At 49.5% G+C, this 125,910-nt stretch overlaps 3 protein-coding genes across 3 annotated transcripts in view; 2 read left to right on the top strand and 1 right to left on the bottom strand.

Moving 5' to 3' along the window:
* Positions 1-9,186: 9,186 nt before the first annotated feature.
* LOC144932207 (immunoglobulin-like and fibronectin type III domain-containing protein 1) lies at positions 9,187-71,915 on the top strand. Its single transcript, XM_078856155.1, has 32 exons — positions 9,187-9,263; positions 20,498-20,593; positions 23,366-23,500; positions 24,138-24,280; positions 27,589-27,688; positions 29,075-29,104; positions 30,121-30,166; positions 33,495-33,675; positions 34,770-34,883; positions 36,350-36,515; positions 37,766-37,917; positions 38,477-38,594; positions 39,357-39,653; positions 39,979-40,223; positions 40,530-40,656; positions 50,060-50,170; positions 51,166-51,276; positions 52,085-52,156; positions 54,427-54,537; positions 56,894-57,004; positions 57,705-57,812; positions 58,920-59,225; positions 60,549-60,848; positions 63,724-63,897; positions 64,454-64,582; positions 65,878-66,174; positions 67,013-67,101; positions 68,116-68,308; positions 69,221-69,360; positions 69,704-69,863; positions 70,360-70,686; positions 71,846-71,915. Exons 2-32 carry the CDS (start codon positions 20,509-20,511, stop codon positions 71,860-71,862), a joined length of 4,695 nt encoding a protein of 1,564 aa, XP_078712281.1. The 5' UTR covers positions 9,187-9,263; positions 20,498-20,508; the 3' UTR covers positions 71,863-71,915.
* Positions 71,916-87,478: 15,563 nt separating this feature from the next.
* NDUFA9 (NADH:ubiquinone oxidoreductase subunit A9) lies at positions 87,479-97,950 on the top strand. Its single transcript, XM_078856645.1, has 11 exons — positions 87,479-87,580; positions 89,136-89,348; positions 90,000-90,097; positions 90,910-91,001; positions 91,610-91,751; positions 92,788-92,890; positions 93,704-93,771; positions 94,030-94,106; positions 94,960-95,055; positions 95,622-95,688; positions 96,423-97,950. The coding sequence occupies exons 1-11, from the start codon at positions 87,532-87,534 to the stop codon at positions 96,585-96,587; spliced, it is 1,170 nt and encodes a 389-aa protein (XP_078712771.1). The 5' UTR covers positions 87,479-87,531; the 3' UTR covers positions 96,588-97,950.
* A 14,119-nt stretch (positions 97,951-112,069) lies between these two features.
* TMEM234 (transmembrane protein 234) overlaps positions 112,070-125,910 on the bottom strand; it is a 23,659-nt gene continuing 9,818 nt past the window's right edge. The window contains exons 3-5 of the mRNA XM_078856643.1: positions 121,070-121,136; positions 120,488-120,580; positions 112,070-119,413 (exon numbers count right to left, since the gene is read on the bottom strand). Of these exons, the coding sequence (XP_078712769.1) occupies positions 119,286-119,413; positions 120,488-120,580; positions 121,070-121,136 (288 nt within the window). The 3' untranslated portion in view covers positions 112,070-119,285. The remainder of the gene's footprint in view (positions 119,414-120,487; positions 120,581-121,069; positions 121,137-125,910) is intronic.

The following is a 125,910-nucleotide window of genomic DNA, read 5'->3' as shown; positions in this document are numbered from 1 at the left end:
CGTGGGACTGTGGTCATCCAGAACAGACCGTACAAATATAGCGACGCAATGCCCGATCCACACATACGAAGGAGACATCGCAGCGATGATACAACTCGGTTATCCGACTTGACCCACCTGAACGTGAAATTGTAGCTATTGCTCTGCGTCTACGTCTGGCCAGGCGACAGAAGCAGTTGACTTGCCGTGTGCGAGATCAAGGGGATTGCCGTGGCTGGACGAACACGCGCGCGTGCGTGTTGGCGGCGAGGTTCGTGGAGGACGCTGGCTGAGGAGTTGGAGGCAGTCGCCTCCAGCAACAACGGAGGACAGAGGACCGACGCTCAACAACAACACCGAGCGGAGCGCCGGGCGACTCAAACGCAGAGAGTTGGCAAAGTGGGGGAGCACAGTTGGTGCATCTGCCAGCCATCTCAGTCAGTCGACCCGTGCTAACCCGGGTCCATTTCCGTACCTCCTGCAAGCGAGCCTTTGGGGTCATCCATAAATGACGTCACGCACCTGGGGGGGGGGGGGGGTTGGACAGAACATTTGTGACGATGTGTGACGAGGGGGGGTAGTTGAGAAATGTGACGTCACATCAAAATGCGCAACTTTCAATAAATATAGACGACACGTTCTACTTAATTAAATAGACTTTTTAATAAATGTTTTCTCCTACAACATCAGAGTGCAGCGCCACATTAAATACCCACTACAATGACAATAGTTTAAAGCGATTTGAAGCATATTTTATTTTTGGGGGGGGGGGGGGGTGGGGACGACGATGCTCCCCGCGGCCGCGTGTGTCGGCCGCAGTGACCTTAGGCGCAATTTTACCTGCATCACCTTTCAAGAGATCTTGACCGCCACGGCAATAATACAAGGCGGCACTATATGTCACGCGACAAGTACGTATCTTCTAATTATAATAATGATCATTTAGCTCACCCTCGAAGATGGAACGACTCAGAGGGTCGTTGAGAAGCGCAGATGAGCGGGCGAGGCAGCCATGCGTTGAGTCGGCGCTTCCAACAGTTGCCCAAGCTCTGCTGTCCTCTATGTATTAACGTCCTATCGGCCAATAAATGGGTGTTTACATGTGGAACGAAAAGCGGGGCACACAAAGAAAAATCCACGCGTGCGAGGGAGCAACACTCAATCCCACACAGACAGAAACGGGTCGAGTCCACATTTTCGTCGCACCGCCCTTCTCCTGGCGAGCAAAGGGTTTACGGCTCCTTATCGACGCTCACGGCAAAGTAGCTTTTTATTTTACAACATCTGCGTGTGATCCTCCAACCCCTCGCCTCCACAGTTCCTGGATTCCAGGCCAAGTTTTAGGCCACCACAGCCCAGCGATATTATTATTATTGTTGTTGATAAACTTATTTTTCCCAGGAAAGCCTCGTCGAGTCTCATGACTCTTGTTGTTTAGGTGGCTCCTGCCAAGTTTTCACAGGAAGGTGGAGGGGGGGCGATGATTGCTTTGTGTATTCCAAGTGAGTCACTTTCAGGTAGCTTCTTTTTCTTCTTCAACATTGGACAGAAGGCACACAAAATTGCCTCCTCTTGCGAATGACGTCACTGGATCTTCAACGCCAAACTATGAATCAAGCAGACAGCGCCGTAGTAATTTTATTTATGGTTGCTACCCCCCAGGGCGGCCACTAAATTTGAACCCGTTCACCTCTGCAAAACGCCCGCAAGCCCCACTTGTAAACCACAGCTGATGATGACGCGACTTCTATCATTACGAAGGACCTGTTTTTGTTTTATACTGTAACTCTCTCTCTCTACTTACGAACATTCGACTTACGAACTTTCAGAGATACGAACAAACCTGTCCATATGTCCAGTTGCCTGTTCGGACCGAGAGTCGTAAGTTCAACCGCCGCGCAATAGACAGCTGTGGTGGCACCTACATCTGCAGAACACGAAGAACCAGTGGCACCCACATCTGCAGAACATGGAGAACCAGTGGAATCTATGTCTCCAGGAGATAAAACAACTTTTAAAGCCATTCCCCGTGTTTCGTGTACATGCCGTACAACATGTTTGGAATCGGCAGGAGTAAAGTTGAACAAATCGACTTACGAGCAGTACCTCTGGAACCTAACTCGTTCGTAATTAGAGGAGTGCCTGTAATTGCAACGATGATCGTAACAAGCTTTTGAAGATAATGAACTGAAGAGGATTCCCGGCGCCCGAGTCACGGCAGATGTTGCTTTAGGAGCTACGGGACCCCCACTGCACCCACCTGCCACGTGGCTTTTAACGTCCCATTAGTATCGCTAATGAGACGAGTAAAACTCCAAATTACTCCCCCTACACTTTACGAGCGCTTAAAACGAGCTGCCCTCTGATCGCCGTCGCGAGCCAACGGGTCAGATCTAATTTTACGAGTCTGCCCAATAAAACCCCGGGTGTCCTTTTTTATTTACTCGACAGACCGTGAACTGTGGTGAACCACTAATGAGCTAATGATTATTTTAAAGTTATGTGCCACGATACATTACGGTATGGTTTTGCGCCTAAATAGGACCGGACATCTGTGAATTTTTTGTATATAGCTCATTGGATTCCTCCAGTATAAATGCATATTCTGATTCGCATTCTGGGTTCTTACCAGTAAGTTCCGCAGTTCACCACTATTGATTGATTGATTCATACAAATGTGACTTCTGATAAGACGCAAACCGATCCGGAGTGTGCTCGTCTTGAAACTACGCTGCCGAAATGACACACTCCCAGAGGGCCGTGCGGCTAATGGGGGGCTTGTTTAATGTGGAGAAACGGATTTATTGTCTGATAAAAACATATTTTAAAAAACATTCATTTATTTTGTAAGCTATGGCAGATTGTGTGACGGCGTTACAAGTTAACCCTATTGCATCGGGCACTGCACTACAATAAAGAGGGTTGCGTTCTGGTTCTAGCGGTCGTTTGATGGAAAGAATGTCCCCCGCCATAGTAATGTGGAATTCCCACATTAGATTAAGTTATATCTAAAGCAGTGTTTTGTTTCATTCCAAGGCCCCTGCTAGCAACCCCTCCCCCCCCCCAGTGGTTTCCAAATGTGCGGCGGCCCCTCACACTGATGATGTCCGATCGGCGAAAGTGGGCCCCCTCCCACCCACTATGAAAACTAGTGAAGAACACTGCTCTCAAGGGTAACCGGCGCCGTGGCGCAAGAACAACGAGAGTACGGCCCGTTTTTTAAATCCTTTATATTAAGTTCACTTGCTTGCTTGCTTGCGCGCTTACGACCGTGCACATCTTTCGGTCGTTTTTTAACCCACTTCCCGTGATCCAATCGAGCTGACATTTTGCACACAGACTCGTTGTGCGTGACAATTAATTTTCGTGAAAAATTTTTTCAAAATTTTTACACTTTATAGGAATTTTTTTTTATTATATTTAATTACCAATTGCTTAATGGTGGCAGGCAATCATCTGACCCATAGGTGGCAGCCATCTCAAGCCAGAGGACGAGAGGACTCTTGCCGCCACGCCATATAAAGGATTTATAGTGAAAAACTTTGTTTTTACGGGTTAATTTTTTAACACGTCCGACTCGCGCGAATGCAACCGCGTGAAGTTGCACGTGGTCTTCTCCTGAAACGTCGCGTCGCCATCAGACGCTCCCCTGGGCGTCGTCGAGTTGAGATCGCCCGAGGGTTCTCAGCGGCTCGTTTCCATCGTGCCGACGCCGAGCTGCACTCGAACCAGTGGCAGCTGGTCCCTTGTGCGGTGTGTGTAGTGGTGTTTGTGTGTAGTAGTGGTGGTGGTGTGTGTAGTGGTGTGTGTGTGTAGTGGTGGTGTGTGTAGTGGTGGTGTGTGTGTAGTGGTGTGTGTGTGTAGTAGTGGCGGTGTTTGTGTGTGGTGTAGCGGTTAGCGCGATGCGTTATGAACCTGGCGACCCGGATTCCATTCCCGCTCACGGCCAACACCAGCGTGACGATTATCTGAACCGGTCCTGGGCCTCCCCTAGGTCGACTCAGCCTCAAATGAGTACCTGGTGCGGTGTGAAAACATCGTACTAGGGAGACAAAGGCGGCCGGGCGTGGTGCTAGCCACCCACCCCCTCGTGTGCCGTTCTGACCTTCATAGGTGCTGGCTTACAGCACTTGCCCCAACAGTCTGTTAAGACTGTAGAGGGGATTTTGTCTTTGTGTGTGTGTATAGTAGTGGTGGTGGTGTTTGTGTGTGTGTAGGTTGACAGTGACTGCGGGCAGCACTTGCAGGGCGCGACTTGACAGCTTTACAAATGCGGGACCGTGTCGTGTCACCACCATCATCATCATCGGCGCGCGTCTCTGTTTGCGCCCAACGCAACCCTCGCTTGCTCCCTCTCTCTCTCTCCCCCACCGTTCACGAGCCGTCCGCTTCTTCCCGTGAGTCTACCCCCACCCACCACCTCCTCCTCCTCTCTCTCTATTCTCGTAGAGGTCCCCGCGTGTTCCATCACCGCGCTGTCTTCGACTCTTTCATCGCCCCACGCCGCTGATTCCCGCGATGATTGCTGTGATCAATGCGGCCCCTCTGAGCAGATCCAGAGACTCCTCGCATAGAGATCCATAGACTCGAATATAGAGATACATAGACTCACATTTAGAGATCCATAGACTCGAATATAGAGATACATAGACTCACATTTAGAGATACATAGACTCGCATAGAGATCCATAGACTTTCATAGAGATCCATAGACTCGCACAGAGATCCTGACGGAGACAATCGCAGAGTCACGCACAAAACTGGTCACACGGGGTACCCGGTTAGCTCACGGCCAGATCAACGATGATCGTCAGAGTTGGTGGCAGAGTTGGAGGCTGCGTGCGGAGGAGGCCTTCATCCAGCAGTGGATTGACCATGGCTGATGGTAATGCTGCTGGAGGAGGCCTGGATAGGCCTTGATCCAGCAGTGGATTGACCATGGCTGATGGTAATGCTGCTGGAGGTGGCTTGGTTAGGCCTTGATCCAGCAGTGGATTGACCATGGCTGATGGTGATGCTGCTGGAGGAGGCCTGGATAGGCCTTGATCCAGCAGTGGATTGACCATGGCTGATGGTGATGCTGCTGGAGGTGGCTTGGTTAGGCCTTGATCCAGCAGTGGATTGACCATGGCTGATGATGCTTATGATGAGTCCATAACATGATTGCATTGACGCCCAATAGCTGAGCCTTGTTGGTAGACCCAAGCCAGTGGTGGAAATGGCACGTTACTGTGACAGGGGCCAGTCTATTCATACGATACGCACTGTTGACCACCCACGGCCCGGTTCCTATTTTGTCAGCCCGAGTTGAACCTTAGGTCGGGATTTGAACTCGCTACGTAAGAACACAATTCCCATGGTGCAGAGACCTCGGCGGGTTTATGATTCCTCGCGTTCAGTGTTAACGCCCGACGCTCAGTCAGTGTCAACAACGAGGTCGACGAGGGGGGAGACAATTGTTTCTAAAATATGTAACCAGCGATATGTTTCGTTTGCCTTGCATTCATATTGTTAGTATTGTTGTTGTTATTATCTGGTTCACAATTAAACTCGGCTCGTGCTCTCGGCATCTCGCCACGGGACGGAAGAATCCATTCGGAACTCTTGCAGTGCAACAACAACACCACCACGTTGCTGCGAAAGAAGTCCACGGAAGCAGATATGACCGAACTACTCGCGAGACCCCTAACAGTGACCTCTCGTCCACCACTAGGTGGCAGCACTGTCCAACTTGCTCTGCTCACACTCGGGAACGTTCAAACGCACATTTTAAAGTCAAATTCCAGAGCCAGAATTGTTTCGAAATTAAGAGTAAAATCTACTTTAACACGGAACTCATCTCGACTAATGCTTGATTTAAATATTGTTTTAGTATCTGATCGCCACGTACGCCTGCCCCCTCTGTAGCTACACATGTAACACTGCTCCGTTTGCTCATCCAACCCAAACCAGGAGCAAAACAACTCGATGCACTCGCCAACAGCCAGAGCCGGCCCAGCCACTAAGCGACCCTTGCAATTGCAAAGGGCCCCGTGGCCAGCAGAGGGCCCCCTAGAGTTACTGCTAGCTAGTGGGTGAAAAAAATCATACATCAAAGGGGCCTCCAACCAAATTTTGCTTAGGGCCCCCAAAGGTCTAGGGCCGGTTCTGCCAACAGCCACTAACCATCCAACAAAGACGACCACTGCATCACTCGCTTAGCAGATGGGCTTCCGTGGCCGTCTGGAACGCTCTTCCTACACTAGGAAGCCACTAGAGCGATGCACTTTTGAATCTAATTTGAAAACTCATTTATTTATAACTGATTTTTGTGTTTAGTTTGTTGTCCTTCCCCCGAAAACTATGATTAGCACGGTTGGCTACGTACGGCGCGAAAGAAGTTCAACAAACGTACACTGGCTGCCTTACAAGACGCACAGCAGCATCAGGATGTTTATTTATACTGGAGAAATCTGATGAGCTACGGAGTTCTATTTCACAGATGTCCAGTCAGGGCGGGTCAGCAAGTTACATGAGCAAAAAAAAAAGTAGCATAAAGGGTACGAGAGTAAGACAAAGGTTAAACACGTCAAGAGTAAATAAATGAAGATATAAAATGGATGTACACGTCGCACTAGTGCGGTAATACCACGGTTAACATCGGGGATGCGTTCCTGAAAGGTGCGACGACGAATATCGAAACGACGTCGATCAAAGCGATTTCACAGGGTAAGTGGTGGTGGTGGTGGAGGCGAAGGCTGAGACGCGCCTGATACGAGAAAGGAGCGACGATGATGCTGTCAGCGACGTAAGTGTGGGATTGAGTCGACGCACATCTCATCTGGGTAGTGGCGTCAATGATAAAGCGACGACGCGTTTGAGAAACGACGTAAAATGGGGAGACGCAGTTCGGGTTACCACTGTTTATACAATTCAGACGCTGTCTTTCCGACAGACAGCTGTTCTTCACCTGAGGACGGCTGCTTGCGTTGTGGCCGAAACGTCGTGAGAATTGTATTATTTTATTATGTTTTAATATTTATTATTTTATTATCTCCCTTCTACGTGACTTTACCGAAAGAACCAAGAAGATGGTGTAGATTTGTCAACATCAAAGGTGAGTTTGGTCAAAGCAGCAAACCAACAACAATAATCCAGGAAAATAATGTCGATTACATTGCACTTCATAATCAAATCATCGATTTCGGTGGATAGTTTCAAAGATAGTTTCCAATCGCAGTTGCAAATGTGTCTGTATGTGGAACATCATCTTCTAAAGGCAGTGTTCTTGAGCGTGCTGAGCTTATTATTATTATCATCTTGAACTTGCAGTCCGCAACGTCCCGTGGACGTGACCTTTCGTCCGTGCCCTCCCTCGAGCCAGCCAGCCAGCCAGCAAAACTTTCTTCTTCTCACCCAGTACGATTGGGTAGCGAAAGCGGCAGCCAGCGTCACCAAAATACCGAGGCTCACTCTTCAGGGGGATGGTCGCACATCGCGAGCCGGCACAAAGAGGCTTAAATAGACGAATAGTTTCGTGTTGTTTGTGTTCCCCCATGTTTTTTTTTTCCATAATGCTCGTAAATAATAGCAAAAGGACATCGCTCGGCAGGCGGTGGCTGTCCGTTTCTAACTTTAGCCACAGACCCCGTGGTCTCACTGGCCAGGCAAGGCGATGGCTGGGGCACGTCATTGAGTTAAAGGGCACGTAAGGGGAGGGAGACACGTGACACCGACCTGTGATATCAATCAGCCCCCCCCCAGCCCCCAAGCCCCCCCAACATTCATACTGCTGCTGCTAATGCGGCTCTTACACCGCGCAAAGGGGTTCATTACATGATTGAAACTGTTTAAGTGTGCTCGGGACAGGTCACGTCGTCACGGCGAGGCAGGTGAAGAATAACGAGACCACGGAATGGAAACATTGATAAAGACGTGTGTACTCACAAAGATCAAAGATCCCCCGTGTAGCCTTAACATACTGTAGGGGCAAGTGCTGTTAGCGAGCACCTATGAAGGCCGGAACGGTACACGAGGGGGTGGGTGGCCAGCACCACGCCCGACCGCATTTGTCTCCCTCGTGGCGATGTTTTACACACCGCACCAGGCACTCATTTCAGGCTGAGTCGACCTAGGGGAGGCACAGGACCGGTTCAGATAATCGTCACTGGTATTGGCCGTGAGCGGGAATCGAACCTGGGTCGCCAGGTTCATAGCGCAGCGCTAACTGCTACACCACCGCTCCCACACACACGTGTACACACACACACACGTGGTTTCATACACGTGTGTGTGTGTGTACACACGTGCCACTCACGGGCGACAAGAACATCAGCCGTCATTTACCACTCAATAGCGGTGACGTCACCACAGTGCTCGTGCCATGCTAGGTGCACTTTGAGGTGCAACGCTTGAAGTGTCACATGAGGAGGACACGGAACAGACCCAGGTGCCACGGGCCGACTAACTGAGACGGCTGGCAGATGCACCAACTGTGCTCCCCACTGCGCCAACTCTCCGCGCTTTCATCCGCCCGTTGCTCCATCTCGTTGTTGTGAGCTGAGCTCCTCTGCCCTCCGTTGTTCACTGGAGTACGACTGCCTCCAACTCCCCAGCAGCGTCCGTCACGAACCTAGCGCTCGCGGGGCAGACCCCAGGTGTGATGGGTTGACTGACTGAGATGCATCGTAGGTGGACCGCCTGAGCGACCCACTGCGCCAGCCGGCTGCGTTTTATCCGCCCGGCGCTCCGCTCGTTGTTGCGAGCGCCGTTTCATCTGAACCCTCCGCTGACACAAACTTACCGTACACGCGCATCCCAATAAACACGCTCTTGTGCCGTGCAGTACAATTGCACACTCCGTGTGCCTCGCCGCGTTAACGGACGAAGTGGGAGACGAGGGGGGGGGGCGGGTTGCGAGGGGAGGGGATGGAGGGGGAAAGAGCTGGGAGGGCGAGATGACATTTGACTCGCGGTGGCTGTCAATGATGAGGTTAGAGATGTGCAGGACGAGGGAGCTGGAGGTGAGAAACGGCGGGGCAGTGGGGAGGGAGGGGGTCTCAGGGGAGGAAGAGGAGGAGCAGAGTTTTAGGGCATGGCCCACGTGTTTACGTAAATCGGCGACCACCTATTTATGCCCTTCGAGGCTTTCTCGCACGGCTGAAACACAGACGCGCGCGAGAGAGAGAGGCACACACGCGCACGCAGGAAGCGTAGAGGTCGTTATTATTATTATTTTTATTTTTTCGACTGCGATTTGGTGGAGTCGAGTGTCAAGTCGAGTTGACGTGCCGCTCACAAATCAGGTACCCGCGCGCTCGCGTGCACAACACGAATTCGTAATCGTCAGGCGCGTTCGGCGTGTCGCGGTGAAATGTGTCCGTACCTTCAACGGAACAACAACAACAAAATGCAATTGGTAAACTGGCGAAGAAGCGCCGGCGTTGGGTCGCGAGGACGAGAGAGTTGTTTCGCACGGGCTGAAGACAAAGACGAAACCCAGAGAACGCGACCAGGGCTGCGTTACATCGTCATCGTGATAGGCGCTCTAAGCCACCTCGTGGAATTGATTTGGTTTTATACAAATCAAACATTATCGGAGAACATGTTTTATTTGCATTCTCGAACGATGTTTCAAACTTGCGTGCGACGGCCGCCGAGGTGTGGAGCCGCAAGGGGGTAAGAAAGAGCCCAGCGGTCTTTGTCGGGCGGGGAATCATTTTAACGTGCGCATTTTCACGCGTGCATTGTGACGTGCGCAGTGTCACGTGCGCATTGTCACGTGCGCAGCGTCACGCGTGCCTTGTCACGTGCGCAGCGTCACGCGCGCATTGTCACGCGTGCCTTGTCACGTGCGCATTGTCACGCGTGCCTTGTCACGTGCGCATTGTCACGCGCGCAGCGTCACGCGTGCCTTGTCACGTGCGCAGCGTCACGCGCGCATTGTCACGCGCGCAGCGTCACGCGGACAGTGTCACGTGTGCATTGTCACGCGCGCCCGCCTGACAGGTGTGATGGGTGATGCGTGTGATGGATAGTTTGATCACTGCACATCCATGTGGAGCGTCGCGCAAGTCGCAGTGGCAATTCGAGGGATGAGTCGATGGCATTATTTCGCACCGTTTCGACTGCCCCCTCTGAACTGGTTGTCTCGTTGACACCGTCTTAATTTGAAGCTTTCGTGACTGCAGGCATCCATACTCTTTGGTTCTTTCGGTAAAGTCACGTCCATCATCAGGTGATGATGGACGCTTGTGTTGCGCCCGAAACGCCGCGATTTGTTTTATTTTATGCCTACGTGACTTTACCGAAATAACCAAAGAGTTTGACACTGTCTTGTTTTCATTTAAAGCTTCTTTCGTGACTGCAGGGATTCATATTCTTGGTTCTTTCGGTAAAGTCACGTAGAGGGGAAACAATGAAATAATAAAAATATAAAACAATAAAATCCTCTCGACGTTTCGACTGCAACACAAGCAATCATCATCAGGTGTTTATTGTTTCCCTTCTACGTGACTTTACCGAAAGAACCAAGAATACTGTCTCGTTTGTATTGTCTGTCTCGTTCGCATTGTCCGTCTCGTTTGTATTGCTTCCTCTGCCCTCTTCTCGTTCGTCCCGTGAGCCGTAAGGACATTGTCGGCGCAACAATTTACAACAATCGGGAATCAACGATTCGTATCACCGATTCTTAAGCGCACAAGGCGGTTCGTGTGTCACGCGCCGAAATCGTCACCAACATCAGCCATGATCTATCCACCGCTGGATGACTACCTCCAGCCGTCGCCATCTCTCATCACGCGGTGCTACGATCCATCGCGCTGCTCCATGCAAACCCATTTCATTGCTCCATCTCCGCTCTTTATGGCGTCTTCACTTCGTTGCGTGCCGCTCCATTGCCAGTCTCCTCCTTCGGTAAAACACTAAAAAAAAACGGATATCTCCGGCGTTTCGGTCATCATCAGCGGTGGTGCAGCGGTTAGCGCCACGCTGCGCTACGAACCCGGCGCGCCGAGTTCGATTCCCGCTCAGGGCCAACACGAGTGACGATTATCTGAACCGGTCCCGGGTCTCCGTTAAGTCGACTCAGCCTCAAATGAGTGCCTGGTGTGGTGTGAGACAAAGGCGGCCGGCCGTGGTGCTGACCAAAACAACCCCCGTCGCGCGCCGTGCCGACCTTCATAGGTGCTACTCGCTAACGGCACTTGCCCCAACAGTCTGTTTAGGCTATACCGGGGATCTTTGTCTTTGTGGACTGTACGCGTACTTGTTTTGCGTGTTGTAGGTGTGTGCGTGTGCGTGTGTCTCAGTGGGGAATTGGGGGGCTCCCTAAACGAACGCAGATATATGATTTACGACCTCGATTATCTCAACCCATCACGGGACCTCCCCTTTGCCAGTACCAAAATATGACAATAGGTTTTCCCCTTTTTTCTGTCAACAAAACAGTTGTGTTGAGATGTTAAAACACCGAACTGAAACCTTTCACGAGGAATCATGTCTGCAGTAACCACACTGATTGGTCCACACCAGAGACAGCCTGCATGCTGACCACAGGCACTGTGCTTAATGCAGACATGATTCCTTGTAAATGGTTTCAGTTCGGTGTTCTAACATCTCAACACTTGTTCTGTTGCCAGAAAAAAGGGGAAAACCTATTCTCATATCTCAACCCGTTTGAGTCCGAACGTTGCATCTCGTGCCGCGTACAATCAATCACACACCTGGGGTCACCCTCGCAAAACGTGGTGGGTACTCGAAAACATCGTGGTACCGGTGTTGCATCGCGCCGTGAGATCGCTCCCATTCGCGACTTCTCGTGCAGAGAGCATCAGCGGCGCGTCGGAGAATGGTCCGCAGAAGCAGATGTCGCAGAACCAAATCCGAGATCTCGTCAAGTGACGTCTGATCCACACGAGGGAGCGGATTTTCTCATGCGCCCTGCCAGAGAGCAAGAGACCGAGAAATGTTCATCGCGTGACAGTCAAACAACTCGGAGTAAAACTTCTGCCGAATCAAGTACAGCAGGAACAAAAACTGATGTGACATAATGGGTACATGTCAGTGGTCATTTGTGACTGAGCTAAGAACATCAGCTTTTGACAGCCGAGCAAAGAACCTAGTTTCATCACGGACAGGCTAAAACCTGGAATTTGAACTCGGGTCTCACGGTTGCCCACTCAGTGTCTCTGACCTCACCTTCATGAACATCGTGTTCATCATATTGATCGTGTTCATATGACACGCGGCAGTCGTACCTGTACGGACACCTGTGGAGAATGTGGTTTATTCATGGTCAATTCCAACTTAGTCGCCGCTTAATTGGGTATTTCAAGACGCAGTGTAAAATAATCGCAGATGAGCTATTGAAAAATGTGTGCAAATGATGTGAAAAGTAGCCTGCTGTTACATTCGGGGTAATTGTAAATGGACACCTCCGATTAGCGCGGTTGGTTACGTACGGTGCGAAATAAGTTCAACATACATACAAGAATCGGAGGTGGTGGTGATGGCTTTTGGTAGTGGTGGTGTAGTGATAGTGGTGGTGGTATTAGTAATAATTATGGATAGTAAAAATGATGGATTATTCGTGCAAATTCGTACAGTTAGAAGCTATCCCAAAGACGCAATGACTTACAGACATAGCCGGCAAGTAGTTTCACGTTTTTCAAATTGGGCAAATCTGGACCATGACGCCAGCACATAATGGCTTATTCGTCGTCTTACACAACAGCAGGGGATCGTTAATGCCCATTGTAAAGCACACGGCAAGGATGTTTGCAGTTCCAATACACCCGCAACATTAACCATGGCGGCCTCCTCGATTCGAACCATAAACCTCTAGAGAAAGCGACAGACACGCGACCGCTGGGCCCTGTCAACCACCCCAAATGGTGTTGGCGGCTGGTGGGTAGTCCTTGGTGGCTGGTAGTAGTTAATTGTGGTATTGATGATGGTGATGATGGTGATGATGTTGGTGGTGCTGGGTGGTCGATAGTCTGTGTGGTTGCGGTAGTGCTGGTGGGTGATGGTGGTGGGGGGGGGGTTGATGGTGGAATGTGGGGGTTGGTGCTGGGGTGGTAGTTCACGGTCTCGTGGTGGCAGTGGAGAAAACGTGACTCCCCCCCCCCCCAGCTCAATGAAAAATGTCAAACGTGTGGCGAGGAAGCACGTGCATTTGTTATTCGTTACACGTGACACCGGGCAGCCAGCGCGTGGGGGAGTTAGCACAGGAAACGGCAGCCGTAATTGAAACCGATTGTTTATCCTTCCGAGTTACCGAAACGGAACTGCGTGGCTTCTCATCTCCAAGACACTGGACCGCAACTAAAACCTGGGGTCAGGACAGCACGTGCCAGGTGCAGCCACCACCCCCTCCGCCGCATTGTGACCTCGGTGACGAGCAGTCCATCATCTGCACGTCACATCGCACTCCACAGTGCGGGTCTCTGTGCGCGCCCATGGGTCTCTGTGCGCGTGTGTGCGCGTCTGAACGCGAGCCGTTTGCGAGGCTAACCGTGACTGCGGCGATGCGCAATCCGCGACTCGCATCGCGTTGCGTCTTAAGGGTACGCATGGGGCCTGCATGCGGAGTATCTGCGGGTCTCCGGTGTGAGTCTGTGAGCCTCGCTGTGAGTCCGTAGGGAAGCCACTCATTGTGACTGTGATGAAATGAAAATCCGCGACGGCGCAACCGTCGATCACTGCCACCACGCGCGCTTCTGCAGGGAGCGGGGATCCATTTGGCGACCCCAGCCGCTATCGAATGACCTCTCCAGAATCATCGTGCGACGTCTGTGTGTGACAGCGACAAAAACCGGTCCGATGCTTTTCGAATTCCTTCCGAACATAAATAATGACTTAGAACGGCGACACTCTGGGTATGAGGGAGAGAGATGCACGTGTTCCTTCCAAGTTGGCGCATCCATCGTCGTCATTGACAGCCGCTGAACGGACACGATCCGATGCCGTCGCCATTCCTCGTAGTCACGCGATGTCACGATCCGCCTCGCTCCTGCACGCGAGCCAATCTCATCTCTCCATCCTCACGGCGGTTGTATTCTTGGACGCGTTTCCTCTCATTTGGCTACCATTCTGTCACTGATCTCATCCATTGGCCCACGCTCGTTCCTTCGAAGCCCACATTTCGCGCCTCCGATTAGCACGCTTCGCTACATATGGTGCAAAATAAGTTTAGCATGCATACGGTACATACTTGTTTCTTTCTCTACAGTCCACCGGGTGTCTCTAACTGGTGTTCGTTCTCTCATTCACTATGCTCCTCGTTCTGTATCTCAGTGTAATTCCCAGCATGCATCTCAGCATGATTCTTTGCACACTTTTTAAAGTATTTTTCCCCATTTTGTCACGTTTCGCGATTATAAATCTCATCGTCGGCACTGTTCCCTGATTGAAAACTTTACTCTTTTGGCACCCTGTTTGTTGCTTTTCTTTATCAAATTTAGCTGCACGATAAAACTCGCCCCCTTATATTGTCATTTGAAGTTGGTTAACCCCTTGCACTCTCATAAACTGAACTTTAATCATCACTGCTCTAAGGTGCATCCATCGATGGCAGTGTCCTGCAACCAGACATGTATCAACTCACCATCCAACTCGTTTTTGTCTCGTTTTTACCATCTCGTTTTTATTGTTTCTTGTTTTTTTCTGTCTTGTTTGCATATAATGTGTATCATTCTCACGGTGGATATAATTTAACTACCTTGCCTGGTATACGTTCGATGCCGACCCTGACGGCTGTATATGTGGAGTTTACATGTTCTCCCCGTGGTCGCATGGATTTTCCTCCGGGTCCTCCAGTTTTTCCCTCCAACATTTAGAATGAACATACGTTTAGAGTATTTGGCTGCTATACATTTTCACGCGGTTGATTTATCATTTGTGGTCAGGTCGCTTCTAAAAAAAGAGCTATTTAGCTCAGCGGGCTTGACCTGCTAAAATAAACAATAGTTTTCGTTTATATATCTCGTAAATGATTTACTCTCACACACACACGCAGAATTCAGTGCACGCATTGTTACTAAAATAATTTATGTTAAGTGTTATATTGATGCCTCATTACACACCCGCCTGCAATCTTGCGATGGGTGATGATATTAAAATGAACGCGTAGGTTTTAGGGCTTTGTGCTGCGTGTGTACAGCTCCCCGGTGAGTGCTGAGGTTGTGCCACGTGTTTTTCTATTCCCCAAGAAGCTCCCAGAACAAGGATGGGAAAAATCAGACATCATGCGGAACGACGCGCGATAATTAAAATGTTAAAACAATGGAGAGTTAATTTCCAAACAAACTTTAGGGCGACCCTCATTCCACGATCCCATGGCGGGTTACAGTCTCTTCTGATTGAACCGTCGCTGTTGGCTTCCCAACTAAAAAAAGCGGTTCTCATTTTACCCACCCTGGATTGATGATGGACCGAGTTGACCGCTAGCCAGGATTTTTAATGTTCGTGGTGTAAACAATAGCATGGGAATGCGCACACGCAGGCTTGTTATGACACCACGACACTACGCAACGCACTATTTTTTTTTTGATCACGTGGCCTTCAATGATGCAACGACGCTGCTTGGCAGGAGCTGTGGCACCACCTTTGGCACCGTGTCACCGCCGCCTCGCACGCACGACGGCGGCTGTGTACTCACGCTTGTAACACTACTCTGGGGTTCTCTCGAGTTTAAAAGTGTCATATGTTCTGCGCGTGCGTTGAACTTCTTTTGCACCGCACGCAGCCGAGACGCGCAAGTCGGAGGTGCGGGGAAAAGGACAGCAAACGAAACGCAAAAAGCAATTCGAAAGAAATTAAGTTTTAAATTTAGATTGAAAAGTGCAAAGCTCCAGTGGCTTACGAAAATCCGATGGAAGAGCGTTCCAGACGGCCGCAGAAGCGCATGTGAAGGTGCACAGATGCGATGGCGGTCTTTGTTCGATGGTTAGAATGAGTTTACAATCTAAAAAATATTTTTTAATCTGAAATAACAAACTTACAAACATCTCTCAATCCATCAATGCTGCAATACCACGACGATGCTGATGAAGGTGACTGCCAGATGTATATTTTCAATCGATAAATCGTAACGTGATGATGATATTTTGAATATTGGATTTCAACCTTCTGTCAATCACTCCGCTTAAAAACATTTTTGGTTCTCTATTTCTCTCTGTCTCAAAAAAGCGCCGCACAAAATAGACTCCTTTAAAAAGTTTTTTAAAAACAACTTCGTTTCACTCACGGTCGATTAGTACGTCAATGATGGGGCGCCTGCTCCCACATCAACGCTTAATTGATTCCTTCCGTAACTCGTTCACACGGAGCAGGCGATTCGAGAGTTTGGGGACCGCGGCGTTTTTGACCTACGCACAAATATATATATAAATAATAAGGCGTTCATACAAAATGCTAATTTATTTAAAGCAGCGATTTAATTAATTGATTGATGCCGATTTTGATACAGGCATGCATTGTCACCCGATCTGAGCACGTGTGCAAAATGTGGAATTGATTGGACAACGGGAAGGGGACGAAATTTTGATTACAAGATTTGACCACGACAAACTGAGGAGTCAAGTTAAGTAAAACCGTTGAATAAAAAAACCCAACACCGCTTCAACTTGTATACGAACAACGCTCGTTTTATTGCCAGAAAGAGTACAACCTCTTATTCGATTTCGATACTGGCAAGGGAGGTCTCCCCGTGATGTGGCTGCTCACCCCTTCCTGCAGCAGGCCGACGGACATCTTGAAAAACGTCTACAGTAACAAGCAGCGCGATGGCCGCAGCGTTTGGTTTGAATTGTTTCGCGCGGGGTGGTGGTGGGGGGGGGTAACAAGAAAAACACGTGTCGCCTGGACCGTGGTGGCACACAATGCTACCAAAATAACCCGCGGTGAGAGACAGAACTGCGGGGATGGGTGACGTGGTGGGAGGGGGCAAGGGAGCGTGGCTGGGGAGGAGGGGAAAGGGGGGGAAAGATGGGGTGGAGGGGGTGGTGGGGGGTGTGGGTGGTGTGGAGGGTGGTGTGGAGGGTGGTGGGGGGTGTGGGGGGTGGTGGGGGGTGGTGTGGGGGTAGTAGGGGGTGGTGGGGGTGGTGGGAGTGGTGGGGGGTAGTGGGGGACGTGGGGGTTTGGGGGGTGGTGGGGGTGGTGGGTGGTGGTGGGGGATGGTGGGGGATGGTGGGGGGTGTGGGGGGTGGTAGGGGTGGTAGGGGTGGTGGGGGGTGTGGGGGTAGTAGGGGGTGGTGGGGGTGGTGGGAGTGGTGGGGGGTGGTGGGGGGCGTGGGGGTTTGGGGGGTGGCATGGGGTGGTGGGGGGTGGTGGGGGGGGTGTGCTCCGCATTGGCACCGAGGGGCTTGTTTCAGAGACAATAAATTGCGGGTGAATCACCGCGACACGCGGCACCAAAATTGGTGCTGAGGCTGCGGTGCCACAAAGGGCGCCGCCAGCGCCGCCGTCGCCGAACGAGGACGTTGACAAGCGGCCAGTCGGAGAAAGAAACCCTCCATCCCGCCCCCCGCCCCGCTGATTAACGCCAAAACCCTCTGCCCCGAACCACCACCACCAACACTACCCTCAACAAACTATCCAAGCAGCCTCGAGTCGTGGGCGATCGATCCACCTGCCTCTCGTCAACTCTCACCCGAATCAAGTTTGACAACCCGTAGGCGCGTGCCGCTGGACAAATGCGAGAAATTTCTGAAAGCGACCGAGGGACCATCCGCTCGCACGGTCAGCCGTTGGGTGAAGTTTGCGATGGTTGGGGGGGGGGGGCACGGGTGAGAGGGGCTATCCCCCCCCCCCCAACGGCGCAAATAAGATTTTAAAAAGTAAATAAATTAATGAATTATATCTTTTTGGTTCTTTCGGTAAAGTGACGTGGAATGGAAATAATAAAATAATAAAAATAAAACATAATAAAATAAAAATAAAACATAATAATATTTTATTCTATTATTATATTATTATTTTTATTATTATATATATTTTTATGTTTTCTTTTTATTATTTTTTTCCATTCTACGTGACTTTAGTGAAAGAACCAAGAAGATGAATCCCTGCAGTCACGAAAGCTTTAAATCGAAATTTAATTAATTATATTTACCCGCGATTCCTAATGCGAGGGACAAAGCGAACCTCTGCCCCCTGGCCCACCTCCCCCCCCCCCCAAATATAGATACTGTAAGTCAAACTCCGCCTGTGACTGTTCGCCTTCCCACGGACTTGTCCCTGAGTCAGAACCGTGACCAACTGGCCAAGCGCGCACCCGCCCAGACCCACGCGAGCCAACTCGTCTCGAGTACGATCCTTCGCTCTGGCTCTAACTTAAACCCCTCATCATCCGTCCATTTCTGCCAGGCAATTCTTGAACGATGAGGCAGTGGCGGGGGGGGGCTGAACACATTTCCGCCACGGGTTCTCGCTCTTCGGCCGGTCTCGACCGCCTTTTCGTTTCGGTCTCAATCCTCGCCTCTTCTCCGGATCTGATGTACCCCACAGCCGCGTCCATCGAACTCCGGGGTCTTCTGTCCGCGTTCGCTTCCCCGCTCCTGTGTCGCAGCCCTTCAAGTGAATCCCCCCCCCACCCCCCCTCCGGTCTCATTCCCAGCGAGCGGTTGTCGTCCTCCGCTCCCTGAACCGCGTTCATCCTCGTTGCCACTTTCTCAGTCTCTGCATTCTCGCGAGCCGTTGGCCGCGGCTTCTACCCCATAACCAGCCAGCACAAACTGGCCGGGCGTTAGCACGAGCCCTAGAATAAATAAATAAATAGCCCCACGTTTATTCTTGAATTCCTTACAGCACTGCGCGCCGTGGCTCCGATTCAGGTAAAGTGGCGTGAGGGATGCCTCAGATTTCCGCTGATTAATTCCTCGCAGTCTCGACGGGAGAGCCGCTCCGGCGGACAGCTCAGCGGTAGGCAGCCGCTGCTTCATGAATCATTCCCTCTGCTTTGCAGTTATTCGAATTCACTTAAGTAATCACCTGCTCGTGTTACGCGCAATCAGCAAAACCCCGGGCTCTCTGACCTCAGCACGCGTTCCACGTGTAGCCCTGCCCTAACCTCTGACCTCAGCACGCGTTCCACGTGTAGCCCTGCCCTAACCTCTGACCGCGCTAGACAACTTGAAGCCCGACCCTAACGCCAACGAACCTAGCCGATCAGATGGTCGCCAGATCTCTCGCTCTCGCCGAAAGCTCGCTCGACACTAATTTCTCAACAATCTAGCAAACTCGCCTCGATTCCTCCTACACGTAACCCTAAGCACACAAGCCAACCTGACGCTAGCCCTACCTCTAGCTGTAACCCGACTCGACTTCGACCCATAGCACCGACTAAACCCACGCTCCAATTCCACTCCGAACCATAACCGCCAATCCCAACCACGCTAGCCAGCCAAATAACACGTAACGTAATTTTCATGCCAAAGCCCTTGATCCAGGAAAAGCCTCACGAAGCACCAATGCTCCTGTTAAGGAGGGGTGTGCAACATTTTGATGATTGGTCAATTCTATGAATGCAGTTTTATTGGCACGTGGCAGGAAACTGGAGTAGCTGTAGAATACAAAAAAAAACCCATCCATAAGAGGTGATAACACGAATCTCTAGCACTAGCCCCTACAGCTCATCATTACCAAAATAGACAAAGCATATTCGAGCCCTACTGATAATCCTAACTGCACTAGCCAAGCAGATTTCTCGCTCTAACCCGATCACTCACTCGAAAATCTGCGCTCCAAAACCGGCAAACCGAGTTCCATTCCCGCTCACGGCAACACCAGTGACAATTATCCGAACCGAATAAGTACCTGGTGCGGTGTGTAAACATCGGCACTAGGGAGACAAAGGTGGTCGGGCGTGGTGTTGGCCACTTCACCCCCTTAGCTGCCGTGTCGGCCTTCATAGGTCCTCACTAACAGCACTTGTCCCAACCGTCTGTTGAAGGCGATATGAGGGATCTATGTCTTTGTATTTACGTATGCAAAGCAGAATCCATGTTAGGCATTACAATACAGTACACAATGTGAGTGTTGTATGTACTGCATGTATGTTGAACTTCTTTCGCGCGGTACATAGCCAACCGTACGAATCGGAGGTACGGGAATGTTGAGGCAGGCAAACGTGATCTTGACATTTCCCGATGTTCTTGGTAATACGTTCTTGACATTTCTATTTGAACAACACAGCTCTTCCTAGCAAAACAGAAGTTCTGGTCTCAACAGGCTCTACGCTGTAATGCTGATCACTTTGACACTGATAAAGATGGTTGTGATCACTATGGCTGTTATTATGCTACCGATGGTTGTGGTCATCCACACTGATGGTGATGGTTGTGATCATTATGCCAGTGATGATGATGATGGCTGTGTTAATATTGACATTTGATGGTTGTGATTATTTGAACGTTTGATGACCATTCTACGGCTATGACAGCAATTACAATTGTGACATCGCATTGATCGCGACGACAACGACGACGACGACTGGTGTGCGTGCGTGTCTCTCTGTGTGCGTGCCTCGCCGAGGCAGCAGCAGCAGCCATGCTTCGGAAGCCGCCCGTCATCATCTCGGACGTTCAGCCGAGCAAGGATGGCGTCTCAAATAAAAGCCTCGCACCTCCAAAAGGTGTAGTGCCCCATTCCCAACCCCCCCACCCACCCACCCACCCTCGCCTTGTCCCACGCCGATTGTGTACGTGCTTCAAAATGTATTATTGCGCTCGTGACCCATGCATCAGATATGTATTTCTCAATGAACTCGTGGGATGCTGCCGTGCGGTGATGAGTAGCACAGCGACGTTTCGCCCGGCACCAGTTCCATTCAATCCCCCCTGGCGTGGTGGCAGTGGGAGGAACACCAATTTTCTGAGAATCTCCCCCACGCCTCTGTCCTTGGCGGCATTAAAGAGTTCGTCGATCGGCTGACTTCGGTGCGTAAAAAGTGCAACTCGGGTGTAAAAGAGTTGACTGACGGGGGCAAGAGTGTGGGCTGGGGGGAGGGGCTACCACTCGCTGCATCCGAGGCGTCGTCCGGCCACGCTCGTGAGAGGGGTTCCACATTCCCCTCTTGCGAGAGGTCTTCTCACGAGAACTCCCTTGGAGCTGGGAGGCCCTTCCGCCAGCAGCGGCTGCGACAGGGAGTAATTTCCAGGGCTGCAACGCTGCACCTTTAATACCCCTTCCATGTCGCTTCGAGCCGCATGCGGTTCTCAAAAGTGCCCGGTCCCCGGCACCGTCACCGAGGTGGTTCCAGGTGGTACCGTGGGGCCGCGACGCAAATGAAAAAATGATGACGATGTTTATTCTTGTTTTGGACATTAATTCATATTTTACTGATGATATTTAACTTTAAAAAAAAATTAAGTGCGGTAAACTACCCTAACCCTAAGTTCTAAATGTCCCCCTTCCCCCTAAAAAAAAAACCTTATAGCTGCATAAAAAAAAAATCCGGTAATATGAATAATTTAGTATTGCTGGGATTTAGAGAGAGAAGTGAATGTGTTTGTATCACCAGGGGCGGGTGGGTGGGTTGGGGGCCGCGGGGGCGCTATGCGGTCCACGGCAATTTTGACATCGGCTGAGCGGTTCGGGCGGACCCAAACAAAGTTTGAGAAACACTGGGCATCGATGCCGGCGACTCGGGGAAGCGTGGTGAGAGATTATCTCTCGTGGGGGGGTGACTCAGTTCCCGACATCTGCCACTCGCTGCTCTGCAAGCTCCGTGCCTCTTTGCGGCAAGCCCCGAATTATTTCGACCCAGGCGCGCGCCCTCGGGATTAATTTAGCCGGCGGGGGAGAGAGAGAGATGTGGTGGCGAGAGTTTTATTGCGCCAGCGATGGGTTTAGAGCCGCGGCGATGAACCGTGAACAATTTGGCCGAGGTGCCCCTCATCCGCCACTCGGCTATTTTTGGCAAGAAATATTACCCCACGGCAACCCGTGATTGCCGACGGCGACGATGACGACGACGGCGATGATGACGATGGTGGTGGTGATGATGAAGCGTGGAGGGCCGACTAACTCGAGAGGGACGGGTGCCACGAGCGACGGCGTGGAACGATACTGGGACAGGGAGCAGTCGTGACGACTCACGTGGTAGTGGCGGCGGTGTAGCGGTTAGCGCGCTGCGCTACGAATCCCGGCGAGCCGAGTTCGATTCCCGCTCACAGCAAACACCAATGTCGATTATCTGAACCGGTCCTGGGCCTCCCCTAGGTCGACTCAGCCTCAAATGATCGTCTGGTGCAGTGGTGTGTAAAAATCGCCACTAGGGAGACAAAGGCGATCGGGCGTGGTGTTGGCCACACACCCCCTCGTGTACCGTTTCGGCCTTCATAGGTCCTCGCTAACAGCACCTGCCCCTACAGTCTGTTAAGGTTACACGGGGGATCGTTGTCTTGTGTTTTGGTGGCGGCGGCGGCAGGGTTAATGGGGGCTTCATTGCACCAATGAGGGTTCAAAAGAGAGAGTAGGCGAAGGGATGGATGAAAGAGGCCCACACGGCGACGAGCGATGCTGGGGACAGGGGTTGAGTGTTCTGGAAGGAACCGGGAGCTAAATCGCACGCGGTGTGTGACAATGGATTCACGGGGGCTTCATTGCATCGGTGACAGTGGCGTAGTGACGACATTATCAGCTCAGGGGGTGCGGAGATCGGTCAGGTGGGACCCCAATATTTGATTTTTCCCCCACGGTCGCACCTAGGCAATTAAATATCGCGGCTCTCCTTGCTTGATGACATCATTACGCTCACGGACTCGAACATTTAACGCTCTAGGGGCACTCCGTCTTCGCAACATGCAGCTGCTACAGCTCCGTAGTGCCCCACTTGCAATATTACATCACCGCTTGAATTAAATTTAAATACACCGTGGAACGTAAATGAAAGCATTTTCATGAAAATTAATTTACGCCGCATTTTAAACGTTTGATTTTGTTCTTCGACACGGTTGTTGTTGACAACAGATCTCAAAGGGGGCCCCAACTCGCAGCTTTGCCCACCAGGTGGGGGTGGGGTGGGCAAGGCACCCCGTGCCACCATGCTCATTAGCTGATTGATTGATAACTCACACGAGAGAGAGAAAGAGCGAGCTGGAAAGAATTACATTCACGCAGTGTTGGCAGGGGGTTGAAAGGCTTGGGTGGAGCGGTGGCGCAGTGGTTAGCGACGCTGCGCTTTGAACACAACGACCCGAATTTTGCCATCTCCCGGCAATCATCATCTGAACCGGTCGTGGACATCTCCCTGGTCGACGCAGCCTCAAACCAGCACCCGTACGGTGTGCTCCGTGAAAACATCAGTCATCTGCCACAGTTGCGGGCAGTCACAGGTAGGCGCTAGCTCACACGGTGGATCGTTTTGTTGTTCATTTTTGTGCTTCTTGTTGACGCGGCGCAGACAAGGCCCGGCGGAAGCAATCCTTCACGCTCAACATGGTGGCCTACACCCACCACACGGAGAAGGGCACCGTGCCGGAGGGGCAGAGCATCCCCGAGTTCGTGAACAAGCCGTACTCCCTCACTCTCATGGAGGGTGAGGCCCCCCCCCTCACCCCACCACCCCCCCACCACCCCCCCCCCTACCCCCCCCAACCACCCCCCCCCGCCCGCTCGGGACGCGACAAGACGACGTGCGCTCGTCTGTCACGGTGCCAGCGGTGGAGCTATCGAGCGTGCGCGTGGTGCAACTGCGCCCAGGGGCTCGCGACCCCGAGGTGGCCCTGGGGGGGGGGGGCAGCTCTGGGTGGACTAAGAAAACCCATGGCAACGGGGGTTGCCACCTGTCCTGGATTTTCCAGGATCGTATTCTAATTGTTGAGGCAGCGGCTGTCTTGGGAAATATGCAAGTCTCCCCGGGATGACATTAACAGTCCCAATATTTGCGAGAGACGTTTTTTTATAATCACGATAAGTCTTGTTGTCCTTTCCCCACACATCCGATTGGCACGGTTGGCTAGGTAAGGTGCGAAAAAAGTTCAACACACGTGTGTAGAACTTTTTTCTGGCCAGCAGGGAAGAAAAGGCGAAGAATCCTCTAGAGAGATGCTCTGTAGCTGCCACTAGCTGACGCCTTTCTGCCAATAGTAGTGTGAGCAAGCAATTGCAGGGATTCGCATTCACCTTTCTAGTGCATGTATGTAACACTGCGCCCCATTTGTTTGTGTGAAAAGGGAAATCGGCCACCTTCCGTGCCCGAGTCTTTGGGAAGCCGACACCCACGGTGACCTGGCATAGGATTAACGGGGAGGAAGTGGTAACTGGCCCTGACTACAAGGTGCACTATGACCCGCGCAAGGACGAGCACATCATGGAGGTAAGAAACACATGCGCACGCGTGTGTCTGTGTGTTTATGCAATGTATTGTCGGGAGTGCTGCGCTACGAACCCGGCCACCCAAATTCGATTCCCGCTCACAGCCAACACCAGTGACGATTCGGTCCCTTCATGAGGTTAAATAGAGGCCTGCAGCGGAAATCCACAACAAAGAACAGAGCCCGCTTATGGGCCCCCTTTTGCGTGAGGTCCAGGGCAAATGGCCACTCCCCCCCCCCCCCAACCCACCAGTGGCTTGTGCAACAAAACCGGTGACCCGAGATCGATTCCCACTTTTGGCCAACATCAGTGGAGACCATTCGAAGCGATGCCGGGCCTCCCCTAGGTCAACGCATCCTTAAACTAGTTCCTGGTTTTGTGTGTAAGCAACAAAACCGTGAAGATTCAGGCAGCGGGGCGTGGGTGCTGGCCACAACTCGATGCCATTCCGGCCTGTTGTGGGGCCCTCGCGAACATAACTTCTTGGCTTCACGGGGATGTTTGTTCATGTCGGGCCATCGTGATGTGATGGTTAGCACAGGAGACTGCAATTCAGAAGTCACCGTTTTGAATCTCTCAATGGGAACGCTTCTTAAATCCCCCCACCTCTGACCACCCAGCAGTACCAATGTGTGACACCCACAGTCAATTCGCAGGTGGCATACGGTGGGGTAAACCGTGGCTATTCTCACCTTTTCCAAGATGTAAGGCCATCGTGGAAGAGAAGGTCAAGATGTCATCAGGTGTGTGGCCATTATGGCATCTAGTGATGTTATACTGCCGTCACTCCTTAAATTTAAATTTGTCAATGCATTTTTTTTTGATAATTTTAACTCGTGATCAACTCATGCAGCTCAAAATATTGATCCAGAAAGGCCTTTAAGATTTTTGGTGGTATTTTAAGTCGTTTAAGTTTTACATTTTGGGAAAAAAAACATCCTTGCCCTTTTGTTGAATCTTTCCAATTCGGGTTGAAAGCGTTACTGCAGTATTTATGTCCGACTGCATCGAGGATGTGCGATACATCTCATAAGGGTGATCCAACATGAACAGAACTTGAGTATAGAGTTGTGTTGCTGTTAGGATTTTCCCTGTGAAATTGTACCCGATGAAAATCCTAGAAATTTACGCAGAGGGTTAGCCGTGCTCTCCCTGGCAGAGCCACTACCCGAGGACTGTTGTTTCGTCGTGGTCTGAATGGTCGCTATTTTAATATTTCCGATGACATGCACACGTTTGGAAAGTGTTGCAGAATCCATGAATATGCGTGATTTGCCTGCCTTGTTTCTTTATATTTGGTGAGATGTCTTCTCCAAAATTGACGGAAGGATTATAAGTATCCTTCCATCAATTATATACTTATAATCCACAGATCTGTGTCAATTGACTGCTGGCAGAAATACTTTCCCCACACCATGTCGATCATGGAGGTTGTTTGACCATGACCTACTGCATCGGTCGATCATCTCAGTCAGTCGACCCATGGCACCTGGGTCTGTCCCGTGACTTCCTGCCAGCGGGCGTTCGACACTTCACCTGGCCTTCAAATGCACATAGCCTTGCACAAGTGCCGTGGTGACACCACTTAGTTGTTGTTGTTCTTTGACCATACTTCACCATGATGATTAATGCAGTGTGTTGCAGAGGGGGTGGAACCAGCTCTGATGTCGGCCGTGGCTGGGATATCAATTTATAGTGCAGTGAGAGCCGCTGCCCAACTTATTTCTGGCCATTACTGTATTACTGTATAATTTATATAATTCACAATTGCAGGCAACCCAGCCAAGGCAACATGCTGGACAACCAACCCCCTAACTCCGGCTCTGCCCAAATTCCCACATTATAGAATTCCACACAACATTCATATGCCGCTGTTACAATCACAATAACCGTGTGACAATAATAAAGACAAACAGTGAGCGTGCAGCGGTTGGCACTAACATCTCCGTCAGACCCTTACCTATGCGTTCACCGTGACTAAAACGATGGAAGAAAAAAAAAAGGCAAGCCTGACCTTGGAGGCAATGTTAACTCTGTAAGTATAAATAACCACTCGGAAGATTGATGGGTGGGCGAGTGTCACGACGGTCAGCAGTCTCGACCCTGGCGCATGCCACCAAGAAACAACAACCGCAGTTCGATCCCTGAGATCCTGGGTTTGAATCCCGGTTTCAGCCCGCTTGTGATTGAGCCAGGTTCTCAATTGTGCTGTGCTTTTGTTAAAATCCTAGCCTGGTTACCAATGACTCCCGAAAATGTATGAAGGTAAATTGCAAAGCCTCACCGGGTCCCAACTCTTGTTCAGCAGGATCCTACGTTGGAGTGTTTTGCTAATTTCCTAAAAGAGTGTTTTAGATGTGGGGATAAAAAATAAGCGAGTACCCAGAGAAAACCCATGCTTTTAAGGGGATAACAACCAAAGCTCTCCACAGACAGAGTCACAACCCATTTGCTATACTGCAATCTCCAGGCCACCTTTGCAGCCGGCGGGTGAGTTTCATAAATCTGTTTGATCCAGCAACTCTTGCTTACAAAGCCCTGGACCTCAGGCGTGCACCACCACCACCAACAACACCAGAGCCGTCCCGAGAAGTACACTGCGAATCGGGGTGACTGCCCTGGGCCCCGTGCATTGGGGGGCCCTGCTCTTCGATGTTTACGGTGTCAAATGTAATACTTATGGTTTAGTTTGAAGGCGGTGGGGGGGGGCACATGGTGGAATTGCTCTGGGCCCCTGCACCCCCCCCCCCTTTTTGTACGGCCGTGACCGCCACCGCACATGGCTCTAATTTGAGCCACGTGCGACTGGTCCAAGTCCAGGTCAGAGTGTCTCTGTTCTAGAGCCCGGGACAAGCGATTATTTAAGGAATGCATTACTCTCTACCGATGTATCGGTCCCGTTACTCGACGAATCGGACAACGCGAACGTAGTTGGGATGAAAGGTCGAGCGCCACCTCTTGTTCCCACACTTGCCGCCGTACTGAGGGCGATGGGTGAGGGCTTTGTGATGTCATCGGCGTCATCAAGTGCATCACCACCCAGGGCGTGGCTTTCAGGGGCTTTTAGGGAGCTTCCGGCCTTCGCGAAGGCACGACATGGGAGGCCACACGCCGTTGTTAAAAAGAGGCTCGAGCGATCGATCACAAAAAAAAGGTCGTCGATTAATCGACAACATCAACAAATCGTCCCAGCTCTACCCTGTTCGGGTGTGTTCGCATCTGTCCAGGCGGCGAAGGGTGTCCTCCTGCGCCCCCTCCCCCCCCCCTTTGACGCCGCGTATTTCTCCCCCCCCCCTCCCCCCCCGGCAGGTGCCCAAGGTGGTCTCGAAACTCGCCGACACGTACCGCTGCACCGCCAGCAACGTGCACGCCGAGGCCTCCATCGCCGTGGCCCTCATTGCCATCTCACGTGCGTGGGGGGGGTGCAGCCGCAGCAGTAGTACATTGATGCGGCTTAGTTTGAACCGTGGCGGAGAAGCTGTAGCCGAGGGGGATAGAACATTGAGGCGGCTTCGTTAAAAACATTTCAAGGATGCAGGTGTAGTGAGTTCAACTGAGTCGCACCCTTAGACTTGGAGGCAGCGCATTTATCTAGTTCCAACACAACGGGGTGACTTCACCCTTTAACAAGACAACGGCCTAGGGTGGTGACCACCCTGGCTAACTACATTGGTTACTGAGTAACTATTAACTCCGGACCCGGGACCAACAACATCCTGCCCGGGTCCACGTGCTGCAAGACTCGCAGAACGGAGATCGTAGACGAAGGGTTTCTTCCCCGGGACGGACAACCAAGATGCCTCTCGGGACTCGGCTTATATTCTCTCCGGCGTGGCCGGCTCCGCCTTTGGCCACTCCCCCCTTCCAGAACCGTCAGGAAGAACATGGGTTCGAATCACGTGACCCTCCTAGCCCCCTCTTGGGGGCCCCTCTGTCATTCAAACTGGTCACGTGTCCTCCCGGGTCAACCAGAGTGGCATGGCCTTACCCGACCTTCCCCTTAGGTCGGCACACACACACCGTGCCCCCTAGGGCGGGCAATGCCCTTACAGCATGGTGACATCCAGCGATGTCACTACACAGGTTTGAATCTCTGCCCTGCGTTTTTTACGCCAATACAATTGCAATTATTTACCCAGACAAATTTCACGAAGTCCAACATTTTTGCAGAGGGGGGGATTCAACTTAATTTGGGATGTTTGGCCAATGACATTGATGAGCGTTTGGCTCTATGGGAGGAAACCCGTACAACCCCAGAGAAAACCCACCACTCATATCAGGGAGTGATAGGAATAATACTAATAATGGTATTTATAACGTGCCAGATTTTGCAGACAGGCCAACAACTCAGAGGAGCAGAGCCAAGCTCAAGGCTACTCGAAAGCCCTGACCCAAACAGAGAAAGTCTTTAGATGTTTCTTAAAAGTCAGGAGTGCATTTGACATTGCGGATGTGCAAAGGGATAAGCGAGTTCCACACCGTGGAGGCGACAGCAAAGGACCGACGTTCAGCACGTGGCAAGCCTCAGGTGCTCACTGAGCCAAGCATCGCATTAACCAGGCTCCACCCCGCTTATCTTCTGAGATCCGATGAGATCACGCTCATTCAGGGTGATTTGGTGGGAGACAACCTATCCCCGCGGCTACACTGTCTCTCCACCGAGCAATGTTGCCTTACCCATTTCTGGGTAAGTGATCTCATCTGTAGTTGTGATAATGACAGGTGTATTGTTGTTGACAATTGAAAAGTCTGCAATGTTGTTGTTTTTGTTTGCTGTCTCTTTGGGCGCATGCAGTCCGCAAGTCAGCGCCACTACAGATGAAACGTAAGCAGTATTGTTTTTTAAATGCAAAATCACAGCACCTCCTTCCCCATATTTGTTTCTGCACCAAAATATGAAATGTTTTTGGTTTTGTTTGGTACACGTTACCCATCGGTCATACGCCTTCTGAGGGCGTCTCTTATCTGGAGCGTTGGTTCAATGCAAGCACACTCTGGACTGGTTTCAGCATTCAATACTTCAAGTTGCAGAGTCTGACACGCTGATCCAACGTTGCTGAACTGCCCTATTTGTGTTAATAGCCAAGGACCCTTTCTCTATTTTGTAAACATTTTTACTCATGCAGCGATTATCGCGGTTCATATTGAGTCCTGTCCTGTGCAAGCACGAAAGGTCACCCACAGGCTCACTATCTATAAAGTGGGAATGGATCAAGTGGAGTAAGCAAGTGTGCGATTAGGCTCATTGTGCGACCACCTGTGGAAAGGCAGTACAGCGAGTCGTCATACACACGCAATGTGGGGGTTTTCAAGTTTTATTCCAATTACGATTGCGAGAAATTGGTTCTGTGTAATTAAACCCATCACAGCATGAGCGACATGGTGTGGAGATCCTTCATCTACCGGCGGCTTAAAAATTGCTGCAAACAAATGTATATTCTGTACGTGCGTGTGTGTACATGGTGGGGAGCGGTGGCACAGCGGTTAGCGCACTGCGCTACAAAGCCGGTGACCCGAGTTCAATTCTTGCTCACGACCAATAACAGCGGCGAACATTTTAACCGGTTCTGGGCCTCGCCTAGGTCGACTCAGCCTCAAATTAGCACCTGCTGCGATGTGCCAACATCGGCACTAGTGAGACAAAGGCGGCCGGGTGTGGTGCTGGCCACCCACCACCTAGTGTGCCGTGCGGGCCTTCATAGGTGTTCGCTAATAGCACTTGCCCTAACAGTCTGTTGAAGGCTATAGGGGGGATCTTTGTATCTTGCGTGTATGTAATATTGTTCAAGCCTTAACCCTCTAACCTGGACTTGATGTTCTTCACGATGACACGACATACAGAGGAGGTCAGTGATGCGGGGGACTTCCGTGCAAAGCTCAAGAAAAGGTAACTCATTTTCCATTTAACGCGTAGGCTTTCGTGACCAACATTACCCATAATAGAGGTTCTTTAAACCCGCCACCACTCGACACAGACAATTAGTAAAGTTTGTCACGCAAACAAAACGTGCCAATTCGTTACTAGTTCAGCACACTCGTGTGTTGGAGAGTGAACCCACTACAACATTTACAATTCGTTACTAGTTCAGCACACCCGTGTGTTGGAGAGTGAACCCACTACAACATTTACAATTCGTTACTAGTTCAGCACAACCGGTGTGTTGGAGAGTGAACCCACTACAACATTTACAATTCGCTACTAGTTCAGCACAACCGGTGTGTTGGAGAGTGAACCCACTACAACATTTACAATTCGCTACTAGTTCAGCACAACCGGTGTGTTGGAGAGTGAACCCACTACAACATTTACAATTCGTTACTAGTTCAGCACACTCGTGTGTTGGAGAGTGAACCCACTACAACATTTACAATTCGTTACTAGTTCAGCACACTCGTGTGTTGGAGAGTGAACCCACTACAACATTTACAATTCGTTACTAGTTCAGCACACTCGTGTGTTGGAGAGTGAACCCACTACAACATTTACAATTCGTTACTAGTTCAGCACACTCGTGTGTTGGAGAGTGAACCCACTACAACATTTACAATTTGAGCGCCGTGACGTTTCACCGGTAATTACAACAACCAGCATCATCAGGCGACAGCCAGAATTGTGGAGAAATCCTCCCGTTTCGGTCTTTCATATACGAAATACATTTTCTGTAAGGCGTCGTAATATCGTGTGGATGCTGCCCTGGGTGTAATGGTTAGGACACTGGAATTGCAATCCTAGAGGTCGCTGGTTTGTTCCACTGGCACAGCTGTTGGTATAGTGAGGCCACGTTTCTTAAATCCTCATCCTCTGTCCAACCAGCAGTGTAAGCGGGGTACACCATCGTTAGTCGTCGGGTCATCTGCGACGGAGAAGAGTGTAGATACTGCCACCATTTCCGAGATGTATTGTCAACGTGGAAGAGTAGGCCAAATAATTAACGATAAAAAAACTATTTTTTTTTATTTTACCAGGTAAAGTCCACTGAGCTCTACAGCTCTTTTTCAGAAGCGACCTGACCACAAATGATAGCTCAACGAAGTGGCTTGTCGCGTGTAAATTTACAGCAGCCAAATGCATCTTAAACGCACGATTTTAAATGTGGAGGGAAAACCCGGAGGAAAAATCCACGCGACCACGGGGAGAACACCCAAACTCCAAATATACTATTATTATTGATAGTATTATTATTATTTTATTATTTATTTTTACCTACGTGACTTTACCGAAAAAACCAAAGAGTAGCGTGTCGTTCCCCTCACGTGTGTCATTGAGCCATAGCTCGGGCACAATGGTCGCAGCCGTTTCCATTTGCTTTTCTCCACCATCACGAATTTAGCCGCAAGTCTTCATAGATTGGCCACCCACCTTCGTGTTGTCAGACGACTTTTGCAGACAGCCACTGAGGTGGCCTTTGTCAGTTCAGCACAACATCAACGTTTCTGAACGTCGTTTGAACACATACGAACAAATGCGCTACATGCGTCTTAGAAATATGGGGGCTGTTAACTTTGATGCTGGGCCATTATTAGGCCAACATAGTTTAATTCATTGGCCAATGTTTGACCTATCACTAGTTTATTGTTGGACCACCACTTGATCAGTATTAGACCATCATTTCCAGCGATTTTTTTCCATTAGCAGGCCATTATTTAGCCATTATTGAATCCAAATTGAACCATTATTTGGCCGACATTTGGACACGAAACCTTACAACTTGGACAGCGCTGGGCCATCACCAAATTAGTATTTGTGCCCTCATTTGTGCAAGATTTGTCCAAAATAGCCCAGTCTTGGGACAAGAAACGCCAGAATGTGTGCAGTGTTGGGTTATCGCCAGACCACTGTATCTGTCATTGTCCAATATCCGGCCAGTTTTGGCCCATCACTGCGCCGATGTGGTGGTACTTTTCGCTGGGCAAACGACCAATGAAAAAGTGGCGCGCAGCCAATGCCCTCGTGGTACCTGTGTGATGTCATCTCTGCTCTGCTCCGCAGAAAGAATCGGTGAGGCACGCGCAAACTGCGCGATCCTGCCACGTACAGGCAGCTTTAAGTATTAGCGGTGCAATATATATACGGCTCTCCATGCAGACACTGTTGGAGTGCTCGGTATATATGGACGTCGTCACTGCGTCTCGTTTGGTGGTGGTGGTGGTGCTGTTGTTATTTTGTGTGCCATCGCATGATGTGCATTGCGGGCAGCAGAAGGCAGTGCAAGCACTGCCCATCGTTGCACTGTGCTTCTGTGCTCCCACGTCCATGCTGCACGCCTTCAACCAACCGCCAATGACGTAGTTGTGGTGAAGCGTGCGTCAAAGAGCCCCCCCCCCAAGAGCTGCAAGGCTTTGGGGAGGCCCCTCTGCAGCAGTGGACCAATTAAAAAGGGGGCTGTACTCGTACACGCACATTGACAAACGGGGCTGTATGTGCGCGTGCATGCAGTGCAGAGGTGTGTTGTGTTCTATTGCGCTGGTGCATGGGGCCAAGCGTCCAGTCGTTGCGTTGGTGGCTTTTGTTGGGATGTAAATCAATAAATCAACGCTGATAAACGGGTGTTCTGTCAAATACGACGTGGATTTAAACTTGGCGGAATGGTGATTGAGTTCAAAACAAGGCCAAGAGTCAAAGTAAGTTCCTGCTCAAATAAGTAGTCCACATTTGTATGGCCGGGGTTAGTCTGTAACAGAGAACAAGGGATGTTGACCTCCCAGAAACTGTCACCTCACTTTATTGACCTGGAGAAATGATGGGCTGGGTCACTCCACAACTGGGATTTGAACCCGCAACCCGGACTGTCTTATCCGTACTCTGTTCCACCAGCATGCTGCAGGTCCCAACTCTTCCCTCTCTGCTTCCTTCACCGCGCCGATCCACTTTCGGATTGTCTCCCATCATCCCAATTAAAACTAAGCTATTTTATTTACCGGGTATAAGCCCACCGAGCTACTAGCTCTCTTTCAGTGGTGACCTGGCCATACATCGACAGTGGCTCATACCGTATGTGGGGCTTTTAAGTAGCAGCCGATTCATCTCGACTCTCTTTCCAGTATAACATTTCTCAATTCGACAAACTGCTATTAACTCGTTGTCTCTTGCGCATTCGATGGCGCCGTTTGTTGCTCGTCACTCGTTTGTTTTCGGGCGTGTGGGCCTTGCGCTCCGCGTCTGCGGTTTGAAAACGGAAAACAAACCACCCCACTTCTCCGCCACCTCCTCGCAGGGTGGAAGAAGAGAAGGTCCCAGAGAAGACGCTCGACGAGAAGGAGGTGTGGGACATCCTCATGAGCGCCGACAGGAAGGACTACGAGGCCATCTGCTTCAAGTACGGCATCAAGGACTTCCGCGGCATGCTGCGTCGCCTGCAGGCCATGAAGGAGGCCAAAGAGGAGGAGGAGGAAAATGTACGTGCTCATGTGTGTGTGTGCACCCATTTGTGTGTGTGTGTGCCTGTCTGTGTGTGTGGAGCGTTGGTGTCGCGCGTAGCGCGCTGCGCTACGAATCCGGAATCCTGGGTTCGATTCCCGCTCACGGCCAACATCAGTGACGATCATCTGAACCGGTCCTGGGCCTCCTCTAGGTCTACTCAGCCTGAAATGAGTACCTGGTGCAGTGTGCAAACATCACCACTAGGGAGACAAATGCGGCCGAGCGTGATGCTGGCCACCCACCCCTTTGTGTACCGCCCCAGGCTTCATAGGTGTTCGCTAACAGCACTTTGCTCAACAGTCTGTGAAGGCTACACGTTGGATCTTCGTCTTGTGTGTGTTGTTCATATCTCAGGTGGGGCATCTCCCAGTTATATCAGTCAGTCAACCCATGGCACCTGGGTCTCTCCCGCGAACTCCTGCCAGCGAACCTTCGACACGTGGTCTCAAAGTGCACCTACCCTGGCACAAGCACCTTTGTGACGTCACCGCCACTTAGTGGCAAATGGCGGCTGCTGTTGTTCATGTGTCGACTCAGCCTCGCCGGCCTTCATAAGTGCTCGCCAAAAGCACTTGCCCCAGCAGTCTGCTACGGCTCTTTGGGGGATCTCTGTTGTTGTTCACTGCTTGTGCGTGCATTTGAGAAGCGGCGGCAGAGTGCTGTATACTTATCGGCTGCAAGTGATATCTGAACCTACCATAGGCCTCTCCTCGAGTGACATAGGAAGATGCAACCAAAGAACAAGCAGCTCTGGGGTGGACAGGCATTGTGTGTTTCTCTGTGTTTGTCCTGCGGATTTAATGTACGGGTGTTTGTCCGTGGCCTAGGGTTGCCACCTGCCCGGGTTTTCCCAGGCCCTCATCTTGTTGAGGAAGCTGTCCTGGGAGAAAAATGTTTTTGGGACATTAGAGGTCCCATTTTGCGTGTGAATTGCGCAGGCAACGCTGTCCACGGCTCGAGACAATGCATTCGCCCTCGTGAGATATTCTTATTGCCCGTGATCTCACCCAGCGCGTTTGCACTTTTTGAGATGCCAAACTTCGGGCGGCGGTTGTGTTCGTCCCGTTAGGAGCTGCAGCTTCGCAAGGCGTTAAAGCACGTGAAGGTGAATGCGGAGGGAACCGCCGTGTTTGAAATCTACATGGAGCGGCTGGATCCCAGCAAGAACCTGCGATTTTTCAAGGTGGGTGATCGCCACGATTCCTCAAATCGCTGCAGGCCAGCTGCCGGGTTGGCAGGGAGCACCGGCGTTCCCTGCCTCCCGCCTCCTTCTGCCTCTCCTCTCCACTTGTTCAGCTCTTCTTGCTGTTCCATTTTACTCCTTTTCTTGCTCTTCTATCCGAATGTTTTAGAATCTTTCGTATCGCGCTTTTCTTCTCGTTATATTATAGCGCCCTGAGAACGATTGTTTACGCGCGCTTTATAAATAATTATTATTCCACTCCTCCTTCTACTCCTCCCCCTCATGCTCCTTCCCCGCATTCAACCGCAGTCGTAGCCTTATTTGTTGAACAGCGGTCCCATCATTTAAATGTAGTGGCCCTTGCCGATACCATCTGTCAACACAGCAGTATTCGCTTTGCTGGCCTGACTATGCTCATGAGACCCAGAAGGTCACAAAACAGTCCAGAGTTTGCTTGCTTGAACAAAATGCTGCTCCTGCTGACGGATAGTATCGTTTTGGACAGCTGATGGGCCGATGAACTAACACACAATTAATGTACGCGTGGAGACACAGAACAGAGTTCTGATATTTGCTTGTGCACAAACATAGTCGTCTCTTCGAGTGACCTCGGTCCACATTTATAGAGATCGGTTCTTAAAGGTACTTCAATTCAATTTAATGTATATTAATGTTATTAAATGTGACTTCCCCTCCGATGTGGTTTCGCTTTGTACTGCGTATTGTGCGGCATGATGTCCGACGTTTCGCTGCACGTCCTGGGAGCTTCTTCGGGAACGGAATTGAGCAGCTCACGTTTCCCTTCGATGATGTAGTGCTGCGGGCTGCTGCTTGTTGTCTGGTGTAGGCCCGGCCGATGTTATTTATTTGTTTCGTCTCGGAGGAAACCGAATTATCTGAACCACATCGCTGGCGCACACGTGGTCAACCCGGAGCGCCAGGAGAAAGCTCCTCACTCATTCATGTCGTTCAGACTGTCATACCATGGAACGCTACTCTCATGTGCAAAGTAGCTGGCTCCTCTACTTTCCACTCATCTCGTGTTTGGTGTATTGTTTGCCGTAACGTTCCGACCCGCTCCTACTAGACATCTGTGAAAAAGAGCTTCATGGCTATAAATAAATATTCAGATTAGGACGTCAAGGGCATCTCATAGCTAGCTCTACGAAATTTGCTTCTATCGGCTGTTCACTGTGACATTTCGGAACGGAGACTTCGTCTCATCGCTTAACAGCGTCCGACGCGTCATCATCATCATCATCACGGTCCATGGGCAGGCAGCCCGCAGGTGTCCGCTGCACATTTAGTCATTTGTTTCCACTTTTCTCCGCCTTGTACCAATGTGCTCGAGTAGTGCCACATCGATTAATTGGCAACCAATCTCTTACGTCGTCAACGCGATCGGGGATAAAATCGGGAGAAAATCACGACGACGACGACGAACGTCGAAACGTTTTGTGCCGCAGAACGGGAAGCTGCTGACGATCGACGAGACGGAAGGGAAACACGTGCTGAAGAAAATCGCCGACAAGTATTGCCTGGTCATCAACGACGTGAACGGGGACGACGACGGAGAGTACACGGTGGAGATCGACGGGCAGATGATCAAGGCCGGACACCTTCACTACACCGGTACGTGGGCGGCGAGCGGTGGGCACGGCGCTACCGCCGAGGGACGCGGCCGGGTGGCTCAGAAGGCGGCGTTCGATTCACTTCGTGAGCGTCCTCTCTCTTCCGGTCGTCGTAGCTTTCGCCACGTTGACGACAGCCTGGGAGATTTGAGTCGGGGGGGGGAGGGGGGGGACTCGGTCCGTCGATGCTCACGTGGTCCTTCTCTTTGCCGAGTCGACTGTGGGCACTCAGGCGATTTAGTCCACGTTCATTATCCATTGGTGCGTGAGTTGTGCAATTCACCCCCCGCCCCAACACTATTATCCGGTCACCCAATGGGTGAACCAAGTAATTACATTTATAAGCATGTATAGTATAGCCAGCTATTATATTTGGTCTTGGTCAGCACACTGCTGTCTCCAATGACTTTCCTGAGTGGCCTTTGGTCTGCGTGTTTTTATTCGGGCTCGTAAACTCCGTCACGTTATACTGTCGGTCGCGATTTGGTCTCTCGTGGCCAGCGGTTGTAGTCATCGTCACGCTTGATCTATTCACTGTATGCTGAAGTTCTTTCGCACCGTTCGTAGCCAACCGAGCGAATCAGAGGTGCGGGAACGAGGATTATTGTCCACTCATGGTCATCGTTTGACTGACCATCGGTAAGTTCATCCAGAAAATTAACACTGGCTCATACGGCTTGGAATGGCGTAGCTTAGGCGTTGTGCCAGCATCGTTGAGATCCCTGCCTTCGAAACTGCATTTTTGACCACCCCATGATTAAACTGGCTTCTCCAAGTGTGTGATGTTCTCAAGCCTGTCATCAATGGCTGTGCATCAAAATAAAGCCTCCATCATGCTACACTTACTTTGTCACTTAATTCAGCAAAATGTCAGATATGCGAAGTAAAACAAAAACTTTGATTTGATTACCATGCAATGAAGATCTCTCAAGCAGGGCATCTGAAGATGGTGCAGTGCCTGTCGCGTGGATGAAAGGCAATTGAAGAAGCCTCAGAAGTAGTTCTGTGAAGTCATCTTTCAGTGGCCGTTCTCTATGAAGAACTGTCATTATGCTGCCTTCTCGTTACTCGCGTTGGGACTGTGCCGAGAGCACCCCGCTCTCAACTCTATCGCGAATGAAATACTGCTTGGGAGTGGTGGTGCAGAGGGGCGAGGGGGTGGCAGTGGGTTGATACGGAGAATGCTTTATTTCAGCCCTTCATCTCTCCGGGGCAGATGAAACGAGTACCGTGTGTCTCTTGTTGCCACAGATGAGCAGGTGTTCATACGGCAGCTGCAGTCGATGCGCTGCTATGAGCGGGAGTCGGTGACCTTCGAGTGTAAGCTCACCATGCCTACGCCCACCGCCACGTGGAACTTCAAGAGCCTCGAGCTTATAGAGTCCAACAAGTATGAGATGAAGGTGAGTGTCATGATGATACCGACGATGGTGACATCATGATCATCGTCATCATCATCATTGTTACCTTGATGATCGCAGGTCAAGGAGCTTGCATGCACACGAAGAAGATACCGTGGTTCATCAGGATCGTCATCATTGTCACCAATGTTATCGTGAATGTAGTCAAGATGAGTGATGACGGTGACATTATGAACATTGTAATCATAATTTCCATCGCGACGTTCAATCAAGGTGAGTGCCACGACGATCATGGTGATAATCATCATCATCATAATAGTGACGACTCTGATGATGTCATCACAATCCTCATCATCCATTGTCATCGTCGCTATCATCGCGATCGTTGTACGAGCAAGGTAAGCAAGCTCCGTGGTCCTTGTGACAATGCACTGTCAGCACAAGCTTATTTCCCTTCGAAAAAAGATCGAATGCATGCGACGATAATTCGCAGAGGAACACATTTTTTTATTGTTCGGGAGGAAACCAATGTTTTTGCTACCCGGCCACCTCACACCAACGATGCTAAGAGGCTTCCCACGGTGGGTGCCCATCCCTGAAGGTGCTGGACGGTGGGAAGACGCACCAGCTGACAATCCACAACACGCGCATGGTGGACAAGGGCGTCTACTCGATAGGGGTCTTCGGGTGCAGCTCGGTCGCGTGGCTGGAAGTCGCAAGTAGGGACGAGCATGCACGCACAAATGCACACGCGCGCATACACGAGACAAAGGTCCCCCCCCCCCCGGTATAGCCTTAAGAGACTTTTGGGGCGATTGCTCGTAGCGAGCACCGATAGAAGCCGGCGCGGCATGGCACACGAAGGGGTGGGTGTCACTGCACCAAGCTTGGCCGCCTTTGTCTCCCACGTGGACACGTTCATACACCGCACTGGGCACTCATTGGGGGCTGAGTCGACCTGGCGGAGGCCCAGGACCGGTTAAGGTAATTGTCACTGGCGTTGGTGGCTGTGAGCGAGAATAGAAATCAGGTCACCGGTTCATAGCGCAGCGCAAGACAAAGATCCCCTATATAGCCTTAACAGACTGATGGGGCAAGTGCTGTGAACGAGCACCTATGAAGGCTGGCACGGCACACAAGGGGGTGGGTGGCCAGCACCAAGCTCGGCCGCCTTTGTCTCCCGAGCGGCGATATCTTTACGCACCGCGCCGGGCACTCATTTCAGGCTTAGTCGACCTTGGGGAGGCCCCGGACTGGTTCAGATAATCGTAACTGGTGTTGCTAGCCGTGAACAGGAATCGAAATGGGGTCGCCGGGTTTGTAGCAGAGCGCACTGACCGCTACCACTACCGCTGCCTGCACGCATACATACACGCACGCGCGAACATGCGCGTTCGCACAATAAACTAACAACTGCCCTCCACCCCAACCGATTCCCCCCCACACCCCCGCCACGTTTGCTCGCCCCTTCATCGCGGCAGAAAGCGCCATCAAGTTCAAGAGCGGCTTCCGCTCGGTGCGGGCGCGCGCCGGCGACACGGCGAGCTTCAGCTCGGAGCTGAACATCGAGGGCACGAACGCCACGTGGCTCAAGGACAAGCTGCCCATCGCGGCCGGCGACATCGACAGCGGGCGCATCAAGATCTTCTCGGACGGCGGCAAGCACGGCATCAGCTTCAACCCGGCGGCCGAGACGGACACGGGCGAGTACACGGTGGTGGTGAAGCAGGACGACGACGACAGGGAGTACACCGCCAACACGTTCCTCCGCGTCGAAGGTGGGTCCCTGCGTGCACGTGCATGCGAGGGTGCACGCGCGATAGGGCAGGGGGAGGAGCAGGATGAGCAGGGTGTGGGTGAAGGAGGATGATGAGGAGGATGAGGAGGAGGAGGGGGGAGCGGGTACGGGAAGCGAGGAGGAGGCTTTTGCACACTCAGTCTGGGGTGGGACGCCAGTTGTGTAGACCTCAGAGACGAGCCGCTCGGTGACACCGGCGTGTTGGCCCTGCAGCCGCGTGCTCTGCAGCGACACCGGTGTGCAGTCTGTAGAGTCAGGTACTAACGCAGTGACTCTGACACCCCCCGTGCCGATCTCCACCCCAGCCGCCGATGACGACGCCAACAAGAAGCAACGGCAGGAGCGGCGCGCGCAGAAGGCCGTGGTTGCCCCGCCGAAATCCACCGGCGATGGTGGAAAAGGTGGAGACGACAAGTCCACATCTGGCACAGGCGGCAAGGGTGACGGGTCCAAGTCCGGGCTTGATGCAGGGAAGGGCCTCAAGGGCAATGCCGGGCTCGACGACGGGTCCAGAAAAAAGATTCCGCCGCCGCCGCCCCCCGTGATCATGGTGAGCGGCGTAGCCACACTCGGCATCGGCGGCCGCGTTACGCCGGGCGTGGCACGTGGGGGGGGGGGGGGGTGTAGGCGGGAGGTTCGTGGCAGCCACACAATTTTTTAAGGGGATCGAGTAAACGATCACAAATTAACGAGGCGTGGAAATCCCAATTCGTAGCTGTTCAACCGACTTAATTGACCAGTTGTCCTGCCAGCAACTACGGCGCCTCGTGTATTGCATCTGCTGTGGTCATTTTCGCCACAGCCGCCCGCCTGCACGTTACGAAATAACACAAGTCGCTCGTGTCCGTTCGTCAAGGTTGAGCCGGCGGAAGAGAACAATTTAGGCAACGGCTTCGGCAACGGCTCTGGCGATGGCTCGGACCTGCTGGACAAGTCGGGCTCGGGCGACGGAGGGGACGGCTCGGGGCTCGGCGACGGCGCCGGTGAGTGAAGGACACGCGCGTGTGCGCGCACGCTCGAGCCAGCGCGCCGGTGGGGGGGGGGGGGCAGAAAACCGGTGGCACCGCGAGCACCGGCAGAGAAATGGTGGTCACACAGCTGAGAAGGCGACAACGATTGCAATGGGGGAGTAGTGATGTTGAGCGTTTTTTTTGTTTTGCTTGGTGGAGCGCACGAGCCGAACAAGTGCCAATTCTCGGGACTTACTGTCGCCAGCTAGCCACCCAAGCACTTGGCCTGGCTCCCCTACCCGAATCAGCTCCGGCAAACAGCGAATAGTACTATCCAAAGCGCTGATCCTACCGCTAAACTAACCCTGAAACAACTAAACAACCAGGTACGAGTACGAATAGCTGGTTGGCTAGTGACTAGCACGAGTGCCTATTCTTTCGCCTACCAACTAGCCAATCGGTAACTGATACTAGCCCATAATTATAACCTCGCCAATTGCCAGCAAGTCACGAGTACTATTCCACTCACTGGACATAGCTGTCCCCCTGACTCGAATCAACCAGTACCATTCCCTTACTCTGACCCGAAACTTACCCCTAACTCCAAATCGTCAGTGGCATTCACAAGCACAAGACTACATGTAGACTGTAATCTGATTACCCTTGGCAGGTACTGGTGATCCTGTATTATTACTCAGCCTTCAGTGTGTAATCGGATTACCATTACGTACCAGTTGATTACGTGTTATGATTATGCTAATTTCTGAAGATTGCGTTTGTCTAACTGGGCAAATTGATGTCTCCTTCTACATCACTGTTGGAAACGTAGCACTTTGTTCTGAGAATATCGAGATTTTCTTTGGACAGAATCTTGAATAATTTTCCGAGCACAAATAGCACTTACGTCCACCGCCACGCTATGCCTGGCTCACATTTAATAAGAAAGAGAAAAAAAACTAAAACTGGAATTAATGACGTGAATGCATTAGACACTGTCTCTTATTTAATACATTTTTTTTTAAAGACCTCAGTCACCAGCGAGGGACCGGTGACGAGGACTCTGGACGAAACAGACGGGACGCTGACTCGAACGCTGCCCCGCCGAGAAAAGGGCAGCCCGCCAAACAGCCTGTCGGTGTGTGCACAGGTGCACTGTGGGTATCGTGCAGGAGCATTGTGGGAAACCCTGCAGCGTGATCTTTGTTTAAAGGGGGGCATACAAAAAATCAGGGGGACACGACACAGTCGGTGTTAAACACACATTGGACAAGTGTGCGGAACGGAGTGAGTAAAGATACGAATAATGGTGTTAAATATTGTACCAACACTTTTTTTTACTTGACTGTAAACATTTAAAGGGGGGTTGAGCTTTCAGCCGGAGGAAGGGGGGGGGGGGTTAGCCCCCTCCAGTCTCTTGGTGATATGCAGATACATTTATACGTGGTTATTGTGCAATATTCTGCAAGTAAGATGCAGGTGCATTGTGGGTATTCTGATTTACTCTTGTAAGTATGGTGCTGGTGCACTGTGGGTAGTGCACATTACTCTGCAAGTAGGGTGCTGGTGCATTGTGGGTATTCTGCTTTACTCTCCTAAGTATGGTGCTGGTGCATTGTTGGTAGTGCACATTACTCTGCAAGTATGGTGCTGGTGCATTGTGGGTATTGTGCATTACTCTGCAAGTATGGTGCAGGTGCATTGTGAGTATTGCGCAATACTCCACAAGTCTTAGGGTTCCAGTTGAACCCAATCACGTTGTCTGCCACTGGATCTTTTTTTTACGTTTATGAGAGCATGATTTTTTTCATGCTTTTAACAAGAGCCCGGTACGGAGCACAAACAGCGACGCAGGGAGGGGGAATACAGAATAGGTCTCGAACTCTGTGCCTCCTGTCACCTCGTTCCTGCAGCAGTTGCCAAACGTCAATTTATTTTCACTGGCTAAAGCAAGAAAACCATGGTGGAAATTTGTTTGGCCCATCATCACTAATGCGCTGATAAAAGGGACATGATAGTGATGATGATGAAGAAGAATTGTTTTTATCTTAGACCAAAACAGAGTTTTGCGTTGGCTATTGTTTCCACTGAATACATTTCTTTAAAGACCTCAGTCACCTACGCGGGACCGGTGACGAGGACTCTGGACGGAACAGACGGGACGCTGACTCGAGCACTGCCCCGCCGAGAAAAGGGCAGCCCGCCAAACACCCCGTCGGTGTGTGTGCACAATAGCACGAATCAGTGCATCGTGGTCATCGTGCAGATGCACTGCTGGTGTTGTGCAAGTCCATTGTGGGGTTTTGCACGCAATGGACAAATGTGGGTGGTGTGGTAGTACGCCGTGCTTGTGTTTACGGCGACGATGCATTGTGGACATTGACCAAATGCATTTTGCAAGTGCATCGTGGGTGTCGTTGCGAGTTGCATGATGGTTTCGGGCTCACTAACGTTCGTATGTGCCCGACCAGCTGCACTGAGAATTGGCGGAGCCCGAATCGAGCCCGCTGTGGATTTATGAAATTAACACAAGATTGCGTAGCTGTAGAAATGTCCTTATTTCTAACCGAGTGCAGGGGGAACGGGCATGCACGGTGATGCCAGTCACCCGACCGTGCATGTCAGGTTTCGCGTTTAATTTAACACGGCCTGCGGTGGAGGTTTGAGGGCGGTCCTCTGGTGAAGCAGTAGTGAAGCGCAGCTGTGAAATCTTGGGGAGACGTGGTACCTCCAAGGTGATGAGGCAGCGGTGATATAATTAAGATCGTCATTAGGATATCCTAAAAATGGCGTCACGACGATAAAGTTGGACAGGAGATCTCGCTAAGACATCAAACGGATGGAGGTGGAGAGAGATCACGGAGAGTGCGAGACATTGGGGGGTGGAGGCTTTTGGGCAACAGTGGGATGCTAATGGCTAAAGAACAAATGTAGAGAGAAGCACCGGAACTGTGGTACCCGGTCTCCACCTGCTCTTCACCGGTTAACGTAACGTTGGACGCTGGACCGCGCTTAACCCAGTTCAAACTAAAAAGCTTAACAGGGCGTGAGTTAAATCTTGACTTAAAGCTTTCGTGACTGCAGGAATTCATATGCTTTGGGTCTTTCGGTAAAGTCACGTAGATGGGTTCAAGGAAAATAATAAAACAGAAAACTGCGACGTTTCGATCGCAACACAAGCGTTCGTCGTCGCTTGTGTTGCGATCGAAACGTCGTAGTTTTTTGTTATTTTTATTATTTTTGTTGAACCTATCTACGTGACTTTACCGAAAGACCCAAAGAATATGGCGTGAATTCTTCCAAAGGGGTCCAAGAAAGAGATCCTTACAAACACTCCATGAGTTTTTGTTTGCCTGCCTAAAAAGACGTGTGCTGCGAGGAGAATTACAGATCTGAGGTGCTTAACTCCCCTGCGTGTGTCCTGCCAGTGTTTTGGAGTTCTGATTTAACCCATACACACGATCGGCGTGCATTAACACTGTAGGTGTAATCCGGGTTGAGCCTGGCTCATGCTTGGATGGGCGGCCGCCATGCACAAACCAGGTTGTAAATGTTTGTTTGCCATATATTGTACTCTTTGAAGACCATGGTCACCAGCGAGGGACCGGTGACGAGGACTCTGGACAGAACGGACGGGACGCTGACTCGAACGCCGCCCCGCCGAGAAAAGGGCAGCCCGCCAAACGGCCAGTCGGTGTGTGTGCGCACAGGTGCACTGTGGGTATCGTGCAGCTGCACTGTGGGTATCAGGAGAGTGCACTGCATAATCGCTAATCCTACCAAATAGAAGCGGTAGGCTGCCGATGTTTAAACCTCTTTCACACGACATAATCGATTTTCCAAAAGCTAATCGAATTTTGATTTTCAGAATCGTTTTGTGGTAAAACGGTTTAAAAAATCGGCAGCCTGCCACGTAAACTTCGGCACGGTCGGGAAGAATGACACTCTGGGCGATGCGCCCCGTCGTTGCACCGCGGATGATGTCCATGTGCACTGTCGGGTGACGTGCAGATGCAATGGCGCTGCAGATGGTACGCAGGCGAAGTGTGGGTCTTGTAGCAGGCGCACGTTGGTCTCCCTGTCGGCCCGATGCACCTCCCCTGCCTGCGCTTGCGGTGGCTCGCGGTGCCCTCGTGTTGGGCGTGCAACGGGAAACAGGCGCTGACCGATGCACACATCGGGATCACGTGGCTCATTTATTATTGGCAAACAACAATTCGTCGGTAAAAATATATATATATATATTATTTATTATAACTCGATGCGAGCCCGGTACAAAACGCCGATCACCGAACGGAGTGGGGGGGGGAACAGAAACTCCGTCAACAGCGACCAGATTTCGGCGCGACAGGTGCCCCAACGAATGGCGAAAGATGAGGCTCACTGCCCCACACAGGTGGGGACCGCGTGCGGGCGACATGAAGGTTTATATGGGGAGCGGAAAGAGGGGTAAGGGGGGAGATGACGAACATACTGGGAGGAAAGGGACAAGGGGGAGGGAGGGGAGTGGAGAACTGGGGGGGGGGGGTGGAAGGAGTGGGAAGTTAAGCACGAAGGACTGGTATGCCATACAGTCAGCAACAAACAGCACTCGTGTAGATACAACATGTAACAGGTGACTTGTTACTTTGATTAATTGATTCCGTTGCTGTACGATTTATACAAATTATCTGCAAATGATGGATCGATTGAGACAGAGCAAATGAGATGGAAAAAATATAAATTCACGAACCTAACTGGGCCCACGAATCGTAACGATTCGTCAAATCGCACAGTGGGTGAATAGTCACATGCACATTAATTTAGCACAACTCAGTGGTGATAAATGCATATTCCATTGAGCTACTGATGAGTGCGCTCGGGGGTGCCAATGTATCTGTGAAGTGGACGTCCAGCTAACACAGCGACTGAAGTTTGACGTGATTAATCCAGGCCCCAACGGTGCACCTTTTCGCGCAAAAGGAGTTGGAGATAACGGAGAGGTTTCTACTGAATGCACCCCCAAACTTTATCTTCCGAAACCTGACATTTATATTTATTGCGTAGCTGCTGTGTTGATGGAACCATGTCCCCTCTGTACGTTCTCCATGTGCCTGGAGCCCTGAATTAACCCGGATGCATGGTCAGTACGAGGCTAGGGTGGGAACAACTGAACGTGTTTGTGTTCAGCCCCTTATCGCCGAAAATGTGCTAACTCTCTTAACCGTAGCGTTCACTCGCTCTCGGTTTCTCGCGGTTACAAACGAGGTGTGTTTTTTGTCACTTGACATTTCTTTGTGAAAGACCTCAGCCACCAGCGAGGGACCGGTGACGAGGACTCTGGACGGAACAGACGGGACTCTGACTCAAACGCTGCCCCGCCGAGAAAAGGGCAGCCCGCCAAACAGCCTGTTGGTGTGTGCACAGGTGCACTGTGGGTATCGTGGAGGTGCACTGTGGGTGATGTGCAGATTAATTTGCACCGTGGTATCGGACAGGTAGACCGTGACAGCGTTGAACAGATGTTGGTGTTGCAATGCATTATGGGTGTCGGTCAAGGTCATTGTGAGTGTTGTGCCTGGTTTTACTAATGTTCATGTTCACCCGCGATTGGCTGAATCATAACGTCAGGTACTGCACGTTCAATAGGATTAACTTTTGAAATTATATTGACTGGAGAATGGTGAAAGAAAACCCGTAAGTAATTTTACAGAGGCTTTTTTATTGCAACCATTTCATTTGGATAAATGAAAGAATGCCGAAATAAAATGATTTCCTTTTAACCAAATGACAAGGTGAATGGGCATGCACAGTAAAACGAATGACCAACGTGCACGTCCAGTTTCATCGTTCATTCACCATTGCCCCATAACGATAATATCATACGGTGGTGAACAACTCTTTTGAATGCCGTCGGCACTGCCAGATTCACTGTGCAATGAGAGACGGTTTGAGAGTCCCGAATCACGTTTGATATGCCTGCTCTAGTGCACGAGCGAGGTGACGCCAAGGAGATCGTGAAAACGCAGGATGCATTCTGAACTCGTGTTTCAGCATGAAATTGCATCCTCTCATTTACGATTACAGAGCTGAGGAGGCCTGCCTCCTGTGTGTGTGGGTGACTCTCCCTGTGTGTGGAGTCCCGATCTAACATTCTGTGCTTTGCTCCACAAAAACTCCATGGCAGGGCGGCTTGCGAATTAACGCCGCGTGCATTTGTACCCCTCCACTCGGAGGTGCGAGGAGCGCTAAACTTCACCATTTGCCCTTTGCCCTATTCCTGCAGACTCGATGACACTGACAAACGAGCTCTGCCTTGTTCTTTGTGCGTCTGTACTGTAATATATATTGTTTCGTCAAAGACCTCAGTCACCAGCGAGGGACCGGTGACGAGGACTCTGGACGGAACGGACGGGACTCTGACTCAAACGCCGCCCCGCCGAGAAAGGGGAAGCCCGCCAAACAGCCTGTTGGTGTGTGCACAGGTGCACTGTGGGTATCGTGCAGGTCGTGCAGGTGCACTGTGGGTATTGTGCAGGTGCACTGTGGGTGATGTGCGGATGAAGTCGCACCGTGGTGTCGGGGCAGGTACACCGTAGCTTTGTTGAAAGTTTTTTACGAGTACAGCGTTGAACAAATGTTGGTGTTGCAATGCATTATGGGTGTTGGTCAGGGTCATTGCGAGTGTTGTGCAAGTGCATGGTGGCGAGGTTTTACTCATGTTGATGTTCACCTGCGATTGGCAGAATCATAACGTCAGGTATGGATGAGTGCACGTGCAATAGGATTAACTTTGAAATAATATTGACTGTAGAATGGTGAAAGAAAAGCCCTAAGTCATTTTACAGAGGCTTTTTTCTTGCAACCATTTAGTTTGGATGAATGAAAGAATGCCAAATTAAAGTGATTTCCTTTTAACCAAATGACAAGGTGAATGGGCATGCACAGTAAAACGAATGACCAACGTGCACGTTCAGTTTCATCGTTCATTCACCATTGCCCCATAACGATAATATCATACGATGGTGAACAACTCTTTTGAATGTGGTCGGGACTGTCAAATTCACTGTGCAATGAGAGATGGTTTGAGAGTCCCGAATCACGCTCGAGATGCCTGCTCTAGTGCACGAGCGAGGTGACGCCAAGGAGAGCGCAAACACGCAGGATGCATTCTGAACTCGTGTTTCAGCATGAAATTGCATCCTCTCATTTACAATTACAGAGCTGAGGAGGCCTGGTTCCTGAGTGTGTGGAGTCCCGATGTAACATTCTGTGCTTTACTCGACTAAATCCCATAGCAGGGCAGTTTGCGAATTAAAACCGCGTGCATTTGTACCCCTCCAGTCGGATGTGCGACGAGCGTTAGACTTTGCCCTATTCCTGCGGACTCGATGACACTGACAAACGAGCTCTGCCTTGTTTTCTGTTTGTCTGTACTGTAATATATATTGTTTCGTCAAAGACCTCAGTCACCAGCGAGGGACCGGTGACGAGGACTCTGGACGGAACGGACGGGACTCTGACTCAAACGCTGCCCCGCCGAGAAAAGGGCAGCCCGCCAAACAGCCTGTTGGTGTGTGCACAGGTGCACTGTGGGTATTGTGCAGGTGCACTGTGGGTATTTTCAAGGTGTATTGTGGGTATCGTGCAAATGTGTCACCGGTGATATTCAAATGCATTGTGAGTATTGTTCGTTGTGGGTGCTGGTCAAGTGCATTGTTTGGTGTTGGTCAAGTGCATTGTGGGTGTTGGTCAAGTGCATTGTAGGGTTTGTGCAAGTGCATGGTGGTCAGTGCCTACTAACACATCTGCGTAGGTTTTCACGGTTGTGCTGTAAACAGCCCTCCGATGTGTTTTCGGGTCGTGTCACGTGTTGTTCGGCATGATTTCTGGCATTTAGCTCAACATGCTGGGAATCTTCTTCAGAAACTGAATTGAATTGAATTCAACTCAGTTTCGCCCCACATGCGAGGAGCCTCTTCAGGAACTGTCGAACAACATGTGATGCGGTAAAGCCCGCAAAGACATCGGAGAGCCATATGGCTCACTAATGTTCACATTCCTCTGCCTGACTGCCTGAACAGGAATTTACCGAGCCTTAGTGTCGGGAGTAGTTGAGCGCCACATTTCGTACAGACTGACCTTTATAAATTTGGACGATCGTCTGGTTCGCAAAAGTTCAAAGAATAACTGTCTAACCGGCTCTTACTCGCACGTATTGTATGTCAAATGAATGATGGAATTCCTTGACCCCTTCACCGAGGAAGCAAACAAGCATGCACGGTCGCACAAACTGGCGGGCCACATGTCAGTACGCCGCACCAAACACTGGCACCGTGCAATGTTCACTGCACCAGAACTGTGGACAACGAAAGCCACCCCGGTCGTGTATGTCCTCACTGTGCTCGCGGTGATGTCCTCTAACCATGCAGTGAGTTCCGGACGACAACACGATTATCTCGGTTTTTGTTCAGATGCTTTTTTAAGGCTGATTACAGATCGTATTCAGGCATTTCGGATGGTTTCCGTCAGCAGCGCGTACGACTCTAGCGCGGCGTCTCCGCCGCCAACGACGGGGACAATCGGCCGCGACAAAAACGATTGCTGCGGTCCTCGGATGAAACCGCAACAACAACAACAACAACAAAAACAAAATATTCGGGGCGTTCAAAGTTTCCGTATATATATATTTCCAGGCCTGATTTCGGATCTAATCAGATTAAATCTTAAAATAGGGAACACATTCATAACCTGTAAGCATGGGTATGTCTTTGGCCGTGGCGTGGAATGATACACCGTGGATCAATTTAATCTTATATTCCTGTACTCGTGCGCACTCTGACCTGAATGGAAGTTCCATTTAAACAAAACAAAAAATGGTTCTCATCTTGTGGATACACATATGCCCTGTGTCCCGGGCTTCCCTACACAAGTTGGAAACTTCCTTAATGAGAGAAAAAGACTTCAAAGTTACGGCCAGGCATGCCATTATAGCACCCGAGTGCAGTCACTGCTATGTCACTCCCATACATTGACTATGCAATGAGATTAGGGGGTGGAGCAGTGGTGCAGTGGTTAGCACACTGTCCTCTGAACCCAGCGACTTGAGTTTGAATCCAGTCCATGGATAACATCAGTGGCGAGTGATATCTGATGTGGTCCAGGCTCCCTTCCCCTAACCATCCTCCTTTAACTGACCTGCACTGGCTAGAGTGGTGAAATGTGGTCAAGACCTTCATCCAACATAATTATCATTAATGGAGTTTCAACTAGTCTCAGACAGCCCAGCCTGGGCAAATATGTACAAGGTGACAACGGCAGTATTTTTTGTTGTTGTTCCATCTTCCTGTACAACTCTGCACTTGACGATCGAAAATATTCGTACAGGACCATTCGTTTACATCGGAAGTGTGTGTACATTACCACATGACGTTGTTTCTATTGATACATGTCTTCAAAGACCTTGGACACATCCAGGGGACGGGTGACAAGGACTCTGGACGGAACAGACAGAACGCTGACCCAAACGCTGCCTTGCCAAGAAAAGGGCAGCCCACCAAACAGCCTGTCGGTGTGTGCACAAGTGCACTGTGGGTATCTTGAGAAGTGCATTGTGGGTATTTTGCAAGGGCGTGTCGAGTAACACTCGTAGACTTTCAGGGTAACCTATGTGGTTGTTTGTACCGAGGTTTTCAGAGTCAAAATGTCACGTGTAGGTAAAATAAATCGTTGGAAGATGTCACCTACTCTTAACCTGAAGTGAAATTGTGTAACATCCGTTTGTAACTTCGCTGCGTCGCAAAATCTGGTGATACTTCTGCATTGGTTATGTTTTGCTACGCAGTTACTTGCACGCTATTCATCAATTGTATAGTCAAGTGCAGCTTAATTATACAATCGTTAAGGCCCGAGACTCTAATGCATGTGCGCCCCTCTTGCCTGGACTATTCAGCCCAAAGAGCTCACCTGAGCCAGGCAGGTGGATTTCAGAAATGGCTCAGGGCCCAATCAGAAGCACTCTAAACGCATATTCAAAAATTTCAAATAAAGGAATAATTGTAAAATAGCTAAGGGCAGTTATGTGTTTAAGAATTAATGGGGGGTAGTCAACGTAACAAATTATATTAAGTTGCCACATTTGGGCCAACGAATCAAACAAGACAAAGTATGCAATACAGGACAAATGACGCAAAAGCAGCATCAATGAGTGAGTCAAATCATGACTAAGAATCAATTTCTCAAGGCGTTAGGTTACGTGAATCGTTACATAACCACAACTTTACATCCACGTTATAGATTAAGTTGCATATTGGGTACGTTTATGCTTAACCCCCCCCCCCCCCCCCCCGAGTGACGGTGTGAATCACACCCTGCTGCTTTACGCCGCTGACCCTGTGAAATCTGACCCTTCCCACGAGCGGGCTGACTGGCAGCCAACCCACTAAGCTGCCAACCGCTAACCTTCGTTCCGGAAGGAGCCGCTCTTTCCCGATTTAAAGCTTTCACAAGCGAGGTTAAACCGTGTGTTTTTATGCACTATTTTTGTTTCTTTTCCCGCCGTCAAAGACCTCAGTCACCAGCGAGGGACCGGTGACGAGGACTCTGGACGGAACGGACGGGACTCTGACTCAAACGCCGCCCCGCCGAGAAAGGGGAAGCCCGCCAAACAGCCTATTGGTGTGTGCACAGGTGCACTGTGGGTATTGTGGACGACTGCCGTGGGTTCTGTGGCAAGCGTGTGAAGTTCATGGGCGTCTCGTGTGACCCTTGTGTATCTAGAGTTACAGTCAGACCGAACGCTTGACCCACACGAGCGTACAACGTGAAATAAGATGGCTACGTGGGTGGCAGGAACAAATTTGACCCTGCTGCTAAAACCATCATCCCGTGGTTGGGAATTTCTATTTGTTTTGGACCAATGGCCCAATTATGACAAACTATGTTTTTTTTACTGTCATTTTTCAAAAACGTTAACATTGTCATATCAGTAGCGTGTGCCTATGAACAGATTTACCCCTTAAAAAAGCCTGATCTCATGGGGTAATGGAAGCTCAGCAGAGCTGAGCCTGGTTAATGCTTGGATCCAAGACTGCCAGGGAATATCTGGCTCCCTCTGTCTCTCTCCATGCCCATCTCTCAGGGTCTCTAACTCTACATGTCTCTCCATGTGTCTTTACCTGTGCGTCTCTGTCTCCATGCCTCTCTCTCTCTCTTTCTGTCTATCTATGTCTTGCATTGTCTCGCTGCGTGTCTATGCTTCTCTCTGTCCATGTTGTTAAACGTGGTGGTTATGCTTTTGTTGATTGTGGTGGGATAATAGTGGTGGTGGTGTGTGTTGTGGTTTGTTATTCGTGGTGCTGTTTGTTGTGGGGATGGTATTAGTAGATTTGGTTACAACCATTTTGGTGGTGGTGGTGCTGGTGATGGTGGCGATGCTATTGTTTATGTAATAGTCATTTTGGTGGTGGTGTTGATGGTGTTGCAGACTTGGATGGACTCGGATCAGGGACGGGCGACGGTGGAAAGGGCGATGGCTTGGACGGTCTCGACAACAGTGGTGAGTGAAGCGTCCTCCTCACGGATTACACGTTCTCCCCGCGTGCCGTTACCATCCATTCAGAAAAATCTACAACGTCGCGTAGGGTGGTGCCATACGGTGGTGGTTCATTGCCCACGTTTAAATAGAGGCAGACAAAAAGCATTGCTGACCCCACCAATGTATGTGCTGGGTGTATGTTGGACTTCTTTCGCACCATACGTAGCCAACGGTGCTAATCAGAGGTGCGGGTGGAGGACAACAAACTAAACACAAAAAGCTGTTATAAACGAATTAGTTTTTCAATCTAAAGATTCAATATAAAGAAAATCTAAAGATTGAAAACCCCAATCTGTTACTCTCCTCAGTGGCAATGGTGCACAAGCGCAGGTAACAAAAACCACCGTGTGGCAGGGCGGCGCTGTGCGGCCCGTTGTTTACGTCACGATGGGGAAGGTCGTGAGTTCAAAATCCCGGTCGGTCGACTCGGTCAATCCTATATCTTGGGGAGACAGAATGGGTACTGCTTTGTGGGCGAAGTCAATAGTGGCTGTCATGGTAGAGAGACAGGCCCCTATCATGAAGTGGTATCATTAAAAGTGAGGACAACACAGAGAATCATCCGTGGAACCCCTCAACAATCATTTTGGTGGTGGTGGTGGTGCCAGTGATGGTGGCGATGCTATTGTTTATGTACAGTCGGATTGTAATACATGAAATTTATGTTGTTTAGGTTATTCACATTTGTATTCAAACCTCAATGGCGCAGAATTACAAGTGAAAGTGTCTCCTGATAAGTTGACTGAGATTCAGCTCACATTGTAATGCGCAGGCCCTGAGCTCGCGGTGATAATTCCACACTCCTATGGTAGAGGCCAATCTCTCAGTACTGAGTCTAACTTCCCACTCTTAACTTCCACACAAGTGGCAAGTGTTATTGACCCTGGTGGGACAGTGGGCTCAGTTGACCTATGGCCGACCTTTATATTAACTTGTGGTTATTCCATTTGGTGAGTCAAATCCTACAATCGGCAGCGCCACTATAGCCAATCTTTGAACGTCGTAATTTATGACGTGATGTCGTGCATTGCACAAGTATAAGCAGCACACGTGACCTTAAGTTCACAAAAATACTTTTCAAGACAACCAATAACATTGCATACATTTGAATGTATTCATAAATTAACGCACATAACCGCTTGCACATAGTGACATCATTGATTGCTTGAGATAGCTGCCGCCTAGGCAATGATACAAATGCAATCCGCAAGACGCGCCTGGGAAGTGAGACCCCAGGACCGCGCTGCCGAAGGTTGCCACCTCGAAGGTACAAAAAGAAACCACCGGGATTTATCGTGGGAAGAGTATTTCACAGTACAGCAAGAGTGGAGAACTACATGTAAATGCATTGTCTTCAGTGGGGTATTGTTATGCAGCAGACAAACACTGGGACTCTAGATCTCCTGGGAAGAATTACAGAGTTCCCAGAACAGCTGACTCAAAATGAATGATCCTGGGAAAACCAGGACAGGTGGCAACTCTATTCACCACTCACCTGCCACTCACTCACTCACTCACATACTCACTCACCATTAACTCACCCCTTACCGGCCACTCACTCATCCACCACTCACCCACCGCTCACCACGTTTTAATGTCCTCTGACGACGCGTAGATTTCCCAGAACAGGTACCTTGAAAAGAGGCCCATCCTGGGAGAACCAGGGGCCTGAGTACATAATGATGCACATGATTCTAGAAATGCCATAAGTCCGGTAAAAGATAAAAGACTTGTCAAAACTCCGATTCAATAATGTAGTTCAAACAATAATCCGTAAAACTGACAACATTGTTGTTGATAACATCGCTTACAAATGTCATAAAAATGTATTATAACATAAATGTACTTGCCTCAGCCACGGCCCGGCTGAAGCACACGGTTGCAATTATATCATGGTGGCCATGTTGCATGGGTGGTGTCATGATGGCCATGTTGCATGGGGGTTGTCTTCTTGGCAGCTGATTGGCTGCTGCACTGATGACGCAATCCCCAGCAACCACTGACACTCCCACAGTGTTTTGAACTCACGACAACCGCCCGTATTTCCTTCCAAATCAGTTCCAAATTTCCTTCAGACATTACGGATCTTATTACAATCGCAGCTTGCCAAACTTGTGACAATTTTATGAGCATTTTTTGTACTCAGGCCCCAGGACAGGTGGCAGGCGACTGCCCCCTCTGCAACTACCCCTAGGCTCCTTGGCTTGACTCCGCTGACGGTTTGTGCACAGGTTCAGACGGAAAATCTGGACTGGTGGACAGACTGGTGGACGGAGACGACGACGATTGGGACTCAGACGAGTCGGAGTTTACCGACCACCGGCACGACGCCCTGGGCATGGGTACATGAGCTGGCGCCACGCGGGGCTCACAGACAGCCAGCAACATAGCGGGCAGGGGGAACTGTTGCCCCCCTCACCCCCCCCCCCCCCGCCCCCACAACATTTCAACCCGGGTGGGGGAGAGGGGGGCAGTATAATTTAGATCTCCTGACTAAAAACCTCTGTGGAACAAGAGTTTGAATACACCTGTTTTTGCAATTTCAAGTTTGCATTACAACTGTGTGGATTTCCACGGTTGCGTTGCACGGCCCTCTGATGCGTTTTCGGTTCATGCCGCGCGTTGTTCGGTTCAACGTCTGACGTCTTTAGTAACTTGCTGGCAGCTCCTTCAGGATAAGTTTTTGAAGAGGCTTCTAGGACGGCCCGCGAACAAATACTTGTCTATCACTGCCAGCGTCTTAGCCGCTCTAATGGGATTCGAGAGGGGAGTATTTTCGATCTACTATGCTTCCAATTTCATTTAGTACGCTTGATTTGCTTTTCTCACTGCAAGAGATCTGCGTGAAGTGTGGCCAAAATAATGTTTTTTTTAAGTTACCTTTGGTCCTCGGGATACTGCCATGGTGTAACGGCTAAACACACCCAACTTGTAATCCAGAGGCCGTGGTTCATTCTCCTCGTGGTATTCCAAACAACGGGCAAAATTCTTAAATGATGCCGAACAACATGCAGCCTGAAACACATCAGAGAGTTATGATTGCATGATTATGAACGTGTATTTGTTTTACTGTTTATATAGTATGTATGTTGTGGTGGCCGTGTTGGTCAGAGGTCAGTTTACTGGGCTGGCACCGTTGATATCCTCGATTTTAGTCTGGGTTTCAGAAGTCAATGGACAAACCAAATTCTCAAGCGTAATGAGTAGGTGGCCTCAGCCTAGTCTGGATAAAATGCAGCAGTGAGAATTAAAATAATAATTTGGTTGGCAACGAACTATCATGTGACTCATATCACTGTCACTGGCAGAGCGGGTGGGAGAGTGCTGCCCCCTGCTGTGTGGGGTCAGAGGTCACTTGAAGGGAGCCCAGTGGTATCCACTTCAATGGGTTGCACTGCTCTCCAAGTAATCCAAATGGACATAACGCCGCCAATAGTGCGATGGGATAAAATCTGTATAGCACATTGACATGTAATTGTTGCAGGCTTGTATATGTACGTGGTTGGTAATGTCCAATGACACTTGTCATCATCAATGGATGTTTATTAAGTTGGCCCCGGTGAAATAATGAAGCACGGGAGGTAAGTGCGAGTTTACACAAGCAGAGTTGTCCTGTGATTACACTGTAAACCGGCTCCTCAAGTGTAGCAAGTCTATGGTCTCTACGCAAAAACAATGATTGTGTTAAATTTGTCTATTCACATCATTCCAGCCGTGCTGACTCAAAAACAATGAAGGTTGATTGTCACGTGATGACAACTTATATGGCAGGCCATGTGGGAGAGTACACCAGCTAGTGAGGATGAGAAGCAACGGAGCAGATCTCAACGGTAGTTCTGCGATCTCGTCTTACTTGACGGCATTGAAACGGACTTCAAAAGTAGTTCTTCGATGTCATCTTATAGAGGCCGCTGTTTAACACCGTTTGATGTTACACTGCTTCATGCGAGAGTCCCAATTGTAAATATCTTCACCTCGTGACGACATAAATCCAAGAGCGCAATTGAATTAAAAACGGTAGAATATGGCAAAATAAAACTGTAGCCATTGCTCAAATTGCCACTATGTGGAACTCTACCTCACCTCACAACTATCCGCTCCCACCATCACTCGGTGTTGTGCCTCAGTGGTGAAGTGTATGTAAGTTGACCCCAGTGAGACAGACATCCGCATATATACGATCTATGTGTCTCTCACATCGAATCTTATGGGAAGCATTTATCACAGGGGTGGAGGACCTACGGCCCATGGGCCCATTACTTCATTTCATACAGCCCACACCCAGATGAGGCCTACCACATTGAAACGGCCTGCAAGTGATATTTACCCATCACTGTGCATGGTATCTTAGCCACACTAACCGGGTACTAGAGAGAAATATTTTTGACCTGGCAACAAAACTATGTTTCTATCTATCGCTTGCTCGGTCACGTCTATCACTAATAGGCCTCTCGCACTTAATGCGTGGCCGACCGCAAGTATTTGAAAATCTTATTCGGCCGTCAGTACGGAAAGGCTTCGTCACCACTGATTTACCGGTAGACAGTCACCATTGCTTTGCTGTACCACTTTTGGCTGGAACAATGACTACAGGACACAGGAGCACCTGCAGATTTCTTGTCTACACAAAGTGCGAGGTGTGTGTTACGGTTTTGTCGGCTGACGTGATCTATCCATTCGCTTTTCCCCCCGTCAAAGACCTCAGTCACCTGCACGGCACTGGTGACGAGGACTCTGGACGAAACGGACTGGACGCTGACCCAAACGCCGCCTTGCCAAGAAATCGGCAGCCCGCCAAACAGCCCCTCGGTGTGTGCGCAAGTGCACTGTGGGTAGCGTGCCAGGGGCACGGCGGGGCACTCTGAAGGTGCATTCTGGGTATTGTACGAACGCGTTGTGGGTGATATTCAAAAGCGGTGTAAGTATTGCACAAGTGCATTGTGGGTGCTAGTCAATTGCACTGTGGGTGCTGTGCAAGTGCATGATGGGATCACCAACTTGTCTGGATACCGTCTTGAATTAGGCGCCATATAAATACAAATTATATTGAAAATCCATATTCAACTGCCCAGTTATCCCATTAAAAAGATGTCAGGTGTGGTTAAATTAAATAAACGTATTATTCAATGGTATTCCTAAGAGATTGTTACTTGTACATTTTCCACTGAAGACTCATTTACACCACAGTGAGACAAAGCGACCATTGCAGTGTTAACTTACGGAAATTCCTTTAGAATATATCAAACTCTTAAAGACTCAATGGTACCATTCAGGAAAATGGAACAAAGTTGGACACAATACAAACAAGACGATGCTAAGGGGGACAAATACGGGATAGTTTCTACGATCGAATTACATTCTCGAACCACGACAGTTTGTGGCAACGTGGGAGTGGTGAATCGTTCCTTGCCTGACGCCGAAGCCTCGCGTTAGGTTTGTGTCCGGGGTGTTGTGTTGGATCAGGATGAGGGCTGCACGCTGACACGCGCGGGTGCGTGCGTGCGTGCAGTGCGCAAGTCGCGGTTCGCAGACGTCGACACATCGGCGAAGGAGCTCGAACCGAGCAGCCGGAAACCTCGTATCCAAGAGGAGGCGGGGCCAGAGTACATCGTCGCCGGTGAGGACGCACATCAACGCACGGAGGCAGACAGACAGACGTACAGACAGGCGAAGGGATGAGTGGAAAGAATATAGATAGATGGTTGTACGGAATGGCAGACAGATAAGTGAATCGGCAGCTGGCATACAGACAGATTGACAAATGGATGGAAGGACGGGTGGATAGAGAGATGAATGGAATGACAGACAAATGGATAAATGGATGGACAGGTGGACTAACTGGCAAATGGATGCATGGAGACTTGGACAGAGGAACGGACGGAGAAAGACAAGTTAATTGACGGAAGAAGAGACAGATGGAGCGATTAAATGAGCTCTTGTGAAGGTGCTAGATCGACTGTGGCATCCCAAAGCCATGTGAGATGGTGACGGCTTGGGAAGAAGACTTTCATCCAGCAGTGGTTCTTCATGATTGCGGCGAGAAGCAAGATTTAACCTCCCAACCTCAAACACTTTTGAGAGCCACCGGGAGGTGGATGAGGACGTGCATTGGGAGGAAAGCCTTCATCCATCGGTGGATAAGTCGTGGCTGATGGTTAACATTTCACTCCCAATATCCTCAAACTGGGATGCTGGAAATTAAGTCCAGAAGTCGCCGGACTGGTTTCATTCTCCGGCGCGGCATTTGAAACAAGGGAGGCAGCTTTCAAAAATCCCCCCACCTCTGTCCACCCCGCAGTATAACTGGGTACGCAACATTCCCCTAGCTAGCGTAGAAGCGGTGGCGAGATGTTAACTACCTCGCCTGGTATACAGGAGGTCGTGGGTTAGATCCCGACCCTGACGCCTGCTGTATATTTGGAGTTTGCATGAACTCCGGGTACTCCGGTTTTTCCCTACAAATTTAGAAACGTGTTTAAGAGTATTTTGCTGCTGTAAATTTCCACGTGGTAAGCCACTTCGTTGGCCGGGTCCCTTCTGAAAAATAGCTATACAGCTCAGTGGGCCTTACCTGGTAAAATAATAAATTATAGTTGATATACAGGTTCTCTCGATCTCTCTCTTTAGTGGAGGCCCTTCTGCCATCATCGCACGAGCGAGATATTGCAGGGCTGCACCATTCACCTTTTTTAACCTTTAACCCCCCCCCGCCCCGCACTCGCAGAGGCCCCGGTGATCGACGAGGATACACGCGCCAAGCTGGAGCGCGACCCGATCACGGTGCGCGCCGGCCAGACGGCGCTGGTCAGCGTGCCGTTCTCCTGCAAGGGCACCTCGTGCTCGGCCAACTGGACGCGGGACGACGGCGCCACGGAGGTGCGCGAGGACGAGCGCACGCACCTGGAGCGCTCGGACCGCGACGCCACCTTCGCCCTGTCGCGGTGCGAGCGCGGCGACAGCGGCGGCCTCAAGCTGCAGCTCAAGAGCCCCATGGGCACCGCCGAGATCAACATGCGCCTGGAGGTCATCGGTAGGTGCCCCTCCCGTCGTCGGTTCTTATGACCGAGCGAGTCGCGCGATGACCATCGTCGTCACCGTCCGCGCTTAGCGGGACGTAGTCGAGAGGTAGCACGTTTTGCCGCTTGTTACCAAGGCTCGTGGTTACATTCACCCTGGCTGCCCTGGTGAATACCGCAGGTGTACGAACCGCGTATGCACGCCCGTCTCCTTCAGAGTGCCCATTAAAGATCCCGTGAGGGTTTTTTTTTAGGAGTAGGCTATTTGTGCGCGTGCGAATGTGGTATTGCGTCTACCTGTAAATTACCAAATTGGGAAAAGGCAAAGCAATATTACACCCCGACTTGTAGGCGTCAAGCATGAATGCGACCGCACACGCGTGCGCTTTGTTTACCTACTCGTGGTGTGACCTGTAACCATTGCAATACAGCGAAACCTCCCGAAGCTGGATTCAAGGAAGCCAGAGTTTAGGGTAAGCCTGAAAGCTCCCCCAAATCCGTCTGGCTTTTGAGAGGTTTTACTGTGCAGTAAACTCTTCATATTCGCGGATCGTGTAATTGCGGTTTCGCGTATTTGTGACAAATTTATTCTCGTGCCATTTTCCGATATTAGGAAGCCACAGGAGGTGTGCACTTTTAAATCTAGATTGAAAACTCATTTCTTTAGAACTGCTTTTGTGTTTAATGTGTTGACCTTTCCCCGTACTTCCCATTAGCACGGCTGGCTACGTACGGTGTGAAAGAAGTTCAACATACATACATTTGACATTTTCAGGGTTGTATTTTTTATATTCGCGGCCGTAGCACACTGCTACTGAACGAGAAGTGATGAGACATGGGAGTGGCGTGGATCGTGAGCTCGCGAAAGTTGCCCAAGCGACTCTCTCCCCTCACTCTGCCTTTGCCGCACCGTTTACAGCACGCGCAGAGTGCTTTCCTTAACAATACAGTAATTTGGAATTTCATAAAATTCACGTATTTATTTATTCATCGGTATTTGCACTTTTAAGCATGTTCATTACTAAAGGTAAGTTAAATAATAGAATATATTTGTTCGTCAATATATGCGTACAGTTAATATGTTTCAATAAAAAAAATACAAATACTTTCCCTCGCCCGATTTTCCTCAAACTTTTCAGCGTCAACATCGGCGTATTTAATATTCGCGCGCCGTTCTCCAGGAATGCGCACACCCTGCCACCCTCCCCCCCCCCCGCGAATATTCAGGGTCTCTTGACGGCAACAACGGTATCAACGGTCGCACAATAAACGCACAAAAAACAACCACTCTACCATCACCACCACCACCACCACACTGACGCTGCCACTCTTTCCAGACAAGCCGACACCGCCCGTGGGGCCCCTGGAGACGAGCGTGACGGGCAAGCTGGTGACCATGACATGGCAGCCCCCGCTGGATGACGGCGGGCGTCCCGTGTCGCGCTACCTGGTGGAGCGGCGCCAGGCGGACAAGCGCTCGTGGGTGCCCGTGGGCGACGCGGCGGGCGACGCGGCCAGCTTCAAGACGGACAAGGTGGACGAGGGCAAGGCCTACCAGTTCCGCGTGCGCGCCGTCAACTCGGAGGGGGAGAGCGACGCGCTCGAGTCGGGCACCGTGACCATCGAGAAGCAAGCGAGTACGTGCGCGTGTGTGCGCATGTGTGCGTGCGCGCGTGTGTGAGTGAGTGCGTGTGTGTGGGGAGCGGTGGTGTAGCGGTTAGCGCACTGCGCTATGAACCCGGCGACCCGAGTTCGATTCCCGCTCACGGCCAACACCAGTGACGATTATCTGAACCGGTCCCGGGCCTCCGCTAGGTCGACTCAGCCTAAAATGAGTACCTAGTGCGATGTGTAAACATCGCCACTAGGGAGACAAAGGCGGCCGGGCGTGGTGTTGGCCACCCACCTCCTAGTGTGCCGTGCCGGCCTTCATAGGTGCTCGCTAACAGCACTTGCCCCTACAGTCTGTTAAGGCTACACGGGGGATCTTTGTGTGTGCCAGTGCGCGCGGAAGTGTCGGGGGAGCTGTAGCGTCGCGGTTGGCGCGCTGCGCTGTGAACCCACCGACCCGATTTCAAATCCCGCTCATGGCCTACCAACACTAGCGACGATTGTCTGAATTGGTTCTGGGCCTCCCTGAGGTCGACTCAACCTCAAATGAGTACCTGGTGTGTAAACATCGCCACCATGGAGACAAATGCGGCCGGGCGCGGTGCTGGCCACCCACTCCTTGTGTGCCGTTCCGGCCTTGATAGGTGCTCGCTAACAGAACTTGCTCCAAATGTATTGTTGGGCTATCCGGATGATCTTTGTGTTTGTCTTGGTGTGTGTTACGAGTGGCGCAACTACAGGAATAGATACAACCATTCTTGGTCATTTAAATCGGTTCACCAATGACACCCGGATTTATTTCATGACTTCCTGCCAACGATCCCTCAACACTTCACGCGCGTCAAAGTGCACCTAGCCTGGCACAAGCGCTGTGCTGACATCACTCTCATTTAGTGACAATGCACCACCTCTGCTCCCTACTATTCCAACTTGCACATCAGTACACACACACTCGCAACGCATTCATACAAAACAAATATGAAAAATAGTAAAAATAGTTGCAATAAAAGTGATAATAATCTAAATAAAAATATCGAAATACTCATAGAACAGAACACACTGATAGTATTTTGATTTTAAATTCATATTTTATTTATACTTTTATTTCTGATATTTTTGCACATGTATACATCGCAACACAATGGCACAGATTCCCCATGGAGCCTTTTACGGACTCTTTGAGAAAATACTGTAAGCAAGCGAATTAAAACCGCAGCGTTTATGAAACCTCACTGCAAAACAAACGTCACGAGAGCGAACAGGTTCGAGCGCAGTAAATTAAAAACGCGGGGTTAAAAATATCATCGCAGTGGCAGACGTGTGCCATCGCAGTGAATTAAAATGCAGATGTAATAAGGCAGCCGCAGTGGAATGGCTCACGTTACGTTTCTCCCGTTAGTGTTCGGATTTTTAGATGCGTTGCTTCAGTGTGGCCGATCCGGTCTAATGATTTTTTTTAAACCCATGAACACACGGACACATTTGAAGGATATTCCCCGCAACTTACTCAAAGTTCGACTGGTAACGTTGGCAAAAACTGTAGCAATAATTACTAACGTTGCAACAAATATATAAAATTACATATAGAACACAAACAATAATAGTGACGGCAGCCAAATAGTTTCCACAGTGTAAAAAAATAATCTGAATAAAAATTTAATAGAATAAAATTTCGAATAAAAACAATACGCACAGAAATAACAATAACTCAAACAGCAATAATTGTTTTAACTATGTGGGAGGAAATCTAAGGTAGAACCTCTCTTAACGAAACCAGTCGTTCAGTGATTTGATCGTTAAATGAGATGTTATCAATTTCAAAGGGCAGCAGACACCGAATGTAACCAATGCACCAACGCTCATGAATGGACGTCGCTGATTGGCTGAGGCCTGGACAGACCACTTTGCAGCTCGCTGATTGGCCGAAAAATTGTCGCTCTCGCGCTCGTCGTAATCCCGTCGTTAAACAGGGGAATGGTCGGTAAGCGAACACGTTGGGCTCTATGGAGGCCTGTCCTTAAGCGATTAGTCGTTAACAGGGGTGGTCATTCAAAGGGGTTCTACTGTACAAGGCAGTCATATACTGTGTTGTGCTGCTCCACATAGAAGGCACAGCGCACGATCCCTGCGTGATCCACTGACACCCTGTACAAGTGCGCACTACCGCAAGTTCCAGTCTGTGTGTTGATAAAGCGTTGGCTGGGGCCACCTTGCTGGAGTGCAAGAGCGCTGCGCTACGAACCCGGCGACCCGAGTTCGATTCCCGCTCACGGCCAACGCCAGTGAGGATTATCTGAATCGATCCTGGGCCCCATCCCCTAGGTCGACTCAGCCTAAAATTAGTACCTGGTGCGGTGTGTAAAGGGGCCGTCCATAAATGACGTCACGCACCTAGGGGAGGTGGGGGTCAGACATTTGTGACGATGTGTGACGAGGGGGGGTGGTTTGAGAAATGTGACGTCACATCAAAATGCGCAACTTTAAATACATATAGACAACACGTTCTACTTAATTTAACAGACTTTTTAATAAATGTTTTCTCCTACAACATCAGAGTGCAGCGGCACATTAAATACGCACTACAATGACAAGAGTTTAAAGCGATTCGAAGCATGTTTTTTTTTTGGGGGGGGGGGGGCAGAGCTTTGTGACGTCATATTTGAGGGGGGGCCTGACTTTTTGTGACGCCGTGTGACGAGGGGGGGGGGGGAGTCAAAAATCGTCCAAAATCGCGTGACGTCATTTATGGACGGCCCCTTGGATGACAGGCATGGACCACCCTGCCCAGTATAATGACGATGGCTGAGGATGCCGATTACGATAACGGCGACGGACGGTGACAACCGCCGACAATGATGATAACGACGACGACGTCGATGATGGTGGCATTTGCACCTACAGCCCCTCCGAGCGCGCCGGGCTCCCCGCGCGCCACCAACGTCACCAAGGACACGGTGTCGCTCATGTGGACGGAGCCCAAGAACACGGGCGGAGCGCCCGTGGCCAGCTACGTGCTGGAGAAGCGGGAGCGTGGCACTGTCGCCTGGAGCTACGCCTCCACCTCGGCCATCTACGGTGCGAGCGTCGCGCGGCTCCCGCGGCCGGTGACTTCACCGGATTTAAGTGTGTGTGGAGGAGGAGGCTGGCACGTGATGGGATTACTTTTCACAATGGAAGAGGTCATACTCACCGCAGCGGCTTTTGGGCAACCATCGAGCAAAGGCGGTCGCTGCTTCGCGCGCTTTCAGATGCGTTTCCGCGGCCGTCTGGAACACTCTTCCTCCTGATATTAGGAAGCCACCAGGAGCTATGCACTTCTAAATCTAGATTACAAACGAAATTGTTTAAACTGCTTTTTGTGTTTAGTTTGTTTTCCTTACCTCGCACCTCCAATTAGCACAGTTGGCTACGTCCACATACATACATGGGAAAAAAAGACAGAAACTAATATCTATCCAAGGTTATTATTAATTTACTATGGGCGTGAATGTACCGAGTAATGGAGGAATCATTGGTGTGATAGAGGAACTCGGTTCGTTCAGGAGAAACTCATTGTAGAAGACAATCTGGTCACTCCCCTTGCCCGTGTCTCTGATCGTAGCACCACTTGCCTGTGTCTCCGTCCATGCAGACACCCAGCACACGGTGAAGGGCCTCAACGAGGGCACGTGGTACGAGTTCCGCGTAACGGCCGTCAACAGCGCCGGGCGCAGTGAGCCCAGCGCCGTCTCGCAGCCGGCGCTTCCCAAGGAGCCACTCAGTACGTGCACCCACGCGTGCGTCTTTGTCTGCGTGCGTCTTCATGGGCCCGTGCGTGTCTTGTGTGGAGCGGTGGCGTAGCGGTTAGCGCGCTACGCTGCGCTACGAACCTGGTGACCCGAGTTCAATTCCAGCTCATGGCCACCAACACGATTATCTGAACCGGTCCTGGGCCTCCGCTAGATCGACTGAGCCTCAAATGTGTACCTGGTGTGGTGGTTAAACATCACCACTCGGGTGACAAAGGCAGACAGGCGTGGTGTTGGCCACGCACCTCCTCGTGTGCCGTGCCGGCCTTCATAGGTGCTCCCTAACAGCACTTGCCCCAACAGTATGTTACAGGCTATTCGGGGGATCTTTGTCTTTGTGTCTGTGTGTCTCTCTATGTGTGTGCAGCGGTTAGGGCATTGCTCTACAAATCCAGTGAAACGGGTTTGATTCCCGCTCACGGCCAATACCAGTGGCGATTATTTGAACCAGTCCTGGGGCTTCCCTTAGGTAGATCCTGGGCCTCCTCTAGGTCGACTCAGCCTCAAATGAGTACCCGGTGCGATATGTAAACTTCGCCACTGGAGAGACAAAGGCGGCTGGGCCTGGTGTTGGCCACCTAACCCATCACGTGCTGTGCCGGCTTTCATAGGTGCTCGCTCACAGCACTTGTCTCCTAATGTTTATATAGGCTATACGGGGGACCTTTGTCTTTGTCTCTATGTACATGTATGTCTGTGCGTTGTTTTTGTATGCATGCATGTGTTTCTATATGCATACGTGTGTGTACATGCATGTACACGTTACGTGAATGTTTGTATGTAAACTATTTTGCCAGGGAAGGCCCACTGAGCTATATGGTTCGTTTTAAGAAGCGACCTGGCCACAAATGATAGCGCAAAGAAGTGGCTTATTGTGTGGACATTTATAGCAGCCAAATACTCTCAACGAGTGTTTCTAAATGTTGAGGGACAGACCGGAGCACCTGTAGAAAAATCCACACGACCACGGTGACAACATGCAAACTTCAAATATACAAGTGTCAGGATCGAACCCACGACTTCTTGTAAATCAGGCGAGGTAGTTAACATCTCGCCACCGTGGCGAATTGTGTCTGCGTTGCACGTGACGCACACCACTTTAAACGGGCGAGTGTGACAGTCGCTCTGAAGGGACACGGTGGTGAGACCCGACCAATCACCAGGGGCAGGCGAAGAAGAAGTTTCACGATGCAGGGAAATTCCCTCGGAACCAGCGCAAGCGACGTTGCACCTGCACTCACTCCGCCTCCGTCCGCTCCCCCGCCAGAGTGCCCGGGCTCCGTGCACGGCCTCGCCGTCTCCAAGCTGGCGGCGCAGGGCTTCACGCTCAGCTGGAAGCCGCCGAAGGACGGCGGCGAGCCCGAGGGCTACATCGTGGAGACCTGCCCCGAGGGCAGCAGCGAGTGGACGCGCGCCAACAAGGCGCTCGCCACTCAGCCCTCGTACACGGTGGGCGGCATCCACGACCGGCGCATGTACTTCGTGCGCGTCACCGCCGTCAACGAAACGGGCCTGGGCAAGCCCACGCAGCTCGACACGTGCGTCAGCGCCGCCCCGCCCTCAGGTGAGACGATCGCGCACCCACCCTGACCTCATCCTGACCCCTCCCTGACCCCATCCTGACCCCACGCTGACCCCACCATGACCCCACCCTGACCCCACCCTGACCCCTCCCCATAGCTCCCCCCACTCCTGCCCACCTACCACCCGATGGTGTCATTATCGGCATTGTCCTTCCTTATGCTTTGGGTCTTTCGGTGAAGTCACGTAGATGGGTTCAAAGCAAATGACAAAAAAATAACAAAAAACTACGACGTTTTGATCACAACACAAGCGATAGTCATCAGGAGGCATCTATGCATCTATGCCTCCTGTGATGACGATCGCTTGTGCTGTGATCGAAACGTAGTTTTTTGTTATTTTTATTATTTTATTTGAACCTATCTACGTGACTTTACCGAAAGACCCAAAGAATATGAATTCCTGCAGTCACGAAAGCTTTAGGTCAAGGTTTATTGTCCTTGTCAGCGCGAACGCGCACGTGTGCACGACCGCGCTTACGGTCGTGCAGTGACAGAGCGGTGGCTGGGCCACGCTGCTGGAGTGCAAGAGCGAACCTGGAGACCAGAGATCGATCCCCCCTCGCGGCCAATGCCGGTGACAGGTATCCGATCAGGTCCTGGGCCTCCTCAGGTCGACTCGGCCTCAATTGAGTACCTGGCGCGGTGTCTAAACATCGCGACTGGGGAGACAAAGACGGTCGGGCGAGGCGCTGGCCACCCACCCCCTCGTGTACCGTGCCGGCCTTCGTAGGTGCTCGCTAATGGCGCTTGCCCCAACAGTCTGTCAAGGCCAGGGGGGGTGGGGCATCTTTGTCTCTTTGTGCGTGTGTGCACGTGCAGTCCGCCCTTCCTTCAAGCTTGACAGCTCTACCAGCAACTACATGAGGGTGAAGGCGGGCAACACGGTGCGACTGAAGGTCCTCTTCACGGTGAGTGGCGGCGGCGGCGGCGTCAAGCCCGCGTTCCCTTCGCCGGCGTGGGCACCGCGGTTCGACTGGCAAAGCTGCAAGGGAGCAGAGTGGTGCACACACGTGGTTTCCGCATTGCACTCCGACAGCAGACAGCACGCGTTCGCCCTCGGGAGTTGTATAATTGGCAATGAGAACGTCACCTTCCGAGCCGCACAGCGAGATGACGGGTGGCATGAGGGAGCAGGGCTAAGGCGGTGATGATGATGATGATGGTTGCATAGTAAGGTTAAGAGCAGGGAAATAACTATGAAGGAGCTGTAGCCGATGGGACAGGACACTAAGTTGAATATACTAATGACACGGGGTTTCAATCCCTGCCGCAGACGGTCAAATTTACAATGATCCACATTAATGACGTTTACATAATGCCACCGTGGATCTATTTAAGACAGCAGGAACTTGATTTACGACGCATCTTCCGACACGACTCCAAAACACATTTGAACAGACTCGGTCTTCTTTCCGATGTGATTCGACGTGGACCTTTTGTTATTCTCGAGTGTTTTTGTGGATTTGTTTTGTTTAGTTTTCCTATGAAATAAACCCTTTGTTAAATATGGCCGATAAAAGGAAAAAAAACATCGCCAAGTGATGTTTCTACTGTTTAAGGGAAAACCGGGGTCCGATTTACCACGGGGTTTCCAGGAACCATTGTGTCGGAAACGCTGGGACCGCCTGAAACTTTCTTTAATACACCCTCCCCCCGCCCCTCCACGGCGTCAACTGTGCTAACTAGTTGAACACGTAGGCTTTCGCGACCAATGTTATTATTATTATTCATAATAAAGGTTTTTGGGTTAGATAGCATAAGTATAAATGTGTCGAAACCCTCAACCACCCGACACAGCCAATTAGTAAGGGATTTGTCACGTTAACAAAATGCCAAATAGTTACTACGTCAGCCCACCGGTGTGTGTGTGCTAACTAACGCACACGCACGTGTGCGTATGTACACGCGCGTGCCGCTCGCAGGGATCTCCGGCACCCGAGGCCGACTGGCTGAAGGAAGGCGTGCGCCTGTCAACACGCGTCGCCATCACCAGCACGTCGGGCTCGTCGCAGATGCTCATCCCGTGCGCGGCCCTCAAAGACTCTGGACACTACACGCTGGTGATCAGCAACGAGGCCGGGTCAGAGACCCACAGCATCTTCATGAAGGTCATTGGTACGTGGAGGGATGCGCGCGAAATGTGCGCACGCGCGTATATGCGCGCACGCACACACACGCACACACGTACAGGCACGCGCACACACGCACACACGTACACACACGGGCACACAAGCACATAGGTGCGAGTAGCACCTAAGAAGGCAGGAACAGCACACAAGGGGGCGGGTGGCCAGCACCTCGCCAGGCCGCCTTTGTCTCCCCAGTGGCGATGTTTAGACACCGCACCAGGTACTCATTTGAGGCTGAGTCCACCTAGGGGAGGCCCATGACCGGTTCAGATAATCGTCACTGGTGTTGGCCGTCAGCAGGAATTGAACTCGGTCGCCGAGTTCGTAGTGCAGCGCGCTAACCGACAAAGACAAAGATCCCCTGTGTCGCCTTAACAGACTGTCGGAGTAAGTGTTGATAGCGAGCACCTATGAAGGCCGGTGCTAAGCAACACACAAACGCACACACACATGCACACACATGCACACACACATGCACGTGGGTACATGGGCACGCACGTGCAGCCAATGCCATCGTCACCATTCTCGCCATCGTCGTAGTCATTGCATACATTTTTTACAGGAATCGCATTGTCGTCATCATAAAAAGCTTGTTATTTTCATAATGATAGAAATGTTGTTGTTGTCGTTATTATAAAAACAATAACGATGATGAAAATGATGACACCCTCAAGACAAAAATTCCAATGCTGATGATAACATTGATGTTAACTGTGCTACGAATAACCAGACATGTAACAATTCAATTAACACCTTTTTTATTTGCTCAAGATAGATCAGCGTCGAGGGTTTGTCTGGGTGAATGTTTAGACGCCTACGGAAAAAAAAAAATCTGACAAAACCGAGTACCTCCACTCCCCGTGCCCCGTGTGCGCTCCCGCGCGTCTGCCCGCCGTAGACGTGCCGTCATCGCCAGGCCACGTGTCACTGGTGGAAAAGGTGCCGGGCACGGTGACCTTGTGCTGGGGCGCGTCTCGGGATGAGGTCACCGACGACGAGCTCACGTACACGGTGCTGCGGCGCGAGGTCAACAACAAGGTGACGGCACGCCGCTCGGGGGCTCTTGTAGGGGTGGGCGGTCGGCTGCAATTGATGTGCGACGGTATTTTGACCCCTTGGCAGGGCCACCCATCGGGGTCAAAGGAGGACCCCCACCACGGGTCCGTCTGTTATTGTTGTCGCGAATGAACAAGGGGTCCGTCCCATGTGGCAATCTGCCTCGGAGCGGTCCAGTCCCGGGGCCTCCAGGAACATATGGGGGCGACCCTGCCCCGTGGGTCAGAATCATTTGGCAGCCAGTATCGTCGTTTACCCCCCCCCCTCTCTACCGTCGTCACCCCCCCCCCCCCCCCCCCCCGGTGCTGTGCCGTCACCTTGTCAGGTTTGGACGGAGATCGGAGACCACATCAACAACAACAGCTTCACGGTGACGGACTCAGTGACGGGGCAGCCGTACATGTTTCGCGTGGTGGCAGTGAACAGCGTGGGGAGGAGCTATCCCTCGGAGAGCAAGGAGCCTTGGAGCCTGATGCGCCGCCGTGGTGCGTGTCCCTCGTGTGTGTGTGTCGGGCAAGTCTGTCCAATGTCTGTGTTCTGTGTGTGTGTGTCCCATGTGCGTGTCCCTCGTGTGTGTGTGTGTGTGTCGTGCAAGTCTGTCCAATGTGTGTGTTCTGTGTGTGTCTCTCGTGTGTGTGTGTTATATTTGTGTCCCATGTATGTGTGTGTGTGTGTCGTGTTTATGTCTTGTACGTTTGTCCCATGTGTGCGTCCCATGTCTGCTCCCATATGTAACCCTTAACCCAGTGGTTCTGAACCTTTTTGCTATGGCAGCACCACTGGTCTCCTCCCCAGTTGACTAAAAACACTACACACAGAGATCACACGTCCGCGACTAGTCAACACGGTGTTTAATGAGGCATTTGTTTTGTAGTGTGCACTCACGTGTGTTTTGTCGCCACAACATGTCGCGTGCAACGCCGCTGCCCTGACCCCTGACCTCACCCCCCCCCCCGCTGCCGCCCGCTCACCCCCACGCAGAGCCCGTGGGCCTCGTGATGCCGCGCTACAGGGGCTGGAACGAAGCGAGCGCCCCGTCGTTCCTCGTGCCGCTGCGACCTCACGTGGTGACCCGCGGCACCGAGTGCCGCATGAGCTGCGCAGTGCGCGGCTGCCCGCGGCCCATCGTCACGTGGTTCAAGGGCGGCCAGAGCCTGTGGGGCAGTGAGCGCGCGTGCCCCATGGAGACGGTGGGCGTGTGCTCGCTGCTGCTGCCCGTAGTGGACTTCGAGGACGCGGGCATGTACACGGTGCACGCGCAGAATCCGCACGGCAAGAGCGAGTGCTCGGCCTCGCTCGACGTCAAGGGTGCGTACGCGCGAGTACGCGCACGTGCGCGCGTGCGCTGAGCGACGGACGTGTGACGGACGGCCAGCGAGTCCGTTTAGAATACGTGACGACCGGACAGGAAAGTCAGTTTTTAATACATAATGAGCGCACGCGGGGGAGTCTCTGAAAAGAAAAAGGAATTTTAAAAAAACTTGAGACAGAAACTCAAGAAATTGAGAGATGGAAATCCAAGAAACTGAGAGAGAATCCCAAGAAAATGAGGCAGAAATAATGTAACCACGCAGGCAAGGGAGAGACTTACTCATGACAAAAATGGGTTGGGTTATTAAAATAGTTTGTGCTGCAGCAAAAGGGCTAATGTACACAACGTAGTGAACACCCCCATATAAAATGAATAACCTAGGATAGTTAGACTTCACTTTTTTCTTATTTGTGTATGCATGTTCAACTTCTTTTGCACCGTACGTAGCCAACCGTGCTAATCGGAGGTGCGGTGAATGAAGACAAAACTTGTGGAACTGACCCTTGCATAAGACCTCAACCATCGGCAGCTGCCGATTCACCGCAATAGATAGGACTGAGTGAATTATTGTATACAACAGGTAAACATCAACAAACAAACAACATGAGAATCCATTGCACGGCCGCGAGACACTCAAAATTGTGAAATAGCTTGAGTTTGATGTGGATGCTGAATATAAATAATTAAGGGGATACGAACAGACGGAGGCTACAATAACCTCACAGGGTACACAAACACACCGGCTGTCCTGCCATATTGGGGGGAAAAATGCTTTTAAACGTTGTAAAAGAACCACCGATTAAAGGTCTCTTCATTACTTCGAGTCAATAACCATCTAAAAAAATAATCTTAAGGGAAATATTATTTTGTTTCTATTTAAAGCTTTCGTGACTGCAGGGATTCATCTTCTTGGTTCTTTCGGTAAAGTCACGTAGAAGGGAAATAATAAAATAATAAAAATAAAACATAATAAAATAATTCTCACGACGTTTCGGCCACAACGCAAGCAGCCGTCCTCAGGTGAAGAACAGGTCTGTCGGAAAGATTATTTCCCTTCTACGTGACTTTACCGAAAGAACCAAGAAGATGTTATTTTGTTGTTTTAGATATTAGCTCATTAACTCTGTCCTTATGTATCTATATCTGTGTGTGCAGATTGGAGCGTGGAATGAGAGGTGAGAAACTTCTTGAGTCCAGGTTTGATCAAAAGTCACGTAAAAACTAAACTACATACTATATGTATTTAACCAGGTAAGGCCCACTAAGCTATCGAAATATTTTTCAGAAGCAACCTGCCTACAAATTATAGCTCAACGAAGTGGCTGATCATGTGGAAATTTATAGCAGCCAAATACTCTAAATGCATGTTTCAAAAAAATTGGAGGGAAAAACCGGAGGACCCAGGGAAAAATCCACGCGAACACGTGGAGAACACGCAAACTCCAAATATACAGCAGCAGGCGTCAGGGTTGGGATCAAACCCATGACCTCCTGTATACCAGGCGAGGCAGTTAACATCTCACCACCACAGTGGCCCACCTGTTTATGCTTCAAACAACACACACTTAAACGGATTCCCATTGACGTGATTGAAAATGTAGTTCAGCGTTTGGTTGATATTTTAAAGAAATGCACTTATTTTACCTTGTGTTTTGTCAAATTTGTAATTGTTTTGCCTGAGAGATATTTTGAGAGCCATTGATTTTAAAGTGATTCAAAAATGTGGCATTACGGATGAGCTTGCAGATGTGCAGGAATGGAAAAATTAATTGAGGAAAAATCTCTTCAGGAGCATACACGCATTGTGCACGTAGTTCTTTTTTTCTTAATCAATGTTGCTTAAAAGTTGATGATACTCCGCAAGTTCCCTCGTACGGTTGCAAACATATTACCGGGGACTTTACCAGTTGCTCATGAGGAGTTGCCACGATGCGAGCGGTGCTGAACTCTGATTTGATTCTCGCGTTGCTAATCTGAGTGGTGCGATCCTTTAATTCTACGTCTGGTTACTGTTTGTGGAATTCATTAAAATGCCATAAAATTGCGACAACAGCGCATGTTTTTGCGGTTGCACTGTAAAGCCCGCCGATGTGTTTTCGGGTTGTGTCACGTGTCATTCGGCATGATGTCCGACGTTTCGTTCCATGCACTGGAAGCTTTTTCAATTACTTTCCAGAAGAAGAAGGAATCTCCCAGCACGCGGAGGGAAACGTCGGACATTGTGCCGAACAACCCCAAACACACGCCGGAGAGCTATGTACACAATTGTTGTTGAATCTGACTCGGAGTAGATTTTAAACAACATGTTTGGTCGGCATGGAACGATGCATCGGCTCGTTTATTTAAAGTGATTCTTACGCTCGTGATGCATGCATTGAATTGTGCACGTGAGGATCGATTATTTTCAGATTTTTGCAAATTGTATCGCTCATTCGACTTTTAGAGCAAGCAAAACGGCATCAACGAGAGAGAACAAATGAGAACGCAAACGGGGCGGTCATATCAACGAGACAGGACCGATTACCAAATCAACCCCTCACGATGATTGAATCTCTAGCGGTGTGAATGGTTACATGCCTACTGCTCAGCCAACCCCTCGGTAACGATGATCTTAACAATGCAAACGTTTTATTATGATGTGCACTGATGCTGTCCGGCGAACAGGACTACTGTATTCCTCCCTGAAATGAAACGATACAATTGACAATATTACTTGGGTTTTCCATATCATGAAAATGCAACCGCATTTCACGATAATTCAGCTCGTTGGCACGCAGCCTCTTTCCCCGGGTCTGCGTTTTACCAGCTCCGTTTGTTTAAACAAGAGAACCTTTGAAGGTTTTGACTCCTCTCTGGTTTTTTATTTCAGTCATTTGCCGAAGTAGGGAGGGGGAAAAAAACGTTGCTTCTTTCGTGAATTGTATTCGTCTTGGTTGCTTTCTCTGGGGCCTTAACAGCGCCGGTGGCAATCGCCAAACTCCGTCTGACCTGGAGACGTCTTCATTGAAATATTTCTCCGTCATTTATCCGCACAGAAAAAAACGCATAAAGGAGAACTGATTTGCTTTATCTTCTAAAACGTACTACTGTGCGACTCAATGTATTATATTGGTCGATTGGAAAGTGTTCGGGCCGTGCTTGTTAATGTATGGCCAGTTTTGTTTACATGCTGCAGAAGGTAAACGATTTATTGGTGAATGTGTAATTGTAATTAAGAAGTGCTACGTGCAGCACAGTAGATTGTTTTATATAGTGCTGAAGGATATAGGGTAGTGAAGCAGATGTACTATATATACATGGTATGTTTATGGAAGGGTTTGTGGTAGGTGGAATATGGATTTTGTGAAAGTGGAGAACTTAAATTGCAATAAAACAGTAGTACTGCTATTAGAGTAATTCAGAGAGGAATGAAGGAAAAAAAACATCGTTGATAGAATGGTTACTTAATAAAGTTGACTTGTCTTTCTGTTCAAACTAGCAATGAGGTGGTTGGTGTTCTTCGTTGGTGGCCCTTGATCCAGTGATGGAAATTCCACGTTTCTATGGCTGGGCTAGCCTGACCAGAGGATAACCACCGTTTACCGTCAACACAGTGGTATTCATTTTATTGACCTTGAAGGTATGATGAGCCAATTTAACTCCCAATCAGACCGGGATTTGGACTCGCATGCTATAAATTGTGAACCTGGTGAATGGCCGACGTGGTGACATGCGGTCAAACGACCCCTGTGACTGACACGGCTTGGGGAGGCCTTCAATCAGCAGTGGATTTGACGAAGAGCTGAAAGAGGATTCGGTGGTGCTGTGTTGATATAACCTTGAGGGCGGATTGCAGCAAATTATGGTAGTGTGTTGTTTGCATCTTGGTAATGGTCAAGGGATGACGACTATGAATGCAGGTGTTCAAATGTGTTTTTACGTTTGGATTTTTGTGATTACACTTACAGTATATGCTTTGGCTGTCAAGCCATGTTTTCCTTCTTGCGAATAAATTAATGTGTGTGGTGTAACCTTTTCTGCCTTCATCGCCTTGTGTTTGTGCATTATCGCTGTCAACACACATCGAGGTTAACATTTCCACATATTCTCATACGTCACCTACCTTTGTTTCAACTTTCATTTCTCTTCGTCCTGCTCGCTAAAACTCACTTTGTCGAAACTATAAATTACCTTTGATCTATTTGAAGGAGAATTTCCACTCCAACCAAAAAGTAACACGACAGAATCTCGTGTATCAGTCTAGATCTCAGACTGAAACAATTCATAGAAATGTCGGGCGGTGGTGGCAACACACGTGGCCTGTAACCCAGCACGTGTGGACGCAGGGTTTGGTGGATCACGCAAATGTTGGAAAACTCCCTGTTACCATACACTAGCTCGCCTAGATTAAAGCGTGGCTGTGCTGGATATACGAGAATGTAATTGTTATTATAATCGGCAATTTTATCGTCTTAAGCCCAATTGGCTGTGCCATAAGAAGCCGTGCCATCAATTAAAATTGTAGGTACTGTCATAGAATTTTAAGATTTTTGTCAATTCAACTTCCTCACAGCAACCATGCATTGTCACTTTATTCGTTCTCATTTTCCTGGAATTTCCCCCACCCATGTGGGTTCTCACCTTCTGGTCCTCTTGCTCCACTCATTCCTGTCCTGGGCCATCATCTCCCGCTTCCATTCCATAGTCCCTCACATCCCGGTTCACCGCGTGGCACCGCGACTTGTCTTCGCCTGCATCCTGGTCTCTTCCTCCGTGCTTCCACGTTCATCACATTTATCCGTTGTGGTTTTCCCTTGCGGGACGTGCTCTGAGTCAACTTTCTTTCAGCTCGACTGGGATGGGCAGGGCTTGATGTCAGCCGGGCCAGTGACCCGTAAACAATTTACGCAACCGGCACACCATATACAGTCCACCTTTTGCTATAGCTACTTCTAGTGGCGTGCCTATTACTGGTAGGAATCTCCTGGTTACACCAGCCCACAGGGGATTATTGTGTCCATCCGTCCGTCGTGCAGGGAGGGGCTGGGTGGGGAGGGAAGGGCTGGGAGGGGAGGGTGGGGCTGGGTGGGGAGGGGCTGGGTGGGGAGGGTGGGGCTGGGTGGGGAGGGTGGGGTGGGTGGGGCTGGGTGGGGAGGGGCTGGTCACCTCATAGTACCCTTATAAAACTCAACGTTTAACCTACTCACGCCGGATTGTGCCCGCCCTCACAGTCGGGCATATTTGCGGAATACACCACGCCACCGTTGACCCTGGCCATCGACCGAGCAACCCAACGTTCCTACCAGCTCCCTCCGCAGGAATGTGTTATAGTTTACCAGCGACTCTAAAAGGGTCGCAATCTTGGCTTCTCCGTGTCTCTTCATTTTTGACCCTGTATTCCTTTCGCCCTAATCCACTCAAAATTAATTGACTAAACCCCACCAAGTATCCACAACCCATGTGGACACGATGCCACCAAGTAACCTACAGGGTGGCACGGTGCAATTGGCAATCGACGTAAACGTTTGCACTCAACACATACACCAGCTGAAACCTGTGTTGCGTTGGGAAAATAATATTACCAAGATTGGAAAAAAACATTGCAACATCTAAGGACAAAACCTCGTGATATATTGTCCAAAAACGTCATGCGAGCATACGTGACCGATTTCACACGTGTGCACTTCGTTTTAAAATACAGCTGTATAATTATTACGTTTTTCACAGAATATGCCACATTGCATTCATGATGTGGTTTAATAATGTAGTTATGAGGTCAACATCATACTATATTTTAAAAAAAGTTTTGCTGGCTGAAGGCAGGGGTCACGTCCAAAGGATTTGCGGGCTGATAGTTTAATTTAAATTTTAAATACATAAAAATGTTGTCATTCCACTGGTGGATCAAAGACTCTCCATGCCTTTTTGTCAATGGCGTTGTTTTATGACATAATCCACCACGCTGGTCAGTGCAGGTCGGTGAAGGAGTTGGTCAGGGGTGGCTCAAAGATAACTCCACACTTATGTTAAGACGTGACCAGGAGACCGTCATCTCGCAGTTGATAGATGTTGGTCGGCAATTATGACGAACAATCTAAGCAGGCAGAGTTGGTTGTCATGGAGGAGTGGGTAAGCATCTTGGCGGTTGAGAATTGAACGTGAATCATGAAGATGAGGTTGTGACACGTGTGCAAGACGGAGGATAGCGCACGAGTTTGGGAATAGAATGTGATTGGAAAGCACTCTAGATGTAATCATGAAGAGCGTGAGATGGGTGGCAAACTCATGTCGGATGGAGGAGGGCAAGTTAACGAGACAGCTGCGGGATCTAGCAGAAGGAAGGAAGCGAAGGCGAGGTGCCGTTGCATTCATGAGTTGCTTAACGACCTCTTGACTATCGCTGTCTAAACGCTGAGAGAACTAAGCCCCGAGCAAATGGTGCAAGAGGGGTGGGATACGGGAAGAAACAGACACTGAGAAACAGTAACAATTGAACCTCCGATTCGCACGGTTGGTCACGTACGGTGCGAAAGAAGTTCAACACGTACAATGTAATACGTAAACGCAGAGATGCGGCGAGAAACAGCGCTTTCAGTGGGGGTGCTGGCTGAAGGCAGGGGTCACCCCCCACCCCTCTCTAGCATGGAAAAGTAGGCCGAATACACTCGAGTGTTTAGATCAGGGGTCGTCAACCAAAACAACGTGAACACGAAACGGTCGTCCTGAATAAGGGACCGTCCATAAATGACGTCACGCACCTAGGGGGGGGGTCAGACATTTGTGACGATGTGTGATGAGGGGGGGGGTGAGAAATGTGACGTCACATCAAAATGCGCAAGTTTAAATAAATGTAGAATTGATATTACACTAATTGTTATAAAAACACTCCTACAACATCAGAGTGCAGCGCCACATTAAATACGCACTACAATGACAATAGTTTAAAGCGATTTGAAGCATCATCATTGGAACCTCCTTTGCCAGTAGCAAAATATAATAATTGGTTTTTTACCCTTTCATCTGGCAACAAAACTGACACCTTTTTTTGCATAGACCACAATACCTGCGGTCGGAATGCAAACAAAAAACACAACTCTGATAATGTATGCACTGTCCTTGAAATTGATTGGTCCACACCCGAGACAGCTTTTCTAAGAGCCTAGTCTCACATGGTGTTGGACCAGATGACGCCAAAAGGCGCACTCCATGTAAAAAAGGTGTCAGTTTTATTACCAGATAAGAAAAAACAATTATCGTATTTTGCTCCTGGCAAAGGAGGTTGCAATGGTGTAAATGCTTACCCCGAGATCTCATACTCTGATGGTGCATTGTCTTTGAGTTGTGCGCCTTAGGGCGTCATCTGGTTCAACACCATGTGAGACTAGGCTCTAAGAAAAGCTGTCTCGGGTGTGGACCAATCAAATTTCAAGGACAGTGCATACATTATCAAAATTGTGTTTTTTTTGCATTCCGACCGCAGGTATTGTGGTCAATGCAAACATGACTCCATGTAAAAAATGTGTCAGTTTTGTTGCCAGATAAAAGGGCAAAAACCCAATTCTCGATTTGAAGCATGTTTTATTTTCAAAATGGAAATATGGTTTTGGGGGGGGGGGGCAGAGCTTTGTGTCATATTTAAGGGGGGGTCTGACTTTTTGTGACGCCGTGTGACGAGGGAGGGGGGGGTCAAAAATCGTCCAAAATCGCGTGACGTCATTTATGGACGGCCCCTAAATAACGTCACGAACGAAGTCCTCAAAGAGCCGCATGCGCCTCCGGCTAACCGCACGTGGCCGACCCCTGGATCTCGAGCAGTGGTGCTTCACCTGGAGGGTGCGAGATGCCCTTCATGCGCGTGCGAGACACGGCCAGATTTGTGCGAGAAGGTAAAATCATCGAGACACAGATTAAGCACGGCCACGTAAGCGCAGCTGCTTGGTTTCATCACGCCTGTGTATTTATTAACTTTGTAAAAAAACATTTTAACGATTGAGAACCAAAGGGGTTGCAAGGCTGCAGTGAAGGTGAAGAACCACTCACTGCTCTAGACGATGACGCTGTAGCGTGCCCTCGTCGAGCCGCAGAGGAACCTTCCACCGGCAGTGGAGGTCAGCAAGCGACTGCAGAGCTGCGCCTTTATCTCTTTACCCTCCCCCCCCAACCTTCTTCCCTCCACCCTCCCTCTTTTTTCCCCGCCCTCGTCCCCCCGCTCCCCCTCCCTTCCCCTTCCTCCTCATCACCCCCTCCTTCCTCCTCCCTCCTCCCAACTCCCAACTCTCTCCTCTCCATATTCTTAGGTTTTTTTCGGTAAAGTCACGTAGGTAAAACATTAAAATTAATGAAAGTAAAATAAAAATAAAAATCACGACGTTTCGAAGGCAACACAAGTCTCCGTCATCAGGTGGAACCGTCACAGCCGAATTAGCTGCATCAAGTGAAGCAATGATTGAAGATGTAATCCCTTATAAGCAAGTTGAAGGGAGGTGGAGAGGGGGGGGGTTTGGAGAGCTTATCAGACTGTTATCCCTCCTCTCCCTCTAATTCCTCCATCCTCCCCCTCCTCTTCCTCCCCTCCCTCCTCTCCCCCTCCCTCCTACCCCTTCCCTCCCCCTCCTCCCAACTCTGTCCTCCCCTCCCTCCCTCCTCTCCACCTCCTTCCTCCAACCCTCTCCTTCTCCCCCACCTCCTCCCCTCCCTCCTTCCTCCAACCCTCTTTTCACCACCCGCCCTCCTCCCCCCGCCCTCCTCCTTCCTCCAACCCCCTCCCTCCTTCCTCCTACCCCCTCCTCCCCTCCCTCCTTCCTCACCCCCTCCCTCCTCACCCCCTCCTCCCAACTCCCTCCTCCCCTCCCTCCTCTCCACCTCCTTCCTCCAACCCCCCCTCCATCCCCCTTCTCTTCCTCCCCTCCCCCCGCCGCGCGGTGCATGCTGGGAGAGCACCAACATGGCCGCCGTGATGCGAGTTCCCGGGCGCTCCGTGCGGGCAATGTCAAGTAAGAGTCACCTCAGCGGCGCTCTCTCCCCCCTCCGCCTTCGTTGTCGTTGTTGTTGTTCGCCTTTCCAGGCTCCAGCTTGTCAAGTTGAGTTGCGTGAGGTTGAGGCCGAGGGGTCGCGCGCGGCCTGCGTCGCCGTTGAGTTACGGAGTTCAGTTGTGCCTGACCTGGGGCCTTGTTTAGACCGAAGCCTAGGTCGTCTTGACGGGTGATATTCATTGCAAGCGGTTTACAGTCATGCAAAGTGTTGCCTTGTTGTTACGGCCTTATTATCGCGACGTAATAACGGTAGGGTACGTGTCGTTGCATTGTTATACGTGTGTCTTGTTTTGCAACTAGTGAAGTTTTCAACCCGCCGCGGGAGATAACGTTGGTGTCGAGATGTGGGGAAAGTCCACGGCTGAATACACCCAGAGCGCCGCTCTCAGTCTTGTTGTAGACGTCGTTATACCAAACTACTGCCTCGCTATGGAGGTGAAGCGGTGGCGAATTGGTTAGCGCACTGCACTCTCAACCCGGTGAGCCGAGTTTGACTCCCGTGCACGGCGAATATCCGTGTGTGAATGATATATAAACCGGTTACTTAAAAACGAAACTATATACTATATGTATTTAACCAGGTAAGGCCCACTAAGCTATCGAAATATTTTTCAGAAGCAACCTGCCTACAAATTATAGCTCAACGAAGTGGCTGATCATGTGGAAATTTATAGCAGCCAAATACTCTAAATGCATGTTTCAAAAAAATTGGAGGAAAAAACCGGAGGACCCAGGGAAAAATCCACGCGAAGACGTGGAGAACATGCAAACTCCAAATATACAGCAGCAGGCGTCAGGGTTGGGATCAAACCCATGACCTCCTGTATACCAGGCGAGGCAGTTAACATTTCACCACCACAGTGGCCCATCTGTTTATGCTTCAAACAACACACACTTAAACTGATTCCCATTGATGTGATTGAAAATGTAGTTCAGCGTTTGGTTGATATTTTAAAGAAATGCACTTATTTCACCTTGTGTTTTGTCAAATTTGTAATTGTTTTGCCTGAGAGATATTTTGAGAGCCATTGCTTTTAAAGTGATTCAAAAATGTGGCATTACGGATGAGCTTGCATATGTGCAGGAATGGAAAAATTAATTGAGGAAAAATCTCTTCAGGAGCATACACGCATTGTGCACGAAACACGGCAATGTTGCTAACAAGTTGATGATACTCCGCAAGTTCCCTCGTATGGTTGCAAACATATTACCGGGGACTTTACCAGTTGCTCATGAGGAGTTGCCACGATGCGAGCGGTGCTGAACTCTGATTTGATTCTCGCGTTGCTAATCTGAGTGGTGCGATCCTTTAATTCTACGTCTGGTTACTGTTTGTGGAATTCATTAAAATGCCATAAAATTGCGACAACAGCGCATGTTTTTGCGGTTGCACTGTAAAGCCCGCCGATGTGTTTTCGGGTTGTGTCACGTGTCATTCGGCATGATGTCCGACGTTTCGTTCCATGCACTGGAAGCTTTTTCAATTACTTTCCAGCAGAAGAAGGAATCTCCCAGCACGCGGAGGGAAACGTCGGACATTGTGCCGAACAACCCCAAAAACACGCCGGAGAGCTATGTACACAGTTGTTGTTGAATTTGACTCGGAGTAGATTTTAAACAACATGTTTGGTCGGCATGGAACGATGCATCGGCTCGTTTATTTAAAGTGATTCTTACGCTCGTGATGCATGCATTGATTTGTGCACGTGAGGATCGATTATTTTCAGATTTTTGCAAATTGTATCGCTCATTCGACTTTTAGAGCAAGCAAAACGGCATCAACGAGAGAGAACAAATGAGAACGCAAACGGGGCGGTCATATCAACGAGACAGGACCGATTACCAAATCAACCCCTCACGATGATTGAATCTCTAGCGGTGTGAATCGTTACATGCCTACTGCTCAGCCAACCCCTCGGTAACGATGATCTTAACAATGCAAACGTTTTATTATGATGTGCACTGATGCTGTCCGGCGAACAGGACTACTGTATTCCTCCCTGAAATGAAACGATACAATTGACAATATTACTTGGGTTTTCCATATCATGAAAATGCAACCGCATTTCACGATAATTCAGCTCGTTGGCACGCAGCCTCTTTCCCCGGGTCTGCGTTTTACCAGCTCCGTTTGTTTAAACAAGAGAACCTTTGAAGGTTTTGACTCCTCTCTGGTTTTTTATTTCAGTCATTTGCCGAAGTAGGGAGGGGAAAAAAAACGTTGCTTCTTTCGTGAATTGTATTCGTCTTGGTTGCTTTCTCTGGGGCCTTAACAGCGCCGGTGGCAATCGCCAAACTCCGTCTGACCTGGAGACGTCTTCATTGAAATATTTCTCCGTCATTTATCCGCACAGAAAAAAACGCATAAAGGAGAACTGATTTGCTTTATCTTCTAAAACGTACTACTGTGCGACTCAATGTATTATATTGGTCGATTGGAAAGTGTTCGGGCCGTGCTTGTTAATGTATGGCCAGTTTTGTTTACATGCTGCAGAAGGTAAACGATTTATTGGTGAATGTGTAATTGTAATTAAGAAGTGCTACGTGCAGCACAGTAGATTGTTTTATATAGTGCTGAAGGATATAGGGTAGTGAAGCAGATGTACTATTTATACATGGTATGTTTATGGAAGGGTTTGTGGTAGGTGGAATATGGATTTTGTGAAAGTGGAGAACTTAAATTGCAATAAAACAGTAGTACTGCTATTAGAGTAATTCAGAGAGGAATGAAGGAAAAAAAACATCGTTGATAGAATGGTTACTTAATAAAGTTGACTTGTCTTTCTGTTCAAACTAGCAATGAGGTGGTTGGTGTTCTTCGTTGGTGGCCCTTGATCCAGTGATGGAAATTCCACGTTTCTATGGCTGGGCTAGCCTGACCAGAGGATAACCACCGTTTACCGTCAACACAGTGGTATTCATTTTATTGACCTTGAAGGTATGATGAGCCAATTTAACTCCCAATCAGACCGGGATTTGGACTCGCATGCTATAAATTGTGAACCTGGTGAATGGCCGACGTGGTGACATGCGGTCAAACGACCCCTGTGACTGACACGGCTTGGGGAGGCCTTCAATCAGCAGTGGATTTGACGAAGAGCTGAAAGAGGATTCGGTGGTGCTGTGTTGATATAACCTTGAGGGCGGATTGCAGCAAATTATGGTAGTGTGTTGTTTGCATCTTGGTAATGGTCAAGGGATGACGACTATGAATGCAGGTGTTCAAATGTGTTTTTACGTTTGGATTTTTGTGATTACACTTACAGTATATGCTTTGGCTGTCAAGCCATGTTTTCCTTCTTGCGAATAAATTATAGTGTGTGGTGTAACCTTTTCTGCCTTCATCGCCTTGTGTTTGTGCATTATCGCTGTCAACACACATCGAGGTTAACATTTCCACATATTCTCATACGTCACCTACCTTTGTTTCAACTTTCATTTCTCTTCGTCCTGCTCGCTAAAACTCACTTTGTCGAAACTATAAATTACCTTTGATCTATTTGAAGGAGAATTTCCACTCCAACCAAAAAGTAACACGACAGAATCTCGTGTATCAGTCTAGATCTCAGACTGAAACAATTCATAGAAATGTCGGGCGGTGGTGGCAACACACGTGGCCTGTAACCCAGCACGTGTGGACGCAGGGTTTGGTGGATCACGCAAATGTTGGAAAACTCCCTGTTACCATACACTAGCTCGCCTAGATTAAAGCGTGGCTGTGCTGGATATACGAGAATGTAATTGATATTATAATCGGCAATTTTATCGTCTTAAGCCCAATTGGCTGTGCCATAAGAAGCCGTGCCATCAATTAAAATTGTAGGTACTGTCATAGAATTTTAAGATTTTTGTCAATTCAACTTCCTCACAGCAACCATGCATTGTCACTTTATTCGTTCTCATTTTCCTGGAATTTCCCCCACCCATGTGGGTTCTCACCTTCTGGTCCTCTTGCTCCACTCATTCCTGTCCTGGGCCATCATCTCCCGCTTCCATTCCATAGTCCCTCACATCCCGGTTCACCGCGTGGCACCGCGACTTGTCTTCGCCTGCATCCTGGTCTCTTCCTCCGTGCTTCCACGTTCATCACATTTATCCGTTGTGGTTTTCCCTCGCGGGACGTGCTCTGAGTCAACTTTCTTTCAGCTCGACTGGGATGGGCAGGGCTTGATGTCAGCCGGGCCAGTGACCCGTAAACAATTTACGCAACCGGCACACCATATACAGTCCACCTTTTGCTATAGCTACTTCTAGTGGCGTGCCTATTACTGGTAGGAATCTCCTGGTTACACCAGCCCACAGGGGATTATTGTGTCCATCCGTCCTTCGTGCAGGGAGGGGCTGGGTGGGGAGGGAAGGGCTGGGAGGGGAGGGTGGGGCTGGGTGGGGAGGATGAGGAGGGGCTGGGTGGGGAGGGTGGGGCTGGGTGGGGAGGGTGGGGTGGGTGGGGCTGGGTGGGGAGGGGCTGGTCACCTCATAGTACCCTTATAAAACTCAACGTTTAACCTACTCACGCCGGATTGTGCCCGCCCTCACAGTCGGGCATATTTGCGGAATACACCACGCCACCGTTGACCCTGGCCATCGACCGAGCAACCCAACGTTCCTACCAGCTCCCTCCGCAGGAATGTGTTATAGTTTACCAGCGACTCTAAAAGGGTCGCAATCTTGGCTTCTCCGTGTCTCTTCATTTTTGACCCTGTATTCCTTTCGCCCTAATCCACTCAAAATTAATTGACTAAACCCCACCAAGTATCCACAACCCATGTGGACACGATGCCACCAAGTAACCTACAGGGTGGCACGGTGCAATTGGCAATCGACGTAAACGTTTGCACTCAACACATACACCAGCTGAAACCTGTGTTGCGTTGGGAAAATAATATTACCAAGATTGGAAAAAAACATTGCAACATCTAAGGACAAAACCTCGTGATATATTGTCCAAAAACGTCATGCGAGCATACGTGACCGATTTCACACGTGTGCACTTCGTTTTAAAATACAGCTGTATAATTATTACGTTTTTCACAGAATATGCCACATTGCATTCATGATGTGGTTTAATAATGTAGTTATGAGGTCAACATCATACTATATTTTAAAAAAAGTTTTGCTGGCTGAAGGCAGGGGTCACGTCCAAAGGATTTGCGGGCTGATAGTTTAATTTACATTTTAAATACATAAAAATGTTGTCATTCCACTGGTGGATCAAATACTCTCCATGCCTTTTTGTCAATGGCGTTGTTTTATGACATAATCCACCACGCTGGTCAGTGCAGGTCGGTGAAGGAGTTGGTCAGGGGTGGCTCAAATATAACTCCACACTTATGTTAAGACGTGACCAGGAGACCGTCATCTCGCAGTTGATAGATGTTGGTCGGCAATTATGACGAACAATCTAAGCAGGCAGAGTTGGTTGTCATGGAGGAGTGGGTAAGCATCTTGGCGGTTGAGAATTGAACGTGAATCATGAAGATGAGGTTGTGACACGTGTGCAAGACGGAGGATAGCGCACGAGTTTGGGAATAGAATGTGATTGGAAAGCACTCTAGATGTAATCATGAAGAGCGTGAGATGGGTGGCAAACTCATGTCGGATGGAGGAGGGCAAGTTAACGAGACAGCTGCGGGATCTAGCAGAAGGAAGGAAGCGAAGGCGAGGTGCCGTTGCATTCATGAGTTGCTTAACGACCTCTTGACTATCGCTGTCTAAACGCTGAGAGAACTAAGCCCCGAGCAAATGGTGCAAGAGGGGTGGGATACGGGAAGAAACAGACACTGAGAAACAGTAACAATTGAACCTCCGATTCGCACGGTTGGTCACGTACGGTGCGAAAGAAGTTCAACACGTACAATGTAATACGTAAACGCAGAGATGCGGCGAGAAACAGCGCTTTCAGTGGGGGTGCTGGCTGAAGGCAGGGGTCACCCCCCACCCCTCTCTAGCATGGAAAAGTAGGCCGAATACACTCGAGTGTTTAGATCAGGGGTCGTCAACCAAAACAACGTGAACACGAAACGGTCGTCCTGAATAAGGGACCGTCCATAAATGACGTCACGCACCTAGGGGGGGGGGTCAGACATTTGTGACGATGTGTGATGAGGGGGGGGGTGAGAAATGTGACGTCACATCAAAATGCGCAAGTTTAAATAAATGTAGAATTGATATTACACTAATTGTTATAAAAACACTCCTACAACATCAGAGTGCAGCGCCACATTAAATACGCACTACAATGACAATAGTTTAAAGCGATTTGAAGCATCATCATTGGAACCTCCTTTGCCAGTAGCAAAATATAATAATTGGTTTTTTACCCTTTCATCTGGCAACAAAACTGACACCTTTTTTTGCATAGACCACAATACCTGCGGTCGGAATGCAAACAAAAAACACAACTCTGATAATGTATGCACTGTCCTTGAAATTGATTGGTCCACACCCGAGACAGCTTTTCTAAGAGCCTAGTCTCACATGGTGTTGGACCAGATGACGCCAAAAGGCGCACTCCATGTAAAAAAGGTGTCAGTTTTATTAACAGATAAGAAAAAACAATTATCGTATTTTGCTCCTGGCAAAGGAGGTTGCAATGGTGTAAATGCTTACCCCGAGATCTCATACTCTGATGGTGCATTGTCTTTGAGTTGTGCGCCTTAGGGCGTCATCTGGTCCAACACCATGTGAGACTAGGCTCTAAGAAAAGCTGTCTCGGGTGTGGACCAATCAAATTTCAAGGACAGTGCATACATTATCAAAATTGTGTTTTTTTTGCATTCCGACCGCAGGTATTGTGGTCAATGCAAACATGACTCCATGTAAAAAATGTGTCAGTTTTGTTGCCAGATAAAAGGGCAAAAACCCAATTCTCGATTTGAAGCATGTTTTATTTTCAAAATGGAAATATGGTTTGGGGGGGGGGGCAGAGCTTTGTGTCATATTTAAGGGGGGGTCTGACTTTTTGTGACGCCGTGTGACGAGGGAGGGGGGGGTCAAAAATCGTCCAAAATCGCGTGACGTCATTTATGGACGGCCCCTAAATAACGTCACGAACGAAGTCCTCAAAGAGCCGCATGCGCCTCCGGCTAACCGCACGTGGCCGACCCCTGGATCTCGAGCAGTGGTGCTTCACCTGGAGGGTGCGAGATGCCCTTCATGCGCGTGCGAGACACGGCCAGATTTGTGCGAGAAGGTAAAATCATCAAGACACAGATTAAGCACGGCCACGTAAGCGCAGCTGCTTGGTTTCATCACGCCTGTGTATTTATTAACTTTGTAAAAAAAACATTTTAACGATTGAGAACCAAAGGGGTTGCAAGGCTGCAGTGAAGGTGAAGAACCACTCACTGCTCTAGACGATGACGCTGTAGCGTGCCCTCGTCGAGCCGCAGAGGAACCTTCCACCGGCAGTGGAGGTCAGCAAGCGACTGCAGAGCTGCGCCTTTATCTCTTTACCCTCCCCCCCCAACCTTCTTCCCTCCACCCTCCCTCTTTTTTCCCCGCCCTCGTCCCCCCGCTCCCCCTCCCTTCCCCTTCCTCCTCATCACCCCCTCCTTCCTCCTCCCTCCTCCCAACTCCCTCCTCTCCATATTCTTAGGTTTTTTTCGGTAAAGTCACGTAGGTAAAACATTAAAATTAATGAAAGTAAAATAAAACAAAATAAAAATAAAAATCACGACGTTTCGGAGGCAACACAAGTCTCCGTCATCAGGTGGAACCGTCACAGCCGAATTAGCTGCATCATCCACCTCCTTCCTCCAACCCTCCCTCCATCCCCCTTCTCTTCCTCCCCTCCCCCCGCCGCGCGGTGCATGCTGGGAGAGCACCAACATGGCCGCCGTGATGCGAGTTCCCGGGCGCTCCGTGCGGGCAATGTCAAGTAAGAGTCACCTCAGCGGCGCTCTCTCCCCCCTCCGCCTTCGTTGTCGTTGTTGTTGTTCGCCTTTCCAGGCTCCAGCTTGTCAAGTTGAGTTGCGTGAGGTTGAGGCCGAGGGGTCGCGCGCGGCCTGCGTCGCCGTTGAGTTACGGAGTTGAGTTGTGCCTGACCTGGGGCCTTGTTTAGACCGAAGCCTAGGTCGTCTTGACGGGTGATATTCATTGCAAGCGGTTTACAGTCATGCAAAGTGTTGCCTTGTTGTTACGGCCTTATTATCGCGACGTAATAACGGTAGGGTACGTGTCGTTGCATTGTTATACGTGTGTCTTGTTTTGCAACTAGTGAAGTTTTCAACCCGCCGCGGGAGATAACGTTGGTGTCGAGATGTGGGGAAAGTCCACGGCTGAATACCCCCAGAGCGCCGCTCTCTGTCTTCTTGTAGACGTCGTTATACCAAACTACTGCCTCGCTATGGAGGCGAAGCGGTGGCGAATTGGTTAGCGCACTGCACTCTTAACCCGGTGAGCCGAGTTTGACTCCCGTGCACGGCGAATATCCGTGTGTGAATGATATATAAACCGGTCGAATGCTCGCTGACAGGAGGTATCGGGACAGACCCAGGTGCCATGGGCTGGCTGGCTGAGATGACTGACAGATGCACCACCAGCTGTACCCACGACTGTGCCAACTTGCTGCGTTTTAGCCGCCCGGCGCTTCGCTTGTTGTTGTGGGCGTCGCTCCTCTGCCCTCCGTTGTTGATGGAGGGCGACTGTCTCCAAATGCCCAGTAGCGTCCTTCACGAACCTCCTCCAAAGAGCGAGCCTTCGACACTTCACGTGGCCTCAAAGTGCACCTTGCCTGGCACAGGCGCCGTGGTGACGTCACCGTCACTGAGTGGCGAATAGCGGGTATTGGTATAAACCGGTATAGTACTGGGATCCCCTAGGTTCACCAACCCACACTGATCAGCGTGGGGAATATGGGAAAACAAACACCATGACCGCCACGACGTCGGGCGGCGGCCTTCATCTAGCAGTGAATTGACACATAAGTGACACAAAAGTTGGCCAAGTACTAAATAACAATACGACCACGTCAGCATCTCAGTGCTCATTAGGAGCGTTGAGAGATGTTCGTCTCCATTGGTCGGTGGTGCAAATTCCACATTCCAATGATGAGAGCCAGACCTCTCTATTTTGACAGCCACCAATACCAGTGAGATATTTTACTTTTTATTACAATTTTCACCAAACTCGCCGTTATCAATGATATTTCCAAGTCGGCAGTGGAAGACTTGAGTTTACATTGTCTCCCAATATTTCAATGCGAATATCTTTGAGGACATTGCTTTGTACAACGTATATTTTGAATTAAATATTACATAACTCGGGTGGTGCGGTGGCGCAGGCGTGTGAGCACGCTACGCTATTCGCCCGCCTACCTGCGCATTGTTGTTCTTGTCACTGTTCCGCTTGATCCGAGCAGCCGTCCCTGTTGATGGTGATGACACCACCACCACTGTAGTTGCCATCATGGGTGGGACGGGTGTCTCTTGCAGGCGTCGGGGCTTGGCCCCCCGTATCCGCGGGTCCCGGGGCGGCGCTTCTCGGGGGGCCTCCCTTCTCCGGCCCGCGGACGTCGCCCCCGTCCCGTGCCACCCACCAGGCTGTGATGCCGCGCGGGCGCGGGGGCCGCTCCTCCTTCAGCGGCGTTGTCGCCACCGTGTTTGGAGCGACGGGTTTCCTTGGGCGCTACGTCGTCAACAAGCTCGGTGAGCTGGTGATAGCAGCCACGACCTAAACCAACAAACGGCTTCGTTGTCAAACAACCTGATCACTTTTTTGAGACGCACTGGTCATTTTAAGACGCCGAGACATTTTGATTACTGCAAGGAGATTGTTACGTTGGTCAGTCAGCCCGCTGAGTGAGCATTATATGCGACTCAAATGATAGACTCAAATGATAAGATGCTACTCAAATGATACATTCCTTGAAAATAAGTTGGTCCACACCAGGCCTATAACTTAAGTAAAGAGACCTTTTTTACGTAGCAAAGGAGATTGTTGTCATTAGCAGTCTGATATTTCCTCAGCATCTCAATTGGATTGAGAGGCACAGAGCCCATCAAAGGTGAAAAGAGAACAATTTTGACAGTTACGTATGGAGCTCAGTTTCCAGTCTAATCCAATACGATTCAAGGATTTGCCTCGCAATTAGCATTTACGAGGCTCAGCTGGATGGCAGGCTTGAGCTGAAGGAGAGGGGAGAGACAGGCATGTGTATTCAGTGTCAGAAATTGTATGTGTCTGCGGGTTGATAGATAGATCCATTGACAGGCTTTAATTTTTAAGTGGTGTTTTATATCTGAGGTCTGAGGGTGTAGTCCATTGTAAACTTTTTTTTTCCCTTTTTGCCTCATCAGGTCGCGAGGGAGCGCAGATCATTATCCCCTATCGCTGTGACGCCTACGACGTGATGCACCTTAAGCCAATGGGCGATCTGGGGCAGTTGATTTTCATGGTAAGGTTAAGCTACTGTTGGCACTTATGACACCGTAGCTTGGAATACCATTCCAGGCAGTCTCCTGAGCAGTGACACCAGAATATATACTTTAAGTGCCCTCGGTACTCTTACATGTTTTAAACCAGCACACTGACTCCCAGAGGTTACAGGCTGTCGTTAGTTAATTGGCAGCCTCGTATTTACAGTGTAGCATCTATCTGCAGAGGGGAGTGGTGGTGTAGTGGTGCTATCGCAACCGATTTAGGGAGTCCTTCACCCATTAGTTGATTGACAAAGAGCACGAATTGCAATTATTTTTCACCCTGTAGACATTCGTGTCGTGTGCAGTGTGATGCCACTAGGTGGCAGTGTTCTAAGTCAGCCACCGAGTCAATAGTTGACCTGCTACCACTTTGCCTTTGGTTTATCATAACCATTTAACGTTATGTTTGACTTATCAGCTCTGGAATGCTTAATCAGATAATCAACAAATGTTTGTCTTGTTCATCAGAAACACTTATCACAATAAAACAGGATAACATTTCAGGTAATGGCCCCAACTTCAGAGTAGTGGAGAACAGAATGATTTACTTTAATTTAAGAAAATTAACAAATGTACTCTTTTAAATGAAACAATTTGTTTAAAAAAATATGTTTTATATATATAAAGTAGTTATTTTCAAAGTTTAAGGCACTGATGTGATATATTAGGGGAAGACAGAATGAGAACAATTTCCATTTCTGAATAAATATAATTTATTATAAAATACCAAAACTCAAACGTGAATACAAAAATTTTATAGAAGTAACTTTGCTTTTGGTTTTTCCAGGATTGGTCAATGAAAGACCAGGAGTCGATCCGAAAGGCCGTGCAGCACTCCAATGTGGTCATCAACATCTGTGGGCAGGGCTGGGAGACCAGGTAAAGGTGTGGGAGAGGGTGGGTGGTGCACTTCATTAGGGATGCAACAGTGCATTGATTGGCTGAATAAACACTTTTACTACACTCACCATTCATGCATTGAATCATCCGTGTAAGGCCTTCATCCAGCCGTGTTACTGCCGCTGATAATGATAATAAATCCACACATTAATTAACCCTTTCTTGTTCTGATGACGTACATTTGACGTGCAGCTCAAAGAGATGACATCAGTTTTTTTTCCTATTCTGTTCGATGACGTCATCGAAACGGGGCCGAAAGAAAACATAAAATAACTTTATCGGTACCAAGGCTCTCACAAGGCCATGCGGGAGGGTGTATGGCACGGTTTGGCGGCAGCTGTCGTAGAGTGCAGTCCTGTCGCTACAGTTCTCTGCGGTGAGAACAATGTCTTTTAAAAACAACAGCGCTATTGCCTCTCTAAAACACAATTAACTCTGAACCGCTTGTGCGTTCCGATATTCAACGGTGAATGGGACCCACCCTGTAGCCTGTAGTCATCTCGCAATGGGAGAGGGTTAATTCTAATACCTGTAGCATGATCCCAGTGTTCGAAGTGAATTGCAGCCGCTGTTGAACCTGTTGGCAGGAACAACTCGTTTGATGATGTGCATGTCGTGGCGGCACGAGACATCGCTCTGGCCGCCAAGGAGGCCGGCGTTCCCAAGCTGATCCATGTGTCTCACCTCAACGCCGACATCCGCAGCGCCTCCAAGTATCTGCGCACAAAGGTGAGACAGCCACCAGTGTAATGCACCACAGTTTGTTATTTTTTCGGCATCTAAATTCAGCTGCATATGAAGATGCTGTCATACAGAAACTGGGAATATTGAGAGGCAGGGTAGGAATGGAGGGTCTTGAGCAACAAACCTCTTGTAGATAGATACACACCTTGGCTATGTGTTTGAAGCTTCGTTAATTTGGAAAAAAATAGTCATTGTCAAGCCCTTTCCTCAGTGTTTGTTGTTGTCAGCATCACGTCGTGTGACAAGGAAGTTTACACTGGGAACTTGAAGCCCTGCCCCAGGAGATTACATCGCAGAACTCTTACTGAAATAAATTAATCAGGTCACCTCATCCACATTGGCTTCCGTATTTGCCCTCTGCTAAAGATTAGTTGTCACATGTCAGCATGTCAATCAAACCGATTTTTTTGTCCTACCCTTAATTTTTATTACAAGCCATTACAGCCCGTATTAAGACTGCCGTGCACAGGGTAACCTCATGCTTCTTAAAGTTAGCAAAATGGTAAGAGAGTTTTAAACAAAACTCGTAGTGAATATTTTCAGACCATATTGTTTTATGATTTATTGTTGTTTGATGTTCTTTGTGTGCTGCCCGACCCTGCTCGTTTGGGGCTCGAGAGTCGAGTGGAAGAGCGGTTTCTGCGTTTATAGTCGGACGGATTGCCTATGTCCGAGCCTTCACTTTTATTCACTCGCCATTAATCAGTACCAGTTTCGGCGTTAACAAAATCAGCACTCGGGAGACAAATGTGGCCAAGCAGTGGTACTAGCCGCACACCACTATCGCGCTGTGTGCCCTACCGGCTTTAATAGGTACTCGCCCAACAGCACCTGCTGCAACGGTGTGTATGACAATACGGGGGTCTTTGTCTCTTGTCGTGTTTTCTCATAGAGAAGAGGGGATTGTGCTTGTTGGGGTTTCGAGGGCGGCGGCAGCCGTGGCGGCGGCGTCTCTATTTTGTGTTGACGAGCAGTGGTCGTTTCTCACCATTGACGTCGGGCGCGTTTGCCGTATGTGCAGTGTCTGGGCGAGAAGGCCGTGCGCGAAGCTTTCCCCGACGCCACCATCCTGAAGCCCTCGGACATGTTCGGCAGAGAGGACAAGTACTTCAATCACTTTGCAAGTGAGAAAACCAACGCCGCTCAGTCCAGTTTGCTTTTTCGTCTCAGTCAAGCCCGTGTCCAGAGGGTGGGAAAATCGACGCACGGCCCCACACATACGAAATGATCATGCACCGGTTGGTTCATTACACACCATCGATTCCAGGCAATGGCGCAACACAGCCCACACAGCATTGCAGGTTGCCACTGATCAATACGTGGGTTTCATTTTCTGCTCCGCCTGTGAACTCAATGCCCCATTTGGACAGAGTCTTGCATCCAGGGCTGCTGTCGCCACTTATTGCCCGTACTGAGTGTACGTGCCGTTAACGCGCGTCCGTTCCAGCGATTAGAGTTGGTGGCATTCATGTGCCCTGTTACAATCCGCTTTTGCACGATCACTGGCCTATTCTATTCACATGCAGACGAAGCCATCGCATACTGCACACACCTGATACTCTTTGGTTCTTTCGGTAAAGTCACGTAGGTAGAAAACATAATAGAACACGACGTTTCGATCGCCACACAAGCAATCGTCTTCAGGTGGGAGAGAGAAACAAGCAGCCTGTTTCTCTTTCTCGCCTGTAGACGATTGATCGATCACGTCGTGATCTATTATTTTTTCTACCTCCGTGACTTTACCGAACGAACCAAAGAGTATGGATTCCTGCAGTCACGAATGCTTCAAATCAAGATTACACACCTGATAGTTGGTAATCATGGAAACGCAAGGCCCGGGGTTGAGAAACACTACTCTGCACCACACCACCACCACTTGCACCATGGAAAGAGAGAGCCGCACCGCTTATGAAATCAACACATTTGTCTTTGTACAGATATGCTCTTGTTTGGAGGGCTGCCTCTCATTGCAAAGGGGAAGATGACTATCAAGCAGCCAGTCTACGTACGTACGCTCTACAGCACCACCCTGCTTTGTAATCCACTTAACTCTCATTTAACCTTAGGCAGATTATCGTATTGCGGACTTGCTGCACTTCCGAATAAAATAAACGACATGTATTCAATGTTTGGATATTAGCTGCTCCTCACTCCGCAATTCACGGTGTGAAATGTAAGATAAGAATAACTCGGACCCGGAGTGCAAGGACGTTGTGGCCACCAGCCGTGAGAACCGTTTTGTATTCACACGTTGCGTCTCCAGGTGTCGGACGTGGCCCAAGCTATCGTGAACGCAGCGCACAGTGAAAACGTCCTAGGCAAGACTTACGCACTCAGCGGGTGAGGTCCATGTAGCGGCTCGCCCGTGCGCACACGCTGCCGGGGTCCGCGGTGAATGTGTCAGGTGGGACTGTGTCCGGCAGGGGCTGTGGCGAATGTGTGTGAGGCATGATTGTGTCTGTAGGAGACATTGGCTGTGTGTCTCCAGGGTCTGTGGTGAATGTATATATATATGTATGTTGAACTTCTTTCGCACTGTATGGATACCAACTGTGCTAATCGGAGGTGCAGGAAAAGGACGACAAACTGTGGACAAAAAATGGTTCTAAAGAAATGAGTTTTCAAAAATTTGTGAAGCACAGTTGTGTCTAGGAGATATTGGCTGTGTGTTTCAGTAGGGTCTGTGGCGAATGTTCGAATGAGGTGTGACTGTCCGCTAAGTCTGCTGGGAATGCTTGTATGAGGCGGCATGTCCGTGTGTCTGTAGGTGGGGTGGTGGCGTAGTGGTTAACGACCTGTGCTATCAGCCCGATTCACAGCCACAGGTTACATTTTAGTGGCCAGTGATATCAGAATCAGTTCTAGGCCTCTTCAAAACCAAATCGGCCTTAAATATTTGAGTATCTGGTTTGCTGTTTAAAACATCAGCACTGGGAAAATAAAATGTGGTTGAAAGTCTGTGGCTTTGACACATTGGCGATGTAGCACCACTCTTACTGAATGTGAGCCACGGATCTTTTGATCGGCTATTGTATCGCACACTTCTTGCCCTGCCGTAACGAGGCAGGAGGCCACTGTGATTCGATAACAATTTCAGCCAGTGCAATCCGCTGCCCATGAATGTCGCGCAACAACCTGGTGCGCTCTGTTCGTCCCCCTTAGATTGTCTCGCGTGTCCTGCCCCCACCCCTAGGCCTGGCCGCTACGAGCTGCTGGAGCTAGTGAAGTACATCTTTGCCGTGGCGTACCGGCCGTTCGTGCCCTACAGCATGCCTCGGCCGCTTTACCAGTGAGTGATTGCCTGCTTCCTGCCTCTGGGCTGTATGATATCCTTCGACTAAGGTATTGCCGAGCAAAGTCAATCCCTCGTTATACAACATCTAAGGCATGACTGCGTCGGGCTAGAAAACACACCGCTCATCCTGGAGCTTGTCATGAACAAGAAGTGCCTTACACCACACAAGTGTTGCTATGTTGAACAATTAGCTATGCAACAATTTACACAGCCCCCACAACAGAACGTTTTGTCACCATTCAAGGGGTTGCAATTCCTGAATCGATTTTCTTCGCTGCGCTTTTTGCGTGTGTTGTCGGTCCCATTTGTTCCTTCAGCTTTTGAAGCGAACATTTTCATACGATTTGCATTAAAGCTAAATCGCCAAGCCTTGACACGATTTGAACCGTGCAGCGTCTCAGAGTTGGTGCATAATGCACGCGCGATGCCTCTTAAGCGTCACCAAGCGCCGTGGCGTCGACGCTCGTCCCTTGGCGGTGTTGATCCATGCCACACGAGGTGTGTTCCCTCGTTGCGCTGGCGAGAGTCGCCACCGAGTTGAACGTGCGCTGTTCCCCCAGCCTCATCGCCCGCTGCTTCGAGCTGGTGCCGTTCGAACCGTGGACAACCCGGGATAAGGTGGACAGGGTGAGTTTGATGCATTCCCCTCCTGTGACTTGCGAGCGCTTGGCACTCGGGAGGCGTTCACTTTGGCGTCGGTGGCTTTTCGTCACATTGCTTCCTTCAGCATGAGTGGTGTGAGTGAATAGCAACAGTTTTGCCCTCTGCTGGTAATAATTATTGATGGCCTGCTAAGAATCGGAATCTTTTTTTATCCTAGAGAAATCCGATGAGCTATGAAGCTATTTTTCACAGATGTCCGGTAGGGGCAGGTCAGAAAGTTACAACAAAAAAGTAGAAAAAACGAAAGGAGTACAAATTATGGCGCTTTTATTTACAGCATGCCTCCTGTGTGCTCTTGTTTAAAATGTTCACCTCGCCTGGCCCAATACAAGTGCCGTGCCGCCATAGCTACTACTAGTCATTGAAACAAAGCATTTGTCTTCATATCATGTTTTCACACGCGTGAATTAGAGGAGTGCGTACGTGTGCCTGTGTACACGAACGCCCGTGCGTGTTTTACGTCCTCCAAGCGAGCCTTGGACAGCTCTCCGATGTGTTTTCGGGATATACGCATCGGAGAGCTGTACAGCACAACTGGGAAAATCTACGCAGAAGCTTTCTACAACACTTGACGGCATCCTCAAAAGGGCACCTATCCTGCGGCATGAGAGCCTCGGAGATCTCGCCAGCACTTGGTGGCGAATGAATTGTCGGCTGTTGTTGTGTATGTTCCCGGTTGTGTCCGTGCCGCGGCTCAGCTTCACACGACTGATAAGTTGCACCCGGAGCTGCTGGCGCTGCAGGACCTGGGGGTGGTGCCCACCTCCGTGGAGGAGAAGGCCATCGAGGTACTGCGGAAGCACCGGCGCTTCCGCTGGCTCGAGGTGGACATGGACGAAATCAAGCCGGCCAAGGCCATATGAGAACACCCGCCACCCCCCCCCCCTCCCCACGCTTGGCTCGCGTCGGCTCCGGGCTGCTGTGGGGAGCCGTTCGGATAAAAAAAACACACCGCTTAGACGCCATTAGTCACGGGGCAGTTCCACGATTGCGGAGGTACGTTTCGGACAATTTAAAGATGTGTGAGGAATCGTTGGGGTGTAGTCGTGAAAGCGGCTTCTCATTTGGGAATAGTATGTCCACCAATTAGGATTCTTAATTCGCGTTCATATTATTTGTCCGTCTTTCATGGATGAGGAAGAAACGCTTGTAAAAAATAAATACGAACGTGTTTAACGTGCACAGGCAACTGAAGTTTTAATCCACTCTGTGATGGTTGAGTGTTTATTCGGATTTGTGTCTGTTAAACCCTCGAGTTATGACAGAAATTACACCCCATAAAAATTGACCCTTAAGGTTGGCCAATTTGTGGAACTGCACCAGTCACTGGGTTGACCTAAATTCGCTTTCATAGAGATGTTTTAAAGGGATCTCCATTCACTTTTGTGAAAGTCAGTTTTGCAAGGTATGTGCATAGGAGGAGCCAACCTTGTTATTTGTGGAAATCCCATGATTCAAGATGGTTTGTTTTCTTTGACACGGTGGTGAATGTACTGCCTCTAGGGAATTGCAGGGGTGATGTGAACCAAATGCATACGACCTTATCGATTCCCGCGTCTGTTATTCGATTCAAGTTTCCAGGACGTTGAATCGGTGCGTCCGTTTGCATGGCCAATGCAGTGTTGGCATTTTAAAGTACGGACAGCAGTGGATAGATTGACATGAAGTATATAACAACATTATCATTGGGAGCTCGTGTTGTTGTTTGTCTTAAGTGCATTAGCTACGTGGGAACTACATAATTCACGTGTGAAAGTGATTCGTTGACGTGAATGGAGATGGCTTGGTAGATATCTGTAAAAGTGATTGCAGGTCACTTGGTGCCCACACACGGCCAGGCATGAACAAAGTAAGCGAGTAGACTTGCAGCGCCTAGCCGATGCGGTGACCCCTTTGCGTAATGTCTGGCATTAGCCCAGTGTACATGGGACATGGAGACTCTGTGCAATGGACGCTTTGCCTCTTTTCTCAGACAGCTATCTCGGCTTGTTCCGGGTAAAAATGCATGGCACGGTCGTGACGACAGGCTTGGACATTGTGCTGTGCGTGTGCCCCTGATCCGAGACCCCCCCCCCCTGCCTGTGTACCATGGTGCTATTGCCGGGCAAGATGCCACCCTCGTGTGAATTGAGAGCTCGCCCGCTCTCCGTTGCGTACACAACAATTAGCTGTTTTGTGAAACGGCCTTGTAAATTAAACAAACATAAAGATGTTTATTCCAAAAAATGTGTTTGATTTCGAGTGTGCTGCTGTCTTCTTTATGAAATGTGTTGCTCGATGCGTTTCGGTGGGAAAACAGTTTTTTTCTCGGTGGCAAGTAGCTCATTCATTCCCCGCTGCCCTTCTAGTGTACAACTTTCCTAATCAGTTTCAAGGACAATGCATATATTATCTTAGTGTTTTTTTGCATTTTGACTGCAAGTATTGTGGTTAATGCTGACATGAATCCTTGTGAAAAGGTTTCAGTTTTGTTGCCAGAAAAAAGGGGGAAAACCCTAGTATTATATTTTGGTACTGGCAAAGGCGGCCTAATGATGAAACTTTCCTAAAACTTTAGAGCTCCCCCCAACCAACCGTGCTCTCAATTCCCTGTTCAAGTCCAAGCCCAAGACCTTTCACTTTTACTCTGCCAATGACTCCCAGCTCTCTTATCTCGAAAATAAATATGCCCAGTGTGTTCTGTACAGCGTCTTGAGATGTGGTCACATTTATATCCTTTATGAATCTAGTTATGTGTAGAGTGGATTACAATCGCACTTTTAACCGAGTTTGTGTTCATTGTGTTCCAATTTTATCTGTGAGCCGCCTGACCGTCTTGAGAACTGTTCAGATCCGCCCGGCTGCAAAGCCTAAACACAGCTGGCCAGATTCACAGCTTCGCAAATGTTTCCCTTCGTCTGAAAAACTTGCCAAACTTTCCGGCACAAACAATGGGACCAGTCTTTGGGCCGTCATTTGAGCCGTTCCGCTGGTTATTACGCGAAAGAACCCTGTTTAACCACGGATGTCTAAAACTTGTGATTCGTACCCACAATCTCAGCGGGTGCCTGCTCCGTGCCCTGCACCGGCATTAACCTCCCAGAGTCACCCGGCAACCGCTTCCGGTTTGGAACCGTTGATTCATCAACGGTGTCGCCGTTTGCTGGCATTGTTATGAAGTCACCGAGGCACTTTGTCACGCTTCTCAACGCCTCCGTGCTGTTCACGTGACCGCTGGCCGCACGCCGCATCGATTGCTTGCTCCGGCTCGTGCTGCAGGAGTGAAGAGGCATGTCAAGCGGTGTTCCTCTCAAACGAGCGTGGGACCGTGCTTTCCTGTTTACAGCCCTTGGTGGAAATTACACATTCCTACTGTGGCTACAAGTGTCTTGTCGCGTGACTTGCGACAAATTGGTGCTCGTTGATCCCGGAGGGCTTGAGTTGACCTTCGACCAGGATTCGAAGATGCAGTCCCAATTGCTAGACGCCTGAGTGACCATCGCACGATGCGGTCATGAGGTTGAGTCTTTGGCAGGCAAGTAAAATTGAGTTAAATTATCAATTGCTTCATTTGATTTTTCTGCTCAGATTGGATATTTAGGACTTGTTTTTGTATTTCCATTGCAAATCGTTTAATGAGTTTTGTGTTTAATGATAACACTTTTAAGGACAATTTCATATCTTTTATTTTTTTATATAATTGACTGCATAATAACCTGGTGTGTGTTCGCGCTAACAAAAGTGAAAATCACCTAAAATGCCGCGTGAATAGGTGGCGCGAAAGTGCTGAATTTATATATTATAAGTGATGTTATTTCCTTCCCCTTGGTTAATCCAAAATTCCAATTCGATGCCCAACTGTCGCTTTTTGTTGGGGTGTATTACAAATTTCGAGAACATCCCAAATAACATCTGTTTGGAAGATTAAAAAGAACAAATGTCCCCGCATAAAGGGACCCAAGACAGGCACGGTGTCGATGCACATCAGCAGACGGGGGTTTTGACATGTTGAGTGGGGTCGTGTTCGCGCTGTCGTGCAACGGAAACTGGCTCGGTGGCAGCTGCGGCGAACAGCGAGGACTGGACGGAAACGAAGCCGATGTCTGTCGTCACACACAGAGTCGACTGTTCCAGTGTTGTTGTAGTGGGACAATCGCCTATGGAAAAAAAACACCCATTGACTTAAAAAAAGCCATTTGGCTAAATATTGATTTGTATTTACTCGCACGTAAAAATAGACCATTTTGTTTGCGTCGCGAGTGTCGGTGAAATAAACACGCGGTTGTAATTTAGCGTGAAAGTCCCGACACCGCGTTGAGTTCTAATTAAGGTTACACGAGGGAGCGGATGTAGAGCAATTAAACATCGGCGAGATATGGAGAGAGAGATAAATTGGTGAACGATAATTGCACCACGGCTCAAGTGAGGAAGAGGAATAACTTGCAGATAAAGTGAAGGTAAGCTAAAAAATAGGTGGATTGAGTGGATAGATTATTGGATTACTAGATTCATTGTTGCGTCGGGAGACCGTGAGATGGCGAGACCTACATCCAGTAGTGGACAGATAATGGCCGATGAAGAGAGAAATAGATGAAGACGTGAAGCGGATTGTGAGAGACATTGAAGAGAAGGAAGAGCAGGACAGACTGATATTTTTTAACTCTATTTTACCAAGGAAGGCCCACCGAGCTGTATAGTTCTTTTGCAGAAGCGACCTGGCCACAGATGATAGCTCAACTAAGTTGATCACGTGGAAATGTATCGTAGCCAAATACTCTAAACGCATGTTTCTAAAGGTGGAGGGAAAATCCGGAGGACCCGGAGAAAACAAGATGCGATCACGGAGAGACGCAAACTCCAAATATGCAGCAGGCTTCAGGGTCGGGATTGAGCCCTCGACCTCCTGTATACCAGGCGAGGAAGTTAACATCTCGTCACCGTGGCGCCCTGATACCCATGAAGAGAGGGGGGTGGAGGGGGGGTTGGTGGGGGGTAGATTAAAGAGATCATCTCCCGTGCCTTCACCTCACTGACCCCGAACCGCTGTGTGCTCTCCACCATCGCCCGTGGAACGGGGAACAACCCAATGCAGTGAGTGGCTCGCCGTGCCGTTCTGCGTGCAATGTCACAGTCGCAGTGTCCCCATCGTCACGCCCTGGAACGGGGAGGACGAGGCCGCCCCACACGGGGGTTCGAGCGCTTGCCCTCTCAGCGTCGTCTCAGCGTTCGTCCGTTCGTTTCTCAGTCCGCTTGTCCCTGTGACGGTCGCGGCGGTCTAGACCTCCCTTTCCCTGGCGACAGACTCGTCATGTCTAAATGTCCACAGCGGCGTCGTCGTCGGATTCTGCGGTTGTGATGGACATCTGTCATCCGACCGCGTCGTCAGGGCTGTCGTGCGCGTGTCGTTCGGCACGATGTCTCCACGTGTTTGTTCCTCGTGTCGGGTTTAACACCGTGGCGAACAGCGTGCGGATACAACACGATAAAATACATCAGAGACTTTTAAACAAGTTTTATTGCCGCCAGCAGCAACACAGTCACCAGCAAACAAATAAAACACGCTATAAATCCACGCGCTGTGGCGCTAAATGCAGCGCACACAACACGAAAGAAAAGCCACGTGGTGGTGGCGTTCATCGCGCACGCCACGGCGACGAGCGAGCGCTTCAGAAGGTGAACACGAGGGTGCCGTCCACGCTGGTACAGAGGGGGGCTTGTCCGGCTCCCCAGCGTTCGAAGAAGATGCGCTGCACATCACCGGCATGTGTGTGTGGTATGCGTGCTCCAGCCGGAGCCGCGCCTTGAGCAGGCCCCTGAACACTGGAAGCACAGCGCAGCCGTCGGTGTCACCTTCCAGCATTTTTTTCCTCGTTCTGTACACCGCCTTCTTCGCCTGAGCACAGGCGAAGTTGGCGAGGTCATGGGGCTTGTTAGCCAGGTAAGGCACCCCATATACGAAGCTGCTGTTGTAGAAGGGAACCCCCAGTTTCCTGAAGATGTCCCCCAAAAGACGGAACATTGGTTTGAGCCGCTGGCAGCCTAAGTAAACACATCAGAGAGAGAGAGCGTTATGTACAACACTGTTACACCAAACCCAGAACCCGTGTAGAACTCTTACTCCCTACAGCAAACCCAGAACCCGTGTAGAACTCTGCTTGCTACAGCAAACCCAGAACCAGTCTAGAACTCTTACTCGCTACACCAAACCCAGACCCCGTGTAGAACTCTGCTTGCAACAGCAAACCCAGAACCCGTGTAGAACTATGCTACACTAAACCCAAGCACTCACCAGGCTCCAACATGCTTAGCGACTGTAACGGGCGCAGTCTCGAGGATTCACGTGGTCGTTTCAGCGAACAACAGTGAAGTGGTCACTCCACGAAAGCCAGGCACACATCCTCGCCTCCAATCGCGAGTCGTGATTCACGGACCTCGGCAAACAACAACAACAAAACCCCTGGACATCGGCTGCCCACGACCCTACGCAATCTACGCCACTCTCTATTACCGCTAAGTATACAAAAAATAATATTGAGCAAAATTGCGTTCCACTCGCCTGCAGGAGTCATACGTTGCAGTGTAAGAAATATTAATACACAGCGCTCTGTCCGTGCATTTATCAATTAACGACCTTTCATGATGGATGTTGGATTTCCTGAAAGGAAAACGAAATGAAAAGCCGCTGCTTTAAATTTATTTGGGCGTGAGGGCGTTGTTTTTCGGTGTTTTTTTAGCGCGGGATGTGGTGGTGGTCGTGGTGATGGTAGTGGTCGTGGTGGTGGTGGTCGTGGTGATGGTAGTGGTCGTCGTGGTGGTGGTAGTGGTCGTGATGGTGGTGGTGGCCACCATTCAGACGGGGCCACGCTTAAAGGAGATCACATCACGACGTAAAATTCGCCGATCGGAACCCACACGTGCTCGCTGGTGGGCAATTAACATCCAGCGGCTTGGCACAGTGAGTAGTGCACGTGGTGCATTCGCCAATCACACCAGTCTGGTCAGCACGGCTGGATACGTACGGTACCTTAAACCTTTTTATTTTAGCAGGTAAGGCCCACTGAGCCCTATAGCTGTTTCTGAACCGGCACTGGGGATCCCCCTACATTCACCAACCCCGCACTGACCAGCGCGGTGAAGTATGGTCAAACAAGCCACACGACAGACACGATATGGGAGGGGGAGAGCCTTCAGGCCAGCAGTGGGCTGCCCAAGATGTGTGGTTATTCTCGAATGGTTTTCATGGCCGTGTCTCTTTGTGGTAATGTTTTTATTTAATTTTCTCAGTAACGAAGCTCCAACCCCGCGCGGTAAACCGACCTCGGTGTGCAGCGACCAAGATACGAGTTGTTTGTCTTCTCTGCAGGGGGGTGGGTGGCATCATAACCCACTTTAACTTATCGCTTGCATTACGATGAGGATAAGTGGCTTTTGAAGTCACAGTGTCAATGCGAGTGCCACTTGTTTAGGTCAACAGACGTTGTCCTGTGTGTGTGTGCATGTTGAACTTCTTTCGCGCCGTACGTAGCCAACCGTGCGATTTGGAGGTGCGCTCGCCCACTCACTCCCCGCAATAGCAATGTGGGATTTCCACCCCTGGCTCAGGGCTGTAATCGGCAGGTGAGCGCGAATCGGGCTGCAGAATAAAGGTGAGAGTGGTCGGTGTCTGTGTGTTTGGCTTCAACCTGCGTTCCAAAAGCGGTGAGCGCACTGCGCTACGGACCCGTTTGGCCCGAGTTCGATTGCCGCTCACGACCAAGACCAGTGACGATTATTTGAACCGATCATGGGCCTCCCCTAGGTCGACTCGGCCTCAAGTGAGTACCTGGTGTGCTGTGTAAACATCAGCACTGGGGAGACAAAGGCGGCCGGGCGTGGTGTTGGCCACCCTCCGTCTCGCGTGCCGTGCCGGCCTTCATAGGTGCTCGCTAACAGCACTTGCCTCTAAAGTATGTTAAGGCTATAAGGGGGATATTTGTCTTTTGTGCAGTGTGTGTGTGTGTGCACACGCCAAATATCCCCAATGTTGGCCGATGTGTCTGTATAGAAACCTCGAGGTTGGTAGCCCTGACCAGGAGGTACTGATTTATTTCTACATGGCATCGATTATTGTAAAAAGTTGCTGCTGCTGTGTTGACTCATCAGCACGGATCTCCTGTGAAAATAATTATCCGGCCAACCGGCTAAACGGGATGATCCGCGTGCCAAAACAAATACAACTCAAACCGGTCATCGCTGACGCGTGAATTCAGTTTCTGAAGAAGACCCCAGCACGCAGCGGGGAGGATGGGGGGTGAGAAACGTCAAACATCGCGCCCCCAATCGGGTAGAACCCAAGAACCCATCAGGGAGCTGTAACAGCTACAACCGCGGGACGTTTCGTCCTGAGCTGTCCGACACCAATCCGAAGCTTTTTAAATGATGAGAAGGGGAGGAAAAAGTGCTTCTCCCTCCACATGTGGAGGGGGAAGAGCGCCTTGATATGCACATTCTTTTGTCAAGGCGCTCTTCCCCCTCCAACCCAGCTTAAATATACGCTCCAAGCCTGGGGTGTTTCATTCAGACGCTGTCTTCCCGACAGACCTGGTCTTCACCTGAGGACGGCTGCTTGCGTTGTGGCCGAAACGTCGTGAGAATTATTTTATTATGTTTTATTTTTATTATTTTATTATTTCCCTTCTACGTGACTTTACCGAAAGAACCAAGAAAACGTCCGCGACATCGCCGCCAGAGGGCGCTACAGCGGCGTGCCTGAAACATCGTTCCTTTCCAGATTCTTGGGTCTTTCGGTGAAGTCACGTAGATAGGTTGAATTTTTTTAACAAAAAACTACGACGTTTCGATCGCTTGTGTTGCGATCGAAACGTCGTAGTTTTTGTTATTTTTTGTTATTTTATTTGAACCTATCTACGTGACTTCACCGAAAGACCCATCGTTCCTTTTTCTTAAGTCTTTTATTTTTCAATCTTGATTTGAAGCTTTCGTGATTGCAGGAATCCATACTCTGTGGTTCTTTCGGTAAAGTCACGTATTCTTCACCGATAATTAACAACGTGGGCCGCCACCCCCCCTCCCTCTCTATTTCAATATCTACAACTCAATTAGACAACGATCCACCCCCCGTGTACCCGTAACAGTCATCATCATCATCACGATCCACGTGGACAGATCGCGCACACTGCATATTTCGTCATCTGTTTCTACTTTCCTCGTGTCTCGTCCCCAATGTACTCACCAGGCAGTGCCACGTCGCGCTGGCACCAATCTGTCAATCCCGTGCCTATCTCTCTTGATTAATGTCCTGGATACATTGTGAGTTTGTATGTACAACGTGAATAACCCATTGCAGCTCTAGGTCGCCTTTTGCAACCCTCCTGCATCAACCCTGCCACCCACGCCGCCTCGCTCTCTCTCTCTGCCACCTGTATTTGTCGAAAAATACCAACCCCCTGAACCCTCTCAACCGTGACACCGCGTGGCAGAACCAAGCGAGCGCCCACGCAAGCGGGAAGGACCCGCACAAGCAGCAGCAGCAGCAAGGCATGGCACCACCACCACCACCACGCTTGGCCTGCTGTGCACCACTCGGCTGGGGCATTGTGCGAGCCGTGAAGATGGTTGTTGTGTACTCTGTATGTTGAACTTCTGTCGCGCCGATAATGTAGCCAGCCGTGCTAATCGGAGGTGCGGATGAAGGACAGCAGCAAGGATTCGTTAATGAGTTACGGAAACACTCCACCGTATCACATTTTGCCAAAAAGCGAATTAATTTTATTTTAATGTCCTCAGAGGTTGTGACCCAACACCTGTGGGCCCCGGTGTGCCGCCGCCTTCTACGAGGAGCTCTCCCGTTCAGACACTTTGGCCACTCACGCTGAGCGCTGATCGCGTCATTTTGGTGATTGCTGCGACTTCTGCTGCTGCTGCTGCGTTGGCAGTGGCGCACATGTACAATTAACAACAACAACAATCAACACGCCCGTCGAAGCCAACAACACTGCGGACTTTAAAATGGAAAAAAATAAACAATCGGGCGACGTTTCAGGCAGTGGGCCTTCTCCAAGGCGCACTGACTGACGAGTGTGTTCTAGCATACTCATCGTCGTGGTTCGGGTGAAATACAAAGGGGTTGTCCACCTTGCCACTGAGTATTGTACAGAGCGGCGTGCCCGGAACTTGGAGCTGAATCAACATCGGCAAAGCTCGCTCCCTTCCCTTCTCTTCTCTCTCTCTCAAGCTGCATTAACAAACCGGCCGCCATCGTCAAATCCGTTCGATGGCCGTGTTCGGCCTCTGATCAACTACAATTGCATTTTCCGGAAAGTAAATTTTAAAAAAATTTCCGCTGCTGCTCTGAAGCTGACAGTGTTTATTCTACGAGTTGGAGGCAATTGGAAGCACCCGAAGAACCCCCCCCCCCACACGCAACGTTCTCTCTCTCTCCGTACAGATGGAAACAGATGGCGATCAGCCAATTTGCTGTGACTGCGTTGTGTAGACGAGTTAGGGGGCACGGCGCTTCATCGACGTCCACGGGCAGTTTCCACAACATTTATCGCGTTCCGTAATTTGGTCCGTCTCAAGAAAATAAAATATATCTCCTCCATCAGCTTCAAGGGCAGCAGCAGCAGCAGCAAACATGATTGCTTTCCAGAAAATGCAAATGTGTTTTTATCAGAGAGGCGATGATGGTCGCCCGACTGGTTTGACGATGGCTGCTGGTTGGTAAGGCGACGTGTCTGAGAGAGAGAGAGAAGAGAGAGACAAGAGAGAGGTGGGGGGGAGGGAGCTGATGTTGATTCCGCTCCAGCACACGCCGCTCTGGAGACGGCGCGGCGGCGTTTTTATTTCACCCGAACGACGACGGCGACGCGACAGCACACTCGCCACATGTGCCTCGATAGAAGGCCCACTGCCCGAAACGTCACAGATTTGTGTTCTCTTTTTAAGGCCACGGTGTTGTTGTTGTTGACGAGGGTGTTGATTGTTGTCGTTGTTCATGCAGCAGCAGCATCACCACCACCAAACAATGTGAACCTGGTGGAGTTTAAACGTCAAACACGCGGCTCGCAACGAAGCAGCTTCCGAAAGTGGCGGCGAACTCTACAGGGTGGTCCAGATGTCTTGTGACCCCCCCCCACCCCCCAATTAATAGGCCCCTAACATTTCTGTTCACCTTTGCATATTCATGTCTGGTTTAAATGAACCTTACTTCAAAAATGCTACGTTTTAGATAGATAGATAAATAAATATGAGTCACAAGATACCTTGTATATTGGGCCAAGACTTCGTGTACCCTATGGACTATCTCCCACGGCGAGTTTAATACGCGACTATTATTATTATTATGTGTATGTAGCTTGCCGTATGGGGTGTGTAGTTTGGCATCAAGCATGGTCGTACATCGCGGGAGGTGGGTTATGGATGCCCAACGATATGGAAGACAAACACACTTTACTCGCTTCCCAGTGCTGTGTATGAATCATCCACCAGCCAAGGTCAATCCACTGCCGAGTGAAAGTCCTCACCCCCCCCTCCCTCTCCGAGCCGTCGAAAATCTAACGCGGCTCCACCACGGTGGCTAGGAGATGTTAGCTACCTCGCCTGCTATGCAGGAGGTCGTGTTTCGATCCCGACCCTGACGCCTGCTGCTGTGTATTTGGAGTTTGCGGCGTCTCTCTCCCCGTGGTCGCGTGGATTTGTCTCCTGGTCCGCCGGTTTTCTCCCTCCACATGTGGAATCAACATCACGCGTTTAGAGTATTTCGCTGCTATAAAACGTCACGTGATGAGTCACGGCGTTGAGATGTCATTGGTGGCCAGGTTTCTTCTGAAAAAGAGCTAGTGGGCCTTACCTGGTAAAATAAAAAAAATTGTTTTTAAAGAGTAAAAATTACGTCTCTAATTTTCACGACTTCGACAAAACCTCTTCCTTCTTCTCTATCTCCGCCTCTCAAGTGTCATCACGTTCCCATCTCTCTATTCAGCCTCCCAGTGTCATTTTAACGCGCTTGTAATTTTCAACAGTAACCCGCGTTAACAATAATAAAGGTGAAACACTTTTCCGGACACGCGGTTCTTACTGCACAGGACTCATTAACTCAGACAGGGCCTACCACGCACATCAATTCTGATTGGCTGAAAATATTAATAATATAAAAAACAAATGTTTCATTTCAATCTTGCTGGATAATTTGTCCTTGCATTGATGTTTGTGGCAGGCTCAAAGTCCATCCCATTATTGCTTTAACATCCTTAGGAGCATGTTTACTTATAATATACATTGATTAAGTAGCACCGTTTTTATTGTTTTGAAGGGGTTGTTTGTTACCCAATAGCTACTATTAGTGTAACTTCATATGCTCATTTAAAACTGGTTATCAGAATCTTTGTTACGTAAGGGGGGGGGGGGAGCAGCAAAACAACACGAACTCTCTTCGCCTGAAGCCCTCTCGTCGTGGCTGGCAGACCTTGACATTGGTTGGCATCTCGCTCCTGAGCATCCTGCCTGCCGCACGCAAGAATTGAACAGTAACACTCTCTCCAACCCGTATCCACCAACTCTCTCTCTCTAGCCTCTCTATCAACGCGCTATGAAGAGGGGCCATTTCCACGAAACGTCGCCGAAATATATTTTATTTTCAGGCCACACACACGCACAGTCTAACGAATGCGTTGTGCTTTATTTTACTTGTGGGGTGCATTCAGCCTTGTTGGAGCGTCACATTGTTTACATTCAGAGAGGTTGCTCTCGTTTAGGGAGTTGGTAGAGCGACACACGGGCGGTGGGGGTGGGTGGTGGGGAAGGACACGACACAACATGAAGTATTAAATGTTAAACGCCCAACATAATGAGCTAAAGACGCGATCTGCTCCGGGCGATCTAACGCCCTGTGCGTACGCGTCTGCAGACCCCTGGTTTTCATCATCCACGAAGCTCACGGTCCACCCTAAACCGCATCCACTGCACAAACCATGGCAGCTGCGGACACCTGATGCACGGATGTAAAATACATCAATCACTCAAACAGCTCTCCAGTGCGTGACTGCAGGCATCCAGAAGCGGACCGCGCAACGTGCCACCACGCAATGGCCCCGATCCACAATCACGCGGCAGTGGCGTAGCTAGGATAGTTTGCGCCCGGGGACGAACTATAAAATTGGCGCCCCCCCCCCCCCCGTTTAATCACGTACCAAAATGTAATTACATGACATGTCGGCTGTGTGTGGCGGGATATATAAACTTTTAGGTTGAGGTGTAGATTTGTGCAGTAGTTTCAGGCTGCCGCGCCCGCCGCAATAAGTTATAATGTAACGTTGTAAGCCTCATTTTGGCGCCCCTTTACCTTGGCACCCGGGGACACATGTACCCCCCTGCCCCCCCCTAGCTACGCCTCTGTCACGCAGGAGACATCACAGCGATCGATGCACGACTCCGCCGGCTCCCGATGCGGTGGTGTGGCTCAGAGGTCGCAACCGGGTACCCGATACCCGTACCCTACCCGATACCCGGCTAACCGTACCCGGCCGGGTATGGGTAACCGTTTGCGACCCTGGTGCGGCCGGGTACGGGTACGGGTAGGCCGTGAGTCACTGGTGAGTAACCGTTTGTCACTCATTTCGGGTAGGGTACGGGTAAGGAACGGGAACCCGTAACTGGCCGGGTACGGGTACCCATTTTCGACCCTGGTGCGGCCGGGTACGGGTACGGGTAAGGAATCAAAACCCGTTTGCGACCTCTGGTGTGGCTCGGCCACCTGAATGTGACACTGTAGGTCGTCGTCGGTCTGCCGTCGACGTCGGCCGTACAAACGACGAACGGTAGTTATGAGGAGTCAAGCTCGTGACGCACCCATCAGCTCCGCGGCAGAGGTCGCAAACGGGTTTTGATTCCTTACCCGTACCCGTACCCGGCCGCACCAGGGTCGAAAATGGGTACCCGTACCCGGCTGGGTACGGGTGCCCGTTCCTTACCCGTACCCGTACCCTACACGAAATGAGTTACAAACGGCCGTTTGCTACCCGTACCCGGCCGGGTATCGGGTAGGGTACGGGTATCGGGTACCCGGTTGCGACCTCTGCTTCGCGGTCGCCGGTGTGAAGCGTGCTTTGTTTAAAATGTCACCGACTTGGGTTGCAAGCAGCAATCGTGGAGGGGTTGACTCGACTGTAATATCGTGATTTGAAGCTTTCGTGACTGCGGGAGTCCATACTCTTTGGTTCTTTCGGTAAAGTATCGACTGTAAGAGTTTAGAATTGGTGACGAGGGGTGTGGTTTGACTCTTCAGCTGCTCCTCCGAGGAATGAGTCGCGTGAGATCATGGGGGGGGGGGTGGTGCGGGGGTGCAACTGTCAGTGCGACTCACATCAATCCCTCTGCGGGCACACGCCCTCGGTACGAATGCGACGTGGAAGAGTGTAATGCATATTCGCTATGGATTGTAATGTCACGCGAGCATTGTTGCCATCCGACGTTAAACGCAGCGACCTTCATGTGTTTGCACGCGAGCACATGTAATACGTGCAATAACTCACAGCTGGCAGTCACCCCGCTGCCCGAGATTTTTAAGAGGAATTTGGCATATTTATGGGAAATGCAGATATGTGATTAGTACTACTTGTGAAATAGTACTAATCACATATCTGCATTTCCCATAAATATGCTAAATTCATATTGATATGCAAATTCTTTTGTCAAGGCGCTCTTCCACCTCCAACCCAGCTTAAATATACACTCCAAGCGTGGTGGTGTTTCATTCAGACGCTGTCTCCCTGACAGATCTGGTCTTCACCTGAGGACGGCTGCTTGTGTTGTGGCCGAAACGTCGTGAGAATTATTTTATTATGTTTTATTTTTATTATTTTATTATTTCCCTTCTACGTGACTTTACCGAAAGAACCAAGAAGATTAATCCCTGCAGTCACGAAAGCTTTAAATCGAAAAATATTATATCAATCTTATAATATTAACAACGTAAACAGGCATGTTGCACCATGCTACAGTAGCGTGACTTGGATATTAGGGAATGGTAAATTTGTCTGTCTTTCGTCAAGTGAGTTCTTGTTGAAAACTCATTTCTTTAGAACTGCTTTTTTCTGTTTTTTCGTTTGCTGTCCTTCCCGAGCACCTCCGCTGAGCGCGGTTGGCTACGTAGGTACGGTGCGAAAAAAGTTCGACGTACACACAAGAGGAAGATGATGTTTGAATGAATACAGAAACGTGGGCATGAAGAGAAAGGGGTCAACAAATGGGGGTGGACGCGTTGGTGACACGTGAAGAATGTTCACCTCCCAATGACGAGGGCCTTCTGAAGTGCACTGGACAGATTGGAATAATATAAGAATAGAAGACTAGGTTCTACCCTTTGTTTGCATGTTCACCACACTTATACGTGGTTAATGCAGACATGATTCCTTGCAAAATGGTTCAGTTTGGTGTTTTAACATCGTAACACATCCGTTTTGTTTTGACACTGGCAAGGAAGGTCCCGTGATGGAGCTGCTCACCCCGAGCTCCCAATGTCCTGACAATGTCCTGGCATCTTCTTGGTTCTTTCGGTAAAGTCACGTAGAAGGGACGTAATAAAATAATACAAATAAAACATAATAAAATAATTCTCACGACGTTTCGGCCACAACGCAAGCAGCCGTCCTCAGGTGAAGAATGAAACACCACCAAGCTTCTTCACCTGAGGACGGCTGCTTGCGTTGTGGCCGAAACGTCGTGAGAATTATTTTATGTTTTATCTTTATAACCAATTCTTATATTTTGATACTGGCAAGGGAGGTCCCATGATGAGATTGGAATAACACTGGCAGTGAGACAAGACCACTAAGAAGGACGTCTCTCGTGTCGGCCAATCAGTGTCAAGTACAACGCAAATATCATTATCAGTTTGTTTTGCCACAAGCGGTTAATGTAGACTTGATGCCTTGCAGAAGGTTGGTGTTTGAACCTCTTAACACAACTGTTTTATTGCCAAAACGGTAACACCTATTCTTATATTTTGACACTTGTACTGTCGTCCTCTGATCTAACACTGTTTGAGACGAGGCTCTAGCAGAGGGGTGGGGAACCTTTTTTTCTGCCAAGGGCCATTTGGATATTTATAACATCATTCGCGGGCCATACAAAATTATCAACTTAAAATTAGCCTGTTATATTTGCTCACACATTTAATTAACTCACCCCTAATGTGATGGCTGGAACTGCTTCTCTTTGGTGTTTGAACCTCTAAACACAGCTGTTTTATTGCCGTAAAAGGTAAAACCTATTCTTATTTCTCATCATTTCTGATACTGCCAAAAAGGTCTCATCGATAGATTGGAATAAGGCGCAGTGATCCAGAGGCGGGAAGTCACGGAAACGAGCACGTTGTCTTTAATGATACGGAAAACATAACAACCAAACCAACATTATCACACATTTTGAGAAAAAAACAGTTCTTAAATATTGCAAGTTACACTTTTTTAGCTTACACTTCTTAAACGTCTCAACGTTTGTTTAATCACACCGAGTGTAACATTTTTTTTTACAAATTTAATCATGTTCTTTTTTCTCGATACAGTTAACAAAGTATACAAGTTAAAAGTTGAGAACAAAACAACGGTTAAGTCGTGCAGCGTTAAACCCTTTGACAGTACCAATCACGAGGACACCCATTCCCGTGCACGACACGTGTGTGGATATCCTCTCTGCGTGCTCCACAACATTATTTATACTGAAGGAACCCGACGAGCTACAAAGCTCGTTTTCACAAAAGTCCAGTAGGAGCTGGTCAGAATGTTACAACAACAACAAGCAATACAAAAACACGATTAGGAGTGCAAAGTCTAGGAAATGTAACCAAATCACTCAAATAGATCTTCTGTCTATTTCCCCCCCAGGTACTCTACTGCACTATCAGGCGACGAAGGAATTCGGTAAAACATTCCAAACGCGGGCACCTTCCTGAGGAGCGGGAAAACTCAACAGGAAGACCTCGAGACTGCCGGCCTTTAAAAATATTAACGAAAATTCGGAGAAAATGACGATAAAAATGTTAATGAAACGTAACTTCCACGCGAGCTCAACCCACAGCGGGCTGGAGGAGCTCCCTCCCACCATTGTCGGTCACGGGGGCAACTTTACAATACTTCATGCCGGTTGTTGTATGTGGTGGTACTGCACGTTAAACTTCTTTCGCACCTTACGTGGCCAAAACGTGGTCATCGGGGGTGAACGACGACAAACGAAGACCAAAAAAAAAGCGGTTCTAAAGAAATTGGTTTTGAAGCTAAGAGGCGAGGGCAGGACCCGCTTCAGATTTAGAAACGCGCGTGCAGAGCATTTGGCAGCGATACATTTCCACGCGATAAGCCACTTCGTTGACCTATCATTGCGCGTGGCCAGGTCGCTTCTGAGAGAGTGCCGCATAGCTCAGTGGGCCTTACCTGGTGACATACAATTGAAAAAATGCTTTCTTTTAATAAATAATCGCTCGCCACTGATGTTAAGCCGTGGCCGGGTTGACGCACGAACCGCTTTGGCAATGCTGTTGCTACTTAAACATGTAAGCGAATCGGCTCTCGGTTGAGTTCTTTTTTTTAAATCCTTTATATTAAGTTCACTTGCTTGCTTGCTTGCGCACTTACGACCGTGCAAATCTTTCGGTCGTTTTTTAACCCACTTCCCGTGATCCAATCGAGCTGACATTTTGCACACAGACTCGTTGTGCGTGACAATTTATTTTCGTGAAAATTTTTTTTCCAAAATTTTCCACTTTTTAGGAAAAAAAAAATTCATATTTAATTTAAAATACCAATGTGATAAAAATGAATCTCTTACGCAAGAAAAACAGAAATGAATAATAAAATAAAACCGATGCCACGCATATAAAGGATTTATAGTGAAAAACTTTGTTTTTACGGGTTACTTTTTTTCTTTACTCGTATAAACCGGTGAGGAGAGCTCTCAAGCCAGACAAAGGCTCTTTTGACAAAGCGAGTTTTGTGCACCCGATAAGACTTTGCACTTCAAAAAAACACACGGTCTTACCAGCAATTCGTTATTCGTAGAGCGAGAGCCGCCGAGCCTCGATTCGTTTCCAGAACATTTGCGACGGTCCATTTTAGTAGCCATCAGGCGTGGAAATGAATCCCGACGATGCCGTGCCGAGAATTTCAGAGTACCGTGGCTCTCCAAGGAACCCAGACGTTGCGTTTGAAACGTCTTCTCGCCGCACTTCATCGTGCAAGAAACAAGGCCGAAGACATCCCACCCTAGGGGTCAGAGGTTCTCAACCGGGAGGGGGTACGCGGTGACCCCTGGGGCGGGGCGTGGCAATGTCCCAGCGGGGTACGCGAAGTGACTTACTAAAAAGTAAAACGTGCGAAATTATACCATGTGCGAGAGTCGTCGGTGAATAATTCACTACGTAACACAATTTTTGTTCCCGGGTACGAAGTGTTATTTTTTAAATTGCTCATGCCTCAAAAGTATAGAAAATGGCTATTATTCCCCACAAACTTTGCTTTTGTGACCAGGACTTAACGTGAAGGAATGACCCAAATTCACACCACGTTTTCTCATTGAAAATATGTACATTTCAAAATATCACTGTCCTGGTCACAAAAGCAAAGCTTGTGGGAATAGCCATTTTCTGTACTTTTGAGGCATAAGCCATTAGGAAATAGCACTTACTACCCAGAAACAAAAAAAAAAGAATGTTTTGTTAGTGTAATAACGCGACGAATGTGCCCATTTAAAGTTACTACGATACATTTCAAATCCATATGGGTAACATCGAACGATGTAAAACGACTTTTATAAAACTCATTGATCGCAAACAACGCGGGTTTCCAAGAATCGCCAGCGATCGTGAACACATCACGGGCACGCATACGCAGAGCGTCCGTTGATTTTTGTTCGAGGTTTTTTTTTTTGGGTCAGATCGGTTAAAATAGTGATGTTCATTATTCATACATTTAATTTCTCAGAACCATGTTAGGGCTGGCAAGGGGGGGGGGCGGGGTTACTCGGTTGAAAACTAAAATGCAACAACGGGGTACAACACAAGTAGCCAACAAAAGGCTGAGAACCACTTCCCCATCAGCTATCTGGAGTACCTCTCCAGAGTTCCCTCTCGTCAGCCAGCAGTGGAGCGAGCAAGTAATTGCAGGGATGCACATCTACCACCCTCGGTGTCTGTACATATTTTGCAAATGCGAGATGTATCGTAGTCTCCCGTAGTATCAAATGCACTTACATTCCCTGCATCCTCAAGCAGAAGTTAGGCTTGCGTCTTATCATCTGGTAGGCGTTCTTATCAGTTTTTGTTTCACTTTCTTCTTCTTTACTTTATTCGTTTACTCTATTGACACAGCGCACATTTTTCGGTGCGTTTTACACTCCGGAGCATCTTATAATCTGGTGAATACGATACGTACACTGTAGATGCATTTATATATCTCCGAGCGAAAAGCTTTGTAGAAATTGCGTTGGTCTCGGTTCAAAACAAGCATTCGTTGGAACATTGACCAAAAGCGACTCGTAGCGTATCGAGGCCTAGCTCCTTCAGAGAAGGCGAAACACGTTGCTATGACGACAACATCCGTGTCATTTGCGCCGATCACAAAAAAACCCGAGGTCGCCGTCCAGCATCGTCAACTTCATCAGAGATTTCGCCTTTTCAAGCCTCTCAAGCCATCCACACTTTGGCGTAAGACACGGTCTCCGCCACCTAGTACGTACGTGACTTTACCGAAAAAACCTAAGAATATGAATCCTTGCAGTCACGAAAGCTTCAAATCTAGACTTAAGACAAGGGGGCTTTAAGATGGGAGGTGGATTTGGAAGATTCTTTTGAAGCTGACGAATGTCTGCGATTCGCGAAACTCTGGAACGGTCTCCTCCACTGTAAGAATGATAATACATGCCAAAGGCGATTACGAAAGGAAAAAGGCTGTCATCTTGACCTCTGGGCTCGGTCCTCTCACGACGCCTTGCATGTCACGTGACATCACCGCCACGCGGCGTCGATAACGCGCACGCGGCCACGTTTCAGACCAACCATATCGAGAGTTAAAAAAAAATCGTCATCGTGAGTTTCATCTTCTTGGTTCTTTCGGTAAAGTCACGTAGAAGGGAAATAATAAAAAAAAAATATTTTATGATGAATCCCTGCAGTCACGAAAGCTTTAAATGGAAAAAAATAATGAGTTTCTCAATATTTACCTACCGCACATTCCTGGGAATCCTTAACCAACCGGCAAGATGCGGACAACTTGACGCACAAATGGAACATTCTGAGCTTTCCGCCGCGCGGCCCCGGTCACCCGGAGCGCACCACTGAGCGTATAAACAACAATTCGACGCTCGGTTCACAAATACCAAAGGGGGAGGCATCGTCGCAGCGATGCAACCAACTCCCCGACTCCTGACAACCATCGCAATCGCAGTGGCGTAGTAAGGACATTGGCAGCTGGGGGGGGGGGGGGTGCGGCAATCGGTCGGGGGGGGGGGGCCCCAATATTTTGATTAGTCTCGCACAGTCGCCCAACGTTACCGCTCTAATTTAATGAAAATAAAGCGTGGAACGTAAATGAAAGCATTTTCATTGAAAAATATATATTTAAACCGCGTTTTAAATAAGCGTGGTGTTCTTTTGCACCGTTGTTGAAAACATCTTATGGTGGCTGTCAAGGGCCCCCCGGGCCCCCCCCCCCTCCAACTCATAGCATTGGCCACAAGGGGGTCACAGTACCCCCCCTGCCTGCCCCCGTACGAGCTACGCTACTGCCTCGATGTGAAACTATTGCTGTTGCTCTACATCGACATCATAAGCCTTGCAAAGACCGACCGCCCCAGCAAACTTGAGTGTTGCCCCTCGACCAAAGTTTCTGGGCCGAGGAATCCACACGGGCGACATCAAATATTTCCTTCGCCAAATCATCGACGGGCAAAGGTTCACAAATTGGCGGAAAGGACCGCTTATTGCTGATTTTTGGCAGATAAAAGACAAACGTCTACGAGCGTGTAGGTTCTCGCGGTCGATAACGCTACGAAGGTTAAAATGCCACCGATGTGCAAGAAAACTCTTCGGTGTCTTTTTTGTTGTTGCCAATCTTGAGCATTGCATCACTACTGCACAGGTCTCCGTGCGGTACAGCTCTCCGATGCGTTTCCTGGTCATCCCGGCAAGACGTCCGAGCGAGGGGGGAGGGGTGCGTTTGGCTATACGTGCCAGCGAGCTTCTCCGGGAACTGAACGCCGCTCCCCCAGCACTTTGGGGGCTAAAAAGTTGCCGAAGCAGCTCCCAGCAACGCGAATCGAAACGTCGGACACCACCACGCTGAGAACAAGACGCGGGGCACACGCATCCGAGAGCCCGGCTAAACCCCGTGCGCTGTTTTTGTAAGATGATGCTAATCTTCTGCTAAATATTGGCACTGGGTTTTTTTTGCCCCATCCCCCCCTCAAATATATGAAACAGGCCCCGGTTACTTAACCTGCCTTAAACTCCTTGTGCACACGCATACACATACCCACACGTAAATACACATGCACACGCATTGTAGTCAAAGTTACGAGAATGAGGCGTGGAATGGTGTGTTTGTTTTCAAGCGCCAGATTTGCAAGGGCGTCCGAGTCACTTTACAAAAGATAAATTTCGTAACACTTTTTTTAAAAAAGAAAATAAAACCAAACACGCACACTCCTACTGAAAACAAATAAAACACGGTGATAGACTCCTGCTAAGCAAATCTCATTCAATCTGGATCGACGAGACGAAGGGTCCTTTTGGACAAAAAACAATGTTCCGGGCAGCATGGCGACAGAGCAGGCGTAACACCTTGGGCCACGTTTGACATTCAGAGTTCCAGAAGTCAAGGTTGGTGGCTGGGGGTCCCATTAAAAACGAATGCTGCTGGGTTGCCCGTTGATACGGGCAAGAATTATCACGTGGTTTTCATTCTTGAACCACAACGATCCGTGAAACTATGCAACTCGTTATCCATGCGTCACGATCACAACTTAAAGAGCGGAACGAGCACCCTCGCACGAAAGGGGGATGGGCTCATAATTGCACAATCGCTCCGGTTTTGGTAAACGCGGTACACACGTGAGCCTCGCCGGTTGCTTTTTTTGTCAAGCGCTGCACCTATTTCTGGCCGTGCAGCCCCCGGAGGCGTTATTCGGAGGGGTGGCGGTGGGGGGGTACTTCCCAAAATGGAGGTCAACAGGTGAACGACGCACAGGCCGTGTACAGTTAGCAGCATTGCAACAACAAAAACAAATCGTGCCAAGCTTGGTAAAAGTACAACTGCAGCCAACGGCGGCTCTTTCAGCAATTACCCTCTTGTGCAATCGTACGTTCCCTTTTGTAAAACGTTGCACCCCCCCCCCCTCTCCATCCACCGCTCCCCGTTCGTACCAAGTTCGCAACGTTATCGTGACGAAGTGACCTGTAATGCGAGCGCGAACGGTAACCCGTGCCAAACGCCAACACGCCGCGTTACGACTCGAACACGCATCGAACGGGCTTCACGTGCCTCGGCACCCATGAAGAAGGTTGCCTTGTTCAGGAAGTTTGTTCGCTGCGAAAGACGGATCCTATGCGGCCAACCTCATCCAGGTGGTTGGACGGCCACCCGGATAAAGGTTCGCAGTGGCCATATCAGTGACGCAGAGCCCTGCACACCACAGAGGACCTGGGTTTGAGTCCACGTTTCGACAGATCTGAAATCTCTCAACTTTCAGAATAAAAAAGTATTCTTCATTGCACGACGATAGCTCTTCGTAGGGCGTAAGAGTGTGCCACCCACGGCGAATACGATTTGCGTTGTAGTGATCTAAAGAGTAATCCTGAAGGCACCATTCAGAGCCATTCTCTCTTGGCACAGGGCGATGCACTGCTCTGTGAATGGACATTCAATAGTGTTGTGGCACAGCTCCGAAAACACATCATAAATCCAAGTGTAACAACAAGTTTTATATTATACAGCATATTTACACCGATTAACTAAATCAACATCCCTTTCTTTTTCAGTTGCACATGGTCTACAACACTGTTTAACACAGTCCCCATTCGGACTACACACGGCCATTGATCACCCACGTCAAGGGGTGTGGGGTAACCTTTTTCTTTCTGCGAGTCAAATAGGACCCTCAAATAACTTTGGAGACCAACAACGCGTGAAGGAACACGCACACACACACACAAACACCCCCCCCCACTCAGCCACTCTGCCGCAAGAGGCCTCTTGTGCGGGGACAAATGACTGAGCATTTAAAATCAAACGCACCATTGCCAAGTCGAAAACATTTCGTTTGACTCAACAGTCGTGTGGCCACTGGGGCCGTACAGAAATTAAGTCGTGGGCTGGATCCGGCCCCTTGGAATGTGCGGGTTACCCCCCCACTCCCCCACGCCGCCAACCAATCGCGAGCGATCATTTTGCATCATCGCTACTTCCACACAAACTCTTCCGACGACGTTTCCCCCCACGCCCCCTCCGAGCGTCGCCACCGATGTGCAAGCGGCGTCGACCGGACGGAGGAGCGGCGTTCGGGAAGGAGCCAGCCTCCTCTCGGAGCCGACGACCTCACTCGGGGTCGACGGCGGCGGCGTTGACGTCGTCGGAGGCGCGTGCGGTCGTCTCCTCGCGCCACGCGTTGCTCGCCACGCACAGCGTGAGCCCGACCCCCATCAGCAGCATCCCCAGCAGAGCCCCTGTGGGCGAGGGGGGGGGGGATCCAAACGCCATGCCACGGCACATCACGCCACAGCACGCCACACCACCAATGCAAATACATTTGGAATTATATAGCGTCCGAATGTGACGGCGTCCCGGCAGTGTGTGTCCATTTGTTTTTAGAAAGGAGGCAGGCAGGCAGTTGGTCATAGGGCCGTAGTAAAAATTAGGAAGGTCTTGAGCTTGGACTTGAAACAAGGGTAGGGAATTCACGGCGTGAATGGCCGGGGGTGTGGAGAGTTTCGGACAATTTGGGTAGCGAGAGGAGAACGAGCGACCTCTCACCGAGTTAAAGGTCCACCGACGTACGGCTTCAACAGGCGCCTTGATGGTTGGAGTGGAGAGTGCGTGGACAGGAGCAGAGTGAGATGAGTGGGGATATTTTGAAGGGCGCGTAGAGTGGATCAGAGTGAGATGAGTGGGGAGATTTTGGAGGGCGCGTGGAGTGGATCAGAGTGAGATGAGAGGGGAGAGGTAGGTCGCGGGGCAAGTCCGTGGAGGACCTAAAAGACCACGAGTGCCACGTTGAAGTGATCCGAGATGGGATTGGAAGCCAGTGGAGTGAGCTGAGAACGTTGGGGTGACGATGGGCTCTCGTTTATACGGAGTGGGCGAGCAGTCTGGTAAATTCGGTAGCATTCACAAAAGAAGAGCGGCTGCTTTTGGTTGCAACCTTTTTTTTATCTCACCCGAAAATAACTGTGGTGCGTGTGTTTTTTGTGGATTTGAGTAAAAAAAAAAATTCGTCAATTATTTTTACGTCTCCCATAAGCAGATGGGGGGGGGGGGGATGGTGCAATGCAGTCCGTGAAACGCACAACGCATTGTGATTACGATTCATTGTGCGATTCGTGGATATCACGTACGAGACAAAATCAAAATTAACCTATGTTAAAACCCTTTATATATTTTTTAAAAACGACAAATGTGGCGTCACCAAAGTTGTTATTACTGGGTTCCCTCCACCGCCTCCACCGCCTCCTCCGCCTCCGCTGGAGGTCGTGTGAATTCAGTGACGCCCCGTCAGGCAGTGCGCAGTGGAGTGCACTCACGCGTCCCTCCGATGTTTTCTCCCAGGAGCTTGCCCGTAATGAGCGTGAAGACGAACGTCAGCGAGTTGGTCAAGGGCACGGCCACGGACAGGTCTGTGGGGAGGTGGCCCATCAAGGCAAAGCAACCACGGGCAGCCACCAATTCATATACGGCAAACCGTGTTCCAAAATTCGTACACGTTAATACGCGTACGTGCTGTACCGTTGTGAGTTTCTACTTGTTTAAGCACGTGAGCGTGACTTTTAATCCGCATGGTAGCATCAGTTATGTAAAAAAAAAAAATGATATATCATCTTCTTGGTTCTTTCGGTAAAGTCACGTAGAATGGAAATAATAAAATAATAAAATAAAACATAATAAAATCATTCTCACGACGTTTCTTATAATGTTTTATTTTTATTATTTTATTATTTCCATTCTCCGTGACTTTACCGAAAGAACCAAGAAGATGAATCCCTGCAGTCAAGAAAGCTATAATCGAAATTATATATCATATTTATATTTTTTTCTCTTCAGGTCCGGCCTTCCTTTAATAACAACTTGCTCCGCCCCGGCTAAAGCGATGTCCAGGCGCGACTCACCCGCTGAGCCGAGGGTGAAGTAATACAGCAAGGAGCCACTCTGGTTCAGGACAAACGGGACCATGTACTGTTGAGAGATGCAATACACAACATCCACCATGAGGTCAGCATCTACACCATCATCACCATCATCGCCACCACCAACATCACACATTCATCGATACAGATCTATCAAGTTCTCATATCTGCGACAGATGTTAGGGGGGGGGCCCTGAACCAGATATTTGAAAGAAGTGAAGAACCGCAAAAGGAGGTGCAAACATAATTAACAGTAGAACCCAAATAAAAACATTCTAAATGTAAAGTGTGCTAGTCAAAGCAAACGATTGTGAATGTACCAAGTGAAATACTCGATAGTGGGGCAGTCGAATCAAATTAGATCTGGTAAAATCCAGCAGTCAAATTTTACTCCATTATCCTATCGCGTTTACGCTAGAATTGCACTTGCAAGTAAGTACGTTGGGAATATTTGACAGGAAGGATGCAATTGTCCTGGCATCCTTCGTGGACCGCAGAACCGCAAGACTGAGGGGCAGTGACACGCTTTGGGAGGCCTTCATCTATGATCGTAGTATCATTTACTTATTTATTTATCCAGGAAACCCACATGGAGTCACAGGACTTACTTTCAGGAGGATCCTGTATTGGGCTTTTATTTCAAGGGGTTTTCAGCCAAATTATGAGTTTATAAGCGGGAGGAAACAAAAGTACCCGGAGATAACCCACGTGCGCGAGGGGGAAACGCTCGATCACCGCACAGATGGAAACAGATGGTTATTAGTCCAATTACTGCACCACCTTCTAGCAAGCCTTGGTAGGGCACGATGCCGACAGCAAGAGAGTTTCACAACATCTGGTGCGATGATCCACCGACCCCTCGCTGCTGCCTTCACAGTGCTCGATTATAGGCCATGTGCGTAGCCACCGCCGCCTGTATCTATCGATGGATACGTCATGGCTGATGATGACGATAACGGTGGCGAAATCTTGCAGAAACTGTGGTGGCACATCGCGATGGCGTTATGCAAGAGAGTAGAAGAATGGCCGAATCGAATTCGGCAAACTCTGTCCCGTACGAAGCCGACCGTGTTTATGGGAGGTGTGGCTTCAGCCCCCAGCAATTTCGCAGCTGACCACTTACTGTCATGTGACCATTTAACTTCGTGGGTTTGAAGTAACCTTCAAGCAAGAATTTCCTATTTTTTTTCCAGATCTCACAATTCCCGCACAGGAGTTGTGCAACGCGTTCGGTGGCATTTTAACTGCCACCTGCCCGCGCCCACGGATCTGCTTCTGTGTTTTAGCACCGGCTAAGGAGCACGGGAGGAAGGAAATGTTTCGACATATTTACATAACCGTTCGTTTTGTTCGAATGAGTTCAACACATTCGGGCACGTCGGTCAACATGGCTGCAGCAGCAGTTATGGCGTTTGCTTTTAACCAGGAAAGGCCACGTGGCCACACACGAGACATCTTATTTTAACAGGTGTGCCTGCAGATGGGTTACTGGCCTTCATGGGTAAATGTTTTACACTCTTCAGCCTTTGATGCGCGCGCAAAGACTCGCACCCCGCGTGAGGCCGACTTATTGCATCTCGTGGCGGATCGCTGCGCTGAACAAAACAGTTCCGCGGATCGGTTTGCAATTTCGAGTTCGCGTTTCAAATCAATGTTTAAAAAAAAAAATTAACGGAAGCTGGTTCGTAAGTGCTGGTGTTCGTACGTCGAGGACTGTGTATTGGGTGTTTGCACATTTGCTCTACCAGTCTGTTAAAAAAAAAAGTGTTTGCACACATGCTTAGCCGGTCCTTAACTTTGCCTGGCTGCACCCCCATTTACACTACCCTCAAGTTACCCTGTACAGTTCAACTTCGTCACTCCGAATGTGCCTCCGTCTCGCTTCGTCCGTAACATTGGGATGATATCGTCCATTCGCTTCATCGGTCATCATCCATAAGTCGATACCCGTCCCACGTTCGCTTGGTAGATGCGTAGCGTGCGTGTATAATCTCAGTTTAACACGTAGGCTTACGCGACCAATGTCATCCATAACACAGGTTTTTTTGGCACAAGAGCGCACCGGCGTTGTCATCGCATCTACGCCTCTATTTAATGAACGAGACAGGTGGACTTCTCCACAAATATGGCTGTCGCCTGATGAAGCTAGTTGCAATTACTCCGATTGTAATGTTGTGGCTTGGCTCTCCAACACACCGGTGTGCTGTACGAGTGACGAATTGGCACGTTCTGTTTACGTGACAACCCTTACTAGTTGGCTGTATTGGGTGGTGGCGGGTTTAACGACACATTTATATATTTACGCGATCTAACCCAAAAAAATTCTATTATGGGTGTATAATCTCGCGAGTTCGACCCCAGATTCTGTGTGTGCGCCCGACAGCTCATCCTCACCACTATGGGAGTTGACCTAAAACGGTCGAAAAGCTTATTACGGTGCACAACAATTCACCACCTCGGCAAGTCGATGAACTGTTCCGTGTTTACATTCCAAATGTAGAGATGTGCATTTTGATGAAAGTAGTGGCCCACTCCATTGGCTGCCGGGTTCACGTAAGTGCATTACAAACAATGCATACAAATCACAACCACAGGTAGTGATACGAGTTCTTTATTTTTACATCGCTATTTTTTTTGTTAGTCTCCCCCCCCCCTCCCTCATTGTTTGTGGTTTGTGCTATCGGCATCAGCATCACAATGTGAAGAATTTATTCAGAACTCTCGAAGTGCAGCACAATTTCCTCCCCCCACCCATCCTCTTACCCCTCCCTCCCCTTGTTTGAAAATTAAATCGCCTACAGACATGGATATATCCAAAGATATATACCCCACACTCGAGGGACGGCACGGGGTGCCCTTTCCCACCTGCTCTGCCACCGACGGCAACGTTTGTCGTCGCCACGACAGGGTGAATCGAGAACTTTTTTTGGGGAATTCTCAGAGCTACAATTGAACAAAATTAAGCTCAGAACAAAATGTATATGCGACCTTTTTGTGCGTGTGTGTGTTTGTTCGTGCAGTTCATTGGTGACCAGCGGCCGAGACCATTGGCCTCGCTCCACTGGAAAATCCGGTTAAAACACAAAGTGGCTGCCTGGATTTAAAAACAATCCGAAGAGCAATATGCACAACTGCGACTTGGCGTATCGCAGAGACCGCAAGCAAATGCACCGCACCTTTGCAGCACGAGAGAAGAGAGGAGCTCCCAAAAACGGATTGTATTGCCCACAAGATAGCGTGGACGCGGGATGAGTTGTTGGAACGAAACTAGCGTAAGCGCATTTTGCTGAATGTTCACACGGCAATGAAATGCCTCGATAATTATTCGATCCAAAAAAAAGGGTGCAAAACAGTGACATGTATGCATGCATGCATGCTGTAGCCAAGGTAATGACAGGGGTATCAGTTGTGAGTTCGAAGGAATTGGTGGCGACGGGAATGATCAAGAAGTGAGAATAAAAGGTGACGGAAGAGGACGGTGGAGTCTGCGGGTTGGAGCGAACGTCCAGAGTCAGTGAAAAGGTTCGGGAAGGGCGGCGTGGCCTGGGTTGGTATAAAAGGGGGAGATGCGCGGGAGACTCGGGGCTGTTGCAGTGGGGGGTCTCCGCCTGATGTCAGGTAAACGTGTCTTCAATAAAGTGCCATCTCAAGAGAAAGTGTGTCAAGTCGTCGTTACGTTTGTACGAATCAGAATTTCTTTTTCACGGATGTCCTCGTTTGACACGGTGTTGAGTGCAATGGTCACCGGTAGCTCAGGCCCCACCAAAGGAGAGGTTTGCCCAACCGATTTGGCGTATTGAGCGGAGACCTTTGGAAAGGCCGCCACGTGCTCGCATACTCATTGCAGCAGCTGCCAATGGGAAATCGTCTCCAAGACACAGACGGTTAATTTGTGGGGGTCTGCCCGTCACTCAAGGAAACTGTAAATAAATCACCTGAGCAATCGGAGAGTAAAAAAAAAAACACTTTACAGCTGTGTGACTCACTCGTTTTAAGCGTTTGCCCGTCACCATTTTTTTACACAATGGCCGCTCGGAGAACGCAACCGAGGTGCGGCTTGCGCTATTTTTCAGAATGTTAGGGTGGCCTTTGCAGGGGGCGTTATCCGCTCGACGATGTTGCCACCTACAAGGTGGGTACTTGGAAACGACGACTATTGGTGGTGGGTTTTAAACGGAGGGCTGAACGTGGCTTGACCACCTCACGTCAAATGTCATTCCAGAAAGCCTAGAAATGCTAAAATTTGGCAAAAATTTGCTGTAATTCAAGTCTAAGCTCACAACTGGGTGAACAAAAAAAGCCAATTGTTTTACATTTGGGGGTCCCAAAATTACGACCCACAGGTTGATTGAATTTACACAAAGAGCAGGATCAGAGTGAAGTCTTGCATTGCTGTAAGTGTCCGTGATAAGCACCTAAGAATAAACAATGCACACCATCGGTATTTGGTGTTTGAACATCTTAACACCTGTTTTATTGCCCGAAAGGGTAAAACCTATTACAATTTTTCTCTTCATCATCTTGGATACTGGCAAAAAGGTCCCATTGATAGAAGTGGGGTCGTGAAGGTTATCATCATCGTCGTTAGGAAAAATGAACAATGATAACCCGAGATTGTTCCAGTTTAGTGTATACGTTGAGAGGCTTAGGAGTTCCACTGGACAGGAAAAGTTTGAACATGGATCACCGCCAGGTGCTGGATTGGAAAATAGCATTTAAGCAAGAGAGCAAAAGATCTCAACAGACCAAGTGTGTGTCATATAGAAGATGTATACGTATCTCTGTACCTAAAAGAGCACACTTCTTTAACCTTGGTCTTAAAC

Source organism: Lampetra fluviatilis, chromosome 5 (genome assembly GCF_964198595.1).
Source record: "Lampetra fluviatilis chromosome 5, kcLamFluv1.1, whole genome shotgun sequence".
In the NCBI taxonomy this organism is placed as follows: Eukaryota; Metazoa; Chordata; class Hyperoartia; order Petromyzontiformes; family Petromyzontidae; genus Lampetra; species Lampetra fluviatilis.
This window is presented reverse-complemented; position numbering and strand designations above follow the sequence as displayed.

Coding starts and splice junctions, on each gene's coding strand:
- NDUFA9 (XM_078856645.1), top strand. CDS start 87,532: ATGGCCGCCGTGATGCGAGTTCCCGGGCGCTCCGTGCGGGCAATGTCA. Junction 90,098..90,909: donor TGGGGCAGTTGATTTTCATG/GTAAGGTTAAGC, acceptor TGGTTTTTCCAG/GATTGGTCAATGAAAGACCA. Junction 91,752..92,787: donor CCAAGTATCTGCGCACAAAG/GTGAGACAGCCA, acceptor CCGTATGTGCAG/TGTCTGGGCGAGAAGGCCGT.
- LOC144932207 (XM_078856155.1), top strand. CDS start 20,509: ATGCTTCGGAAGCCGCCCGTCATCATCTCGGACGTTCAGCCGAGCAAG. Junction 29,105..30,120: donor AGCGCCACTACAGATGAAAC/GTAAGCAGTATT, acceptor CACGACATACAG/AGGAGGTCAGTGATGCGGGG. Junction 69,361..69,703: donor GGCGCGAGGTCAACAACAAG/GTGACGGCACGC, acceptor TCACCTTGTCAG/GTTTGGACGGAGATCGGAGA.